Here is a 144,179-nt window from a genome sequence, read left to right as displayed (position 1 = left end):
TATGATATTGTCTGATGTGATAAAAGCATATATGATGATAGTGGGAGAATGGCTGTGCTGTCATATACTGTGTGATTATAATGGCTGTGCTACCATATACTGTGTGATTATAATGGCTGTGCTACCGTATACTGTGTGATTATAATGGCTGTGCTACCATATACTGTGTGATTATAATGGCTGTGCTAACGTATACTGTGTGATTATAATGGCTGTGCTACCGTATACTGTGTGATTATAATGGCTGTGCTACCGTATACTGTGTGATTATAATGGCTGTGCTACCGTATACTGTGTGATTATAATGGCTGTGCTACCGTATACTGTGTGATTATAATGGCTGTGCTACCGTATACTGTGCGATTATAATGGCTGTGCTACCGTATACTGTGTGATTATAATGGCTGTGCTACCGTATACTGTGTGATTATAATGGAAGCTGCCGTATACTGTGTGATTATAATGGCTGTGCTACCATACACTGTGTGAAGAAAATGGAGTAATTGCTGTGCTGCCATAAACTATGTGAAGATAAATAAGTAATGGCTGTGCTGCCGTATACTGTGTGTTTATAATAGTTGTACTACCATATACTGTGTGAGGAAAGGAAAGGATTATCACCAAGACAAACTGCATCTCATTTCTCACACTAATACGGGACGAGTTACTGTACTGTTTATCCCTAGTTCCCTCATCATAGACTTCATTATGAAAGAAAATGTTTTGTAGTTAATGCTCAGTCAAAAGGACAAATGTATTTCATATATTCAGTTATATTCCAAATCTGCCTTCATTATGGTACAATTGTACATTAGTATATATTTTTACAAAAAGAAAACACACACATTTTTTGTAAACAAATAAGTTTTTATAAAATAATTTTTGGATTTATGGTATTTCTTTGTTGCCTAGAAAAAAAGAAAAAAAATATTTTACAGTCACAATCTTATGACATTTTTAAAACCTATTTTTGCACTATGGGTGCACTTTATTCACACATTTTCTCAGCAGCGTTCAGAGATGATTCATAAAGTGAAACTCTCTGCAAAGGTTCATGTTTATGCTGTATACAGTATTAGCCAGATGACTTAATTTTGGAGGCACATGCAGATATATTGGGGGAAAGGGATTTCTTGGTAACAAACACTTATTAAGCCCATGATGTCAGACACCTGTGGAATGGCAACTTTTGCCTAGGCCTAGGGAATGTCACATTTAGAAAAGAAAGGCTTTCTGAGGACTGTACTTTTATGCTGCAAAATAAAATTAATTAATATTAGACTAGATTATAACACCAAGATACTTCCTTCCCCCTGCAGGGACCTGGGCTTGGCTCCCTGCCTCCTCCACTTGGACCTCCTGGGCCTCCTCCAATTGCGGTTCATCAGGACCTGGGAAAGGTATTCATGGTGGGTTGGGAAAAGGGAATTTTCAAGGCTTGAGGAAGTGGAGAGTGGCAAATATGAAATTTCTTGGCCCTCCTCCTGGGCCTTCTACAAGGCCTCATCCAAAGGCTCCTTCCTAGCACCTTGATGATGGTGGCGCAGGCAGCGATGATGGAGGTGTTCTGTTGGAATAATTATGACACATTATTTATAAAGGGTACCTTGGTCTCCCACATACATAGAGTGGTGGTAGTCACTGCAGTGACTGCCACAAACCCGACACCACTTACCCCAACATGGATTACCCGAATTTCTCAATGTCATTTAGGTATCCCGTCATCTTCATTCATCACATTGGATAAAGTTCAGCTTTTTCAACATTCAGATTGAACGCTCTGTCGGGGTTCAGAAGTTTGGATAACCCATGACGGGGTAAGAGGTTTCGGGGTATGGTAGCCGTGCTACCATACCCAAGCCGCATAGAGACATACAGATAATATTAGGTTACAATGTGAAATATCCATTATCACACATGGACCATCATTGGTCAAATAAACACACCTCTACACCACCTTCATATGAACTTGACCTTGGAGGTTTATATTAATCACATAATGAATCAGAAACATCACTGTTACAAAGCAGGCCTTGTAATTTGTCTAGTGAAGGTTATTACAAGCCATTATAGCTTTGTAATGACCCAGATATAACAGTAATCTTATCTTGGGGAAAAAAATTGTGAACTTACGCCTACGCCGAGATAAGCTGCTAATATTTCCCCATCCAGGAAGAGGGGTACTGTCAGGCGCTGTCCTCACACTTTCATTTTGCGCGGTGGACAACTGCCTGTCTCCATTGTGCATCATCTCCCATTCCCTAGTAACAGGATGCTTCCTCTTCTTCCCAATGCTTTCTGGGCGCATGCGCACTAGGAGCCATGTCCCATTTTTAGACAACAGGACGTTCCCCGGCTTGCTTGTCGGTGGTCAGCTACATTCTGACCACCGAGTTACCTGCTGCCCAATCAGGGCTGATATATTAATATATATAGAAGGCTCTGGTGCCACTAGGGTGCCAGAGTATCGGATCAATTCCTGCTCCAGCGTTCACCCTTGTTGTTCCTGCCTCCTGTTAGTGGTGCTGGCTTCTGACCCAGCTAGCTCATTGACTTACCCCATTTTTAATCAGGATTTGGCTCTCTTCTGCTCATTCTGGTTTGAATTCTCTGGATCACTCCTGTCTATTTCTTTGACTGGCTGGTTTTGACCTGGATTGTTTGACCACTCCTGTTCACACCCGTCACTGCGCTGGTGACTGTCAGAGAAAACCATGACCTGTACACCCTTTTCAGCTAAGTCCATACTCCCTTGTGGGGATTCATGTTGAATACTGGGGGTACGTTAGACTCGGCGCCATTCGGCGCCTCCAGGATCAGTTCTGCTAATACCAGCCAGTGGCAACTTCCAGATAGCTATCCGTGACACAATTGCAGGAGAATGCACCTGCAAACCCTATATAACAGCTGGAGAGACCATCATTCAACCCTACCATTTTGTGATCACATCCTTTGTGTGATATAGGCTTTGTGTGAACAATCAATCAGGTCCTTCTGTCTGCCTTCCATGCTAATCTATTGGTGAGTACAAGGACATATGTGGTACAATGTATAGGCCATGAAATGCTTTTTATGAATTACTGTTTTTTTTCCCTGTTTAGAATTATGGCTGTGTCCAGTCTCTCATTAACTGAGGAATGCTGTGTTTGGTGATCACTACCGTCCGTGAGTTAGACTTGACGCTCAGCAAGTGCAAACCTTACATGTGAAAAACAGCGTACTTCTATGAGCTTGAATCGTAAGTATCTACAGTGAAACTCCTTTACTGTACATTGACTATGTGCATCCGCCCTGTACCCTCCCTGTTCCGCCCCTAAAATCATAAGCTGTCGTAAGAGTCCTTTTCGCTCGAAGATAAATTGGATGCTGCTGTGTTTTCCGGCGTAATGTCCGGTTCTGGGCACGCAAAGAGCGATTTTACGTAAAATATGCAACATATCGGCAGTTACACTCCTTAATGAATCAGGCGCTGGGTCTTTTAAGTAAAATGGACAATTAAAAAATAATTTAAAAAGCTGCACAGATGTAGTTGTGTGTATTGTGTATCATCTATGTGCAGAAAAGTTTCTGTAGTTTGTGTCTTTTTCATTTAAATACAAAAGCATTTGAAAAAGAAAAACATAAATTGCAGTTGGAAACATCCTCAATGAGAGCTAAAGGTTGTGCATAATGATTAAAGGCAACACAATTATTTTTCTGTAACAAGAACATGTGCACATTTGACACAGTAAATTTTGAAAAAATTGTGTTTTCTACTATGCTAATAGATATGACAATGATTAAAGTATCAAAATATGTCTTTCATAAAATACACTCCATCTATTCAAGTATTTATCAATGTTGTTGTAAAGGACAAAATAACGGTGCCATTTCAGTTGCCGCCTTTGTAGCAGAATGACTAGGCACACTCATCAAGTGTGGACAATAGTTTTATACTGTTCAGATGCACTTTATTCAACAAAGTGCATTTATAAGCACACAATTATCAGTGTAATAAAAAAAAACTAAGGTCCTGAGTCATTAAAGAGAGTTTAGCATATAAAAGGAGTAAATTTGTACCTGAGCAAAACCATATAACATTGGAGGGGGAGGTAAATTTAAAATGTGGGGACAGATTTATAGTTGAGATAGGGCATGTCCTAAAAGTCAGTGTATAAATAAAGCTATCAAGTATTTGTGTGCTACATGAAAAAACAGCCAGTATTTAACTTAAGAGCAAAATAATAAACTAATTTGCACCCCTTGCATTGTAACATAGTTTGTCCCAGAGAACATTTACTTCTTTTTTGCCTTACTTTCCTTAATGACTCAGGCCTTATAATGTACTAATTGGGCCTGATTCATTAAGACATGCATACTGAGCATAACGTGCGTTTGATTTAAACTATGGTCTGCATATGTCCTAATTCAACAAGGAGCAGATCTGAAGATACGTTGCTTGATGAATACGGTCGTAAAGACACTTCCGTGATGTGAAAACTGGCGTACTCATCACTGCGTCTTCCTTTGCCTCGATAGCTTGTTCACTGGCACACGTACGTTTGAGTACTCTATGCATATGTATTGCAAGCCATGGGAAATCCCCATGTTAGAAATAAGACCAGTGACGCTTAAGAGCTCACTTAGCTGCAGAGCTCTTAGGAGCTAGTTTAGCGCGTCACACAAGTGGGAAACCAGCAATAAATATGGTAAATGAGGGTTTTGCAGTGGTATTTTAATTTCAATTAAAATGTTTCTACTTGTGTATGTGTTTTTTATTCTTTTTCTTTGGTGCACTACAGGTTACATCAGGCCCTGGGTGTCAGGGCACGCAGGCACTTGTGGTTACCCAAGTACCAGCATGACCTGGCAGCCATGGGTATGTTGGTGCTTGTAGTACTGCAAGCACCAGCATGCACAGACACTTATTGACAGCCTGGCATGTTGGGACCTATAGTAAACCATGGGACAAAATGCTTTTTTACCATTACATCTTTTTTTATTACTCCACACCCACTGCCCAGGGATGTGTGAGGAGCCCTAATGATTTCCGCAAGGGTCTGGGTACCCCTAGGGGGAGGGGTATTTTTTTGTGGACATCATCTCCTTAGGGAACCCATGCCCATGTGGCCAGCTTGGGGCTGGTTTGGCATTATTTCAGGGGGACCCTAGGCTGCAGGTTTCCCTGCTATAGTGTCACCATTCCCGGCTGGCAAAGCTTAGTGCTTGTAATAGTAAAATCAGGGGAACCCCATGCTTTGTACCCTCCACCCATGTTGCTAGTACCATGGGGCGGGGGCATGTCTTTTTTTAAAAACAGAAAGTTTTTATTTTAACATTAATACACCATACTTATCTACTTTTAAATCCACCAGGGGATCCCGAAGGGGGGGGTCCTGTGGCAACTGCAGCAGGGGTCGTGGTGACCCTGTCCCTGCTATGAAATGCCGAAATTCACGACACTGCACAGCAGGTGTTGGGGCTTCATGACGTCATTAAACCCCATCTCCACCAAGACCTGGGAGGATGCCTACTCTTTCAGGAGTTCGGGAAGCTTCTCTGAAATTCGGGAACCTCTCGGAAATTTCGGGAGAGTAGGCAAGTATGTAATACACATTTTCTTTACATTAATCAAACACACACACAATTTTAAACAAACAAATAACTTTTTTGAAAACGTTTTTTTTTTTAACAAACTTTCTGGTAGTATAACCAGGGGAGGGCTGCCAAAATTTAGCCTCTGGGACAAGATTCGATTCAGCAGCCTATTAGAAACATTTTAAAGGGAAAAAAAATGCAGATGCCCCCCTGCCCCCCAGCCCAGCCTGCCCCTGAGTATAACATGGGGTGGGGGAAGTGGACTTGGGGGGGGGATCTAGATCTGGATCTGGAACCTGGAACTGGTGAGTTGTGAACTTGGACTGGGGGGCTTGAACTGTGGGGGATCTCTTCATCATCTGAAAAATAAAGAAAAGAAAACAATTAAAATAATGCATTCTTACTAAATTGATAAAAACAGATCCTAGCTCTATGGTTGTTCTTTGTTCACACTTTTTCCAAGCTCAGCAGAGTTCACAAGTGTTACATTACGTCAAATTCTCGGCAAAAGTTCATGTTATGCTGAACAAAGTAGTACCCAGAGAAATAGTAGTGTTTTGAGGCACATGCAGATATATATTATGTGTGGGGGAGATGGTTGTACAAAAAAAAATATTAGGCCCATGATTTTAGACACCTGTGGATGACAAACTTTGCCTAGGTCTAGGGTAAATCACATTTTCTGAGGACAACACTTTTATGCTGCCAAAAGGAAATAAGAAAAATATCCTTCCTCAGATGTACAGAACCTTATTCACTTTCACCAATTGTTTTAGATTGGCTTTGATGTTTATAGTTCTGAGAACTTGTATCCAGTGATTTAGGATTCACATGTAAATGCCAAGTATAATATGTGATGTACTGTGGTGATATTTGCTTTGCACACGGAACATTTATCTTTAAATTATAATTGCCTTATTCATCAAGGAACGCAAAGCAAATGAAATGTGCAGGTTTTTTTAAAAGCACTTAAGCAGGGTCTTGATTGCAGACTTTATCCTGGGGGGCAAGCAGACAGCACTGGCACATAAGTAGCGGCCCATCCATAAAGGGTAGTTTATTTCGTATCAGTCCAACCAGATCACTTTGCACTCTGCTGCCAAATATTTTGAAATAGACACAGGCTGCTGACTAGGATTTTTGTTTCAGCAACCAATATGCAAGTCATTTGTTGCTACAGGGGTCCTGTAGTCTAGGGGAGGAGCCCTGTAGCACTGTCGTTAGAGATCTGCGGTGCAGGCAGCCTATGCAATCTGCACAGATGGCCACATCACATACTACTAGATGCGTGCACTTCATCCATTGATATAATATTGTACTATTGTAGTACAATATTCTATCAATGGGTGAAGCGTCCGCATCTTGTAGTACCTGATGCGGAAGGGAAATCTTGATCAGGGTCTGGAACCTGGGACTGGGGAAATGTGAACTTGGACTGGGGGGCTTGTACTGTAGGGGATCTCTTTGTTAACTGAAAAAAAAGAAACAATTAAAATATTGCAATCTAACTAAATTGATAAAACCTATCCTAGCTCTATGGTTGTACATTGTTCACACATTAACCAAGCTCAGCAGAGTTCAGAAGTGGTACATTAAGTGAAAGTCTAGGCAAAGGTTCATGTAATGCTGAACACAGTAGTAGCCAGAGTAATGGCACTTTTTTGTAAAATAAATTATTAGGCCCATGGTGTCACACCTGTGGAACAACAAACTTTACCTAGGCCTAGGGTTCATCTTTATTTGGGAAAGAAAGGCTTTCTCTGGACAATACAGGTGCGAGTAATATAGAACTTATGCCTATCAATCTCAGCCTTCAAATCGGCCAGTAGCTTTGGCTGCCTTCTCTGCAGATCGCTCCAGCGCCACTGTAATTGGACTATAATCCGCCTACAGTTGAACTGCATCTGTATGCTTCTGTCTAATGCCACATAGGCTTTTAATTTGTCATCATTCGTGATGAACTGAGCCGCGGGTTCAAAGCAACATTCCAGTGTCGCTGTCAGTACCCGCAGCTTCAAATGGGAGAATGTGGAAACTGGCATGTTTGCAAGTGAATGAGACATTTCAACATTTTGTGCACTGATTGATTCTCAGTGCCCGTATGGGTGTAGGCATGTCAATCACAGATATCTTCAATACCATATGTAAGATGGCTGACTCACCTGCCAATTAATCACAATAATTATCCATTTCCAGGCAATTAAGGGAGAACACACCTGTGATTTCTCATCTCCTAGATGTTAGAAAATTGGGATCATGATTTTTCATACATAACTTTGATTTCAGCTGGTGTAATATATGTGAGTACAAGGCCCTATGTGAGCCACTTTATCGGGCATTTAAGTAATTTTACTAATGACTGTCTTTTTAATCCTCTTTAGATTCATGTCTGACCAAGAACAGCCAGGCCCATGTTAAGCCTCTGGCTCCTACACTACAGGCTCAAAGTGGATGCAGCCAAATTTTACACAACGGGAGGTTGAAGTGCTAGTCCAGCTGGTGGCGGAGAGGCTGCAGTCTACCACCCGGCAGCTCTCTGTCCCAACCAAAGGCTGAATATGGAAGGAAATGACCACAAAGGTCAATACTGTGGCTCTAATTCGCAAAAAAAACCCTGTAAATTTTAATGTGTGGACCACTACTTCATATATTGTGCTCTGTTTTCATTACCTGAAAATCATTGTCTAAGGCCTAGGTTCCCAAACTGTGCGCTGCGGCTCCCAGGGGTGTCACGACGCTGTCACAGGGGTGCCGTGGACTGGAAGAGGAAAAAAATAACAAACAAAGAAAAACTTACCAATCCGGTGGCGCCCGGGATCCAGCATCCTCCTCCCTCCTGACTTCTCACTGGAATGTCGGGTGTGATGATGTCACACCCGACATTACATTTTTTTTGGTTTGTTTTCTTTTTTCCTCTTCCTGGCCATGGCGGGATGCAGAGGGGGCAGAGCAAGGGGGCAGAGGGGGCAGAGCGAGGATGCAGAGGGGGCAGAGAGGGCAGAGTGTGGTTGCAGAGAGGGGGCAGAGTGAGTGGAGGCAGGGGGCACAGAGTGAGTGGATGCAGGGGGCACAGAGTGAGTGGATGCAGGGAGCACAGAGTGTGTGGATGCAGAGGGGGCACAGAGAGTTTGGATTCAGAGGGGCACAGAGTTTGGAGATGATGCAGGGGGGCACAGTGTGTGTGGGGATGATGCAGGGGCACAGAGTGAATTAGCTGTAAATTATTTTTTCACAGAAATATAATTGAAAAAATATATAAAAATATTATTGTCCCTTGGATTTATGTGTATTTTTGCATACAACTAAATAAGTATTTCTGTCCTGACCTAAATACTTATTATGTTTTTTGACCCAGCTACTTATAAAATGCTCGGTAATTATTTTGGAGGGGTGCCTTGAAAAAATTATGAAGACTCTAAGGGTGCCACGAACTGCAAAAGTTTGGGAACCACTGGTCTAAGTTATGAGTGACCAACGTTGTTACTTCTTTTAAAATCTTTGCTTTTATCATTTCTACTTTGTCACATATTTGGAAATCTTTTAATTAAATATTAGCACTGGCTGGCTTGATGTTATTAATCTTTTACCTCTAGGGCTAGGACAGTTCTATCTATATGTATGTCTGCACAAGTCTTTTTTAAATATATTTTAGTTTAGACACTGCAGCTGTCTTATCTTTGAACAATTCACGCAGGTGGCAAAACTTTCAGTGTATCTTGAAGGACAAAATAAGAGACCACATCAGCCATGCTAGTGCAACAGGCGGTGGTCCCCCAGTCGAATTAGACCTCAATTCCCTGGAAACCACGGCATTGGCCTGAATTGATGAGCAGTTGGTGCAAGGCGTGGGCAGGATTGACACTGGAGCTAGCCCACCCCTAACAAGACCACTCACAGGTACATTTCAAATAACAATACATGACTAAAATAAATGATTCATTTTTGATTTACAGAAAACAAAACACTCCCGAAATCAATAGCTGGCTTTTTTTTAAAAAAAACTTTTCAAAATTAGCACTTGCCAATTCTAATACTACAAAAAATGCAAAATCCTTGGCACTTATACTGCAAAATAGTCATTCTATTGTAGAATAAGAAAATGTTTTCAATATTATTGATTATTTTCTGCCAAGATCCCTTTAAGATTTCTAAAGGATGCCTAGGTTGATAAATTGATATTACCTTCAATAAAAACTTTAGAAAAGATGATTCCACAGATACACACTGACTTGCCTGCTAACAAAGACTAGACGCTTCCCTCCCCCAGATGAACGATCCTTTCACCGACATTAACACTACCCTTACCCATCTTACTGACCTATTAGCCCAATACCTGAGCATCAACCCTCCTGAACCAATGTCACATGTTTCCTCTCATTCCAAATTTCACAAATCTTCAGTCCCTTCACTCTGGGAAACTTAGATACACATAACCCTAGGACCCAATTTCAAACCCTTAATCCACGACAACTTCCCCATAATTCTCATCCACACATTTCTCATCTGTTTCCAAATCAATTTGGCCATGCTGCCCCACTGGACTCTTAAGCACAAATGCACTATGTTTCCCAAACACCCTTTTTGGACCCAGACTCCTCTTTGGCCACAACAACATAATTGCCCCAACACACCTCTTTTGCCCAATTCACGTCTTTGAACCAATTGACCTCTTTGCTCCAGTCCACATGTTTTGCCAATTCCACCTCTTTGCCCCAACACTCCTCATTAGCCCAATCCACATTTTTGCCCCAATACTTCTCTTTTGCCCAATCCACCTCTTTGCCTTGATTCTCCTCTTTTGCCCAAATCTCCTCTACTGACCGCCCGCTCTCTGTTGCACCTTCACTCTCTGTTGCACCTTCACACTCGAATGCACCTTCACACTCGGATGCACCACCGGCCTCTGCTTCTTCCCCACTGTTGTCTTCCACATTATTATTATTATTATTATTATCTTTGACTTATAAGGTGCCACAAAGGGTCAGCAGCGCCGTACATTACATATACAGAAAACAGAACCAAGACACAACATGATACAAAAATATATACAAACACAGGTGACAGGGTAAAGCAAATCAGATTATTTCTGGGACAGACAGTGAAAGGGAAGAAGAAATCAGCGAGAAGAAGGCCAAAGCTTAAGAAAACAGGGAAAATAGGGCTAGCAAAGCAGGCCAAGAGGTACAGAGGGTGATTGAAAAGTAGAAGGAGCACACAAGGAAGGAGGGCCCTGCTCATGAGAGCTAACATCCTAAAGGGAAGGGGGAGACACAAATAGGGTGGTACTAACTGGAGGAGAGAGCCAGGACAAGGAAGTTATGAAGAGGACTGATAGACTTGAATAAAGAAATGAGTCTTAGCATCTACTCTCTTTGAGAGTAGATGCTAACCTGATGAAACATGGAATATCGTTCCACAGCAGGGGAGCAGCCCAGGCAAAGTCCTGAAGACGTGAGAGGAGGTGATCAGTGAAGTAGTGAGGCGGCGGTCACAGGTAGAGCGGAGGGGGCGGGTAGGAGTGTAGGTTGAGATGAGATTGGAGATGTAGGGAGGGGAAGATTGACTAAAATTTTTAAAGGTGAGGGTGAGGAGTTTAAATGTAATTATGTAGGGTATGGGGAGCCAATGTAGTGACTGTTGAAGGGAGACTGCAGAGACAGAGCGGCGGGAGAGAAAAATGAGGCGGGCAGCAGCATTGAGGATAGACTTAAGAGGGTCAAGGTGAGAATCAGGTAGGCCAGGGAGAAGGAGGTTACAGTAATCAAGGCGAGTGATAACAAGCGAGTGAACAAGGGTTCCACATAACGGGTAACCAGTAGGGATGTGCACCGGCGACTTTTGAGGTCTCGTGTTTTGTGTTTTGGATCCGGATTTTCGTTTTTTTTGAGGTTCGGATTTGTCTCGCAAAACACTTGACGAAAGGTCTCGGTTCGGATTTAAGGTATTGGATTCGGATTTTTTTTGAAAAAAACATAAAAAGTTTAAAAATCAAGTTTTTGGGCTTATTTTCACTCCTAGGCTATTATTAACCTCAATAACATTCAATAACAAGCATTTCCACAAATTTACAGTGTATTCTGAACACCTCACAATATAGTTATTAGTCCAAAACGTTGCAAAAAGGTATCTTTCTGGACTGCGTAGAGGAGTGGGTCACCACAATATCTTAAAAACCCTGAACTTTTATGATTCGCACCAATAATTGTACCTGGACTGCGTAGAGGAGTGGGTCACCACAATATATTAAAAACCCTGAACTTTTATGAATCGCACCAATAAATGTACCTGGACTGCGTAGAGGAGTGGGTCACCACAAGATATATTAAAAACCCTGAACTTTTATGATTCGCACCAATAAATGTACCTGGACTGCGTAGAGGAGTGGGTCACCACAATATATTAAAAACCCTGAACTTTTATGATTCGCACCAATAATTGTACCTGGACTGCGTAGAGGAGTGGGTCACCACAATATCTTAAAAACCCTGAACTTTTATGATTCGCACCAATAATTGTACCTGGACTGCGTAGAGGAGTGGGTCACCACAATATCTTAAAAACCCTGAACTTTTATGATTCGCACCAATAATTGTACCTGGACTGTGTAGAGGAGTGGGTCACCACAATATATTAAAAACCCTGAACTTTTATGAATCGCACCAATAAATGTACCTGGACTGCGTAGAGGAGTGGGTCACCACAATATATATAATAAGAAAACCATCAACTTGTTTGATTCGCACCAATAAATGTACCTGGACTGCGTAGAGGAGTGGGTCACCACAATATATTAAAAACCCTGAACTTTTATGAATCGCACCAATAAATGTACCTGGACTGCGTAGAGGAGTGGGTCACCACAATATATTAAAAACCCTGAACTTTTATGAATCGCACCAATAAATGTACCTGGACTGCGTAGAGGAGTGGGTCACCACAAGATATATTAAAAACCCTGAACTTTTATGAATCGCACCAATAAATGTACCTGGACTGCCTAGAGGAGTGGGCACTGGGCACCACAATAAAATATATAAAAAACCTTCAACAGGTCTGCATTACACTACACATACGGCTGCTCCTCCATCCTCTCCATCATATACATGTTGGAGTTTTAGCGTGTGACAACCTCTTGTTTTTGATAATGTCAGTGCATTTTGAATATTTTTCAATTTGCCCCACACCACTGAATGTACTTTATCTATGATACGCATCTATCTATCTTGACTGCGTAGTGTGGTGGCCCCGGTACACAATTTGGTACCGAGGCCACAATATAATTAAAAAACCCTCCACGTGTCAGAATTCCACCAAACAAGTATCTGGACTGCGTAGTGGGGTGGCCCCGGTACCCAATTTGATACCGGGGCCACAATAAAATAAATACACCCTCCACGTGTCAGAATTCCACCAAACAAGTATCTGGACTGCGTAGTGGGGTGGCCCCGGTACCCAATTTGATATCGGGGCCACAATAAAATAAATACACCCTCCACGTGTCAGAATTCCACCAAACAAGTATCTGGACTGCGTAGTGGGGTGGCCCCGGTACCCAACTTGATACCGGGGCCACAATACCTCCTCCAAACATGCTACAGACAATTCGTCATTGAGATCCCATCAAGTATGTTAAAGACAGACAGGGTCCAAGTGTTATTAGTTGACTTTGTAAAGAAAAAAACTGTCCCTGTTGCACATAGTCGTGCAATGAAGACTTACTTTTTCATTTAAAGGCACGATCTTTAAAGTGTCAGAAAGAGAGAGAAGACACAGGAGAGGAGAGTTGTAGCTGGGGACCTGGGGTGGAAGCTCCCAGGCTCCCCCAGCATTGCCTGGAAGTCTGAGCGTGGTGACTGAGCCAGGGCAAGGAATGTGTGCCCTGGATGAGGGGGAGAACTCCATGCCACTATAGTGAACCCAAGAGAGAGGGGGACACTGCACATGGAAGAGGCCCTGGAGTGAGGGCTGCTACAAGAGGCATGGTAGCTGTAGTGTCAGATCCTGAGGCTGAGAGTACACAGAGTGACGTGTCAGAGCACAGGAGACATTATCCCCGCAGAGGAGGGATGAGCTGCAGTTGAGAGGTCTGTTGTTGAAATAGGACATGCACACTTTAACAAACCAATCATTTCAGCGACAGGGCCTACCAAACAACTTTGACTGAAATGATTGGTTTGTTTGGGCCCCCACACCAAAATAACAATTCATCTCTCCCTGTACAAACTAAACAGGCTCTACTGAGGAAAGATGTCGTCCTCATCCTCTGATTCCTCTCCCCCTACAGTGTGTACTTCCTCCTCCTCACACATTATCAATTCGTCCCCGCTGGACTCCACAACCACAGGTCCCTCTGTACTATCTGGAGGGCAGTGCTGTACTTCATTGAGGAATTGATTATTCATTTTTATAAACATCATTTTTTCAACGTTGTGAGGAAGCAACCTCCTTCGCCGCTCACTGACTAGGTTCCCTGCTGCACTAAAAACTCTTTCCGAGTACACACTGGAGGGGGGACAACTCAGGTAAAATAGAGCCAGTTTGTACAGGGGCTTCCAAACTGCCTTTTGGAGTTCTACCACGTCACTACCTCTAGTTAATTTAGATTGCAAGGCTTGTAAATACTTTGAAGATAAAAAAAGCAGGCTGCACAGACTGTGGAGCTAGAAAGTGAAATTAAATGGACCACGTTACTTTGGTGGCTATCTATGCCCCCCCCCCCCCTCCCCGCCCTACACTTGTAGTTGAATATAAAAAAAGCAGCCTGCATAGACTGTAGAACTAGAAATTCAAATATACAAAAAAATGGACAAAGGCAGTTTGCTATCTATCTGCATCAGATCCCCTCTCCACTAGGAGTAAAATAGAAAACTATTCAGCCGTTATATAATCTAGAATATAAATAGAAATTGAGAAAGGCAATTTGGTATCTGTCTGCATCATAATCATCAACATCCTCCTCAGCGCCAGCTACATCAATATCCTCCTCCCGGTGTACAACATTCACACCTTCATTAGCCAAATCTGTAACTGGACTGTGGGTGATCCTTCCAGCATATGCAGAGGGCGTGCTGCAAATGCTGGATGGAGCCACCTCTTCCCGTACAGTGATGGGAAGGTCAGGCTTGACAACCACCAACATCCTTGGACTCACCTTGTGGATTTGTGATAATTTCTCTTTAGAAGGCAGAGTTGTTTGCTGTTTTGTTGCTGACAGCATAACTCTCTTAAATTTTTTGTAGGGGGGGGGAGGAGGAGGAGGGCTAAGATCCGTGGGTGAAGCTGAACCACTAGTCATGAACACGGGCCAGGGCCTAAGCCGTTCCTTGCCACTCCGTGTCGTAAATGGCATATTGTCAACTTTACGTTTCTCCTCAGATGATTTTAAGTTTCTCTTTTTGCTACTTTTTCTTAACTTGGGCTTTTTGGATTTTACATGCCCGGTACTACGAGATTGGGCATCGGGCTTGGAAGACGACGTTGATGGCATTTCATCGTCTATGTCATGACTAGTGGCAGCAGCTTCAGCATTAGGAGGAAGTGGGTCTTGATCTTTCCCTACTTTATCCTCCAAATTTTTGGTCTCCATTATATGTAGCACAAGATACTGCAGAATGTGTGAACTTGGTAATATTGCAGTACCAATGGACTTATACTGCTGGATTGGTTTTGCAAATTTGGTTATAATTATTATATATTTTTTTGTTTTTTAAATTTTTTATTTTTTTTTACTTTTTTTTTATTTTTAAAAAACTTGGGAATAGTGGGGAAATAACTATGCCCTTAGAAGCACAGAGCACAGGACACAGCACCACTGGACTGAACAGGACACGGCACAGGACCCAGCAGCACTACGGAACTCAGCAGGACAGAGCACAGGACACAGCACCACTGGACTGATACTGCAGAATGTGTGAACTTGGTAATATTGCAGTACCAATGGACTTATAATGCTGGATTGGTTTTGCAAATTTGGTTATAATTATTATATATTTTTTTTTTTTTAAATTTTTTATTATTTTTTACTTTTTTTTTATTTTTTAAAAACTTGGGAATAATGGGGAAATAACTATGCCCTTAGAAGCACAGAGCACAGGACACAGCACCACTGGACTGAACAGGACACGGCACAGGACCCAGAAGCACTACGGAACTCAGCAGGACAGAGCACAGGACACAGCACCACTGGACTGATACTGCAGAATGTGTAAACTTTGTAATATTGCAGTACCACTGGACTTTTACTGCTGAATGTGTGAACTTGGTAATATTGCAGTACCAATGGGCTTATACTGCAGGATTGGTTGTGAAAATTTTGTGGTAATTAAAAAATATTAAAGTAGTTTTTGGTATTTTTTAAAAAAACTTTTTTTTATTTTTTTAAACACAGGGGAATATTGGGGAAATAACTATGCCCTTAGAAGCACAGAGCACAGGACACAGCACCACTGGACTGAACAGGACACAGCACAGGACCCAGCAGCACCACTGACCTCAGAAGGACAGAGCACAGCACACAGCACCACTGGACTGATACTGCAGAACACAGCACAGCACAGCACAGCACAGCACAGCACAGCACAGCACTAAACAGCACAGCACAGCACTAAACAGCACAGAACTAAACAGCACAGAACTAAACAGCACAGAACTAAACAGCACAGAGGACCACCTAACACACCCTCCCTCTACCCTGATCAATGCCCGAGTGAAGATGGCGGCGACTAGCGGGGAATTTATAGGATCCGAGTATCGCGAGATCCGACAATGGGATTATGAGTCAGAGCCTCAGTTTCACTTTTGAATTTGGCGCCAATACCCGGATCTGTCTCGGATCCGACTCGGATCCGCAACGTTCGGGTGGGCTCGGATTTCAGAAATCCGAGCGCGCTCATCCCTAGTAACCAGAAGCCAGGTCAGTGCCATATATGACTTCCAGTTCCGTGTGGATTTTAAAGAGGAGTGAGGACCCAAGGGTGGAAAGGGTAGATGTTGTCTCCTATACAGGGTGACAATAAAGACAAAATAAAAATTATTAGTAATGAGTAACTGAAAAAATCCAGTCGCACAGAAGTGCCATACCGCCGATGGTTTGGTCAACGGTGGTATTGCTGTCAGGATATTGCACATTGGCTCTAGGTCACTCTGTCTGCACAATGTGCAGGGTATCCATGATCACATGAGGTGGGAGTCAATAGTGATGGACCAACCACCTCTGCATCAGACATCCCAAAGAGGCTGACACCTGGCCTGAAGACACTCTCCCTATGCCGGTGATGGTGGTCAAGTTGCTGGTTTTGGAGAGGACGATGCCTGTTGCCAATCTAATCCTTATCCTGGGCATGCACTATGCCCATGCCTGGATATATGAGAGAGAGATGGAAGAAAAATTACCTCATGCCTTGCATCCTTTGGAGTCTGCTTGTACATTAAACATTCTAAACATACTTACAGTTATGCATGACCTTGGAAGGCTCATTATGTTTCTGCAAAACAAAAAACAACAAAATAATGATGACATGAAAATGAATAAACATGTAATTTTAATGACATCCAATAAAAAAGAAATATTGTACTACATAAGCGATGGAGGAGTTTGGAGGGAAAATGAGGAGAGAACGGGGAAATCTAGCACTTCAAAAGCGCTATGCATGTCACTGGGGTGTGGCCACACTCCCATTGTTTCATGGTTACACCCCCATCATGCTGTCTCCACGACCCCATCCTTATGCTGCCTATCCAAATGTTGGGAGCTATGTTAAAGTATCGTGCATTCATACAATAATTTTTTTTACAATCTATTCTTGTAGTTGTTTGATCGTAATTATGGAACATTCACATAGTTTGCATGAAAAAAAGATATTCCAGAATAACTTGTATGTTAAGCTACATTTCACAATTTCAAATGGAAGGATGTTTTAAGTAAAGTTAATTAACAAATAATAATACACTGCCATTGTCAATACATATATATGACAAAATGAAGGGAAGTGAATGCACTTGGTGAATCATCGTCTATGCACACAGGAGGAAAATCATGTCTTTTTGCAGGATGCACACCATGCACTTTATATATATGGTCCAGAAAATATCACTCAGACAACTCTTTCCTGCGATTCACCACAAATCGCGTCATGGGGTCAACAATCTTGCCCACTTCACTATTAAGTTATCTGGATGCAGGAGAATTGCCTGCTCTTCGGGAGTCCGGGAGACCTAACCGGATTTCGTGAGTCTCCCAGACATTACGGGAGAGTGAGCAAGTATGATATATATATGTGACATATCAATGAGCTGTTTCACAATTATTACAAGAAATTTGCAGTTTAGTTGCTATAGGTGAAGCTCTCGTCAAGATCGGTTCTGATAATTTAGCAAGTATGTGTTTTGTGACAGTCATTCTTTTTAATGTAGTGCTGACTAGGAGCTGTATAGTCACTGTAGGGACTTATCACAGCCTAGTAGCAGTTTGTATTGTGAGGTCTCATTGACTGCACTCCATTTTTTTGTAGTAACAAATGTATTATTTAACATAGCCACACCCCTATTAAGTTTTGCATGGCGTTTCCTTTTACTTCAACAAGTTCAACAACACCAAAACTTGTAACATCTTAGAAGTACAGAATCTGACATATGGCTCTATGATAACAACACTTTATCTATGAACATTAAGGGCTAAATTTACTAAGCTGCGGGTTTGAAAAAAATGGGGATGTTGCCTATAGCAACCAATCAGATTCTAGCTCTCATTTATTTAGTGCTTTCTATAAAATGACAGCTAGAATCTGATTCGTTGCTATAGGCAACATCCCCACTTTTTCAAACCCGCAGCTTAGTAAATCTAGCCCTAAGTCTTAGACTGTATAATTCAGCTATATTTAATACTAGAGATATGCGCTGACCCTCCTGTTATGGTTTTTGGTGTGGTTTTGGTTCTGAAACGTGTTCGTGTTACGGTTTTGCTACCAAAAAATTGACAAAAGTTTTGATTTTGGATTTGGTTTTGGATCTAGATTTAATTAAAAAATGTGAAAAAATAGGTAAAATAATGTCATTTTGAGCTGTTTTTGCTTCTTATATTACTATTTATAGAACTAAAATTAATTCCCAGTCTATTTTCTAATGATCCCTTTACAACTGTCAAAATTTTCACCTATTTGGCCAAAGTCTGCAGCTGTCTGGCTGGCTAAAATTAGTGACAGAACAGTGGCACAATACATGGCACAGACATCAATTTTCACCAAATATCTCAGCTGAAGTGTGGTTGAATGGTGCAAAATGAGTCCTATAAACATATGAAACAAGACTCAATCTATGTCATGTCTGAGCTACTGCAATATCCATTTATCTAATTTCATAATTTTTCTGTGCAAATTGAAATCTCTATGGCTAGAATCTGTAATGGCTATATCACAAGTTTTGCCATATATTTCTCCCTGGAAATGGCATTTTTCCTTGTTTTCACATACGAATTTGGAGCGAAGAATCGAGCCGTGTTCCAAGTCTACTCGGATCTCCAAAATTCGGATTTCTCTAATCTCTACCTCTCAATCATCCCAATCTAGATGGCACAATCATCTCCATTCCAAAGCAAAATTAACACACACATGTTGAAGTAAAAGGTTGTGCAATGAGTGTACCATGCAAATCTTAATGGGGCTTCGCGATGCTAAATAATATGTTTGCTAACACAAAAAATGTCATGTAGCAAAGGAGATGTCACATTACAAATTGCCATCAGGGTGAACTGTTCTGCAAATAGTCACAACAGTGACTGTATCTCCCGGCCAGCACTATTATAAAAATAATGACCAGCATATACTATATTTTTCTATATAAAAAAATGAGCATGTACTCAGGATGCACTTATAAGGGGAAGCTGGCTGATTTAACCCATTCAGTGTAGAATGTTGAAAAAGTTGCAAGCTCTGTAGTGCCATTCAAATGTCGCTATGAATTTCAGTAATTCCACTTCTATTAATTTTAACAGTAGGTTAATTGCTCTTACTTGCCTTCAGTGCTCCACGAGTTACAACCATTAGGGATGTGAGTTGATAGACATTGACTGCTGCAGCCTATGTGTATTTTAAGTGTACAGTGGGATTTGGCCAGTCATAAGTAGACAAAGCATTTACACTGTCCTGGGAAGGGGACTGCTGGCAAATTTTAGCCTTGGGTGGCAAAAGTCGGCTCAGTAGCCTATAAGGAACATTTTAAAGGGAAAAATAATGCAGGAGCCCAGTGACCCAGCTCAAGGTAGTCCACAATGTGACCAGCTTGGGGGGACAGATGCCTCCCTGCTCCTCAGCCCAGCGAGGCCCTGATGACAGGTAAACACACCTTATAAAGCTAAGCCTCTGCTAATCTGCAGAAAAATAAACACGGAGGTTCTTTCCTATAGACTTAAACTACAGCTAATAAAGTGGATTACAAACTATTAAGACAGCTCTGTATTTAGCTAAGTACCTAAAGGCAATAGTGTAGAAAGTTTATTCACTGGCCCAGTTCAGCTGACGATTCAGTTAATCTTTATCTAAACTGAGTCAGTTGGTTAGTCCAAAAGCATACTGGTAAGTTAATTGGCTTCTGACATAGTGGACCATAGTGTGTGTGTGTGTTTGTGCGTGTGCGTGCGTGCGTGTGGATGCGTGTGTGTGTGTGTGTTTGTGCGCGTGTGCGTGTGTGTGCTTTTTTAGCAGGGAACTTAGAACATAAGATCCAGTGGGGTTGGAGCTTACAGTGTAAATACCCTACCATACACATTCTAGGGTCATTTTTTGTCAGAAGCCAATAAATGCTCTTTTTGGACTTTGAGGGAGGAAACCAGATTACCTGGAGTAAATCCATGCACACACATGAAAGTCCACACATATAGGGCCAATTTTAGGAATCAAACTCACCCATTATACCAGTGCTGTGAGGCAGCAGTGTTAACCACTGTGCCACCATGCTGCTACTAATAATAATATAACTTGGTTCAGAAATGCCTTTGTGCACTGTACATCTCCATAGAAATCAATGAAAATCAATGTATACATAGGCAGTGTTAGACACAATACATAAATTATTAAAACAACCATAACACTTAGGGGGGTATTCAATTGACAGCGGGATCGCCGCAAGGCCCGCGCTCGAAAAATATTACCGTTAATACGGTAATATCTCGCTGGATTTCAGCTTGGGAGCCGCGAGCTGAAATCCAGCAAGTAAATTACCGTATTAACGGTATTTACGCGCAATATTACTGTATTAACGGTCAATTGAATACCCCCCAAAATCTTCTTAGCAAGTTGGATGACAGAGCAGGGATAGGGCAAGGTTCAGTATGTTCTACTTTATTTTTTTTATTATTATTAGCCTTTCTTTATAAGGCGCCACAAGGTGTCTGCAGCACCGTACAGATTACAAATAATAAGATTGCACTAGATATAACAGAACAGTACAATAAACGAGTAACACCATAACTCTCCCTCCATCAGATCTTGCCCTAATCTGTCTAGTTTCAAACAGGCTTTAAAAACCCACCTTTTTCTTAAAGCCTTTCAGTCTCCTACTTAACTTCCTACTCTTTCTTCTGCCTCTTCCCCTTCATTCCCCTTCCCTTATCGTTATCCTCCGTTCCTCCTTCTCTCCCTCTCTCCCCCGCGTCTCTCTCTGTATGTCTACCCCACCCCTTAGATTGTATGCTCCTTTGAGCAGGGTAATCTCTCCTTCTGTCTTCACCACTTTTAACTCTGCTCTCCAGCTACCTAGCCCTCCTCCTCGAGGACCCTCTTCCCCCCATCCCCTCTCGCTCTCCCCTCGGGGTCTCCCTGTCATCCGTGCCCTCCCTCTTTGGCTCCGTCGTATGCGGATCCTCCCCTCTCCCCTCCCCCCTGCTCTAGCTCTGCTTTGAGCTCACTGAGTTACTGTGCTTATTGTTTACTGTACTGTGCTGTAAATATTCAGTATTGTACATTGTACTTTGGCAGCCAGACTCCTTTGGTAATGTACTGCACTTGTGAAAAGGCTGCAGTCCTATAAAAAGGTGATTCATGGAATGTCCAGTTCTCATAAACTTGTGTCAGCCCCCTTCCTCTACCATAGAAACCAAGAATAAGTAAAGTGAGCAATATTACTTGCTATATTTTGCATAGTCTTAAAATGGGCTATCCACTTTAGGACGAACGTCCCTCGTTAGTTAGTTAATGGCTACTAGATAATTACTGCTAGATTGTGCCATTTGTAAACCTGAGCAGAAGTTAATTTTTATCTATAGAGGGCTCGGAGCTTCCAAGAGAGGAGAGAGCAACACCCGAATAGTTAGCTGCAGGACATGTCTTCATAATCTGGTTTCTACATTAGCTTAACAAATGGCGCCATCTGGTGGCAACTAGCAGAAAAGGGTGGGGGGGGACATGGAACAGGCATAACACCAAAGCAACTAAAGAGCAATATTGTTGTCCTAAAAGAGAAATTAGGTTTTATCCAAAGAGCAACATATTGTGGCTGCCAGATCAGTGTGTCTATGTACTCTACAGTAAAGCTACACAACAGCTATTTGACTATAGAGTGATTAATCACAGCAAGAGCTATAAACAGACTTGAAGGCCAATGACCTTAATTTAAAACAAATGATTGATGACCTAGGTAGACTAGAGGAATGGTCAAGAGTGTGTCAACTACAGTTTAACGCCAAAAAATGCAAAATCATACACTTGGATCTCCTGGCTAAATACAGTATTAATGGCACTATAATGGAAACTACCGAGGAGAAAAGGGATCTTGGAGTCACTATTTCAGGTCACTTAAAGGCAGGTAAGCAATGTAACAAAGCAATGATGTAAGTCAGATACATGGTTGCATAGGGAGAGGAATCAGAAGCAGAAATAAAGAAGTAATAATGCCACTGTATAGGTCATTGGTACGGCCTCATCTAGAATACTGTTCTGGAGGCCATATTTCCAGATGGATATAAGTACATTACAGACAAAGAAGGTCAACTACAATGGTGCACAGTCCACAGCACAAAACTTACCTGGAAAATCTAAAAGATCTTAATATGTATAGTTTGGAGCAGAGAAGGGAAAGGGGAGACATGATAGAAAGTTTCAAATATATCAATGGGTTTAACAAGGTACACGAGGGAAACATTCTTCAAAGGAAGATGAGTATTAGAACATAAGGACATGCACTGAACCTGGAGGGAAGTAAAGTGTAGTGGATAAGTGGAATAGCCTCCCATCAGAGGTGGTAGAGGCTAATACAGTAGAGCAGTCATTGTTGTGATATACTATATTTTCACAAAGTGTTTTAAGATAATTTCCCATAAGGGAAGATTGCCCTGCTTTAATAACATTTCGTAAAAGATCCCACTCCCAGCAGAGACCATCCAAGAGACAACAGATATAGTGCACTGTATACACATATATACACTGTATACACATATATACATATAGAGTTGGAAGTTGTTAGAACAAAAGAAAAAAAGTTCATTAGGGACAAACAGGACTATGAGAAAAACAACATCAAACAGTGGAAAAGGCAGACAACACAACTATCACATAAAAACTACTCTTCTTCACATCCTGAGAATAAAAACAGGTCGGATTATCTCTGGAAAACTGTGAAACAGAATTATAATAGAACACGTTACAGCCCCCCCACTAAGAAACATCCCCCTACAGAACAACTACCTCTTAGGAACAGATTCCTTACATTAGGTACCATCGATGCTAGTGATAGCAACGATTTTTTATCCCCAGGACGCTTGTTACACGAGAGAGGGGGCAACAAGCAGAACGTCAGAGAAAATATCAAAATAGCCTCACCCATGAAGCGCAGGCACACGGAAGAAGGGGAAAATGAGGGGGCTTACAAAAAACAAAGGAGAAGGTTCAATTCATCGACAATGGAACGTTAAAAGAGAATGGGATCTTTAATCTATCTAAACATCAACTTAATAGTTCAGAATTTTCATTGTTGAGCAAAGGACTCTCATTCGCCCCCACACATAAACCCAATAGATTCCAGATGTTTATAGATATCAATAAATTCACTAGGAAATTGATGCTTAAACGTCATTTTGCCAGAAAGGATAAAGCTATCATCTCTAACTACGAAAACAGGTCCAAGTCAGGGCTAAAACCCACCTCTAAATTTTATCCTCTTGAATCTAGGAGTAGTCACATCGATCTTTTCCAGGAATTGGTTATTAAAGACTTATGTAGAGATAAATCCAATAACCCGAAAACCCATAACCTTACTAAACAGGAACTCTCAGCTTTAGATACCCTTGCTGACAACAAGGAAGTAGTTATCAAACAAGCTGATAAAGGGGGAGGAGTAGTTTTACTTGACAGATCAGCATACATAGAAGAGACAGAGAGGTTATTGAACGATGCAGCCTCATATACTAGATTACAAATTGACCCTACTACAGAGTACGTATCACAACTGAGAGATACACTTCTCAAAGGCCTACATAACAATGTACTGACTAAAGATGAATATCAATACCTACTAGTCCTGAACCCCATTATCCCTGTTTTCTATTTTTTGCCAAAAATCCATAAAACATTGAACAAACCCCCTGGTAGACCTATAGTGGCCGGTATAGATTCCCTTACATCTCATATCTCCGAATATGCTAACATTTTCCTAAATAAATACGTGGTCAAGCTCGAATTCTATCTTAAAGACACGAGCAGTGTCCTGAGCCTCTTTGAGGATTTCTGTTGGAATCCAAATTACATTTGGCTCACCATCGACGTCCAATCGCTATATACAGCGATTGAACACGGGAAGGGCATCCAAGCCTGTAGGGAGTTTTTAGATCCGGACCCTGACCTCTCCTTAGAACATAAAGACTTTCTGTGCGAACTGATGCGGTTCATTCTTACCCATATTTACTTTAAATTTTTAGAAACCTTCTACCTCCAGATCTGCGGTACAGCTATGGGCACGATTTTTGCGCCCAGCTTCGCCAATTTACTCATAGGAAGCTGGGAACATGAATACATACACAAGCCCAACCCCTTTTCTCATTGCATTAAGGTCTACAAGAGATATATAGATGATATCCTTATGGTTTGGGATGGCGACGAGTAATCCATCAATTCATTCCTCACATACATTGGTACTAATAACTATAATTTAAAATTCACAGCCAAACAAAATATTACTAGCATTGAATTTCTAGATTTAGTTCTCTCAGGAACTAATAATAAGGTTGAAACAAGAAATTTTGTTAAAACGGTAGATACTAATAGCTATCTCCATTTCAAGAGCGGTCATGTAAGAAAATGGAAATCAAACATCCCATACTCCCAATTCCATAGGATAAAAAGAAACTGCAGTAATGACTCACAGTGTAGGGAACAACTACACATGTACGCACAACGTTTCCAGGAAAGAGGCTACCAAGACAAACTTATCTCAGAAGCCCTGACGAAAATTGAAGGGGTTAACAGAGCAGATCTATTACAATACAAAATTAGAGATAACCAAAAGGAACATATACCCTTTATCACTAACTACAACTCATGTGAAAATAGAATAAGGTCCACTATCTCCAAACAATGGGAGATTTTACGTATGGACCCCATTTTAACTACCATTCTCCCCACAAGACCGGATATTATCTTCCGCAAAAATAGGAACTTGAAAGATGCCATTGCACCTAGCATGCTATCTGATACTCATACCAACACTTCAAACACATGCCTAGCGGTAAAGGGTTTCAACAAGTGTAGTCACTGCAATATCTGCAAGTTTGCGAGTCCAGATAAGAAAGTTTTTTATAATCATGATAATAGCTTAAAGTTCAACATAAAAGAATTCATGAACTGTCAAACATCCTCTGTTATATATCTATTAGAATGCTCCTGTGGTCTTAAATACATTGGCAAAACGAAAAGACCATTAAAACTAAGAATTCAAGAGCATGTCAGGAATACTAAAAATAAGATTGAATCGCACTCTGTTTCCAGACATTTCAATAAAAAGCACAACTCAGATCCAAATCACCTTACTTTTAAGGGGATAGAGAATGTATGCCTATGATGTCGAGGAGGGGATCTCCAGTCTAAGCTCTCCAGAAGGGAGATGTTCTGGATCTTCCAGCTGAATACTCTTACCCCCTCTGGTCTTAATGAAGGATATGAAATTGCTCCTTTTTTATAGTATTATGTCTTACTGCATATTTCATTGAATATTTTGTGGCTATCTATAGCTGTTGGCTAACCTTGTGAAAAGGACCACATATTTGTGTGATCCCAGGTTGCATAAGATGGCATCACATTACTCTGCATGTATCCACTATTCATGTTTTAGCATATGTCCATTTTTTACCACAGTTTTTAGAATCTGTTTTACTTAACACCACCTATATGATGATGTGTGTGTTTTATCTGCCATGGTATTATTTATTTATTAATATTTTATATATATATATATATATATATATATATATATATATATATATATATATATATATATTTTACTATGCATTATTTGTATTTTACTATGCATTATCTGAATCAACATGTATTGCATATTAGCATTCCCCTGTCAAAGATGGCCACTGCAGACTTCACCCACTATTAATCTATATTGAGAGCCCTAATCCAAGATGGCCGCTGCACTCGTTTTTTTGCGATCTATTGAAGTCTCTCTGAACTTTGAATTTGGCACTTGACATGTCCCATTAGTGTCCTGGGACCTTGCTCCATACATCTAGAGAAACTATCATCATAGCCCTCATGCTGCTGCATCCGCGCGGTCGCGGGTGTTCCGCACATGTGCGGTAGCGTCCGTGCACTGCACATGCATGGGAGCTTCTGCGCATGCGCAAAATGGCCACCGCACACAGTATAAAAACAAGCCCTGTACATGGGCATTCAATATATCCTCCTGAAGAAGTCTATTTACGACGAAACGCATTGAGGCCCCATTATCTTCTGTATACATTGACTTAGGCCACTCTACCATCCTGGACACTTAGTGTATATACCTTGATACTCCTGTGCGGAGATCACTGGTAATACCTGCAGAACCCTCCAGGGATCCATACTGGTATAAGCTGACCTACTGCCTAATACAGATAAGCTTATTATTACTTTGCACAATGTGAGTTTGCATTTTTATACTATTGCTGAATAAATTCTTTGTACATAAATTACTACACTATATGGCTCCTCTATCTTCATTATCTCAGTTGATTGGAGTTTGATTGCGGTGTTTGTATGGGGACGGCTGCCCGAGACCAAGAAGTACTGCATACTGCACTTGCTGGTTTACCTGTTCCTGACACATGAGACGGAGCTGTGATTCCCTCTTGGAGACCCCGATACAGATAAGCTGGTTTTATATTACCTTTTGGTACGCTTCCACCTATTATATTGTTATTTTCTGAACTGTACTACTCTGCACACCTTCTACTTATCTCTGTCCCTTTGCTGATATACAATTGGAGAACTTGTGGGCTGTGTTGTACTGGTCCAGCCAGCTCCGTTTGAGCAGTAACTGCATATGCATACTTTTATTTTGACATTGGAGTTTATTCTCTGTACACCAGAGTCTGATACGGTTGTCCATTCTGTCTAGCATTTGGATATAAGAACTGGATTTATTACACAGACTGTTGGACACCAACCCAGTGACCTGTATTTGATCCTCATGCCTATTCAATTGTTCCCACCTTGTTTAGCATAAATCTGCTAACATCACCAGTGCGCCATCCGTCAGTTGCACCTATTACATATATATATATATATATATATATATACCGAGCGCGGGCTTATTTTTCTCTGGTTTTATTTTTCTCTGGTTTTGTTTCAAAATATTGCCTTTTTGTCATAGCAGCTGTCCATCAAGCCTATTTAAGGCACATTTGGGTGTGGCTCACAAGCCAGCCTTTGCTAGATGTAAACCCCTATACCTGGGAGGTGAGTCCATTTTAATAGTGTTTAAAGCATATAGGTCAGTGTAGGACCTGCATATAATGAGGTACCCTTGACGTTGGGATGCAGGCTTAAGTCTTTTGATCAAAATATGAACTAATACCTCATGTTTTCATTTTGCTAGACACACACAAATATGCAGTTTAAAGGATAAGCGCTGACAACTGTCTTTTTTGTTTTGTATACATATATGGGCATTTATATTGCCACGCAGCTGGTACCACATACAATATGGGATATACCGAGCGCGGGCTTATTACCAAGCAGCTGGTACCATATATAATGTGGGATATACCGAACGTGGGCTTATTTTTCTCTGGTTTTGTTATATATATATATATATATATATATATATATATATATATATATATACAGCTGTACATTATAACTAAATAAACGCACACAAAGTGGATTCCCACACTGGGTCCCAGACAAATAGTAGTAATCCCTAACTCTGCTTAACTCTTTTGGCTGAGATGCAACCTGCATATGTAATATAAAGTTTAAATATCAAATGGATTTCTTAATATTTTGACTTTTTTATTTTAAACTTCACACTTTATTGAAAAAAATTATTTCAAGACAAAGCCAATGTTCAGATTAAACTCTTCATTCCTTATCCCGGCACAGAATTATAATTCAGTGAAATAGTTGCTCTCCTCTACTTTTCCATACTGGATATTTGCTCCGAAGAGAAGGTAATTCTGAAAGAAAACAGAGTATGGTTGACATGGAACAGCAGTAGACAATGTCCAGTATGTAAGATTTTCTGCTATTTTAGAGGTTGTAGAGTGTGTGATAAGAAGGAGAACAGAGATTTCCCAGACCACTCCTCAACACCGTCCGTAATAATTCTTGGACAATTTGCCAGGGAAAAAAAATATATATATAAATTTAAAGAAGATATGCACTTCTAGGGCCTGATTTATTAAGGATTTTAACTGAAGAAACTTCTTATTTCAGTCTCCTGGACAAAACCATGTTACAATGCAAGGGGTGCAAATTAGTATTCTGTTTTGCACATAAGTTAAATACTGACTGTTTTTTCATGTAGCACACAAATACTTGATAGGTTATTTGTACACTGGAATTTAAAGTTGATATTTGTGTGCTACATGAAAAAAACAGTCAGTATTTAACTTATGTGCAAAACAGAATACTAATTTGCACCCCTTGCATGGTTTTGTCCAGGAGACTGAAATAAGAAGTTTCTGAAGTTAAGATCCTTAATGAATCAGGCCCTAGATCTAGATCTTTAACCCTAAAACTATAGAAAGCAGCTTTCCATTACTAAAATCAGTATGGCAAAAACTCTGATCCTGATTCTACAGTACAGAGTTGGCTATCATAAGTATATTGTATGACAATTAGTAAAATGCAGTGAAAAGTCATCCATCAAGAAGAATATGTGTAACCTCTTCTTTACACTACTACAAAAGCAACTAACCTATTGTTTGGAGACACGAGAAGCTTAAAATACCCTTTCTTAAATTTCTGATCTTTTCCAGTGGACACTGTTTCACTTATGAATAAATAGTGAAATTACATAAAAATGTTTCAGTAAAAAATGTTGTTCATCAGTAAATTTGTTTAAATTAGAACATTAATACTTAGGAGGAAAATTAATAAAGTGAAGAAGCAAATAGATCGGGTTAAGCAAACCGATCAGTGGCATTGTACCAGTGTAATACCCTATGGCCAAATAGTTTCCGTCTCAGAATTCTTATAGACAAACCTCTTGTGGCTGTAGGACAACATCTGTGAGCTGCATGTGATCCAACAGTGGCAGTGGGTACCCTTTGTTCAGGATCTCTGTATAAACAAGATATTCATTATTCTGTGTGTAATACAGCTTTTTCTCTATATAATCCAGGTAATACACATAACATGCAGTGACAGGGAAGAAGTATGTAGTTTATCTGAAACATATCAGATATCATCATCATCAGCTATTTATATAGCACAACTAATTCCGCAGCGCTGTACAGAGAACTCACTCACATCAGTCCCTGCCCCATTGGGGCTTACAGTCTAAATTCCCTAACATAAACACACATAGACCGAGAAAGACTAAGGTCAATTTGATAGCAGCCAGATAACCTTCTATTAAGTTTTTGGGAGTGTGGGAGGAAACCCACACAAACACGAGGAGAACATACAAACTCCACACAGAAAAGGCCATAGTTAGGAATCAAACTCACGACCCCAGTGCTGTGAGGCAGAAGTGCTAACCACTAAGCCACCGCGCTGCCCAAGATATTTTATTTAATTCCTGTGAAGCCTTATTGACGCCAACTTAAAAGAACTATCACATTTCAAGATAGCTAGGGAAACCCAGACATGCTGAATCCATCTCAACAGATCTTCTGTAGGGCTTCAGAGCCCAGAGGAGCGAATTCAGTTCAAACATAGCAAATAATAGAACTAATCACTACATTAATCATCAGTTTTCTAACAAACTACTAAAGAGTTTCCTGGAATTGATTATCAACCTGTGTGACTGTTCACGGCAGTTTATCTAAGAGTATCAAGCCTGTTATATTCAAAAGTATCTAAAAAAGAACTCTACCAATTTTTTCTTTTATAAATTTTCTTAATAAATTAGCAACAAAATGATTTTCTATCGCTGCGATGAGCAGTGGTCCAAAAACTTATAAAATAGGGGTCTTAATACATAGATGTCTAGTGCTTTGGGCATAAAAGTCACTGCAAAAGAATTATATCAATATTATTATGCTGTAGCTTGTTATTTTAAACAGAAATGTTTTTTAAACATGAAATTACTTTTTAGTCCTATACTCATTCCTCTCCTCTCTTTATGAATATAAGGTAGCAGATAACCTCAGCAATTTAGATCTAAGAATAGATTAGCACACAGGTCCTTCAACCAATATAGATCAAAGGTCTTATTTACCTGAGATGGGGTAGATATAACTAATGCTGACTATGCAATGTGCGATATTGCAGCTGATATTGGGCAATTAGACGGATAACTCAATAGGAGTCTGAAAACGATAACAATGCACAATAAGAGTCTAATCAAAATTGATTGAATGGGTCCATTGGTAAATGTAGTCAGAAGGTGACAGCTATCGGACTTAGTATGGTGTCATCTTTTGCATTAACACATGTATAAGCAGCGATCGTGGCTTATGCATGTGTGTTGCATGTTGCTCATACACCAACCGGCAGGATCAACCCGAGTATGGCTAGCTACAGCAATGTTGTTATTAAGGACCTTCTTTTATAATTATATTTTCTGATAATTAAGGCATGCAGCATATACTTTTATTTTAACACACATTTCTTTCATAAATGCTTTGCTTAAAAAATACAAAGTAAAGAACAAATCTCCATTGCGTCTTCTACGCACCATTTACTTGGGGAAGCAGCACATGAGAGATATAATAGTTCACAGCTGCACTTAATATAAACACCTGAAATGTAATAAGAACAGAACATGTTACCACAGGAGGAGACACATGGCTCTTATTAATAAAAGTCTCATATTATTTACAACACATGTAATTGTGACATACTGTACACACATGACATTACTATAAATTACTGTAAATAATATCTGTATACATAATCTTTGGTGACAGTATCACTCCTAGATGGTCATAACCAGAGGTGAATTTCGCATGTGAACAGGGTCTTTAACAATAATAAGCTAAAGGCACCATCAGTGGTCTTCTGAGCATTCTATAAACTGGTGATGGGTATTTAACCCAGCAGGACCACCCAAAACATCACTCCTGCTGCTTATTGGTGTTATCACTTCAGCATTCAGTAGAAACAAGCGTGTATTATAAAACATAACATTTCCCCTACAGTAGATTATAAGAATATATGTGTTGCATTACTGACTTATAAAGCCTTTGTAATTTGCCACAGAGGAAATATTATTATAGATAATATATCCAAACATTACTGATTTTACTGTATTTTAAAAAAACATACTGAAAAACTTATTAAGAGAACTAAGATACTTGAAAGGCTAATGTGTAATGTGTACCACTTCAAGACTCCAGAAGCTGTTAAAGAAAAAAGTACATAAAAAAAACACCTAAGGGGCCTGAGTCCTTAAGGAAACGTAAGGCAAAAAAAAGGAGTAGATGTTCTCCGGGACAAACCATGTTACAATGCAAGGGGTGCAAATGAGTTTATTATTTTGCACATACATTAAATACTGTCTGATTTTTCATCTAGCACACAAAGATTTGATAGCTTTATTTTTACACTGAAATTGAAAGTTGATCTAGGACATGCCCTTCCCCAACTATAAATCTGTCCCCACATTTTAACTTTACCCCCCCCCCCCCCCCCTTCAATGCAACATGTTTTTGGCCAAGTGCAAAGTTACTCATTTTATATGCTTTGCTCTCCTTAGTGACTCAGGCCCCTAGTTGTCACCCTAACTCTTCAATACTGCACCATGGCACTTGGGCACATATGGAGGCTAGAGTGGTACATTTCCACTATCTCCTCAATATTTGCTTTATTCGATCGTTAGGAGTTAGCAGTCGGCTTGCAGTCATGGTAATGACATTAGGTGTTGCACTGCTCCCTTCCCTCCTAACTGAGCTGAAATTCTCCATCATCTCTGAGGAGGCGGAGGTAAGCTTTGCCAATCCCTGTACTCATTTGTTTTTTCTACATCTTTCTATCTCTCTCTCATTGTTTGCTCTAATTCTATTAAGAATTAGATACCCTGCATGTCATGAATTGGCTGAGGTTAACTAGTCACTCCATTATGTCAGTTATCCTCTCTTTAGCTAATATACTTACAGAGAAAGGCCCCACATCAGAGTGTTTGAGATCCATCTGTACCCTAACAACAACAAAAAACAAGGACAAATTGAAAATACAGACTATGTGGCTAGCAATAGGCTTGAACACCTTATGGCTAAAAGCCAGCTACAAAGAGAGTATTACAGGAGCCCCTCTCCTAACCCTATCTCCCCTTGTAACACTTTCTATAGCCTCTAACCTCTTTCTGCTAATATGTATGTATTAAGATCAGTAGTGGGCATTGCTGTCCACCAAGTTGGTCGCCTAGTAATAGCAATCGCCATTCTCAGCCTATCAGGCAGCAGCGGGCACTGCCTCACTCTGAGCTGGTTGCCAAGTGTCGGCATCCAGCGTCTTTCTATTATTTTACTGCCTGGGTTTAGCCGGTGCCTATGCAGCACTGGCTATCTCTTCAGTTATGCCTGCTGCACAGGTGCAGCTAATAAGGCTGAGCTCTTCCCACTGGCTCCTTTGTGAATAAAAAACCCTTCCTGTGGGTCACCTGTGCTGGTGATTGTTTTCCACATCAGCTAGTGTGGTTTTTGAAATAGTGAAATCATTTGACTTCTTATTGTGACCCGGACTGTACTTTGGACATTGCGGTTTTCTCATGTTCCTGACCAATGCTTGTTTTTAGATTTGCTATTTAACCTCTTCTTGTCTTGACCTTGCCCTTTTAACCAGTTTTGCCATGAACTTTGCCAGCCCTGACCTCAGCCTGTGCTACTGTAGAGAGCTGCTCCCCCCCCCACCCCCTGTCTCCGGATCCGGTGCCCGTGAAGAGGGCGAAGACGGATCCGGATGCTGCTGCTGTGCCCCTGGAGGGGCTGAAGACTTCCCTGGTTCCTGTGCCCATGAAGAGGGCGAAGAAAGAAAGGAAGAAATTCTACTCACCGATCCAGAGTTCCAGCAGTGAGTATGGCTTCTTTCTTCCAGGTCTGGTCAGCGGAGAAATGATGAGACAATCAGGGCTCACCTTTCTCAGCTGGCCAATCAGCAGCCAGATACGCGAGCCAATCATGGCTCGTCTCTGGCCGCTTGAAAGATTGGCGCCGCGGCAAGCCAATCAGTGCTCGCGGCGGAGCCTAGTGATGACGAGTATATAAACCGCCGGCCGGCGCCATCTTCTCAGAAGTGCGGCGGCGGAGAGAGAGAAGGACGTCGTGGGACGTCTGGAGAGGTGGAAGAAGAGACCTTCAATGAAGAGGACGCCAGAAGTGGCAGGGAGCCCTTGTAAGGGCTAGGACCGACCCTGCCACTTATAATCACCACCGCAGACGTCGGCGGGGAGCCCTTGTCAGGGCTAAGAGCGCCCCCGTCCAGAAGTAGAGAAGAGGGCCACGCCGGGAACGCCGGCGGGAGCCCTTGTAAGGGCTGAGAGCGCCCCCGCCCTTGGAGCAGCTGAAGAATCCGCGTCGAACTGGAGAAGAGGCGCCGCTGGCTGGAGGGTCTGGAAGACCCGGAAAAGAAGAAAGAAGCCTGCGAGTCAAGCTGAGTATCCTGCACAGAGCAGGTAAGTATACTCAGTGTTAGGTCGGGCACTAGGCCTGTGGCTACTGTCGGGCACTAGGCCTGTGGGCACGTTGTAGGGGCACAAGGCCCAGGAAACTGGGCACTAGGCCCCTATAAGGTAGTGGGCTACTAGCCCAGGAGTATTAAAAGGGCACAAGGCCCAAGTTAGTTAGCCAATTAGGGTCAATAAGCCCAAGGTGTATAAGGGCACAAGGCCCTTAGAGTTAGTTAGTGGCCTAGAGGCCATAGTTAGGAGAGGCCACAGGGCCTAGGCAGAGGGCTCAAAGCCCATAGTTAGGCAGGGGCTAGAGCCCCTGGGAGGCAGGGCACAAGGCCCTAGTTAGTGGGCTCATAGACCTAAGGAAGAGAGGGGTCTAAGGCCCATAGCCAGAGCACAAGGCTCTGTAGGCAGCTGGGCAGAGCAAGGCCCATGGTGTAGGGTGCAAGGCCCTGGTGTATCAGAGGCGTGAGAGCCCTGTGAGTGTAGGGCGCGGCCCCGTGAGAGTAAGGTGAGTTCACTGAGAGTAGAAGGTAACAGTAAAGCAGAAGGCTCCTGTGGTGCTGTAGCGACCGGCTGCTTGGTTAGCAGCTGTGTACTCTGGTGTAGTAGCTTGCCATATATATTGTATATTGTTTTATTCTGTCTGTGCGGCGAGTATTGCTTTGTATACTGTATTTTTGGTGTGCTACATATTTGTTTCCAGGTGCAAGACGTCAGGCCCCCATTAAAGGTAGGCTCTTGTTTCCTGTTGTTTTCCTGTACTAACCTGTACTGTGGGGACAAGTGTAGTTACCAGCTTACACCTAGCCAGGGAAGAACATACGTAGTTTTCCCATCCCGTAGGTCCCTGGGGTTACGCTGGTTTTCAGAGGGGGTGATTGAGTGAGTCAGTGGCAGTGCAGCACCGCTCAATTCAGTTCCAGGGACGGCCCGTGGTTCTGGTTGAGTGTCCCAGTCCTAAGTTCCGTGCAGGTTCTCTGGCAGTTCCGGAGTGGGACACCTGTTCCGATACCTGAGTGGAGGCAGTCGGGCGGTTCAGCTACAATCGGCTGTTCCGTGCGGCAGTCTGTGTCCAGATTGGTGTGCTGTTCCAGTGAGCCTCAGTCGGGCCTTGTGCAGCCGGTCCTTAGGATCCGTGGGTGACCCCATAGCAAGAAGACAGTCTTCTTGGTACGACCTGGGTGAGAGGGTTAGGAACCGCCCTCCGGTATAGACCGTGAACACCGGCTGGTGTTCCCCGTAGAGTACAGTGAGTAGTTCCCGTTAGTACACCACACCCAGTTAGTGTAATAGTTGTGTATTCTAGTTGCGTTGCCGGCCATTAGAGAGTTGTTAGGATCGGGTCGCTCGTTGTAGTAAGTTTAGTGTTGTGGGTGTACACCTTAGTCTCACTGAGAGCGCAGAGGGAGGCTGTGTGTTCCTTGTCATCCGCAGGTGGAGCAGGAGAACAGGACTGGGAGCGGTAGTGTCCCGGTGAGTATCATGCTCGATTCCCCCTTTCGGTTAGGCCCTCACCGGGAGGTGTGCGAAGTACTTGAGGCGGGACCATTCCTGGTCTCAAGTGAGCTTGACTAGGAGTGTCTTTGCTCATTGCCGTGGTCTCGGACAGCCCTTTCCTGGTAGGCACGGCCGAAATATCTGTCTCTTTCTTAGACGGACGTGGTTGGAGGTGACAAGGGTTACGGTTGCTGATCTGCTGGGATCGGACAGCGGCTGGGGCATCGGAAGCGGACAGTAGGTGACCATCGTTTATAAAGTAAGTTCTTCTGTGTGCATCTGTCCTGTTCCCCGCAGGCGCTACACTACTGATTTACTCTATTGACCACAACCAGTCCTGACTTCAGCTTGTCTTTTTATCGTGCTTTAATACTCAGTCTGCCCTGACCTAAGACCTGTATTTTGGACTTCTTTTGCTATTCTTCTTGTTATCTGCTACCTCCTTCCATTTCCTGTCCAGCCCACCAGCAATATCATGTGTTATAAACTGATACGACCACAAGTAAAGACCGGGGGCAACGGAGTACTTTGGAACATATCACATTCCTTGGAAAAGGGGCTGCTATAGGCGAAAACCTTGTAAACAAGGTTCTAGCGGTTTTATGATCCCTTCCAATATTACCTTAACAGTATGCACATAAATCTGTGGATGCAAGATTAGTGCAAATTCGCAATGTACAGACATTTACAATTAGAAATACCAACCTGGATGCAATATATATATATATATATATATATATATATTTTTTTTTTAAAAACTATTAATCTTAAATGTTTTTGAAATATATTTTATCCTAGCAAATTTCACAGTTTTTAGAAACCAAGTTTCCATTTACTTACCTGCTAAGTTCCAGGTTGCCTGCAATCTGTCCTGACTTCACACCCACTTTTACCAGAGCGGTAGTTGTCTAGAAAGAATGTACCAGGCATATGAAAATCCATTGTTAAAAGTCATTATACATTCAGAAAAAATATATATAGTACTGTGTACACTAGAATGACAAGCACTGAGGAATGTGTTAGTGAGCCTTGTGACATAACTGCCATTAGTCTACATATAATTAACTTGTTCTTGCGTTCCCGCTGCATTGAGTCCCTTCTCATCCTCTAGCACAAGAGATCACAGGCATTTTATATAACCACAGGCTCTATTCAAAGTCACTTAGACTATTGTCTGCTGCCTGAGCAGTAGGATGTGTCAGCGTGGTTGTACATTACTTCTGATACGGACTCAGTTTGTTTTTGGTTCTTACTGATTTTTGTGACCCTGACCCCAGCCCATAACCCCACCGTCCCTAAACATCTGGAGCCTGACCTCACCTTAGCCTGTATCTTGACTATGATATCTGTCTTGTCCTTTTGCATTGTCAGCTGCTGCTACTGGGTCTAGTTTTCGGGACCGTGACCTATGATATCCCGCGGGAAGTCCATCACTCCCTTATAGAGGTCCCTGGTCATAATTAAACTTAAGAATATGTATAGATGATCTTCCAGCACATACAACTCATTTACTTCCCCAATTATATAGACTAAGGTTAATATAATCTTTGTTATTGTATTTACTAGATCATTTTCTATGGGTGCTCCTTTGGATTGTTATTTCAACATTGGAAGAGATAAAAAGGAAAAAGACTATTATTAATAGGGGAACTCTTCTGGGGAAAAATAAGAAAGTTCACATAATACTAGGGAGTACAATGACTGACAAATTATTGTGCATTACTGCAATCTGTATGTCGGTATGAGCAAAAATAAAATGGGAGTACAAATAAACTGAGTGCATAAAATACTAGAAATCATAATGATTGCATAATTTGTATAGCTAACATTTACTTAACTTATCAATATAAATGCTCAACTTGAAGCCTGTAATAAGTTAAATGAATGTATAAACCTACATAATCATCATCATCATTTATTTATATAGCGCCACTAATTCCGCAGCCCTGTACAGAGAACTCATTCACATCAGTCCCTGCCCCATTGGAGCTTACAGTCTAAACTCCCTAATATAGACACACACTCACACACAGACAGAGAGGGCGACAGACAGAGAGGGAGAGACAAGGGTCAATTTTGATAGCAGCCAATTAACCTACCAGTATGTTTTTGGAGTGTGGGAGGAAACCGGAGCACCCGGAGTAAACCCACGCAAACACAGGGAGAACATACAATCTCCACACAGATAAGGCCATGGCTGGGAATTGAACTCATGACTCCAGCGCTGTGAGGCAGAAGTGCTAACCACTAGGCCGCTACATAATGGTTCATAATGCAAGGGAAAGTTTTAAAGGGGTTGTTTTGTCCCACTGTTTGTATAACGGTGTTAGGGAGAGGGAGTGTAAGTTATAAAATAGGATTCCAGAAATGGCTTTACCATTATTCTAAAGTGTAAGAGTTTATAACAAAGTTGGATTTGTATATTTTTTTTCTATTTGTGAAAATAAATAATGCCCACTTTTAAATGAATTGTCCAAATCTGTTAAAATATACATATATATTCCGTAATTTTACCCTACCAGGTTTAGAAGGAAAACAGGAGCCAGGGAGGCGTTGGGTAAGATGACATATGCTTGAATGTCCATTTTTGGTGAGATAGACAAATTTCCAGGTTTTATGTCCAGTGAGGGAGCGGAGGTAGATGAAATCTGCAGTTTCATGAGCATATTTGGGTACATCTTTGATAACTGTAACAAAAACATATCAAAGACTGAAAAATCTTCTTTTTTGCAGACTGCACCAAACATGATAGGCACAGACCTTACCTGAGGTATCAGTGTCCCGAATGAGGAAGTGTTCAGTCGAATGCTAAAATCCTTAGGAATCTATGGTGGAATAATTGCACCAGTATTAGTTATTAATAAAAACATACATAATAAAAGAGACTAATATAACTTTATGATTGAATAAATATAAACACCTTCATCATACAGCTCCTACTCAGCTACGGGTATCCGAAAACTTAAATAGTGTTGTCACCTATAGGTAACTTTTATCTACATGCACTCATTCAATTTTACCAAATAAGTATCGTTTCCTATACATTCCATCCCTGTTTTTATATTAGGAATAGTTGATTATTTTTGGTTGCCATTGGGTAAGTAGCAGAATTGCATCATTGTGTCATACCCAAGGTTAATGGAAATAATCAAGTCTGCTTGAGTCTATAAGTACATGGCTAAAAAGCACTGAAAAAAGCTAGAAACAAAAAGATAGGTAGTTAATAAAAGGTTAATGGGGCTCATGCTCTAAAAAGCCACACTTAAAAATAGCATATTTACATCCATATGCTGATGTAAGGGGCATCCAGCTCTGCACCAGTAGCCTACGCACTAAGTTTATTAAAAGCGCACTTACACCCAGATAAATCCAAGTACAAGAAAAGGTTAACATTTGTATTTATAGCAAAAAAAATGCATTTGCTATTAGTTTTGATATAAATAATTAAATAACACTATAATAAAGCAGACAAAATATTCCTTGTTGTGTATGAATGAGAGTGGCAAAAAGATCAATTTTAAGATACGCCCACAAAATTATATAATATATGCCCGATGCAGAAAGCACCTATCAGCTTCAGAGGTGATATTGCAATCAGCCAATCAGAAGTGATTAGCTAGTGCTGGAGGCTGTCATCAGTACATACTTGCACTAGCCCTCAGGCACCCGAAATGAATATGGCAACTTACAGGCATATATACGTCTCCGGGCAGGTCTGCCTCAGCTCACAAGTACGCGGACATACTCCTGCAGTATTTGGTCTATTTTTAACCAACCTTTCCAAGCATAAAGAGGCGCAAGTACAAAATGTGCATATGGACGCAGCCATATGCTTTTATTGTGAGCATTTGCAGTAAAAGTTTTCATATTTTACACACGTACGCCCAACTCAGCATAAGTTCCCATATGTGCAGGCCAATAAACTAAGCTTATCTGAATTTGGAAAACGCATTTAAATATACTGAACAATGGAAGTCTGTAATGGAGGCAAATAGTGCAGATTTTATATATATATATTGCTATGGTATCTGTGTTCTGTGATTTATAAAGTGTCCCCAGGTCAGCTATTGTGAATCAAGTGTCTCTCTGATGATGGATCAGGTACCAGTGAGAGTATAAACGTAGATAACACTACAGGGCACACCAGAATCTTTATTGACTGTGCTTAAATGACATTTGCTTTGTCATTTTCATTAAAGTTATCAAAATGGAATATTTAGTTTTTAATCACAAGTTCCGTTGAGAGGACTTCAGAAATGTTCACTTAAATGTATCACTGAGAAACAATACTATACTGTGCTACACGTAATAAGGAACCAATATTAGTACTAGAGCATTAGAAGTTTGGTTAGATTGAACAGACATGACTGGTATCTCCCTGACAAAGCACCAATGTACAATACAGCCACAAGTCACCCTCCACCTGCCCCCATTTATTATAAAGCACATTTACTTTGCACATAGACATACCATATCATCAGTGACATTGAAGACCAGTTTCCCAGCTGTATGATAAACAAAACCCGCCGTGTTAAACAAGTAATCAGAGACTCCGAAGTAAACCATGAGGCTGTGGTCCACAGGTAAGGACAGGGTCGGCGGTGAGAATGGAGGAGGAGTGTGATGAGCAAGTTCGAAAAATTCTCCCTGTAGGAACACAGTGGTTAAACAATATTACAAACCTAGGTCATAGGACTGTATCACATCACTGTAAGTTAATTGCATTGGAGACTGATACATACATCTAGTATATTTTTCTAGGTAATAACTACATTTATATATTCATGTACATACATATATATATATGTATATATATATATATATATATATATATATATATATATATCTGTTAATATCCTCAACTGTGCAAGTCCGTAAGTTCAGTTTCACCGAAACACTTATATCAGCGTCTCCCGCCGTCTGTTGGAATTATGGATGGGGAGATTACAACAGCTTGCAGCAGATAGTGGGTTCTTATCCCAATCTTGGGCCTGATTCATTAAGGATCTTAACTTGAGAAACTTCTTATTTCAGTCTCCTGGACAAAACCATGTTGCAATGCAAGGGGTTCAAATTAGCATTCTGTTTTGCACATAAGTTAAATACTGTCTGTTTTTTCATGTAGCACACAAATATCAACTTTAAATTTCAGTGTACAAATAAGCCATGGAGCCATTGCACTACAATCCTCAATCCAATACAGCCGTTATGATGATAGATGAGTTTTTCCAAAGTGCAAAGCGTGTATTACCGATCAAAAAGAGAGATAGTTGTAGATAATAATGTCCACAGCAGCACCGAAAGATTGAATGCGAAAATAATATCCTCTGACGCGTTTTGTTATAGTACATATAACTTCTTTAAAGGATAATACATAAAACCATATTTACGACCTATCTGCATTTTGTAGATCAGGCCAGCACACCTGTGCAATCACATACATTGGTAGGTGGACTTAGAATGAGAACTGACAGAACCAAGGAGAAGAAGAAACTTAAATTAACCCTATAGATCCCATGATTTATATCTACTAACATGGGGAAAATATAAAATACAAAAAATGTATCTATGAAAAACACACAACTGTCCTTGTTATGTATATTGATCCACTCATGATACACTATGGACCTCATTTAGAGTCGGACGCAAAGTCTGTTTTAGGCACATCCAACAAAAAAACACTATCATTCATGTGCAGAAAGCACCAAATCCGCCTGCATCTTGGACACTTGCACCTAAAACAGACTTTGCGTCCGACTCTAAATGAGGTTCCATATCTTCTGTGTGGTCAAGCAGAAATAGATAAACGTTTAACGCATGTTATTAAATGGGTATCTGTTAGTTACAGACCCTATCCAGATCAATCAAAAATTCATATCTATTTGCAAGTATAAGTACAGACATAAATAAATTTAACAAAATAAAAAACTAAAAATAAAAACATAAAAACATTATATATATATATATATATATATATATATATATATATATATATATATATATATATATGTATATATATATATATATATATATATGTTATAAAGAATAATGTATATCTAAAAAATAACTCTATATTTGCAGGGATAATAGAAAAGCCTAACCACTATTGACCTAAAGAAGTGTATTTTAATTTTAATTACTACTTTCTGCAAACGGACCTTGTAGGGTGTAGTATATATTATGCATATTCTTTTAAGGGATATCAGTGTCTTCTTGAAGTAATATTCCCTGTATTCCCTGCACTTGTCCTCAGTCTTAGGTCACACAATTGCATAGAGATTTCTAATATCCATGTAATGTATTCATATAATGTATGTTTTATTTAATATCTCATGCACTGTCCTGGGAGAGTGACAGGGAGACCTCACCTTTAGCGGCACATCCACATATTCCGCTCCCTCTGGCGGGGGACATACCAGTGAATAATCGATAGCAGCCACACTGTCAATCTTTTTGGTCACTATAAGATACAATTTTAGCGTTAATTGTAATGATTATTCAATACTGTAAGTCTGCACATTTCTAAGCGCCTATACTCTACATACAGAATAGAGTCAGTCTTACACTGAGAGGCCATTCAGTCTTGAGACACAGTTGGAGAAACTACAATATAAGTGATCCCATATGAAGGACAACCCATTTTCTGATACAAAACTGATATCCCACCTGGTAAGGTTTGTAGAAGCGGTTCCAATTTGCTGGTAATTGAATTACTGACCAATGGACAGATCTAAAGGGACACACAGACAAAACTAATGACAACGATGACAATTCTTATGCAAACTATATATAATTATATTAAAATATAAGCATGAATGTAGTCATCATCATCATCACCCTTTATTTATATAGCGCCACTGATTCCGTAGCGCTGTACAGAGAACTCATTCACATCAGTCCCTGCCCCATTGGAGCTTACAGTCTAAATTCCCTAATGTACACTCACTCTGCCCACAGAAATGCATTGTGGCCCTGTGCAGAGATTCACTTCGAATTGGGGATCCCTCCCTTCAAGACTGCCCATCATTCCAAAAGCACTAAAGATGCGATGTACCTCTCAACACTGTCCCTGTGTGATACTAACAGACAAAACGAGGGTGTGCTCACACTGTGTGTGTGTGTGTGTGTGTGTGGCCACATTACACACAGGGCTGGCAAGTTGGTTGTGGCTCGTGCATCTGAAACACCATAACCTCCCTCCTCTCCCCCTAAAGACACCCCTGCACAGGGGCTGGCTGGGCTGGGATACAGGGGGGCATCTTCCCTCCATCCAGTTCATAGTGGGCTGAGACACTGGGCTACCTGCATTTGTTTTCCTTTAAAATGTTCTTAATATGCTGCTGAGCCGATTCCCCCTCCCCCTGAGCTAAAATTTGCCAGCCATCCCCTGCCCCTGCACTGCCAAGATTACCACACAGTGAGCAGGACACACCTCCCAACAGTTCCGACAATCCGTGCAAAAGTGCAGACTGTATATACAGTAGACAGGACAGTAACCCCAAATTGTACCACCTAAATCGAAACAGGAGGTATGCCAAAGACTTATCATACTGGGATAGAGATGCTTTTAAAATTTTGGAATAAATCAGATCTACACAGACCTTTGTCATTCAGAATCTGGAAATCTACATCTCTGTTCTAAAGACATAGCATAGAATAAACGTAGAAAAAGGTGGAGATGTTGCCTATAGCAACCAATCAGATTCTAGCTATCATTTATTTAGTACAATCGACAAAATGACAACTGGAATTTGATTGGTTGCTATAGGCAATCTCTCCACTTTTTCAAACCCGCAGTTTAGTAAATATACCCCTGTTTATTTTTAAATCTACTCCAATTAGAGATGGTAGAATATGCATGAAAATAGAAAAGCCATAATTAAATCCCATAATGAAATTCCCCATACAAATCCAAGTGCTTGTCCCATATACAAATATATATATATAAATATATATATATAATACAAACCTGACTCTCTATAGCTTTTCTTAAAGCATTGTCGATGTTGTGTCGGAACAGATCAGCCAACCAGCTGCAACAAAGTAAGAAAAAAAGGCTTTATGTCTGTGCTCCAAATCCTCTCTCTATTCCCGTGATAAGTGTCTCCATATCATTAAACCCCTGCACTGGTGTATGCAGCTATTGGGTGATTACCAATAATGGGACCATAAATAGACCACTAGGGGGCAAATGTCCTGGGAAATAAATACAGTTATAGCAATGGAAACACGTAACCTTGAAACTTCCATTGTTTTATTTATAATATCCAATATAAGTAACACTTTGCAGGGATTCAGTGCAATACTATATAATGGGCGCTACACCACTTAGAATACGTTAGACTGAAGTGCGTAAGTGCAGCACAAGATATACTGTTTTCAACAGCACCCCAAAGGTAGGAGCCTGAGCAATCAGTGATGAAAAATACTGTAGTTGTTGTGAAAAAAATGATTAAATTTACCCAAACTTCCCGGACACATGAACGTCGACATCTGAGATGTGGCAGCTGCAGTCTGAGAGAGCAATGGTTGGTTTTCCTGAGCCATCACTTCCCAGTTTCAGCCCTACAGATATGCTGAGTCCTTTTACCTTCAGGTCAAATCCACCTTTGGTTGATCTAGCAAAAAGAAGAAACCAATTAAAACAGATTCAACTTGGAACTGCAAGCTACACTTTGTCTCAGTCAACACTACCTTGAACCCCAAGCAGTGTTACCAGGCAATCTCTGTATTTGACTGTGATTGGCCCTGGAAATATTTAAGTGGGCAGAGAAGGAAGTCGGTGATTGGCTGAGGTCATTGGTAACCAATCATATGTTGTCTTCTGTGTTCACGTTCAATCACTCAGTGCTATCGTATCCCCAAGAATATTCTCTCTCATATTAAAATATTTTCTGAATTGACAGCTGTCAAATACCCCTATTGGCTGACAACATTGACTAGAGTTTAAACAATTGTTTGCATGAGGTCAAAACCTCAGACTCAACATAAAGAAACCAGTCACACTATGAAAATTATGAGGGGAGCACATCTCATTAGCAGATGTGTTATTTAAATACTGTATGTTCCTACTGCACTGTCCAAATACTGCCAATACTAGTTAATCATCTAGGGCCTGATTCATTAAGGATCTTAAATGAAGAGGATCCTTATTTCAGTCTCCTGGACAAAACCATGTTACAACGCAAGGGGTGCAAATGAGTGTACTGTTTTGCACATAAGTTGAATACTGACTGTTTTTTCATGTAACACAAAAATACTTGATAGCTTATTTGTACACTGAAATTGAAAGTTGATATGTGTGTGTTACATGAAAAAACAGTCAGTATTTAACTTATTTGCAAAACAGAACACTCATTTGCACCCCTTGCATTGTAACATGGTTTTGTCCAGGAGACTGAAATAAGGATCCTCTTCATTTAAGATCCTTAATGAATCAAGCCCCTAGTCATTAATACATTACACATACGTTTCCAAATCAGTCAGAATTTGGGGTGTAAGGCAGGAGTGCAGGGCAGCTCCACACAGAATGCATCCTAAGAATAACACTACAATATAAATGTCATTATACAGTTAAATCTGAGTATCAATGATATAGTGTTGTCAGGCCGTAGGCCTACTGAGGACTACAATGAAGTAGAACACTAACCGGTATTAGCACTACTGAACTAGCAGGTGCAGAGTCTAACGTACCTCTGGTATTTGCCAGGGACCCCCGCAAGGAGGTTTGGACTTCGCTGCACAGGGCACGCAGGTCGCGGTCCTACTAGCCAGTTGCCGGTGTAGTGTAGGAAGGTCAGATGGTCCGGGTCAAGCCAAATCGGGAATGCAAGGTACCAGGGAGAATCCAGAGGAATAGTCAACAAGCCGAGGTCGCGGGAACAATATGGGTCACACAGATGAAGGAATGGTCGCCAAGCCGGTGTCACAATGAGAGAGCAGGAACACTGGGAGCATAAACAGGGAAAAAGGAGCAGGGAGAACCAGGAACACTAGGAGTAAACCTGTTACTCTGGCACTCTAATGGCGCCAGAGGCAGGTTTAAATAGAGACAGGCTGCCTCTGATTGGGGGAGGCCAGGAGGCGGCACGAGAGGAGGAAGTAGCATCCCGTGGCAGGGCGCATGCGCCCGACGGAGGATAACTGCCGGAAGCAGCAGCCCTTCTGTTGCTAGGCAACAGATTGCTCCGGCCAGAAGACAGGCGTCCGTCCCCGACTGACAGGAGATCAGCGGGGACGGCGCCTGACAGTACCCCCTCCCCTCCTCCCTCCCAAAGAAGGATTGGTTCTCTCCAGGAATTTAGCAAGGCGACGAGGAGCATGAAGATCGGCCTCCGGTACCCAGGATCTCTCCTCAGGGCCATAACCCTTCCAATGTACTAGATACTGAGAGTTGCCTCGAACAAAGCGGATCTTCAGAATTCTCTCTACTTCGAATTCGTCCCCCAGAGAGGTCTTGATGGTTGGAGGAGAGATAGGTTCTTTGAAGAATTCGTTGAGAACTAGAGGTTTCAGCAGGGAGATGTGGAAGGTGTCGTGGATTCTGAGGAAAGGAGGTAATGAGAGCTTGTAGGAAACAGGGTTAATGACTTGAGATATAGCGAAAGGACCGATAAACCGGGGAGCCAATTTCATAGACGTAACTCGGAGTCGGAGGTTACGAGTCGCCAGCCACACACGGTCTCCACCTTCAATACTGGAAGATTTCTTCGACGGCAGTCAGCCACTATCTTATGTTGTTGTACTGAAGTGTTAAGGGTCACTTTAGTTTTGGTCCAGATTTGTAAAAAGTCGTGTATGAGGGAGTCGGCAGCAGGCACAGGAGAAGCTGGAGTCTCTGATAAGAGGGGAGCAGTAGGATGTCTTCCATAGACAATGAAGAAAGAAGAATAGCTTGAGGATGAGTGTAAGAGGTTATTATGAGCAAATTCGGCCCAGTAAAGGAGGTCACTCCAGGAAGCTTGATATTCAGAAGAGAAGCATCGCAAGAAACACCCCAGGTACTGATTCACTCGTTCCGTCTGTCCATTAGTCTGAGGGTGGTAGCCGGAAGAGAATTTGAGTTTGACCCCGATCTTGGTGCAGAAGGCTCTCCAGGACTTAGCCACAAACTGTACTCCCCAATCGGAGATGATTTCTTGGGGACACCTGTGGAGACGGAATATATTCTTTAAAAACAGATTTGCGAGCTCAGGAGCTGAAGAAAGACCTTTACATGGGATGAAGTGGGACATCTTGGAGAAGCGATCTATCATGACCCAGATGGTATTGGAGTCGTGACTCAGAGGAAGATCGGTGATGAAATCCATCATGATACTGATCCAGGGTGAGTCGGGAATGGGAAGAGGAAGTAGAAGACCAGAAGGACTTTGTCTAGGAGTCTTGTGGCGTGCACATATACAGCATGCTGACACGAACTTGCGAATATCAGAACCCAGTGAAGGCCACCAGTAGTATCTGGAAAGGAATTCCTTAGTCCTCTAGCAGCCGGCATGACCTGCAAATTTAGATTTGTGTGCCCAGCACAGTAATTTGGGACGGAGATGTGGATCTACGAAGGAGCATCCAGGAGGAGGAGAGACGGAGGAGGAGTTAGTAATTGCCACTACTTGAATAGGGTTAAGAATGGTCTTGTTGTCCGAGGAAACCAGAGAATCAGCATTATCAAAAAATCTGGATAATGCATCGGCTTTGCAATTCTTAGAGCCAGGACGAAAGGTGAGGATGAGTTGGAACCGACAAAAAAAAAAGAGACCAGTGAGCCTGGCACGGATTAAGACATTGTGCCTCCTGAAGGTCGGTCGGTCATTACTGTCACGTGGTGTAACGCTCCCTCAAGGAGGTAACGCCATTCTTCTAATGCCATCTTCACCGCTAGGAGCTCCTTATCTCTAATCCCATAGTTCAACTCACAGCCGGAATTTTTTTTGGAAACAAATCCACATGTCTCCCAGGAACCAGACGAAGACTTTTTTAGATAAGACGGCCCCTATTCCTACAGAGGAGGCATCAACCTCAAGAAAGAAAGGTCTCCCTTGGTCCGGTTGTTTAAGAATGGGAGCGAAGATGAACGCCTGTTTAAGAGTCTTGAAAGCCGTTACTGCGTCCAGGGGCCATGGTTTACAGCAGGCTTCCTTGCGAGTCAAGGCCGTAATGGGACTGATGATAGATGAGAAGTCTCTAATGAACTGGCGATAGTAGTTGGAAAACCCGATGAAGCGCTGAGTGGCTTTACGACCAGTGGGAAGTGGCCAGTTGAGAATTGCCTCGACTTTCACCGGATCCATCTGGGGGCCAGTACCAGAAACCAGGTAGCCAAGGAAGGGAACCTGGGGACATTTAAAGAGGCATTTGTCCAGTTTGCAATACAAGGAATTTTCTCGGAGACGAGAGAGAATCGTCTTGACATGAAGACAATGGGAGCGTAGATCAGGTGAAAATACCAGGATATCGTCCAAGTAGACAATCTCGGATTGGTACAGAAAATCCCTGAAGATCTCATTGACGAAATCCTAAAAAAAAACAGACAGAGCATTACAGAGCCCGAAGGGCATCACTATGTACTCGTAGTGCCCGTCGCGGGTGTTAAATGCCGTCTTCCACTCATCGCCCTTCCGAATGCGTATTAGATTGTAAGATCCTCTGAGGTCCAATTTGGAGAAGATCTTGGCACCCCGGATCCTATTGAATAGTTCGGTAATAAGGGGAAGAGGATAGCTGTTTCTGATAGTGATTGCATTCAGGCGACGGTAGTCTATACAGGGTCTTAAGGAGCCATCTTTCTTCTTCACAAAAAATAATTCATCCCCCACGGGAGAGGAGGACTTCCTGATGAATCCTCGCTGAAGATTGTCAGAGACATACAGAGACATTGCCTTTGTCTCAGGTAAAGATAGCGGGTAAACTCTACTCTTGGGGATAGTTTTACTGGTCGTGAGTTTGATGGGACAATCCCAAGCACGATGTGGAGGTAGACTCTCAGCGGCAGTCTTGCTGAATACATCAAGGAACTCTAAGTACGGTTCTGGAAGCTTGATTTGGGAGGCAAGAGAAAGACAAGGTAGGTGGGTGGGTGTTTGCACCTTAGAGAGACATCTGTTGAAACAAGAAGCACCCCAGGAGGATACCTGAGCATGAAGCCAATCGAACTGTGGCGAATGCGTCCTGAGCCAGGGTAAACCCAGGATAATGGAGTTGACGGACTGCGGAATGACCAAGAACTTAATCCGCTCGTGGTGGAGAACCCCTACCTGCAACCGAACTGGACAGGTGATACAGGTGATGGAACCGTTGCTGACTCGGTTACCTTCCACTGCGGTGAGAACCAATGGCTGCGGCAATAGATGAAAGGGTATGTGAAGCTTGGACACCAGAGTGGTGGAGGTGAAGTTCCCTGCGGATCCAGAATCCACAAAGACGGAACATTCCAGGGAGATATCCGTAGACTTGACGGTGACTGGCATCAGGAAGTTGGTATCCTTAAGGTAGTAGGGAGTATGGAGACTGGATCCTATGACAACCTCCCTTTTATTGCCTAGGAGGTGGAGTTTCACGGCCTCTTTGGACAAGTTGATAGTAGGTGACAGACAAAGGTGGTTCCTAATTCGGCGCTCCCTTTCATCCTGAGACAGACGAGAACGCCCAATCTGCATAGGCTCTTCGGCCGGAAGGGCCGGAGACTGAAAGCGAGGAGCTCGACGAACAAGGCGGCGATCCTGATTTCTCTCCAGAGAGTGCTCCTGATGACGGATGTCCACTTTGATGCTAAGTGATACCAGCTCGTCAAGTTTGGTGGGGAGATCCCGGGAAGCGAGGGCGTCCTTAATAGGGTCAGACAACCCTTGCCAGTAGGTAGCTGTCAGGGCCTCATCGTTCCACCCCAATTCAGAGGCGAAGGTACGGAATTGTACTGCGTACTGGCCCGCCGAGAGGGATCCTTGTCGAAGGGCAAGAAGACTAGAGGCGGCAGAAGACACCCGGCAAACACTTTCCGAAAATTTTCGATGAATGTAGCAGAATTATAAAGAGATACATTATTACGTTCCCAAAGCCGTGAGGCCCAGGCCAGAGCTTGTCCAGTGAGGAGAGAAATAATGTAGGCTACCTTGGCTCTCTCAGAAGATAAATTCTCCGGTGCAAGTTCGAATTGGATGGAGCATTGATTGAGAAATCCTCAACATCCCTTGGGATTACCATCATATTTTTCAGGAGTGGGAATCCATAGAGTCCTGGAGGTAGCGACGTTCCTGCTAGGAGGAGAAGGAGGAGCTAGAGAAGCTACCTGGGGAAGGCTCAGGGAATCCAGGCAGGACATCACACCTTGTATACACTGCAGAAGTTAAGCCTGGTTAGACTCTTGCTGTTCCACTCGCTTCCCTAAATGGAGGAGGAGGTCTCCAGCAGAAGGTTCCCCAGAGCCGTCTGTCATGGCCAGAGTAAACTGTCAGGCCGTAGGCCTACTGAGGACTACAATGAAGTAGGACACTAAGGAGGTTTGGACTTCGCTGCACAGGGCACGCAAGTCACGGTCCTACTAGCCAGTTGCCGGTGTAGTGTAGAAGGCTCAGACGGTCCGGGTCAAGTCTAATCGGGAATGCAAGATACCAGGGAGAATCCATAGGAATAGTCAACAAGCCGAGGTCGCGGGAACAATATGGGTCACACAGATGAAGGAATGGTCGCCAAGCCGGGTCACAAGGAGAGAGCAGGAACACTGGGAGCATAAACAGGGAAAAAGGAGAAGGGAGAACCAGGAACACTAGGAGTAAACCTGTTACTCTGGCACCCTAATGGTGCCAGAGGCATGTTTACATAGAGACAGGCTGCCTCTGATTGGGAGAGGCCAGGAGGCGGCACGAGAGGAGGAAGACGGAGGCAGGGCGCATGCGCCCGATGGAGGAGAACTGCCGAAAGCAGCAGCGCTTCTGTTGCCAGGCAACAGAGCGCTCCGACCAGAACACAAGCGTCCGTCCCCGTCTGACAGGAGATCAGCGGGGACGGCGCCTGACAAGTGTTATGTAATAGATACAACAGTGAAGGATACATATGTGATAGACAGACCAGACTGAAAATATGCATTATCAGTTAATGAATTGGGTGAAAAATGGAGACGTTCATGCAGTCACTGAGCCACCTACATCTACATGTGCAATAAATTATCTCTAGTGCATGCGATGTGCTGTGAACTTTCTTACATATGCAGCTTTGTCTTGATTTGCCATTCTCCTGTGATCTCGATGAAGGCTCCAGAGATTGACAGCTTTAGGCCAACATTGGGGATAGGGCTGATTTGTGAGCTGGGTAACTGGAAACTGCGGATAACCATGCTGTAATAGAATAATACAACTATTACCACAAGCAAAAAATCTTTACGAATTGTGTTATTTGTACGGGGACACTACAGCTGTACAAGGAAACAAGGTTAATTCATATATAGTATATTTAAGTTCCTATACTTTGGCAAAAGGTAAATTCCTATTTACCATATACAATAGGCTTCTAGATACATTTTTCTTCCTTTACAAAATCTGTGTAATAAGTGGTATTGCTAACACTAGCTAACTGCCATTCACTTTTCCTTAATCTCTTTTTTCTTTTTTCTACCTTCATCATCATCATCATCCTCATTTATTTATATAGCGCCAACATATTCCGTAGCTCATCCAAACTTATACATTTGGTTTGCCCGCCTCCTTTTAATGTGTTACCAACCATTAGCCACTTTTTATATCCTGACAGATGGCACTTTACCTAGCAGGATCAACAGTGTCGAACTGGGGCATGAAGGGTCCACCGGGGAAACCAATGACTGGGGCCCGCCTAATATCATGTAGCGCTGCAAAGGGGGTGTAGGGGAGCCTGGTGCACTCAAGATATTTATTATCATTTTAGACAAATTTTAGACTGATACACAGGCAAAACTGTGTGCACTACTGTTAGATGCACGCAGATCTGCCTTCACGAGCAGTACGTTGTGAAGCAGGACATATCTTATACTTGCCAACTCTCCCGGAATGTCCGGGAGACTCCCGCTTTTTGCGTGAGTCTCACGGACTCCCGGGAGAGTGTGGCAATCTCCCGGATCTGCCCACTTCCTAGTGAAGTGGGCGTAATTCGGTCCCAAATGCCGCGATTCACCTGGGTGGTGGGTGTAGGGTAATACTGGCAATATAAGTGTTAAAAAAACAAACAGACGCCATTTTGTTTTGTGGAATTACAAGTCCCAGCCAGCCATGTTGGCCTAAACAGTGTGGGCATGTTGCTACTTGTATAACTACAAGCACCAGCATACCCATGGCAGCCAGGGCATGTTGGCACTTGGAGAACCACAAGTGCCAACAAGCCCTGACACCCACGGCTGGCTGGGACCTGTAGTTCCACAAACCAAAATGTTTACAAATCCATAACACCCTCGTTAAAACCAATAACATTTAATAAAAATAATAAACCCACAATAATGACAGTAAACATCCTCATTTACACCACATATTTTTATTAAAAATAATAAATCCCCAATATACTCACCAATGAAGTTTTCTTCTGTTCTCAGCAGCTTTCAATCCAAAAATGACTGTCACCAAAGTCCAAAATAAATTTGTAATTCCCAAAGTCCATGCTTGACCATGTCCAAAATAAATTTGTAATTCCAAAAGTCCTGCTTGTAATGTCTTATGTTCTTCTGGCCAGTGGGGCCCCATTGTTGGTTGCAGTCTTCTGTTCTTCTGGCCAGGGGGGCCCCATTGTTGCTTGCAGTCTTCTGTTCTTCAGCCCATATTTGTAACATCCTCGATTCTTCTTGCTTGATTGAAGGAAAATAAAAAAAAGTGCAGGACCGCCGCAAACAGCTGCTTCTACTGTGTAGCAGCTGTTTGCTGCGGTCCTGCACTTTTTTTATTTTCCTTCAAATGTAGAGATGTGCCCCGCGGATGCTGTGCCCGTGAAGAGGGCGAAGATGGACCTCGCTGCTGTGCCCGTGAAGAGGGTGAAGAAAGAACCAAAGAAAATCTAGTCACCGATCCAGCGTTCCAGCGGTGAGTATTTCTTCCTTCCTGCAGGGGTTGACAGCAGAGGAAGGATGAACCAATCAGGGCTCGTCTTCCCCTGCTGGCCAATCGGTGGCCGGATGAATGAGTCAATCCTGGCTCACCTCTGGCCGTTCAAAGGATTGGCGCTGCGGCGAGCAAATGAGCGCTCACAGCGGTGCCCAGTGGTGACGTCGCACCGGCGGTTATATAAGCCGCCGGGCGGTGCCATTACTTCAGTAGTTCATCGGCGGAGAGAGAAGAGGACGTCATGGGTCGTCCGGAGCGCCGATCAAGAAAGAAAAGCCGTCGAAAGTGGCAGGGTGCCCTTGTCAGGGCAAGGAGCTACCCTGCCACTGAAAGAAATTACCACCGGAGACGTCGGCCCTCCTAAGAGCGCTCCTGCCTAGAGAGCTGCGGGAAACGCCGCACCGAAGTGGAGAAGAGGCGCCGCCGGCTGGAGGGTCTGGAAGACCGGGAAAAGAAGAGGGCGCGGTCAGGCTGAGTATCCTGCACAAAGCAGGTAAGTATATTCAGGTCGGGCACAAGGCCCGTGGGCACAATCGGGCGCTGGGCCCGTGGCCACAGTTAGGGGCACAAGGCCCAGGGCAATTGGGCACAAGGCCCTATTAGGTAGTTAGTTCCCTTAAAGTCCATAGTGCCCATAGTGTATAAGGGCATTAGGCCCTAGGTAGGGACTCAAAGCCCATAGTAAGAAGGGCGCAAGGCCCTAGTTAGTGGGCTCAGAGACCAAGGCAGAGAAGGGGCTATGGCCCATAGTCAGGGCACAAGGCCCTGTATTCAGCGGCGTGAGAGCCCTGAGAGAGTAGGGTGCGGTCCCATGTGTGGTAAGTACGCTATGTGAGAGGCCTCGGCAACAGTAGAGCAGAAGGCTCCTGTTAGTGCTATACCAAACCGTCTGGTTGTATAGCAGGTGTGCGTACTACGTGACAGCCTTTCAGGTACAGAAGCATTATTCCGCCTGTGTGGCGAATATTGTATTGTGCTTTGTATTTTGGTGTGCAGTGTGTACTCCTTTACAGGTGCAAGACGTCAGGTCCCCATTAAAGGTAGACTTTTGTTCCTGACTGTTTTCCTGCAATAATCTGTACTGTGGGGACAAGGGGGTAAATGTAAGAACATCCGATTTCTGCAAGTCGCCGGAAATCGGCGACTTTGCAGTGAAAATTTAAAGGGGCGATGGCTTGTAAAGGCAAACTTGCCTTTACAAGCAGTCGCCGCTTTAAATTTTACCTGCAAAGTCGCCGATATCCACCGACTTGCAGAAATCGGACGTTCATACATATACCCCAAGGTGTAGTTAAGACCATACACATAGCTAGGGAAGAACACACAGTAGTTTTCCCTTCCCGTAGGTCCCTGGCATTACGTTGGTTTCCACAGGTGGTGACTGAGTATCTCACTGGCAGTGCAGCACAGCCCATTTGAGTTGCATGGGCGGACCGTGGTTGTATTTGGGTGTTTCAGTCTTCAGTTCCGGCAGGTTCTCTGGCGGTTCCGGACTGGGACAGGTGTTCCGCTTGAGTGGAGGCAGTCATTTCACTTTCCGGTAGTGACGACTGGCGGTTCCGTGCGACAGTTGACACTCCGGTGGTGCACTGCTCCAGTGAGCCTCTTTCGTGCCCTGTGCGACTGGTCCTTAGGATTCCGAGGGTGACCACATAGCGAGAAGACAGTGTTCTCGGTGCGACTTGGGTGAGGGTTTAGGAACAGCCCTCCGGAATAGACAGTGAACACCGGCTGGTGTTCCCCGTAAAGTAGAGGGAGGAGGTTTAGGTAGTACACTACACCCAGTTTATAGTCAAGTTGCGTTCTTGGCCATTAGTTAGTTGTTAGAGTCGGGTCACCTGTTGTCAGTTAGTGCAGTTGTGTGGGTGTACATACTAGCCTCACTGGTAGAGTAGAGGGAGGCTGTGTTGTGTCTGTCGTCCACAGGTGTCGGAAGGAGCAGGAGAGCAGGGACCGGTAGTTGGAGTGCCCGGTGAGTATAACGCTCTATTCTTTCATTCGGTTAGGCCCTCACCGAGTGGTGAGTGGTTTACTTGAGGCGGGACTGTTCCTGGTCTCAAGTACTCGTAGTCCCGCGCCTTGGCAAGAGTAAAACGAGGTGGCGGAAAGCGAGGTTGACGTGAGTGTCTCCGCTCATTGCCGTGGTTTCGGACAGCCCTTTCCTGCTAGGCACGGCCGTAATTTCTATTTCTTCCTCAGAGGGAAGTGGTTGGAGGGGACAGAGGTTTGGTTGCTGGTCTGCTGGGATAGGACAGCGGTTAGGGTGCATCGGAAGTGGACCGGAGGTGACCATCATTTATAAGGTAAGTTCATCTGTGTGCGTCTGTCCTGTTCCCCGTAGGCACTACACAATCAAGCAAGAAGAATCGGGGATATTACAAATATGGCCAGAAGAACAGAAGACTGCAATCAACAATGGGAAGACATTACAAGCAGGACTTTTGGAATTACAAATTTATTTTGGACATGGTCAAGCATGGACTTTGGGAATTACAAATTTATTTTGGACATGGTCAAGCATGGACTTTGGGAATTACAAATTTATTTTGGACATGGTCAAGCATGGACTTCATTGGTGAGTATATTCGGAATTTATTATTTTTAATAAAAATATGTGGTGTAAATGAGGGTGTTTACTGTCATTATTGTGGGTTTATTATTTTTATTAAATATTAGTGGTTTTAACGAGGGTGTTGTGGATTTGTAAACATTTTGGTTTGTGGAACTACAGGTCCCAGCCAGCCGTGGGTGTCAGGGCTTGTTTGCACTTGTGGTTCTCCAAGTGCCAACATACCCTGGCTGCCATGGGTATGCTGGTGCTTGTAGTTATACAAGTAGCAGCATGCCCACACTATTTATGGCACCCGGGCTTGCTGGGACTTGTAGTTCCACAAAACAAAATGGTGTCTGTTTGTTTTATAAACTTTATTTGCCATTATTACCCTACACCCACCGCCCAGGGGTGTAGGAAGAGCCATAGTGCTATCAGCACAGGACTGGATGTCCCTAGGGATGGGGGGCCCAATCGTTTTTTCCGTCAGAGCCCACTCCCCAGGGAATCTAGCCCAGCGCTGAACAGCCTGGGGTTGGTTAGTCATTATGGCAGCGGGGCCCCTGTCGCGTGTCCACCTGCTAAAGTGCCACCAACCCCGGCTGGTTTGCCTAGTGTTGGTTCCGTGAAAATAGCGGGGACCCCCCACGCAAAATTTTTCACCGATTTTCACGGAACCAGCATTAGTCTGGCAGCACTAGGGTTAAGACTGAATATCTATTCTGAATATCTATTCTTTACTGTTTTCACAGCTGCCGGAGCTCCGGCAGTATGGCAGGGCAATGTAACAATGATGTGTTTATACAACACGCTGCTAGCAAGCAGTGTGGTGTATCTGGCGTGTTTTAAAGCAAACTCTCCTGAGTTTGCTTAATTGCAGCTTCATACATTTAAGACTTGTATAGCTACAGTGGCAAACAGTCGGGAGTTTGATCTCTAGCGATTTTGCAAATAGCGATTTTGACAGAAGCACAACTCTGGCGATTTTGCATGAAATCTCAGCTTCATTCATCTGCGAGTTTCAACTCTCCCGAGAAAATGGCTGGATTTGCAAAATCGCACCTTGATACATTTACCCCCTGGTGTCTTGTAAACCAGAAGAAAGAGCTGAATGCAGCATATATCTCCAGTAGCTGTAGTTATAATTTCTTCATCTTTAAAAACAATTTAAAAAAAGTCCCAATATTCTTTTTGCATTTTCTCTTTAAAATACTTTAAAAACCCTGAACCCATTCATGATATTCCTAGACTACTTTGGTTGTAGTAAGCCTATTCTCATATAATACAGTACACTGGTACTGGCTATTGTGCATAGGGAAGGGATAGCCTATAAAACAGCATATAAAGATTATTTTTATTTTGATAAAGGGGCATGTTGGCTTAAACCCAGAACATATATAGATATGAACCCAAGAATATAGCATAAAAACAAACAAAGAGAAGCAGCCTGTGATTTAAAGGTAATCAGGATTCTTTTAGACAATCCCATCTATGGTGAACTAAGCAATAGACTCTGTGTAATATTTATGGGTTGAAATGTTATACTCATATAGACCAGTAGAGGGCAGGCTAGTCCTTAATATGACATTTTGCAGTCCTACAGGTCATGTTCAGAGGCTCTCATCTGCTTACCTGTGGAAACTGTATTTAATTTTTCCCAAAGGACTGTGTGCAGAGCCTGAGAAGTCTGGAATATGAACTTTAGCAAGCTCCTGTTGCAGAACACTCATTCCCTGCTGCCGTGCTGTGGGGAGAAAGCAATAGACACATCTGAACAAGCAGCTCCTGCTGATGATCAAGTACAGCAGAAATACCTTTCCATCTACTACAACATATCTTCCACTTTATGAAAACACTTTTTTAGAAACATTTTGCTGTTTGGTAGGTAAATCTGGACCTGTTGCACAGCAAGCAAACTGTAATGATTGCTCTGTCCCCCTATATAGATAGGCACAATGCCTCAAGTCAACTCCACTTACTCACCCCCTCCCTACCTGCTGTTAGCTTTAACTCAAAGCTGGTGAAGAGGCTTACACACAGACTGAAACTGGATGTTTGATATTAAAGGTGCAATCCCATACAAATATATGGGGTATTTTTTTAACAAGAGTCACTGTGGAAAGCTATGAGATTAATTTTAGCATTTTCCTTTGGTTTTGTTTTTTCTTCTGGCTGCTGTGACAAAACGAGTGTGACATGCTAACTATTCTGTGTCTCGTTTCTCACATAATGTGGATTATAGTACTTTTTATAGCCCTTGCTTTTGTTTCCCAGCTCACCAGACTACAACTGCATTGTCCAATTACATGTGGTTAAGGGGACATTGTAGTTCAATGTAAATATGTATATTGTGTATTATATATTGATGACTTGCAGTAATGTTATTCATTGTCCTTAAACTGAAGCCAGGGGGGTTATGGGTAAAGATCAGGTGGTGTCCACAATACAGGTGAGAGGACTGGAGCTGCATTCATTCTACCCCCTCCTTCCTCTACAGGAAGCATGGAACAGCTGGGGACCCTGTGACATCACACAGTAGTGTAAGGGGTTAATTTTAGCAGGGGCTCACTGCTACCTTATCCTTGGAAGTAGGGGAAGCCAATTAGCATCAATTGTTCTCCTTAGGACTAGTCCAGACTAGTTCTGTCTGCATCCCAGCAGGGGGCTTCTGTAAAAGGACAGCTCGTCTTCACTGCCCTGTCCAAACCCCCTAGTCCTGCACTGACCAATGGTTAAGAAGAATAGACCCAGGGGTTTGCCCAGGGAGGGGAAAGACTATAGAAATTAGACCTGAGATATAAGGAACGACTCCAGGGGGGAAGGGTGTTCATTCTGGGATTTCATTGATGAAGTGCAAGACTAGTTTTGAGTTGTTGTTCTCTAACTAGAGTCTATATATGCAGCTGAGAGAGATCCATGGGTCGTGAAGTCTGGACAGCCAGGTGACTATAAACTAGTGGGGTAAGGGAGAGATGATGTGGTAAACCTGCCTGCCATTTATTTACTGTGTGTACCTAATATTCTAGTGTTGTTTGTATGACAATAAATATGCTGTTGCATTTTTATAACTGCATTTGCTCGAGTGACAATACGAATCCTAGAAGGTACTGAGTAGACTTTCCTGGCATAGGAAGGCACCCGTGGGTGGCCAGCCAGCGTGAAGTGGGTAGCATTGGGCCAGATAAACCCGGTATCTTCACAGCTGCTATCAATGATTTATGATTCTTGAATACCATGGCAACCACAGGCACATGATGTAGTGAGCAGAGAGGCTTTGGAATGCCTCTCTGAGCTCTGTCTACACTGTGACATTCTCCTTCTCCCCCCTACCATCACATAACATGCTGAGAGCAGACTGACTGTGTTTAAGGGGAATATTTATTATACATTACATATACATTATTCGCAAGAGATAGGGCTTCTTCCTATCTAGCAAAGGCTACCGAAATGCTATAAAAGATTTTGCCATCTGATAAGATATTTGCAATACATGCAGATGTACCAAGACTAGCTGGCAAAATGAAAAGACTTCTCTTACCACTGCCAGCCAATATCGCCAAGCAGCTTATAATCAATTGCGGCAATAATAGATCTTCTATTGCTGCAAAAAGCTAGAAAATCTGTCTGATCACTGCAGAATAATAAATAAGGACCTGCATCTGGTAGACATTTGTTTGCCAACCAGAGAGATTTTAAAAAAGAGAAGGATTTGTAGGAGCATAACTAATAAAAATGGGAGGCTTAAATGGTACTTAACTTATTATTTAAATAAAATAAATCTATGTAGGATTGCTGCTTTAAAGCATAGCAGTATACCTAGAGCAGCAGCAGTTGATATTATTGATATTGATATTCCTCCATATTGCTTAGTTCACTATTAAGTTGTTTTTTGTGTTTATCTGAGTTCTTTGCATACCCACAAACTGCCTGGGTGCTCCTGCCAGATTCTGGAGCTATTATTATTATTATTATTATTATTACTATTATTATTAGTGGAGTAAACAATGTAAGGGGTCTGCTTATCAATAAAAGCCCTCTTTATAGAGACTCAGGACTTTTTCCTATTTATCAAACTCCTGCGGTGAACTTTGGGGAAGTCTATTTAACATGGACAGTGGCAATGGCGATAGCCTGGGAGTACTGTTAAAAAAAAATGCTTTATTAGTAAAGTAAAGCTTTTTGTCCTTTTTATTTTTTTTTTAATATAATTTTTTCTAGTTTTTACCATGTTTTTTTAATATAACTTTATTTTTTTTTTTTAGTGAATCCAGAACTGGAAGCCCAAGTCTGGAGAGATCTGCTGAATGGGGAGAAGCACCACACCAGAGTAAGGTAATATTCAGTATTGTATCACTTCAGTAGTGTATGACACAGTTTTGCGTGGAATTATCTTTTAATTGACTCCTGTGTATGCTTAAAAATTCATAATTGTACCTTCCCTGTATGTTATTTGAGTGTTTCAGTGTTTTGTAGCATTGTGTAATAAGCTGCTTTATACACTATGAAAGTCAGGGCATGCATCAATTAAATGCAAGTGAATATTTTCTATTATATTCTTCTATCTAACAGTACCTGTGAGCCCTTATGGGTATGCAGGAGGTTTACTTGTGCCACACCTCCTAACCTTCATGTGACTATGCTATAGATCAAAAAAAACAAATAAACTTGTAAAAAAAACAACTTTTTGGTTTCACTGATAAAGTCCTACTTGCCAACTTTCCCAGAATGTCCTGGGAGACTCACGAATTCCAGGTAGGTCTTCCGGACTTCTGGAAGAGTAGGGCAGTCTCCTATATCTGCCCATTTCACTAGGAATTAGAGCCAAAATGACAGTGCCAAATTTTTTTGGCACTACCCCCCCCCCCCCCCACTGTAAAAGGATGCTTTTGCATCATTACATCGCAGGGGTGGGGCCAAAATGATGCGATACGCCGAGCTTCTCCCCACCTCCCTCCAGCATCTCCCAGAGACCAAGTTCCTGAAGTTGGCAAGTATGGGTACAATCAATATCCAATTTGAGGGCCTATTTATTTTCCTGATATATGAGAATAATGATTTTTAATTCACCATTTACTGCAGTGCTAACAAAATCTGTTATTGCTGTAATTTATCACTAAATCAGAGTAATACTCAGCTACCTCTGCAGAACTGAGCCGGAGGATCTGAGCCTGCTCGACAAATCACGCAGGTGCAGAAGCACTGAAAACCTAGACTGTCAGTACCATTAATTAAAAAGATAATTTTCAAAGAATAAAGCATTTTTTAATTAATTTACTTTTGTTAGAGCCATCCAGAGGTTGTGGTAGCACATGTAACCTTGGTAATACGCTTCCGTATGTTGGCAACATCCGGTGGATCCTACTGTTGGCAGGGGCTAGCCCTACCACCCTTTCGTAAATACACTCATTGGATTCCATAATTCTATAAATATCAGGAAACAAATCACTAATAAATAACTTGCAGACAGTAAGGGGGTGCCTGGCTGTTGTGTAATATACATGCTTATGTCAGGACATTCAGTGATGTGTTTAGAACAGAGGCTACTGATATCTCAGTACTGAACCTTATTAGTGTGTCATATCACACATTATTTGCACAAGTAGTTAAATGCCAGTCTGGGCTAGTGACCAAATATTCAGATATATAGTACGTATTTATTATATGAAGGTTGAATTCCCAGCATGTGTGCACACTGCTTGTGACTCATGTCCCAAGATCACAGTACACCAATTTAAGTCTTAGGTTTAACTTCCTTGTGTACTAGCTTGCACCAGACAAATGTGAAAGGGGAACCACTGCAAAGTTCTTACAGGGCTAAACACACAAAAAGAAATTGATTGCTCAAAACAAGGAAAACACAGGACTTCTGGGCCAGTTCATCAAAGGGTGAAAGCCTTGTTGCCAGTGAAAATGGCTGTCTTTGCTGGCATAGGGCTTGTCTTCTCATCATGTTATATATGAAGGTCTCTATAAAAAAAACCAGACAGCGGTATGGTCTATTCTCTTAACCATTGGTCGAAGTGGAAATTTAGAAGTGGCGGTATGAAACATGTAATGGGAATGGAAGTGAATGGAAATTAGTAGTTTTACAATGAGGGCAGTAGGAGAAGTGGCGGTTTGGCGTACCACCGTATACACCCCCACTTCAATCACTGCTCTTAACGACATACCAGGAGCCCACAGGAAAAAAGAATTCATTGATGTAATAAATTGTTTTTTTTTTGTCTGGATACCTTTGAAATGAATAGGGCTGAAAGTAAGATAAGTGAAGATAAAAAAAAAAAACGCTCTTATCGTCGTGTTCAGTGTCATTTTAATAAACAGGCCCCTTTCTTGCTTATAGAATAAAATGACTGAATATAACTGCAATGCTTCTACTGAGGGTTGTTTTATGGCTGTATAGCAATTACTGCAAGCATTCAAAATGCTCCCCTATTAGACTGATTGTAAATAATTGATGAAAAAGAGGTGAAAAGGAAATAGTGGTGGTGGTGGTGGTGATTATTAAAAAGAAAAATGTTTGATAACATAGGGCCTGATTCATTAAGGATCTTAAATGAAGAGGTATCTTATTTCAGTCTCCTGGACAAAACCATGTTACAATGAAAGGGGTGCAAACAAGTTTTCTGTTTTGCACATAAGTTAAATACTGACTGTTTTTCATGTAGCACACAAATACTTGATAGCTTATTTGTACACTGAAATTTAAAGTTGATATTTGTGTGCTACATGAAAAAACAGTCAGTATTTAACTTATGTGTAAAACAGAAAACTTGTTTGCACCCCTTTCATTGTAACATGGTTTTGTCCAGGAGACTGAAATAAGATACCTCTTCATTTAAGATCCTTAATGAATCAGGCCCATAGTCTTTAAAGTCCTCCGAAGCTGACTAACATTTTTTCCTAATCTGACAGTGACAGTATAACCTATTTTGCAGTTTCCAGCTGGCTATCCTGGACAACCGTTGCGTCTATGTGGTAATAGTATACAAGCGCCTCCTGCCACCAAAAATGTTAGGGTAGGGGACATGTTATACTGAAATTTCTGAAAATGTGGAGTTAGGCACTGACTTTCTGTCTTGTATGATTAATAACATTAAAGAACTGAATTTTGCAGCTTCAGGTATTAAATCTATTTATCATAACACATCAACTGCTGGATGCAGAATAGATTAGCTTCAGGGTACTGAAAGTTGAAGCTTATTTGCAGCAATAGAAACATGTCCTAGACCAGTGTTTCTTAAACCTGGTCCTCAGGACCCCTAACAGGGCATGTTTTCCATATGTCCTTGCTTTAGCACAGGTGTATTCATTACTGACTGACACATTGTAACAGATCCACTGGTGGCACTAATTATTTCCCTTGTCACCTAAAACACCTGCACTCTTAGGTGGACATGAGGACTAGGTTCGGAACACTGCCCTTGACTAATGTATCTCATTTTACAAGTAACAACATCTCTCTCCTTATTACAATAGACGGCCCACATAACATAAAGCTCAGTTATACACTCAGGACCAGTGTTTGTCATTTAGAGGCCAGAGCAAATTATCTCATGCTTGCCAACTCTCCTGGAATGTCCAGGAGACTCCCGGAATCCGGGAATCTGGGAGAGTAGACAGTTCTCCCGCATCCAGCCCACTTACTAGTGAAGTAGGATGGATGAGGCCAAAATTATGCGATTGACCGTGTCCCGCACTCCCCTGACCGGGATCTCCCAGACATTATTAATTAAAAGTTGCCAAGTATGAATTATCTTTGTAGTTGGATAATCAAATATATAATAATTATAAGCTGGAAATAAGTTGTCACATAACTATAATGGTTTTACAGTCACACGTAACCATTTATAATACTCTGGAATTCATTGTACAACTACGCACTTATATCACATTAGCAAATATACAAAAGGACATTATAAGAAATATACAAATTAACAGATTTTACAAATGTTTAAACAAATAAATAAATGATTTGTGTAATATAAAAACAATCTCTTTAAGATCAAATCTGGTTAATCATCTCATGTTTCGGAAATAAATCTGCATTTAAGTGATTTGATCACATACCATAATCCAGTCCTTTCTGTGTTAGTCTGGCCACAAAGCCAGGATTCACTGCACCCGTAGCACTCAGACACATAGCCGCTGAAAAGACCAGGATGTAGGTAATCGCCATCTCTGCTGTGTAAGGTGCTATCTGCCTGTCTGTCTCTGTACACTGAGGTATAGCTGCAATCAATGCATTTAAATCTCACTCAAAGTGAAACCTGAACAAGGAAGGAAGAAGGAATGAGGAAGTAGTCAGCCTTATAGAAGGGTATGTCCCTGGTTCTTGCAGAGTGCACAACTGTTAGTGAACGTTTACTTTCTAATGATTTATTTGCTATTCACACAATGAAAAGTGAAGCCATAAGTTGGACACCCTTAAACTCAGAAGATAGGGTTAACTGTCATGCCTACCATGAAGTTGTAAATTAACTGAAGATTCCAGCCAATGGGATGTTTAAGGGGTGTATTCTAGCAGTTAGTATAAATCCTCAAGCAATGCATTCTGGATACTCTTTCCCAGCTGGAAATCCTACGCACTCTCCCATTATGCTTGGTTTATGCATATATGTGTGTTTTAACGTTTCCCTACCTTTTAGAGAGCAGGCACAGTTGTCAGAGAGGCATTTGTAAGTCAGCGACCACATCACATGGTGCTATTGCTGATTGGCCACAGGTGTCTACCCTCTTCGAAGTACTTTGGCTCTTGGTCCCCTGTGTGAGGGGTCCCTTGACCAGCATTGGACGAGCTGGTCCTTGTGAGTCCAGAAGGGGCATAGTCACTCTGAAGCCAGATTTAGTATCAGCCAATCATAAAGGACTTTGGTCCTGGGACCAGCGGTTAGTGCCGGATGGCCATACACTGTTTGGTTTGGATATTGGTTGTTTAGAGAAAAAGATCCATTTTCAAAAGTATAAAGAGAGCATATTCCACTATAGTACTGTACTTATGTTTTCCTTGTGTGTGTTTATTGAATACATTTTTTTATTTATTTATTTTTAATATTTTATTATTTTTATATATATATGTGGTTGCTGTTTGTTGTGCAATAAATATATCCTATTTGTGAATCCACCTTTCTCATCCTATTTATTATATTAAGATTATATATTCCACTCTTCACAGCGCAGTTCATTTTTGTATCTTTTTTTTATTTTAGGGTTAGCAATAGACCCTGAACCAGCTGCAGTGGAAAGTGGATATATAACTATATATAGCTTTAAATACTATACATCATATAAATACTATAAAGTCATTATATTATTGGGTACATCTATATTTTCTGTATGGTATACTCTTTAGATCCTTTCTTCTTTTATTATTATTAATAGAGAATCTCCCCAGGGGTCTTTATTCCTTTTGGGAATTAGGGTGTTGGATCTTGGTTGTGCTGCCTCGCAAGTTGCCTTCTCCACCACCATTCAATTCAATTTAATTTCAATAAACCGTGACCTTTATTTCGCCAAAATACTTGTGTTGTGTCTTTATTTATTTAAGTTATGCAATTAGGACTTAAAGCTTAAATCTTCTTTCTGAAGTTTATGTTTTTATTGTCAATACCCTTATATTCATGAAGTCATAACATGCACTAAAATATATTATTACACTAACTGCATCGTTGGCAGCTGCATCTGCTTTTAGGAAATAATCTCACTTTATATAGTAGATAAAGAGTTCCCCCTGGAAGTAACCAAATTACACAGGAATACTTCTCTTGTTCTGCATGAATGTGAGATTTTTTTCTCACTGTTCTATACAATTAAGTGTATTATAGTTATGTTAGTGGTTGCATATTTTACATCTGCCTGTGATATGCAATCCCCAAGAGAAAGCTGCTAGGGATATATAATTAGTGATGCGAGTGTTGGTGGGGGATTGCATAGTTTAACACGGCATGATGTTAAAAAGTGAGTGTATCTAATGTACTTTATCTTGATATACATGAGAATATTATTCCAGAGCCGATTTAGAACCTTAGTGGACTCAGGGTGAAGATTACATTAACAGGCTCGAAATGACTAAGCAGAAGGATTGACTTCTTTCTTCAACCCAAAAGTATCTAGAGAGCGACCCTATATAAAGACAATAATAAAAAAAGATTAAAAAAAAAACCAAAAAGCAAGAAAAAAACCTTTTCCTTTCTACAGGTTCAAATTACTAAAAAAAATATGCACACAGATTTTTTTTTTTTTACATTTCCACAACTAGGGTAGGCAATATTAGATATGTGATCTTCGCCTCTCATTAACATCTGCTGAAAAGATCGTGACTCTGTACATTCTAGAGATATCTGCCTACACTGCTGGTCGTGAGTGCGTACACACGTCCATATTTGCCTGTCATCGTTCCATCGTTGATGGTGAATTTTAGGACGTTTAGAAACCAAATCAACAGATGTGATGTGTTTTGGTATGATAAAACATGTACGTAGGAGGGTACACACTTTTGCAATATCTGAACAAACGTTCATGAATCATGTGATCTGCACGATAATTGCATCATTGTGTATCCAGCTTTACTTTAATGCTACCACATATTTGGAGGAGTATATTGCAAAGCCACCAGAGATTTGAAGGTCTGTATAGCCACCATAGACTTGATGGTTTGCACGGTTACCAGAGTTTTGGGGGTCTGCATAGCTGACCAGATTTGGAAGTTTTCATTACATAGCCACCAGAGCTTTGGTGGTCTGCATTTCATAGTCACCACCAGAGTAAGTACACCAGTGCAACTGGTTTTGTGGAGCAGTGCAGAAATGAGATTTAATGAGAGTGAGATTGTTGAAATGAGCTAACAGGGTGAAGAGGAAGTGTTTTTGTGAACGTTCCTTGCTTTATAGAAATCACACAGCCAATTTCACACTGCAAAATCACTTGAGTTTTGCATTAGCTCAAAGCTGGCAGGGATTGCTTCTTGTCTGTACCTTCCAATTACACTTCATCAGGTACATGCATTTCTAGGAGCACTTTAAGCAATGTAAAAAAAAAAAAAGCGTCAAACACACAAGTGTCACATGAAATGAAGACTTTATATCTGCTCAACTGTGACTTTTTTTTTTAACTTTAGGCATCTTCAAAGACCAGAAATTAGCTGTGCACCTTGAAGTACGCTGATCAAATCATCTAGCTACACCAGTGCACATCCACAGCAACATGGAGTGCACAACCAGTGTGGTACTCTTTATTGTACAGAAGTGACTAGAATGCTCTCTTTATTTTATACTGGTCACTAGAATGCTCTCTGCACCTTAGACGGGTCAATAGAATGCCCTCTGTATTGTATATTGGTCAGTAATATTGAGATAGAATTGGTTGAATAGTAAATCCGGGTTACAAAGGAGTCATTAATGTACTAATATAGGCCTGAGTCATTAAGGCACGTATACTGAGCGTATACTGAGCGCACTGTGCGTTTGGTTTAAACTGCATGTAAATCGGCTCTGTATACTCTCAAATTCAACAAGGAACGGATACATGTGACGATGACTACTGGTGTAGGTTTACTCTGCTCTGCTAGACCAGACACCGCAGGATACGTACAATACCTATGTGAAATATAACATCTCAAAAGAATGCACAAAAAAAAATATATCAATTCAATTAATGTTACCTGTCAATATTATAGTCATTTATACATGCAAATTACATTTATTACATGCAAATTTTTGAGAAATTATTATTTTTTTCATTTTTCTTGAAAAACATTTATTAGGGTGTTTCTTTATGTCTACTGTGTGTAACAGACATTTTTACAGTTGCTCCTGATTACAAACACAAGTTTGTGCATGAATCCTCAGCTGTCAGCACTACTAAATGGCACTTCCACTAAACCTCTAGCTGGAGCAAGAGATACAGCAGACAACCAGCATACTACTGTGTGCCCCTGAGTTTCACTTAGATGTGGCTGCATGGGAACGCCCTTACTGTACATTTCCAACTTGCATCCACCCTTTCCCCACCCCGTTCCCTCCCCGACATCGTAGGTTTTAGTAAGTGTTGTTTATGCTCGAACATGACTTGGACGTGGCTGTGTTCTGTTATGTAACATACAGTTCTGAGCATATGGGTGGCTTTGTGGATGATACGCACAAAATCGACAGATACATTCCTTGATGACTCAGGGCCATATGATTGTGTTTTATATGAAGTAGGTTTTGCAATAGATAAATATGTTTATGTTTTTCATGTTTCTTGGAATATGCAGGGCTATACTGTCTTGTACTAGTAATAATTTAGAAACATTGATAATAGAATTAGTATCATCATCATCTTTTATTTATATAGTGCCACCAATTTTGCAGTGTTGTACAGAGAATATTTGTCATTCATATCAGCCCCTGCCCCATCGGGAATTTACAGTGTAAATTCCCTAACACATACAGACAGACAGACAGACACAGACTAGGATTAATTTCGTCAGCAGCCAAATAACCTACTAGTATGTCTTTGGATGTGGGAGGAAACGCAAACACAAGTAGAACATATAAACTGATCGGGGAAATGAACTCATGACCCCAGCGATGTGAGTGATAACCACTGAGTCACCGTGTATCCAAACCTCATTTTAACATGTTGTGGTGAAGGAAGCACATTCTTTGAGTACAGGCACACGTAATGAGAAGTTATCCAGTCAGTGTAAATGCCAAGCTAAATGCCCCTCTGCATAAGTATGCCAAGATTATGTGCTTATAAAACATATGTGCAAATGTGTTATCGTTACATTCTGATCTGACTCGTTGGTCCGTATTATTCATCAAATTATCTGAGAGTCCCTTCTTTTAAAAAATAATATTTCAGTTGATATTTCCGCCTGGTTTATCAAGCACATCTAAGGCTGGGTACACACTATGGGCCTGATTTATTAAGGAAAGTTAAGCAAAAAATTGAGTAAGTTTTCTTACTTACTTTTATTACTTAAGTGTTCTGGACAAAACCATGTTGCAATGCAAGGAGTGCAAATTAGTTTTTTATTTTGCACATGAGGAAAATACTGGCTGTTTTTTCATGTAACGAACAAATACTTGATTTGTACACTGAAATTTAAAGTTGATCTAGGAAAAAAAGCCAGTATTTTCCTTATGTGCAAAATAATAAACTAATATGCACCCCTTGTATTGTAACATGGTTTTGTCCAGGAGAAAACTTAAATAAAAAAAAAGAGTACTTTCCTTAATGAATCAGGCCTATAGGTTTTCCTCCCGATTTTCGTTTTGATCATATGATAAACGTCCATTAGGTCCGATTTTGCATTAGTATGCTCCAACGATCATGTTTTATCATTCCAAAGCACATCATATAGTTTGATTTGGTTTTATAATCGGACTAAAAATCTCTATAAAAGATGGAACGATGTCGGGCAAATTCTGTAGTGTGTATGCACTTAGGACCAGCAGTGTAGGCAGATCTCCATAGAGTTTACAGTCACAATCTTTTCAGCCGATGGTTATGACACAGGAAGAACACAGATCTGAAGGTAAATCATTTACAATTGTGTAAGTGTGTAGACATGAATCGGTATGCTGATCGGGACTTTCAGTCGTTGGTAAAGTCGATAACAATATCACACAAGGTTAAATTTTCTGTACTGTGTACCCAGCCTAAGGGTCTAAATGCAAAATGGCACAGGGGGACCTGATTCTGATGACAGCACTAATAGCTGGGGGGTAAGAACTTGTTTTTAGTTTGTGTGCTCTTATTGGGAGCACTCTACATGGTTTAATTTTGAACCTCTCTGATTGTACTCTGATAAATGTTCCATGCGGTTTGGTGAGTCTCATTTTATTTTATGTTTATGCTTTCATTTGTGCATTGATTTGATAACAAGCTGAAGGTTTCTTGGTCATTGTCATTATATTGCTTTTTGGTTTTGTAACAGCACAAGCATATGTAGTATTATTTGTTCTCTCTGGTTTTGTGTTGGAACCGTTTCACCGTACGCGGTGAAAGCATGCTTGTCTACTTTTAATTTTTTACCTCCGTGAGATCCCTGGAGGAGGGGGGCATGACTGGAGGACAGAAGGGGCGGGGCGATCGCATCATTTTGCCCCGCCCCATGATGAAATTGTCATTTTGTTTGCTGGGGACGGGGCCAAAATGACACAATTCCTCGTGAATCGAGTGAGCTTTACAATTGCATGAGCTTAACTAGTAGGTTAGGAGAAATGCATGCTCTCCTAGGAGTCCTACCCGGAATTTTGGAGTCTCCCAGACATTCCGTGAGAGTAGACACGTATGGTTGAAAGTCAAGGGTAATTTGTTTTGTCTGAATTACTGCAGTTTATAGGACCCAGACAGAAGTGTTAAATATTGTGACCTGCATTGTGTTGTGTTGCTAATCTGTCATCAAATGAACAAAAGCAAAATTTGCTGGAATTTACCAGAAGGGTCAGTTGCTAGACACACAGGGCCGGTGTTAGCATGTTTTCTGCCCCCTGCAAAAAATTAATTTGCACCCTCCCCTTTTATAAATTACTTGTTCATTCAATAATGCTTTTTCTTAATGCAAATCATATCATAAACTTTAACAAAGAGATTAATACAAATAAATACATTAAACAGGAATTGCTATATGAATAATATAAATGTATTCTTTGTAATAAGATATTACATTTTTGGCAAATTAGTTTGGTTGTGCCACCTCCTTTACCACACTGTACCCCTCTCCATCATCACACTGTGCCCCCTTATGGTCACACTGTGCCTATTCAATATCACACTGTGCCCCTTCAACATCACATTGTGCCCTCCATCATCACAGTGTGCCATGGTGCCTTCTTTATCACACTGCCCATTCATCATCACACTGTGCCCCTTCATCATCACTGTGCCCCCTCCTCATTGCTGTGTGCCCTCCTCATCACATTATGCCCTCTTCTCATCACATTGTGCCCCCTCCTCATCACACTGTGCCCTCTTCTCATCACACTGTGCCCCCTCCTCCATTACATTGTACGCCCTCCATTGCTGTCCCCTGCTTCACATTGCTGCCCCTCCATTCTTTACTTACCTATTATCAGGGCCGGTGCTAGGGTCCTTGGCGCCCTAGGCACACTTTAAAAATCGGCACCCCCACCCCAGCACATTTTCAAAATCGGCACCCCCCCGATCTCCCCCCCTGCACACTTACAAAATAGACGCGGCCCCCCGTCTTTTCTTACCTTAACTTGCCTCCTCTCTGCTCCGTCTCCTCCTCTCCACTCACTGACACTGTCGGGCCATGATGATGATGTCACGCCCGACAGTCAGTGAGTGGAGGGGAGGAGACGGAGCAGAGAGGTGGCGGTGGTGATCAATAGCCCCTCCCCCCTTCCCTGTGGATTTATCTGAAGCTGTGCGGCGGCCGTGAAAAGTATGGTCAGCGGTCACCGCACAGTTTTAAAGTCATTTTCATTCTGGGGCGCCCTCCAGAGCCCGGCGCCCTAGGCAGCTGCCTAACCTTGCCTAATGGGAGCGCCGGACCTGCCTATTATGACCTAATTTTCTTCTCTTCTTCTGACTTCTTCTTGGAATTTTCATTTTGTCGCTACCACTAAACATGGTCTCATGCGATTATTGTGATTCCAACGCACAAAGAGATTTAATAGCAAAAGATTGCAGGATTTACAGCAAGCTATGATACCGCATGAAAGGTATAACAATAAACAGGAAAGTATAAAACCGAATACATTATATTACCCAAGCGCGTCCTGGGCCCAGGTCTATGTAGTCTGCTGTCAAGAGGAGAGAGATTTAGCACAGGAAGTGCTTATATGCAGTTTGAATGAACATATTCAGTGCTGATGTCAGGATTATACACAGATAACACTAAGAGAGGCCTTCATTGGTCCAAAGTTAACGATGTTCCAGTATACTGTTGGTCATAGGTGAGTTAATTTGTTTTCTCCTCTAAGGGTGGGGGCAACTCACTACAACTGTTGCCTTCTCTGAATAACCAGTTTAATTTGACCGATAAACGAAGTATTTTTGAATATTAATCTCATATTGCTCATAACTTGTGATCGCTAGATGCGATCGCTACTCTGTCGAAACCGGGTTAATGCTGGTGAAATAAGCTTTAAAATGAGAATAAACTCTTTACTTTTTAGGGGACCTGAACCATTAACACTTTTACTATAGTTTTATCTATGTATAAATAATCTCTAATATATTTTACTAATAAATAAACATGGATTGGAACCTTAATAAATGTGTACTATTTTCAAGTGTCAGTGTAAATGTGTATGTTATTAATCCGTGCGATTGTGCCATTACATGTGGCGTACTAATCGCAATTGCATGATAAAACAATATTAATCAATTTAGCTTACTTCATCCAATTATTTGGCTTCCACATTCTCTTCAGTCTTTTCTTCTTCTGTTCCCCTTCTGTTAGTGTGCGGCTTCTCAAAAAAAGAGAAAAGGACACCACTCGAAATCTACTGAAAATAATGGGAAGCACAGAGGGCAGGGAAAGGATACAGATATGCAAATCAGTAATTAATAATTTATTCCATAATTGTAAAATATACAAATATAAATACTAATTAAAGCCCCTATAACATAATATAATATAACTCTCAATTCAACTGATCACACCAGGAGCTTCCTGTATATATAATCCACATCAATAAAAGGGATATATTAATTCATCATAGAACATTAAAATGCTTAGAATACATAGACATTCATAAATCTCACTATGAATATAGATTATCTAACTAGATGACTTGACAGAAAGGAAAAACACAATTTAATTCCTATAAGATCTAATGTTTTCTCCGTCTAATAGTGCTGTCATTCAGGACATACAAAGTTCATGAGTAATGACTGATTATTTCTCCAGATCCCCGAACACAAGCATCTCATTTACTCACAAATCTCAAGATAAAGCTAACTTTGTTTGTGCACTTGGGTCTAAAGACCAGAATTAGCAGTCTCATATTTCACAATCAAATGGTGTATATAGTATATTGTCTGCAGCAAATACACCGTTTGTTTGTAAACACAGAAGCTGGAATGACTCACTCTGATAATATGAAGGAAAAAACTCAGTAGGAGCTGAATATGTAGTTATAGTGCCTCAGTACTAACCATGTTACAATGCAAGGGGTGTAAATTAGTTTATTATTTTGAACATAAGATAAATACTGGCTGTTTTTTCATGTAGCACACAAATAATTGATAGCTTTATTTGTACACTGAAACTTAAAGTTGATCTAGGACATGCCCTACCCCAGCTGTAAATCTGCCATCACATTTTAAATTTGCCTCCCCCTCCAATGCAACATGGTTTTGCCAAGGTGCAAAGTTACTAATTTTGTTTTGCTTTACTTTTCTTAATGAATTAGGCCCACTGTGTGGATATGTTGCTTTACAAGATAAAGATTACTTCTGTTTACCAATCACTGTATACTTTAGTTCCAAGCAGCTATTCTTTTGCAAATACCACCTAATATTGCATATTGGTCTGTTGTTAATTTATGGATTTTCCCTATTGCCATAGATACAGAGAGTCAAGACTTATTTGCCTTGTTTACATGGGCGTGCAGTATGCTTGAACCAGATTTTTTCAAGGATTCATTGATAGTTCAGCATTTTTTGTTTCAATCAAAAAGTAACCGAAAAACCTTGTTTTCCTGTCTCCCAAAGGTGGTTAAATCCTCATTATGTATGTACATAACCTATTTATTTGAGAACCTAATTTTGAAACTTCTTTTACAGATATTCAACAACTGCTCACATACCTTGCTCACAATAATCACACAGTCTCTAAAGACAAAATGCAAGTGTACCAGAAAAAAGTTGAATAAATTAGCCATTGCCTTTCACCTGGTTATAGACACCTCACTGAATGACCTCACAAAGAGCACGGTGCCAGATTCAGTGATACGCACTACAGAAACAAAGGAATGTTTTGCCACTCTTAAACAAACACTATCCAGTTCACTTGCAATAGGCATGCCAAAATATGACAAAACATTTTATATTTTCATATATGAGCAGTTAGGATATGCATCAAGGGTTCCACAGAGGCATGATGACAAACAAAGACCTGTAGCATACTATAGAGACCCTCTAGGTCCCGTTGCTCAGACTCTGTCAGTATGTCTTAGAGCTGCAGCAGCAGCTGCACTGCTAACTGAAAAGTCTGCAGATATTATCCTTAGACAACAATTGTTTTTGTATGTTCCACATACAGTAGAAACATTATGAACTTGTAAACAGACACAACAGATTTGTACTGCTAGGGTTACAAATTGGGAACTCAATTTGCTGGTTTCATCTAAAATATTTTGAACAGGTGTGCAGTCCTTAATTCTGCCCCCCCCCTGAGGATGATGAGGATGATGAGAGTTTCCACTCATGATTGTTTACAATTGTTGAACACATTTTTCTCCAAGATCAGATCTTGTTGACACCCCATTGGATAACCTTGACTCTATTCTGTATGTTGATGGGAGTTGCAACAGGTCTGAGCAAGGTGTTTTACAGTCAAAATATGCAGTGATCACTGAAGTAGTGGAAGCTATGGCATTACCACCACCACATTCGGCATAGGTGGCAGAACTTATAGCACTCACTAGAGCCTGCCAGCTTGCTAAAGACAACAAGGTAAATCTATTGTGACAAGCACCAGACAGATGATGCTCACACAGGATTGCTGAAACACTTTGCTGCATTTTATCCAAGAATGGCAGGATGGTATAGTCAGCACAAGTTGTAGTTCCAGCAGTCAAATAAACAAAAATATTTTACAATTCCCTGCAACCCTGCTTCTGGCTAGACATCAAGTTCTCTCACTAGACACCGGCAACTGTCTGGCATCAGTCACCCCACCCACAACACAAAGCTAGCTTTTTTATGCTTCCTCCCCAGCACTAACTAAACCAGAAATTAATCGCACCCATGTGCTCCATCTGTGAACCTGTATTCTGTGTGTAGAGAAACGTGAAAAATTAACCATGTCTGCAGCCTGAACCTGCAACTCTGACAGAATCTATTAGTCTCTCCCTTAACAGTCTGTGGCAAACTGCCTTTTTTGCCACAATATATACAGACTCCAGGTACGCTATTGTAGTAGTCCATGATTTCAGGGGCTTATAAACTTAGAAACTTTCTCACATCAAGTGTTACACCTATTGCACATGTTAAGGTGGTACAAGAACTGTTGGATGCACTAATGCTACCATAATGTAAGCATTATGAAATGCCAAGAACACACCATAAACATGGATGTGGTGTCCAAAGGTGATGACAGAGCTGACAAAGCAGCAAAGTCAACAGCAGAAAATGGGTTAAAAGAACAAAAATGTAAAATAATGACTGTTACTGTAATTCCTGATGAGCAAATGTTAATTAATTTCCAAAAAGATTGTTCTCCACAGGAGGTCTCCATCTGGCAGCAGGGAGGATGTGAACTGGACCAAACAGGTTTGTGGCCCAGTAAGGATGGTAAGTCTGTTGCACCAAACAATTTGAACCTTGCTTTGGCACAACCTAGTCATGTTTTAACACACTTTTCAAAGACTGCTATTGCTCAGTTGATTAGGGGCGATTGGTATGCTCCAGGAATCTCTATATTAGCCACTACATTGTGTGCTAGCTGTTTATCCTGGACGCACTGTTTCTACAGGACCAGCTCACCTCCCAAATACAGATAAATTCCAGATAATCCAGATTGGCTTTATTCAAATCCCAGTGATAAGAAGGTTACAATATGTTTTGGTGTGTTTAGATTTATTCTCTGGCTGGGTAGAGGCGTGGCCAGTGGCCACTGTCACAGCAAACATAACTGCAAAGAAGATAGTTCAGGAGTTTGTATGCAGGTATGGGTTACCACAAGTAACATCCTCAAACCAATGCATGCATTTCACAGGTATTTAAACTTATGTGTGACCGAATGGGCATAAAACAGTCACACGCCCCATACCATCCCCAAGCCAGTGGAAAGATATAACCAGAGTGTAAAGACTAAGCGGTATATTTACTAAACTGCGGGTTTGAAAAAGTGGAGATGTTGCCTATAGCAACCAATCAGATTCTAGCTGTCATTCTGTAGTATGTACTAAATAAATGATAACTAGAATCTGATTGTTTGCTATAGGCAACATCTCCCCTTTTTCAAACCTGCAGTTAAGTAAATATAACCCTAAATTGACCAAAATTATGAAGCAAACTGGACTTGCCTGGCCAGAAGCATTGCCTCTTGTGTTACATACCATGAGGGTCACACCCAGAGGACCCTTGCATATTTCTACTTATGAAACTATTTTTGGGAAACTCCCTAAGTGTTACAATGGGCCCTTTGCCAGACTTACCTGCAGAAAATGACTTGACTGGTAAGTAGTTGCCTCAAATGAGCAGACAAATAAGGCAGATCCATGATGCACTGCCTTCTACTCATCCACCTGATATTGACAAATGGCATGATCTAAATACAGGTGACCGTGTGATGATAAAGGTGTTCATAAGCGTAACACACCTTACCCCAGATTGTCTTTGGGGAGAAGTGTGTTTACTTTCTTTTACCAAATAGAAATATTCACAATAATATCTTTCTGCACAGTGCCTCTACCTTAGTCAAGATTCAGTAGTATCTTTGTTGGGTAATGTTGATTAAATCTGCAACACCAGAGAGAGAATAAGGGAACCCTCCTACTACCTACTTATGACCTCAAACATACAAATGAAATAATAATACTCCAGACTGGTCTGTAGAAGCCTCAGCGGAACGTTTATTTGCAGAGGAGTGGGCCACTAATGTTTTAATTTCGTTCTGATATCAAAAATATACTTTACTATAGAAAAAGGTTAATTTTCAGGTAGTTACATAACAATGGAAATTATTTAGACACTGAACAAGAATTATCAGGGCAATAGTGTAAGATAGCAACAAAAGGTATATGAATATTTTAATACATTATGAATTTTCCCACCTTCTATTCAATATCTCACTAAGAGGTACCTTATCTCTAAGTTTGCAATGAGTATACACAAAACCCTAATCACAAAAACTTTCTATGATAATGTACTATTATCACAGTCAGCCTTGCTTCAAACAGAATAACATAAATCATGTAATACGATTTGAAGAGTAGATATGAATGTTCACGTCTTTGGTAACAGCGAGTAACAAAGATGGTGATCCTTACTACTTGTTCCTGGACTTGATATGTACAATACAATATGGATGAATAAACCTATATCATAGTCTCTCTGATTCACTTATCGTGACAAAGCACAAAGGATTTCAAGTATTAATTCTTCTTGGTATCGCTTCCTGACAGACTAACAGATGTCTTCTGAAGACTTTATGAACAATATGGGATTCTGTTCAACATAAGATCAATCTAATTTGGATGCAGAAACACGTGTAGTAAATTCGGGATGTTTCCTCCTTTTTACCATGGTGCAGCAACTCACTCCTTTACTTTAAACTGTGTCAAAATTCTCACTTGTAATTTTTCCACTGGAAAGGATTAGCTTTAGTAGTTTATATACTCTCTTTCTCTTTAGTGTCACAGTCTCAAATCTCCTAACTCTCCCTGCACTATACCCTTGATACTAAAGCATAGTCATGCAAAAGGGTTTTTTACAAATAAATCTTTAGGTCTCCCCACCAGATTCTCCACTCTGACAGGCAGTTTCTCCCTCTCTGTCCATCTCCTATCTCTCCACCCGGCTCACACATGCTTCTCTCTCTGCTCTCAAGCTCTGCCCTCCTTCTTCTTCCCAACATTCCTCTCTTTGTTTCCCACTCTATACCACCTCTGGGCGACAGCACTCACCACCAACCATGCATGTTGTTATCTGATATCACTACTGTACTCAACTGCATATGCGCGGCTCATCATGGACAGCAGCGCTGCATCTTCAGCTTCAGTCAAGGTGGGAGAAAAGTCAATGTGATACATGCCTTAAATTGTAAGAAGGCAACTACTTCCCCTTACACTACTAGAAAAGGAAGACATCGTTTCCCCAGTCTTTTGCGACACCAATTACAGGTATACCAACTTAGATGGGCATAATAACCCCCAGCCTAGTGTTGCATCTAACAGCACCAGATAGATCTGGGGCTGTTAAAAGGTCCCAGCTATGAAAAGCAAAGCAATAAACTTAACAATGAATTTGTTGAACTCCAATCCAAATAAAGGACTTTGGAAATTCTTAGCAGTCACAGCCATCTTTGTTTTGGATGCATACTGCCGTGTTCCCTGACTCTTGTAAACCGAGTAATCTGACAAAAATCCAGAGAAGAGATAATTTAATTCCAATTTAAATAATAAGGATGTAAGAATTTCTGATTGTAGCTATATTAATGTATCAGTAATTTTATCAAAACGAAGTAATACAAAGAATGACAAAATACTTAATGTTAACATGACATGCCCTGAACCTAAGTGTAACTCATCTTACAAAATGTAATATTTTAAATGATCACAAAGCAGCCAAAGCCATAAGTTTTGGGGTCTCATTTATGTTTCCTTGGGTGCTGTATTTTGACTGTGGATAAAGAGCTTACTCATGGTTACCCACTGTTAATGGTTAATAGGATCCTTTTTCATGGCTGGGTGCAGGTTTATCCCAATGGATGTCACGTATAGTACAATCTAGTAATAGGTCCTATTGATTATTTATATAATTGTGAGATGCCTTCCTATATTGCTAAGTGCCTTATGTAAGCAAATAAAGGAAAATTTAAAAATCCAGACAATAGACCTGAATATCCAGCATTTTATGAGAATTTTGGAAGAGGCGACATAGTAGAGCAGACAAACTAAGTGATACCAGAGGTAGTCAGTCTGGGTTACAAAATGGAGTCCAGCAGCCATTAATGTACTTATGATTCTGTTTTTTATGAAGTAGGTTTTGCAAGAGATGAATATGTTTGTTTTTCATGCTTCTTGTAATGTGTTTGTGCAAGGCCGTACTGTCTTGTAATAGTGCTTATTTAGAATCATTGATAAAAGCGGTGGTAGTCACATCCCCAACTACCTTAACTCTGACACAAATTAGCCCTACATGAGAAGAGCGATTTAATAAAATTCTAAAATTACATAAGTATACAGCGCGACACTGTCATTGCTGGTATTACGGTGTTAATTTAAGGAGGTGGCGGTTGCAGCAGCAGTACAATGAAGATTGCTTTGTAAAAAAAAACAACATTGTACTGGTGCTACACCCGGCGCCTCCTTAATGAACACCGTAATACCAGCAATGACAGTGTCGCACTGTATACTTACGTCATTCTGTCCAGACGGCCTGTTGATTTGCCGCATTTATGTCAAGTCTGTTTTGCAAGCTGTTGGGACAAACCACTATCGGTAAACCCTCCATCGCTGCTCTCATGTAGGGCTAATATGTGTCGGGGTTTAGGAGATAGTTATTTAGTACCCAACCCGATAAAAGAATTAGGGGCACATTTATCATTAATCGGCAAAAGTGAGAAATAGTTATCAATCCTTATCGCAAGGATAAGGATTGAACTATTTCTCAAATTTATTAAAAAGGGAACACAGAAACAGCAGTTCCGAAAAACTGCTGTTTCTGTGATAGAAAAAATCACACTTATCCCCCTCTTCGTATGCGCTGTCTCGGGATCTCCTCTTCGTTCCTATTCTTCCTTCAATTGCGCATGTGCAGTGCACATGCGCACAAAGTCCCCACTCTGTCTCTGCAACTATCGTTGCAGAGAGATCGCGCTGAGTGACAGGGAGGGATCATGTGATCCCTCCACACATGCGCTGTCCAGCTCTGCTCTTCGGAGCAGAGCTGACAGCAGTGGATTTCTTCAATTCGGATGATGTATGCCAGCTTCAGCTGGCGTACATTATCAAGACAAGTTCCCGAAAAAAAATGTTTTTCGGGACTTGTTAGATTGCGGCCAGGAGCAGTCACCATTCTGTTGAATGGTGACTGCTCGCAAAAACGATCAGGAGTGCAAAGCAGCAGATATCCATAATATCTGCTGCGATGCACCTTTAATAAATTTGCAGAGGGCACATCGGGACTTTAATTCCACGGTAAGTGCACAATAGTGCACTACCGTGATTTGTTAAATATGCCCCTTAGTGTCTCCATACCTCAGAGATAGGGCCTTGTTTTAACATGCCGTGGTCAAAGAGGCACATTCTTTGAGTAGAGATTCAGGTAATTATAATTATCTAATCAGTGTAAATGCCAAGCTAAACGCCCCTCTGCATAAGGTTTGTAAGATTATTGCTTAGAAAACATGTGCAATTGTATTATCGTGACATTCTGATCTGATTAGACACATTGGTCCATGTACAGAACAGTTAATAAACTTGACTCTATTGTTCATCAAATTAGTTGAGATTTCCTTCTTTTAAAAGCTGCTACGTCAGTATGCTCTTTGTATTACATAAGGGGTCAAAAGAGTGTTCAAGTAGATTAATATGAGTTAATTGGTAATAATGAATAGTGCCTATCTTCTAATGAGACTATATGCGTATTTGCGTTCTGGTTTGTATTAAGGCCAAATTGCCTGCATAAACCTGAAACATATGCTTTGGAAAGCTCTGCATATGGGTTTAAATACACTATTTCTACACTTGGAGTAAATATTGCACATGTGATTCTGATGTGGAGCCAAAAGCATCTCGTGATGTTTTTGGTTCTGCATATGGGCAAAAATACGTTTTTAACTTTAATTGTGCTAATTTTGTGTCCAACTCTGCATCCACTGCTTTCTTTACATTATCAAAAATATATGAACATGGTTCGTCTAATGTGGGCATAGTTTGGCATAGCCAATGATATATATTTTAAAAAATATAGCATTATAACTGTAAAATGCAGCCCAGTTTGATCAGTATTTAATGAAGAGACTATTCTAGTGACCGATATACAACACAGAGAGCATTCTAATCAATAAATGGTGAGCAGGCCACCCCCCCAAAAGCCAAATGAGCTCTAACGCTGCCATCCTTTTATAATAGGGGTCAATCAGAGGTTGTTTTTTTTTATTATTTCAATTAAATGTATTTTAAAATCGGTGTGTGTTGTATTTACATTTTGCTCTGGTGCTCTACAGGCTCCAGTAGGCCAAACTGCACCAGGGGTGTTGGAAGATCTCTCGAGCCATCAGCACATAACATCACAAAATTATCACAGAATTCACTAACAACAAACCCAACAGTCAAACTAACTAACACATCAGGCACAGAGGTCAGAATTAATTAAAACATTAAATAAATAAATTAATATTCTAAATTATAGTAATCAGTATGAAATCCAAAATAGGGTAAGACTGCTGTCAAAAAAAGGGGTTGTCTCAACCCGTTCAAATGTAAAAGCCACAGAAACAAGATTTAAACGAAGGGCTCTAAAACCCTTGTAAAAATCAGTGAATCATACACATATAGCAGAGTTAGTAACTGGACACAAGCTGCAATGTGTAATAAAATGTCCACATTTAATTATACATCAGAATACAGAATATAAAACTGATTCAAAACATCCCTGGATTTGGGTAAAGTATCATCATCATCATCACCATTTATTTATATAGCACCACTAATTCCGCAGCGCTGTACAGAGAACTCACTCACATCAGTCCCTGCCCCATTGGGTCTTACAAATTAAGTTCCCTAATACACACACAGACTAGGGTCAATTTGTTAGCGGACAATTAACCTACCAGTATGTTTTTGGAGTGTGGGAGGAAACCGGAGCACCCAGAGGAATCCCAAGCAAACATGGGGAGAACATACAAGCTCCTCACAGATAAGGCAATGGTCAGGAATTGAACTCATGACCCTAGTGCTGTAAAGCAGAAGTGCTAACCACAACGCCACCGTGATTTCTCCTTAATACTGTTTGCTAACATTGTGAAAGACTCCCCTAAGTCTTGCGGTTACATGACTATAAGTCAATATGCATTTGGAAATATTTATTCTCCTACAGGAAAGGGCTCTGTGTGGAGTTTAATTTGTTATGGAGAGCTCATTTTGAAGTGATATAACAGGTTTCATCGACTAAAAGCTCCAGTCCTATACTGACTATATATTGGATTATTTCTTTCTTTTATTGTGAATCAGATTTATAATTGGTATTCTGATGTATAATTAAATGTGGATATTTTATTACACATTGCATTTTGTGTCTAATTACTAACCCTGCCATCTGTGAACAAACCCAACAGACCTACAGAATATGAGAAAAATCGTCTGTCATCTACTTACAATAATGCCGCTCTGGCCCCCAACAGAACAATAAGGGAATTCAGGAACACATCCGGAACAGAAAGAAAGAAGTCATGAACCACGTTCTCATCTCATGGCATTCTTAGCCGCCACCAACACCCTCAATGCACCACACACCCACTTGCGCGCAATCATCTCTCAAACTACAACCAACAAACACCACAAAGGTAAGACCGTCTCCTTTCCCTCTAGAATGCTAAACACACAACACACAAAGGTAAGACTGCCTACCCCTAACAACCCCTCTTCTTGTTTCCTTCTAGAATGCTAAACACACAACACATTTTTGTGCCACGGTACTCCCATACCACAACTGTAAATAACAACACACACTGATTATAAAATACATTTCATTCAATTAAAAACATCCCCACACAACTCATTGACTTTGTTTATTTTCTCACCTAATCAGAAGGTTGGCGCAAATACCATCTTCTTTTGTAAACAATCCGGTATTGGCAAAATAAAAAACCCTTATAAGCTGCCGCACTACTAGATCTGTCAAGAGTTCCACCGCAAATGAGCACAGCAAGAGATATTGCTATTGCTGTGCCATTTACAGAGCCTATTACTGGGTATGTCTTCTGTATATGACTGGGCTGATTATTATTACTGCTCAACATATTATTGTACATGGGACTAATTCTGGTTATAATATTCTATATTGTACTGAATACTTGCTGCTGTAATGAACTCTCTTGCATATTTACTTTCAGAATGGGCTCTGTATTGTATACTTCCAGCCATATTGTGATTTTTATTGTGTACAAGTAATTTTAAAAGGTGGTGATGATGAAAGGTGGTTGGAGGGGAGCACAATTTCTAATTTTTCCATAGGCAGCTGAACGGCTAGATTTTATCCTGTTTAAACCCCTCTGCTCTCAACCAGTACAGTAGTTGGGGAGGGATATCAAGTACCCCAAGATTTCAGGATATTTTCACACCCTCAAATACCTGTACCAGATAAATCTTCTGCTATAGGAGAGGATTTTTTATTTCAATACTCTGGCACATACCATATCACTGCTGCAGCTGACTCAGTCTCAGTACAGAGGGTCTACTGTCAAATTACAATATTCAGATATAACCAATAATTTGATAATCTGAGATATAAGCCTTTTTATTGGTGCTTGTAAGAATATAAGAACTTCTAGGTAACATAATGTTGCTGCTTGTCAAAACTAAAGCTCATTCACACTGAGATTTTTTCATGAAGTGTTTTCTTTAGAGTACTTTCCCACCTAGGGTTTTTCAAGCATTTCACACTCAAGCGTTTAAGCCAAGTAATTTTTAAATAATATTTTCACTGATGTTTTTTTACATGGTCTTTTTTTATTGAAGATTAAAAACCGAGTTTCCTGCATAGATAATTCCACAAATGATCTCTATCATGTATATGAAATGCCCTCAATGGGAATAACAAACGATTAGTGTGCATCTACGCCATTTATTCTTTATTTTGGTAGATAATCATAGTTCTGTAAGCCAGTTGCTCTCCTCTGTTTTTCCATAGTGGACGTTTGCCCCAAAGAGAAGGTAATTCTGAAATGAGATGAAGCTCGCTATTAATTTTATTATTATTATTATTAATTTTTATTTATAAGGCGCCATAAGGTGTCCGTAGCGCCGTACAGGGACAAACAAATTACAATACAATGGGAGACAGCACAGTACAGTAAACAGTAAGCACAGTAACTCGGTAAGCTCAATGCACAGCTAGAGAGGGCGGGGAAGGGGGAGGGAGGATCCGCAAACGACGGGGCCCAAGAAGGAGGGTGCGGAAGACAGGGAGACCCCCAGGGGGGAGGAGGGAGCGAGAGTGGACATGGGGTGGAGGACCCTCGAGGAGGAAGGCTAAGTAGCTGGAGAGCAGAGTTAGAAGTGGTGGAAACAGGAGGAGAGATGGCCCTGCTCAGAGGAGCGTACAATCTAAGGGGAGGGGTGGACAGACAGAGAGACGCATTAATAATTAAATTAATAGACATCATGTGAGATTTTGGAAACAAAGATAAGTGTAAATAAGCCTGTGTGATAATATATGACTGACTAGTTTTATTCTGAGAATTCTTGTAGACATATAACAAGAGACAAACCTCATGTGGCTGTAGGACAACATCTGTGAGCTGCACGTGATCCAACAGTGGCAGTGGGTAACCCTTGTTCAGGATCTCTGTATGGACAATAGATTCATTATTCTGTGTTACTGGTTGTAATAATCCTCTGTCTACATATAATCCAGGTAATACACATCACTTGCAGTCACAGGGAAGAAATGGTTTATCTAAAACAAAGCCTTTCTGAAACCGACTTCAGCACAAGAGGCTCCAGCAGAGTGGTCAAGACTGGACCTAGGAAAGCCCAGAAATACTAACACCATCTCCAAAAAATGTTATAGACACTTCATAGGCCAAAAAAGACAAATCAAATTCAACATAGCCAACCTGAAACCAAGCCAGTCAAGTAATCAATCTGTTATAAAAAAAAATATCAAACAGTTTTATGGAACAGGTTGTCAAGGCTTGTGATTGTCTTATAAAGACCAAGGGGTATATTTACTAAACTGTGGGTTTGAAAAATTGGAGATGTTGTCTATAGAAACCAATCAGATTCTAGCAGTCATTTTGTAGAAATGACAACTAGAATCTGATTGGTTGCTATAGGCAACATCTCCATTTTTTCAAACCCACAGTTTAGTAAATATACCCCCAAGCCGGCTCTACTCTAAGTAACCCAAGCATGATCCTGGGCTGTCATTATTCTGACAGGTGATTGAAGAATTCACCTAATGAGTTAGTACATGGTTGCCTTCAGCACATTATTGCCCCTTCATCATTGTGCTTTAGAACATGTGATCAAGAGGGATTAATGTCATAAATATGCATATCCTGAATATGCAGATTCCAAAACCAAATATATTGTGTAATAGACTTGATTATCACAAGAATATCCCACACCTTCCTATATTGTATTGTGAAAATATTTGACAAGATACAGCAGACTTGGTTTAGAATGATACATTTTCCCTTGCCTGCATTCCTCTTAGCAATAGTTCTCCCTTTGTGGATGGACCTTCCCACCCTCTTTAGCCTTTTGCCTCTTCTCTCTGGACTTCTTTTTTGCCAGGTAAACATCGTTTAACTGAGTTTGTGAACAGTGGCTGCTGTTATTGGTTATTTGTCCTTATATTTTATTTGGACATACTATTGTTTATATTACAAAATAGCGGTAAACCAGGGGCCTCATTTGGAGGTGGATGTACGTCTGTTTTTTCTTCATTAAAAAACGCATTTTCGTACTGAACTAAGAGTACTAAAAAGTTTATTGGGACTGCTCCACTGCACATGCTCTGTAGAATGCCTGGGAACACGAACTTAAGGACAGTGTGCCCAGGACTTGCCTTTCATACCATTCAGTTTTTTATGGATTATTTCCTGGAATCCACACTATTGGGGAACTCCAGGAGGCCTGGCGCCTTATGAACTGCTTTAAGGACGCTATATGGCTGGCCAGGAATCGCTTCTTTTTCAAAAGGGAGAAAATGACCCTCCAGGACTGTTGTAGGCTGATCCACAGCCTGCTAAGAGACTATAGCACCATAAACAGTTCTGAGAAGGAAGATGATTGATTGTTGTCTCGCTCTTCTCCTCCATGTGTCTGTTTTTTCAATAAAGCTTTGGGCTTGTGTCTTCCTCCCACCTTACCCTCCTTCAACCTATTTCCCATCACTGTGGTTTTGTTGAAATGTCTTTAATTTATGCACCCTCCCCTATATTTGTGTATGTCTCCAAATAAAGCTTCGGGCCTGTGATTCCCCTCCTACCCCTCTCACACACCGAGCCCTTACAACCATTGTTTATTTGAAACTGTTGTGTTGTTTAAGTTTTGCATGATTAGCGCAGAACTTGATGTATAGTGTAGGATGTCATATATTGTATATTATGTTTTGTATTGCACTAAAAACTATGAATGGTTATGTTTCACGGTGTATTATGCTTAAAGCTGTGCTGTGGCGCAGGACACTTTAATATATCGTATATATTTTTTGCAACTTTATACAAAATAAATATACTTTTTCAATAAAAAAAAAAATACTAAAAAAGTGTACCCATGTTTCCATATGTAAACCTACATATTTTTTATTTGTGTCCCCTGGTGAAGTGGTGCGGGCAAACGTAAACCAAGTATAATAAGACCTGGAGGTCTATATGTTGCGGGAGTTGGAGAACTGGTGTAATAATCTAATATATAAAAGCCTAGCGGCGTGTGTTAGTGTGTGTGTGTGGAAAAAATACCGGGTGACAGAGTGCTCAAGCTGCAGCGCCACCTGCTGGGTGGAGTTATATACTACATTGACCTACTAAATTCTTAGCATTATCTTCTAATCTAATATATAAAAGCCTAGCGGCGTGTGTTAGTGTGTGTGTGGAAAAAACTATTTTCTCAGAAAGGGCTCATCCAATTGACCTGAAACTTGGTATACTGACATTATTTGACAAAAAAATTATAATAGTGAAGTCAGTTAATTCCATCATCCCCCCTCCCCCCCGTGGGAGGAGTAGTAAAGGCTAAATTTACGAGTTGAGGGCTCAAACTCATTTTCGTGAGGTAATTTTACCTCATGAACACACATGCTGTGTTAGTGTGTGTGTATGGAAAAAACTACCGGGTGACAGAGTGCTCAAGCAGCAGCGCCACCTTTTTAACACCTTAAGTAGCTTGATTTGACTAGAATGCATGAGTATCATGCACGGGTTAACTTGTACATAATATGTATTGAAGCTCTAGACTCTTCTTATTGGAGCTTGTGTATTGACACCTAAAACTAATAGTACTTAAATTATTAGCTTGCGCCTACATTATATAAAATTACTTAATTGACATGGACTCCTGCAGGAACAAAGATTTCCATTTGATTCATAAAAGGTAAAGCAACAGATTTTGTATTTAATCTATCTTGTATTTGTGTTAGTATTTAATTACATTTTATGTGACTTTCGCTTTTATTAATACAATACAAATTAAATTAAATTAAATACAGTTTTCCCCATTAACAATAAAATAGTAATTTTCTTTCCTGCTGCACTCCAAATGGAAACATCAATCAGACAATGCTAATAATCAGCCAATCGAAAGCAGTCTTGTTGCACCAGTCTTCCAGCAATTACGTAAACACGCCATTACTTTACTTTGCTTAGGCTTGCCTGCCCCTCCCCCCCCACGTCACCTGTTCCGCCCCCCTTTCCCCCACAAGTCATAAGAAGACAGAAATTAAAGATGCATCAAATGTAGCATATAAACATTGTTTGGTAGACATGTGCAGCAAGAAAATGTGTATTTTACGCAAATAAATGTACATTCAATTGTAAATGAGCGTAATTGTTGTCATCATCATTTATTTATATAGCGCCAACATATTACATAGCGCTTTACAATTGGGGACAAACATAGTAAACTAATAAACAAACTGGGTAAAACAGACAGAGGTGAGAGGGTTGTCATCAAAGCATTGCTTACAAAATAGGATAAATTTCCTTTGCATCTTCTACTCACCATTAACTTGGGGAAGCAGCAAATGAGAGATATAATAGTTCACAGCCGCATTTAATATTAATACCTGCAATAGAATAAGAACAAGCAAACGTTACCAATCTCTCAAATAAGGGAGAGAATAACGACTTGTTTACTATCATATATCACCTTGTATCAATTAATGTGATTACAAAAATGTATTTACCCCATATAATATGCCGTACTTGTGACAATAATATTAAGTCTTGTAAATAATATTTGTAAAAATAGGGCTTAGTAAGATCACTACTTAAGCGTTCACTAGAAATATGTTTATTATAAGGACTAACATTTTCCCTGTACTGTACATAAGGATATTTGCATTTCATTATAGAATTACTGTACGGTTTTGTGCATTTACCCGCAGAAATCCTCCTCAGAGCTTTTTAAAGTCTTTACTATGTCCCCTAGGAGACATATAATTCAAACAATGCTTATTGTTGAATTTTTTATCCTTTGCCTTCTGTGTTTGAAATGTTGCAATGGGACTTGCAAATCCAGTTTCACCTCTGCTTGAGAGTGTAAATTTATTTAAAGCAGCAATCCCACATAGAAGGTTTTATTTTTTATTAAAATAGCAAGTTAAGTACCTTTTAGGATTGCAACTGATAGTTATTTTCCTTAGTTGTCCTTCTACAAATCATTATCTCATTTTCAAAATCTCTCTGGAGGTTACGAAATATGGCTGCCGTTTGCACAGACACAGGTGAGCGGGGGAGGATTTTACAGGACACCATGTAGACAAAGCTCAGAGGGTGTCCCAAAGCCACTCTAATTACTACATCATGGGGTAAATGTATTAACCTCCGGTTTCTTCAACTCCCGCGAGTTTGGCGTCTTCGGCGCTTAAATTTAAAGCGGCGCTGCCTTGTAAAGGGAAACTTCCCTTTACAAGGCAGCGCCGCTTTAAATTTAAGCGCTGAAGATGCCAAACTCGCGGGAGTTGAAGAAACCGGAGGTTAATACATTTACCCCCATGTGTCATGTGACTGTGTTTGCCATGTCAATCCATGACACTGTGCAGAATTATAAATCATTAATAGCAGTCTGAAGAAACAAACTAAGGCAAAATGCTAAATGCCAACATTCTTCTTATAGCCTGTCACAATGATTTATGTTGAAATAATAGACCTGATTTTTCATGGGATTGCTGCTTTAAAGATCTAGGGAATTCAAGCTATTTCTTGTGTTTATAGACAAGTACATGCACTACAGCAGACTTTAAAATAAACATTATGATGAATAATACAAAAGTAAAAGCATCACATGCTACTAAAACACATAATAACATGCAAATAGACTGCTACTTTAAATTTAGAAAACAGATATATTTGATAGCAAATAAAGGAATTGCGAAACCACATAATATAATTTATAATTTAGTGATCTATGACTGCAAGGGAAAGGGTTAAGTTATTGAATGTTTACATTAGTGCTTGAAGTGGGTTGGAGCAGGAATCCTAGTACTTGAGGCACTAGTGGTGGAAGTTTTGAGATGGGTGTTTCCTGGGGACATATGTATTGTAATACTCGAGTTCCTCTCCATTTTCCCTCCTTACCATTTTACATTAACTGTGACTGTGCACCATAATTTTCATATATTTTGTTGTAAAGAGTGTGGTAGATTATGATTTTTATGCTGCTTGTTATTGCTGTGTTTTCTTGTTATTATTTTTCATACAATTGTCAGATCCTTTTGTCAGCTGCTTGTTACGTGGAGTGATATAGGATGCAACATGGTGTGTGGATTCTTTACCACTTGCAGGCTATCTGACAGTGGCAACCATTGTTTCCTTGCGCCGGTGGTAAGAAAGTTGTTTTGATGTTAAGTTTAGTTAATATGTTTACTTTGGGTTGCTGGAAAAAAGAGGTTGACTTTAATAAAGTTGTGGACTAATGGCCTTCAACACAAAGTCCTGTGTCTGTGACTTATTTGACTGTGACTTATTTGATGGGATTTCTTAAAGGGTTAGAATGATGGAGCACACTTTGCTTGCAGTCTTATTCATGCAGATCTAAAAACCAAAACCAAGACAGGGACAATTTGGAAGGAAGAAGGAATAGAAGAATATGTGAACACAAGTGGAACTGTCCAACAGAGTGACAGGTAGGAAGTATATTGGCACCCAAATGTCCTTCCAACACATCAGAGTTCCCCTGCTTGCTCCCCAGGATATTGGCACTCTATGGTGTAATATAAAAGGAGAATCTAATAATCGCTGCAGTTCACAGCTTATTCCCAGTTAAAGGATGTGTGTAAAATCCATTCAGTCTCTTGAAAAAAAGTGTTCTGAGACATTATTGTTAATATACTACCTCGGACTGTCGGTTCCATGCAGTGAGACAAGGACCATACCTGATACAATAGGTACAAATGACTTTGCCTACTGTAAATATTAAGAGATGTATAATAATTTTCCAAAGTCTACTTGCAGAACTTGTCAAGCACTAGCAAGATGTTGTTTTACTATTGTACCATGATAATTTGACCTATTCCAAAATATCCACCCTTTTAATATTAGTCAATATAGCCTCTAACAATATATCTTCTTACACTGGGGATAAAGCATAGGCGGAGAAACCAAAAATGACAGAAAATGAGCAAATGTCTGAGAGACACAACTATCTCTATAGGGAGATAATATTAAACTGCACCTAGCAAATGCATTCCCTGCACTAGGCAAAGGAAATATTTGCACTTGGAATGCGTTATAGAAGTTAGCTTTAGTAGTGTCTATATTATTGTATATGGCTTTCCAGCTGTCATCAAGCTTCAGTTCCCAGTATGTACTGCCAGTCACTAGTTACCAGCCCCTATATTCACTTATTGATTTTTTTACCAGTTGTGTATGTTCAACATAACAATAATAATATATAGGCATTGTGTTGGGGGATTATGAATGAGATCATTAACTATTTACCTAGTTGGTGCATTGCACTAATCACCTCAATCATCTTTCTTTTCTGTTTTTGTATACTTACAGAGAAAGGTCCCACGTCAGAGTGCTTGAGATCCATCTGTACCCTAGAAGCAACAAAAATAATCCAAGTCTATACAAAGGCCATTAATAGCATTAGGATATTAACATGTTGTTAAAACAAAGCCAACGACAAGGTAGGCAATGGAAGCCTGCCAACCACTTAAAGCAATTTGCCCCCGTTGGAACATTTTGCATACCTCCACCGACACTTATGGGTTTAGTTATTAACTGGCAAAAAAACCCTATTGCCATCAAAAACACCAGTGATGGTACAAAAAAAGGGTTATAACACTGCTATTGCTGGCATTTGTCAGCAATGGATAACTAGGCCATTGTATGGGGACGAATATTTATCAAGTATTGCAGCAATACTGGGTCACGCGTGTCCATAGCTGCAAGAACTGGCCCAGCGAAGTGGAAAATTAACCCTTATCGCTCCAAGCCAGTATTGCCGGAGCAGCTGATTATAGCTCATCTTCCCTGGAAGCAAGGGAAAAGCAGTGATAAACAAAAATAATCCTAATCATCAGAGAAAAGGAACTATTAATAAATAAGACAATTTCTATGTACTGTACAAAATTTGCGCTACTGTGTGTGCACAGAAATTGAGACATTCGCAGTAGTACTAACGAGTGTGGCCCAGCATTAAACAGCAATTGGCTGCACATTTCAGAAGAAAGTTAATAAATCATTAACTATTTAAGTAGCTGGGGCAGTGCATTGTAGACCTTTTCATAAAGAAATGTTCATGGTATTTCCAATCATGAGCTCAGAAGGTTTCTCATATACTTAAGTTGGTGAACTTGCCCTGCAACTAGAACTACTCCACTAGCTCTGATGGCTTTGCAAAGCTTATTATGTGGTTTACTCTCCTTGGAGTGTTATATATGTGGTGTTGTTGGTCTTTTGACAATAACAGGGTGATGCAAAATATAGTCGAGCAATTTGTGGAAATCAAACTAAAAATAGAAATACAATTTGAGGAAATAAATGTGTTAGAAAATTGCATCTTGAATATATATATATATATATATATATATATATATATATATATATATACACTATATTGACAAAAGTATTCGGACGCTTGACCATTACACCAACAGGGACTGTAATGACATTGTATTCAATTACATATACTTTAATATGGAGCTGGTCCCCCATTTGCAGTGATAACAGCTTCCATTCTTCTTGGAAGGCTTTCCACAAGATGTTGGGAGTGTTTCTGTGTAAATTTGGGCCCATTCATTCTGTAGCTTATGAGGTCAGGCACTGATGTTGGACGAGAAGACCTGGCTCGCAATCTCCGTTTCAGTTCGTCGCAAAGGTGGTCAATGAGGTTGAGGTCAGGGCTTTGTGCAGGCCAGTCAAGCTCTTCCACACCAAACTCATCAAACCATGTTTTTGTAGTCCTTGATTTGTGCACTGGGGCACAGCTATGTTGGAATAGAGAATGGCCTTCCCCAAACTGGTGCCACTGTCGAATCTATATCAGATTGTTCACCTGTGTCAGTTTATCAGTTATGAGCTCATCAGCTGTAGAGAATTAAATACACTGCATGGTTTGAGTGTACAATAAACTCTGCTTTATTAGTTACAAGTCCCTATCTATATAGCAAAAATCACGTATTGCAGAAAACTACGCCCCCCAAAAGGTTTTAACCACTCATGCTCCCTTTACACAGATGTTAATACATTCTCTCATTATCACACATGAAAACTCTTCAGGGGGGTGGCTTATCTCCTGTCTGCGATGTCCAAGGTTATAAGCATAGCCTTGCAAATAATGAATTACTCCTACAAAACAGGTGCATCTAATTTGTATTTAAGCTATAAGAGAACAAGATGGCTATAAGGCAACAAGGTGGCGTCAGCTTAGCAAAATTACATTTCTCACCACAAAGATGGAAGCATAGCATTGTCCAAAATGACTTGGTATGCTGAAGCATTAAGATTGTCCTATACTGGAGATAAGGGACCTAGCCCAAACTCTGAAAAACAGCCCCATACCATTATCCCTCCTCCACCAAACTTCACAGTTGGCATAATGCAGTCAGGCAGGTAACGTTTTCCTGGCATCCGCCAAACCCAGACACGTCCATCTGACTACAAAACAGAGAAGCGTGATTCGTCACTTCACAGAACATGTTTCCACTGCTCCACAGTCCAGTATCGGCGTGCTTTACACCACTCCATCCGATGCTTGACATATGTGAGGGTTGCATGCAGCTGCTCGGCCATGGAGACCCATTCCATTAGGCTCTCGTCGCACAGTTTTTGTGCTCACATTAATGCTGGTGGAAGTTCAAAACTCTTCAACTATGGAATCAGCAGAGCGTTGGCAACTTTTAAGCACCATGCGCCTTAGCAGTCGCTGACCCCGCTCTCTGATTTTACGTGGTCTTCCACTTCGTAGCTGAGTGGCTGTTGTTCCTAAATGCTTCCACTTTCTAATAATATCACTGACAGTTGACCATGGAATATCCAGCAGGGATGAAATTTCACAAACCGTCTTATTGCAAAGGTGGCATCCTATCACAGTACCATGCTTGAATACACTGAGCTCTTCAGAACAACCCACTTTGTATCACAAATGTTTGCAAATGGAGACTGCATGGCTAGCTGCTTGATTTTATACACCTCTGGCAACGGGTCTGATTGATACACCTCAATTCAATAATTAACAGGTGTGGCCAAATACCTTTGGCCATATAGTGTATATATATCCTGTGCTGGCTGACCCTTCACTCCTTCCCTTGTCCAACTACAAATAAAGGAGTTGTGATTCCAGCTTAGTGCTCCTTAGATCCTATTGTAGTTCTCCAGGGGTGAGTAGGCCCAGTGTGCTTGGTATCCTTTAGGGTATTCTGCATAATTTATTCCCTTATCTAATGTTGGCTGACTTTTAATTGTAAGTGAAATAATGAAGCAATATATTTTTCTGTGCATGCTCACTATAATGAGCTTGTCAGATATAGATTGTTTTGTGTGGCTACAAATTGTTCAATTGAAAGATCGTTTGTGAAAAGATGTTTTGATTTCAGATTAATAGAATTGATGCATCTGTGGGCGAATTTTGGTCTAAGTTTGTAAGTAAACATTGTAACACACATTGTGTTACAAACATTGTAGCATCTGTACCTGGTGAGCTCCAAGTTGCCTACAATCCGACCTGAGCGGACAGACACTTTTGCCAGAGCACTGGTTGTCTAGAGAGAATATGAAAAATGAAACGTCACTACAAAGTTATTACACAAATATATACACATGGTATTGTGTATATTTAAAATGTTAAATAACATATGTATGGATTATTGGTGCCTCTTGTACAATGGCATAACAATGGTAGCCCATGTAGCTGCTAAGGAGCCTGGCAGTGAAGGGGGGATGCAGAGATACGTCTGCTCTCTGGAGGTTTATGCGAAAAGGGTCGAACCACTTTTCCACTGTGATGGAACTTAAAGCCCAAACAGGGGTCCACTGCCTATAGTGTCCTTCCCTATATGAAATTAAGTTCATACATCCAGCTTGTTTGTACATCTAATATTAATTAATGACCATGTTCAAATTTGCATTATTTTGCAAAAAATAAATATGTTTTACTGATCAATAGAACATATATTATTAAACAAATGTAACCTACCAGGTTTAGAAGGAAAACAGGAGCCAGGGAGGCGTTGGGTAAGATGACATATGCTTGAATGTCCATTTTTGGTGAGATAGACAAATTTCCAGGTTTTATGTCTAGAAATGGAGCTGATGTAGTTGAAATTCTCAGTTTCATGAGCATATTTGGGTACATCTTTGATAACTGTAAAAGCAGAGCAAAGACTGAAAACATTACTTTGTTGAAGACATATCTGAACCAAACCTGGTAGGCACAGACCTTACCTGAGGTATCAGTGTCCCGAATGAGGAAGTGTTCAGTCGAATGTTGTAATCCTTAGGAATCTATTGTGAGATGAATGCAGAGATATGAATGTTTATATTGACAAATCTATGTAAACAACACACACTTAAAACAAGACTTCTATGTAATAATGTGTTTATATATAATAACACCTTTAAACATTTTCCAGTGCTAGTGCAAGTGCTTGTGCAATGCAAGAAATGGCAGAGGAACTGTGTTTTCATATTTATATTTTCATTATTTTTTTTATATCATTATTTTTTTATGCTATTAGGTTTGGATACAAGGGGGATTTCTGGTACCCGTAATACCACCCTTTGCTGTTGCCTATAGCAGTGACCACAAACAGAGACAATATTTGGTATTCGGCTAAGCAGTGATCTACAGTGCGCACAAGAACGTCACCAGGTTGTTCATGGCAAGGTTTTTGTTGGAAGATGGTTTTGGTTCAGGCACCTGCCAGGATTCCAGCATAGGCCGCACTTGAATTTTTTTTTGAGCTTGTTTGAATGATGGAATTTGTTCTGTCACTTTCATTAAGAAATCTGAACGGAATACATGCTTTGCATTCTTATCACAGTTTCTGATTAGTCTATTTGGTACTATGAGTATGAGTATGCTAAAATAGCTCCCTACAGACAACCTGTTTAGTCCTTGTTGGTAATGCTAAAAAAAAAACATAAAGCTACCTTAACCGGACCTGCAGTATTGCAAAAAAAGACAAAAACGTTTTTCTTTGTAATACAGCAGTTCCAGTTAATGTAACGTTATGTATTGTTAGCATTGCCAACAAGGACTAAACAGGCTGTCTGTAGGGATATATTTCCTGGCAGAACAGTACATAGATAAATCAACCTTTTAATAGTGCCTTTTGAAGCAGGTAAAAAAAATCTGTGATTTTCTTTGTTTTCTATTGCTCTGGAGAGAGTATAGAAAGACAGTGTGCACTGTAAACAAACTCCCAGACTCAGTGCTCAAGCACGGGCACTTCCTTCTTTCATGCACACTCACAAGGCATGTGAGCTGCAACATACGAGAAAGCATAAAGCTGCATTCTGCCCAACTATATAAATAAAAATATAAATATGTATATTGTCATATACATATTGTCTATTGATTAAAGTAGAATGTTTAGTTGTTAAAATATGGTGGTTGATGATATTATTTTGAGCTGACTTTATTTTAGGTGAAGAAGTTATGCAAATAGAAATTTGAAGTGACTTAAATTAGTATGCCAATAATTGAAAACACAAAGTTTAGCTATCTCCACAAAGCAGTTGATTTTGTATTTTATTTAAAAATAAAGTTTCAGATATGTTTATGGGGTAATGTGGCCTTCAATTTTCACCCTCTTTACTTATGACTTGAATAAATAGCCTTCAGTTTCAGATGTTGTCCAATATTGTCTATTACTGAAAAGCGTTCACTAGAAGTTTGGTCAATGTTTACAGACAAGACAGTTAGGTACCTAGCACCACCCTCACCTTAAAGTACACGAAAGCCATGACTCCCCCCAGCCCCATACCTCTACCTGCTCCCACTTATTATAAAGCACATTTACTTTGCACTTAGGCATACCATGTTGTCAGTGACATTGAAGACCAGTTTCCCAGTTGTATGATAAACAAACCCCGCCGTGTTAAACAAGTAATCAGAGACTCCGAAGTAAACCATGAGGCTGTGGTCCACAGGTAAGGACAGGGTCGGCGGTGAGAATGGAGGAGGAGTGTGATGAGCAAGTTCGAAAAATTCCCCCTGTAGGAACACAGTAGTTAAATATTATTTCTGACCCATGTCACTGGTATATATTACATCATTGTAAACTTAAATAAGATAGACTCCTGGTATATATTTTACTATATATAAACTTTAAATACATATTAATGTTCAGACATATATACACAACAAATGTGTAAAGATTTACTGCACTGAAAATCACCAACCACTTGTGCACAATTTAAAAAGCATTTAAAGTGTGTTCAGTGAAAACAAATAACGTAGTAAAAATCCTCAGCAGGTTCATGTGTAAACAGACTTGTTGACTTTCCCCATGGTATAAAGTTCATGTATAACTGTGTAAACCAAGGTAACGCCAGAGGACTAAAGAAAATGAGAAGGTTCTAGCACCCATTTTCAGCACAAAAATGAAAAAAGAGGCATTAGACACAGGCAAAATGTTTTATATTTACAAAAAAACACATAAGAAACAATACTAAGAAATCAACATAAAGTAAACATCCTTTTTCCGTTCTACCAATGACTTCAATTGTATTTTTCAATGAAATATAATATTTTTTTTACTAAAAACACATTAGAGCTTTATAATTTGACCATGATGGATGAAAAATGTTTGAGCAATGGACCTTTTTATAATAAAGGTAATGAGTGTTAATTAGAGGCGAGTGGAATAGTGAGGTGGCAACGAGGACAAAGTTGTGTGTTGCAGGAAGGGTGAAGGATGACATAGTTCTAAAGCTAATGCCATGATAGGAAAACTATTCGTTAAACTTTGGAATTTAAGAATAAGGGGCAAGAAACTGGGGCAAATAAAAAAAATACCTAGTTGCAATATTCAGTGCAGTTAGTAGAAGTCAGGTTGTAGAAGATGTAGCTTATTGATTATTATTATTATTAATATTTATTTATAAGGCGCCACAAGGCATCCGCAGCGCCGTACAGAGACAAACAAAATTACAATACAATGGGAAACAGCACAGTACAGTAAACACAGCAACTCAGTAAGCTCAATGCACAGCTAGAGAGGGCGGGGAAGGGGGAGGGAGGATCCGCAAATGACGGGGCCCAAGAAGGAGGGCGCCTTCATTTTATTGATATTGATATTGATATTTTATTCATATTGATGGGTGTCTTCAGATGTTGTTCAGTGTTTGTTCCACTTTGTTGTTTAACTGTGCATTTCCTAACACTTCATGACAAAACCTAATCAACAAGAAATGCCCCAATCCACCCACATTTATCCCATAAAAGGATACAAGCTTTTGCACCCCTGCAAACTTGGCCATCTCAAGCCACGTGGTTAGTCATAAAAACAAGTGCATTTGCACAAAGATAGTCACATTATGTCATAAAACAGCATTTGTATTGTACTTTGCTCTGTAACATGGCGATATATGAACCTTATTGCGTATTTGCAATATTTCTTAGTTGGAACAAAGGATTTAGTTAAAAAGTCATGTGAAACACCGCAAAACCAGAAATGCCTTCAAATATTTAATCTAAAGCCTTACCCTTAAACTAAACTCCCTTCCACCCAGGTTCTTTTAAGTCTGGTGTGTGAAGATTTACTCCATGATGAGAGATTATTTAACAATACCTATAAAAAAGTGATGTTTTGGCACTTGTGAAGTTTGTTAGCAGCTGAGGAAACAGGCACCAGGTGGGAAAACCTCCCCTCTTGGTTTCTGGCCCCCAGATTCCCTCACACTCTTCCCCATTTAAGTCTGGGAAGTGGGATCTTGTCCAGTAGATGGGAATGATTCACGGACCTGGGAAGGTGGGATGCGAAGACAGGAATCTGGTTCTTCTTGACATGTAAAACGATCTGCATTTCCATGGTTCACCACTTTTTTCGATAGATAGTAAAGTTATAGGTTTGCAGTGCTAGACTCCAAAGCAGTACTTGTCCATTGACTCCTGATGTCCACTGTAGCCAACTGAGGGGGTTATGGTAGGTCACCACAGATAATTTGTGACCATGCTAGTATGGCTGCAACTTCTTTAGTGCCCAGTCAATGACTAGGCACTCTTTCTCTATCGTGGCATATGCCATCACTCAGGCCAACAATTTGCGAGAGAGAGCGCTCTCAACCATCTTCCCTGACCTGACTCCTAATCCACAACCCCGGGCATCAGTTTGCACAGTGAACCGCTGTCGGAAGTCAGAGGCGTCTAACACAGGGTGACTGGATAAAATCTCTTGTTATGTTCGTATTGTCGCTACCAATAAATATTTTCCAATTAATGCAATTAATGTGGTTCCAACGCACAAAGAGATTTAATAGCAAAAGATAGCAGAATTACAGCAAACCATTATAAAATAGAGGAAAGTATAACTGAATATATTACGCATGCGACAGTTGGCACCAACTCAAGCTTCAATCAGAACACTCTGAGGACCAAAGCCAGAGCTCAGCAATTTATACAATGTACAGTCGTAAAAGTAGTGTCATCACAGAGATATACAGTTACAGTTGTAAGGTCTTCATTCATAGGTCAAAGGTTCTTGCATTCTTAGCTACTCGATGTGACATGAATTCCTCTAGTCATTGTTCTTCAAACTGCCAGGTGTCCTATCCTCCGCCTCTAGACTTGTATAAGCTGGACTTTATGACCCCTGTGTACTGGTTATTTGGTTTATGAAATAGTGACATTATTTAAAAACTAGCGTTCGCTGTGTGCAGTCACCTAGCCGCTGATACCGGTTTTCTTCTATTGAAATGAAACGAGGAGTAATACAAGATCAAACACCATACATTTATCAGGACCTGAACCATAAATACCTGTAATGTAAGTTTATCTTTGTATAAATAACTTTTAAGTTTTACTAATAAACTGATGTAAGTTGGAACTTTATTAAATGTGTAAATGTAAGTGTAAATGTAAGTGAGTATGTTGATTTCCCGTGCAATTGCGTCATTAGATGTGGAGTACTAATCACAATCGCGTAGTAAACCAATATTAATTAATTTAGCCGACTTCATCCCATTATTCGACTTCCATACTCTTTTAGCTGATAAAAGGCCCTGTCACATTCTGATGTCTAATTATTTTGTTGTATGTACTTTTTATTTTTTAGGTTGGTCAGAGGCTTTGCAATGGTACCATACTGTGTTACAAACTTATAATAGTATTGAGCCGTATCGAGGAAAGCTCGTACTTGCTGCTGATTGGTTGGGGAAGGAAACTTGGCTATGGCTTCAATTTTGTACGGCTCCTGTTGCATGGTACCAGCACCAAAACAATTTCCCAAGTACAGTATCTCTGCCATCTGACACTTGTCCGGTCTGATAGTCAGTCCAGCCCGACTGATTCTCGCAAGAATTTCCACTATGTGTACCAGATGTTCATCCCATGTTTCAGTAAAGATGGCTATATCATCCAGGTAGGCCTGTGCAAACTCCTGACACCCAGTCAGCAGGTGAAATTATGCCCCAGCAACCTTCATTCTAAAGGGCATGGATATGAACTCAAACAGCCAGAATGGGGTGGTGAATGCGGCGCGCTTTTGTGCCTCCTTGGTAAAGGGTATCTGCCAATATCCTTTACATAAGTCCAAAGTGCACACAAAGTGGGCCGCTCCCAGTTTGTCCAATATCTACTCAGGGCATAAGCATCTGTTACCAGTACTTTGCTCAGTCATCTATAGTCTATGCAGAAGTATGTATTTCCACCCTTACTAGGCACTACAATAACTCCCAGTTCTAGCATTTCATCACCCTCCTTTCTTATCATGCCCAGCACCTTGGGCTCACCCTGTAGGAAGGTTGATTAATGGGCCAGGCATTGCCGGTGCTAACATGATTGCGCCTGTATGCCTGTGCATAATATGGAGCAGATTGAAGGGGGTGTACCCCAAACTTGTCTCTGATCGCTCACAACTTCCTGGGGTAAACCTACATGACTAAAAATATTCGTAAGGGCTTGGGCAACATGTTCAGCAACAATGGATTCCAACGCCACTCTGGGTACCGGGTCACGTAGTCCACCACATTCTGAATGAAATGCTTCCCGCTTCTACTCTGTTTGTTCATGGGACCTAAAATGTCTATGGTGACTCACTGGAAAGTGTCATCAATTATAAGCATTGAATGTAAAGGTACTCGGCATGATGGACCCCCAAAAGTTTGGCATACCTTGCACGACACGCAGTCATGCTTAACATCTTGGTTGATCGCAGGCCAAAATAAACTACACAAGAGCCAGATGTGAGTTTTACAAACTGTAAAAGTGTCTGGCTAAAAGGATATCGTGGTCTAAGGCTAAAAGCTGTGCGCATTAATGCTGAGGGATGACCAGCTGTTTCCTGTGCAACCCTGGCTCGGCGGATACCCAGTACAGTATATCTTCCTCCCACATGAACAGGTCCCCAGTGGCGTGTTCCCCTGTACCCTCTGTTGTACTACGTATCCCAACTAATGATTGGTCTATGCATTGCACTTCCCTAACTCTGTTCTATCTACCTCTACCAAGTCCACGTCAATATTGGTCACATTTTCAGAGTTACTCACCATTGGCGGTTCACAGACTTTGGGAACTGATCCCTGGGAGCCCTTGGTTACTAGTGTTGAAGAGCTAGTCAACTCTTGATGCATGGTGAGAGCACGGGCCATGGGAATATCACTCTCTTGTTCTACCACCAGGGCAATGCGTACCCTGCGATTTTTTAGCAACTGTAACCTGGCGACCAAGTCACGATGAACTAAAGAAATAGACCATCAGGACCTGATGATTATGCCAATTCAACTTAACAGGTTGCAGGTGACCTTGCATATTCTTAGGTGTAGCCTTACTCACAGTTGCTACCGCCTCCACCTGATAAAACTACCTCCTTCGGAGAAGGATAGTACTCTCCCTCACCTCGATCATGTTCCTTTTGACACACAGTGACTTCCGGTTTTGACTGTCTGTTGTCTGAAATCTTCCCTCAACCCCGTGGGCATTTCCAATTGAGGTGCCCTAGCTGTTGGCAGTTGTGGGACTCGAAAAAGGCATGTCCTCACTGTCTGGTTGGGATGGCCTGTGGAGATGGCTGAATTACTTTTAGTGGTGTCTTTGGCTCTCACTGATACATCCAGGTAGCTTTGCTGTATCCTTCGTTGGACACTCTGCACCTGGGACAGTTGGCCAAAAATTCGTCGGTCAACTGCACTGCTTGGTCTGTCTCCTCGGCTTCATATCCACAACCCATTCCTTTATTTCTGGAGCCATTCTATTAAGCAGCTGCTCCAGAATAACAATGTTGTTTATTGGGCTCCTGTGATGGCATGTTTCCCATCTAACACTGGTTGCAACTTCTCCGCAGCCCTTTCACGAATTCTCCATGGTAGGAATAACCTCGCACCATGCCTCAAAATGTGACTCCGTAAGTCGCCAGGTTGACAATTGACAGTATTGATTTCCACATAATTGGCACTTTTCTCTGGGCTCAAGACCTGATTTGCCTTCAGAGCTTTCCCCATGAGATGGGCACTAGATATCAAGCCCAGTTCTCCTCCGAGATACTGTGCAATATCATCAGCGGTTAGAACACATTTAAATGAGTATAGATATTGCTGGTAGTTTCCACATAGTTTGGCACATCTATATATCACTTTCAGAACCGCTTCCAGTACTGCTGCCCTCTTGTGTGGAGCTGCCCCTTGACCCAGAATGTCCATCTATTCTTGTAGCTGTGCTGGACTTCTAATGCCTGCGATAAGAACCAAGCCGTCTGATCAGCCATTTCTCAACTTGGACCCATATTCTCCTCTTTAATTTCGGAGTCCTCTTTCTCGGTGTGAGGATTCTCCAGGTTTCATTGGACCAGTTTCTTTATCATCACCACTTTTGTGTCTGCTGCAGTTATCTCAATTCATTGCAGCTGACATAAATTTTTTGTCTTGTCGTTTTGGGAAAGACTGACCTAAGAGGTAATGCTCTGGTCAGTGTAATCTTGCCTTAAGACAGATTTGTGTGCTGTCGGGACATTCATCTACTTTGAGAATTGTAACCTGCCATTTGCCAGACTCTGTTACCCACTTGGTTAATGTATTTTATGCTGGTGTGTTCTGTTGACATTCCTGACTGTTAAGTAAAATCTCATTGGATTCATACCTGGTGTTGGCTCCAGTGACATCCTCACAGCAGCTAATTCAAGTATAGCAACTTCAGCATATATAATATGATAACGTGGTACTTGCAACAGCAATCATGAATTGGTTGTACAATTAGATCTCTTTTTTATTTAGAGTCCTATGAGTAATAGGAAGCCCTCACCTTTAGCTGCACATCCACACAATCCCCTGCCACTGGTGGGGGGCCAGTCAGTGAATAATCAATAGCGGCCACACTGTCAATCTTTGCAGTAACTATAAAATAGTATGAATAATGAATATCTGATATCAGAAACTTCAACACAGTTAAAAAAAAATTGTAACCCACAAACAATGCAGTTGCACAATGTATATTTTTGCACACATGTATCCATTTGTCATACACACAAGTGTACTACGTAGTTCTGCTTTTTGGTTCTCCATGCAAATGATTGGCACATTCTTCTGTGGGATTGTGGTCTGCCATAAGATTGCACATACTGGCAAACAAATACAACACTTCTGCCTACTATTACTTTTTATTCTCACTATTTTTGGGGCACCCGCTTAACTAATTACACTTTCATTTTTCTTATAAAATACTTTCTGTCTTAGCCATATTTATTTCTTAAATAACTCAGACATTGGGTTTGTCTTTTTCTATGCCACATTTGTTCATTTTAATGTTTTAATTAATTACTTCAGTTTATGTATGCTTTCAAATGTAAATGGCACATGGAAAGTGCGAGAGGCTTTCCATTGAAAGTCATGACTAACACGTGGGGGTAAATGTATCAATATGCGGGTTCTTCAACACCCGCGTGTTCAGCCTCTTCCGCGATTAAATTTCAAGCGGCGCTGCATTGTAAAGGGAACCCTTTACAATGCAGCGCCGCTTAAAATTTAATCGCGGAAGAGGCTGAACACGCGGGTGTTGAAGAACCCGCATATTGATACATTTACCCCGTGATCTCTGGCATGTCAGTGGATATGTAAAAGTTAAATCATTTTTCAGGGAGGTGAAAAGGACTTTGTGAATATCAACTGTACCAGGAAACCCCTAAAAGGGGTAGATTTATCAAACGTTCTGTAAAGTAGGGGCAGCGCATTCTAGAACGCTCGTAATTAACCCTTGAGATGCAGGAGGAGAAAGCACAAAATCTGTTGTTCTCTCTAGAAAGTATTATCTCCCAGAATTAACTTCTCACCTGGTAATGTTTGCAGAAGTGGTTCCAAGTTTTTGGTAATGGCATTTTTGACAACAGGACAGATCTAAAGAGAGAAAAAGAACATTTTAAACAAAGGCAAATGATAGATAAAATGCAGCTTATATACACATAAATGGACATGTTCAAATTGATACATATTGTAACTGTTTTCCAATAGAAACTGCAAAATCTGAACTTTAAATACACTAATTAATATGAAACACTATTTAAATAGAATTTTAAAAAATGAGAAATATTAATTTTAACACAAACAAGACTACTAGACTCCTCCCTACCCTGGGCCCCAGGGAGAGAGTGTTTGATGGTTAATTTCGTACTCCAATTTTAGGATTTAATCTGTATGGGGCTGTCCTATAGGGGTGGATGCTGCCTGTCACCCCTAAACACCTGCTGGGATTTGCTCCTATAATTCTGGAAGGGATCTTTCCAAGGCAATGACAGTACACACAGAAAACAATGTTCTGCTAACCTGGTTAGATAGGGATTTGGCTTTCCGAGTTTAACTGTTAAAATTATTTTTTGGACCTCCAGTCATCGGAAGCCCCCTGAATCCATATACAATTGGGAACCACAACAACAGAGTGGGAAAGTTGTATGATATCATAGCTAACATTAACAGTGATTAACAGACCTTTTGTGGGACATATGTTTCTATCTAACAATAAAATATTAAAATCACAATTTACATATCATGGGGATCACCTTTCTTGTTACCGAGGTGAGCAGTCCCAGACCAGCTTAACTTTTTGGAAGAGCCCAGTACCCTCCTTTTGACACAACATGGGAATACCTGGGCTGGCCACACATGCTTCAATTCTACCTGAGAGCTGACGGGATTACTGTCCACTTTATCCTCTAACTAGGGTGGCCAAATTGGACAAAATCCAGCTGTTGGATGCTGGAACTGAGTTGCTGTGTGATCTCCAATGTCATTGGGTCCTGTTAGTGATGTCAGGACATGACCTCATGCACAGGACAATAGGGGTCATCTTCCATGTAAGTGCAAAATAGAATTACTTCACCATGATATAAATTACAATTGGATAGAGGAAAAATGGTATTTCCAGTGAGATCGATGTAACCGATGATAAAAAAAAAAAGTAAAAATTATTCTGATTACAAAGTACCAAAATCACAGTCATTAAGGTGATAAGAAATGTGAAAGTGAAAATTGAAATTTCCTAGTTCCTGCTATGTATCCTAAATATCAGTGCATTATTATATTCACTTTCTCATACTACATGTGCTAAGTATTCCCTCTTGCTGCTCAATGTGTTTTCACGATCCTATGCTTGCAAAGTAATTTATCTTTCACCGTACCGTGACCATTGCCTAGCAATGGACTCTAAACATACCTCTTTTGCTATAGTGCAACAAGCTTTCTTGTCATGACAGCAGCTCTAAGTTGTATACAATGAAGAAAAAATAAACATAGCAGGTGTGTAATCTGCAGGTTTTTATATTAGTATATTAAATTAAATACAAAGGTACTAAATGAAATTCCAATGGGCTTTTCATTTTGGGCTCCATTTGGTCTAGAATCTGCCCTGGTAAAACAGGAAACAAATAAGAACAAGCAGTATTTTAGGAGAAAATACTAGATGGTCCTAAAGTGTAGTAGGATGGACTTTGACATTTCACTCTTTTCTCGGCATGCTGGATCCAGAACTGCACAAAACTAGATGCAGATTGATTCTTTTCAAGGGTATCTGCAAGGACTGAGAAGTGGGCGTGCACCTTGGAATGGGCTTGGTGGATAAGGAAGTATCCTTAAGAAGTATTGTAGGGCCGCATACTTACTAAATAGTTCACTGTGTATGTCCTTCATCGCCTTACCATACCCTGAATAAGATAACCAACTTATATAAAATAAAGACACGGAGACCTGAGTAAAGTGGCACTTAAGTATTTTATTATAACCTAATTAAACCGGGTGGCGGAGAAAGAGCAGTGTGGGTCAGCTCCAGCGATACCCAACCAAGCGTGGACATGGCAATATAGCCTTAATCCCACCCACTTCTCTCATAACCCCACTGCTTGGCCGGCCCTAACCTGGCATCAGAGTAAACTGCACTCACCTCACTACTCACTCCCCCTCCCTCACTGAGCCGGGCGAGGCCCCTCCCCACGGAAGGGACAAGAGTTACCGATTGCCTTGTAAGGGGACAGATACCTGCGGCCAATCACGATAGAGCTGTATATATCAGCCGCTGATCGCAGTGCCTTCCTCCCCCACCAACTACCTATAAGCCCTAAATGACCAAGTTAAACAAACCACCATTCCTTAAAATTAAACCAAAATTGGCGTGGGTGGGCGGGATTTTGCCAGCCGAGTAACTCAGCCCAGGAAGTACATCATACTATACAAAGCCACAAGACCCTCCCCTCAACCTCATTGGTCGGGTCTACATCGCTGTTAACCCCTTCAGGTAAGTGCACGCTCGAATGCAACACTGTCAATATTTAATAGAGTTCGTCTATAGGGGACTCTCTTGTAATTATTCACAAATGAGCCTTTCAGGCTGTGCTTGCACTGTGCCCGTACAAAGATTTGTAAAGTATATATAGAAGGTATAAAGCACACGCTTCACATAGGAGGCAGCTTCAGAAGCTTCCCATTAATTCCAGTTTTACACACAGGCCAGAAAAAAATTCTTTTTCTCTACATTTACATTTGCAGCATATTAGAAATATTGTTAAAAAAAATATATATCTATGCAGCATTCCAAATGTAAAAATCACCTTAAACTCTATTCTGCAAAATATATTATGAGAGAAATTAATAAATCTCAGACATACCTTCTTTTCTATATCTTTTCTCAGTGCTTTGTCAACGTAATGGTGGAAAACATTAATTAACCAGCTGCAACAAAATACAAAAGGAAAGTTACACAGAAAGGATTAAGCTGCAATTGATGCTGTTTCATAATGCCCCTGTTTCTGAATGAATCGCTCATAACATCGAAATGTTGGTATATGAGAGGGTGCAAAAATTAGCAGGTCCTAATGATAGGAAGTAGGCGAATATGGGTGCTCATAACTAAATATGGGCTGGGCACATTTGTGCATCTCATTTTACATCCCAATTCAAAATAATATTTTTGTCCACAGGTAAGATATTTAAATGAAATTTAAAGAGTGGAGAGGGCCTATTTGCTTTTCCTGATTTGTCAACTGCCGGATAGACATTATTCTCCTGTAATAGACTCTGGGCCTGAGGCATTAAGGAGAGCAAAGCATAAAAAAGGAGCAACTTTGCACCTGGGCAAAACCATGTTGCATTGGAGGGGGAGGTAAATTTACAATGTAGGGACAGATTTTTCGTTGGGGTAGGACATGTCATAGATCAACTTTAAATTTCAGTGTAATAATAAAGCTATCAAGTATTTGTGTGCTAGATGAAAAACAGCCAGTATTTAACTTATGTGCAAAATAATAAACTAATTTGCACCCCTTTTATTGTAACATGGTTTGTCCCGGAGAACATTTACAACCAATTAATTTATGATCCACTGCTCAAGACAAAACTGCAGGGAGGTGGAGTGGCAATCTGCTTTTAAAAAACAGTTAAACTCTAGGCCCACCCAGTCGGAATAACTTGCTCATTTAAGTGTATGGACATCTGTAGTTCTACAAACAGGGCCATCTTAACAACATTATGGGCCCCCGGGCAAAGCAGTGCACCGGGGCCCCTAAATATAGATATAGATATAGATATAGATATATAGATGTATACAGATACAGATATAGATATAGATATAGATATATAGAGATAGAGATAGATAGATGTACTTGCTCAGTGACGCTTGTAGGTTTTTTTTTGCAGGTTTTTTTCTTTTGCAGGATTATTTATTCTCATTATTCTATGGGGCCCCCTTGCCCATGGGGCCCCCGGGCAGCTGCCCATTGTGCCCAATGGAAAAGATGGCCCTGTCTACAGAGATGGCTACAGTGAAGTGAAGGGACAAGGAATTGTTGCTGGTGTAGTCCTGGAGCATTAAAGATGACTCATCCCGGGGAATTTTAATGCATGGGTCAATGATAAACTCTCACACCTTGGCCAAGACCTCCTCTGCACAATACATACTCTGGGCATCACACAGAGGGCATAACTGTGCTATGCCCTCTGTTATGCATGACAGTGGTCACACACTTGATCTTGTTTTCCAGAGTGAATTAGAAGCCTCTGACCTAACAGTAAACCCAGTTACTTGATCAGACCACCACTCCATTTGGTTCTCAACTGTAACCCCTCAAAATAGAACTTCACCAATGGAGATGACCAGGTTACTTATCTGGCTGTTACAGCAAATCTGGATGTCTATGGTATAATGGGTGGCTGTGACAACAATATAGAGTAGTTACAGGCTTGAAAGATGATGGTGGAAGACCAATATGGTCCAGGATGAGCTAAAACTAACTAAGTATACAGAAGAACACCAACTCACAATCACCCATAAGAAGTCCAAGTTCAAGTGAGATTATGGCAAACAACAGACCAGCACAGCTGTTCTGTAGATACTTTGCAGACCAACATATCTGCAGCCTGATGCAACCCTCTCCCAGTCAAGGTGCAATAAGTATGCAATCTTCTTTGCTGATAAGGTATCCTCCATCCGGGCTGGAATCCCAGCAGTGCCGTCAAATGAGCGCCAAGGATTCCTGAGATGGTGTAATGTACAGCTTGCACTCAAAACAGATAACTTCTCGTCCCAATATACATCAGTGCCCCATATATATCTTGCTCAATACAATATTACTGCTGCTAGTATACAGCTCCATTACACACCACACTACAACTCCATTACACACAGCACTACAACTCTATTAAAATTCCACTGTGCATCATACAAAACGACAGTGTCCCTAGTATAAAACCACTGTTCCTAGTTATAAAACACCACTATTCCTGTATAAAACTCCACTATTCCTGTATAGAACTCCACTGTGCCTGTATTAAACACAGCCTTCCAATATAACAATTCTGGTTCCATATACACATCTATATTTATTTTCCTATATGCTCCATATACATATCAGTATTATCTCATATTCTCAACATATATATATATATATATATATATATATATATATATATATATATATGTACACATTATCCCTATAATCTCATATACATCTATATTATCCAAATACACATAATATTATCCTAAATTCTCCATATGCACGTTCATATTATACTGCTATTCCATTGTCACTGCTCCCAGTAATCTATATACTTCCCCCATAATAAACATACATAACATCAATCTCAGCATAATCTATCAAGATCAATTTCCCAAACCCAAAATATGCATACATCACTGTCCACATAATTAATGTTTTTTTACACTTCATTAACCATGTTGCTGGGTGGAGGGAAGGTTAGTGAGGGGGTTTAGAAGCAGAAGCAGAAAGGACTAAGAGAGACAAAGTTTTTTGCTTTTGTCAAGGTGTCTGTGTGGACTGAGAAATAGTGACCTTCGTTGATATATAAATCTGTCTTTATCCCGCAAATATGCACATGGCCATTTTCTACTTCACAAGTATTTTTTTTTTCCGTTTTGTGGGGATGACAAATGGATCCAAAAAATAATGTGTTTTCAATATGCTTGTGTGTACACTACCTAAAGCTAATTTAAAAAAGTGAAGAACTTACCCGTACTTCCCGGACACATGAACCTTGACATCTGAGATGTGGCAGCTGCAGTCTGAGAGAGCAATAGTTGGTCTTCCTGATCCATCACTTCCCAGCTTCAACCCTACAGATATGCTGAGTCCTTTTACCTTCAGGTTAAAATTGCCTTTTGGTGTTCTAATCAAAACATAAATACAAACATAAATACAAACACGAGTTCAGTAAACAGAACAAAAGTACCCATCAAAAATGGAGCAATCCACAAAATTAAAATGTACTACCTTGAAGGTAAATATTATGGATCCTAAAAGCCAACCATGGTTTAAATCTGCACTACCACCTTGTAGAAGGTGGTGCCAGAGGCGGAACTAGCGAGCTGTGGGCCTCGGTGAAGGTAGGCGGGGAGGAGGGAACCAGGGCCTCTGCATCTGCCATATAGCAGACCCCATTATCTCTATGGGCCCCGGTGTACAGCACCTGCTGCACCAATGGTAGTGCCGCCACTGGGTGGTGCTTTATCCTAGGCGCTGCATTACGTATCTGTTTTTCCCAGTGTCCCTCCCATTGTCTCACATCCCATTTGAAAACCAGGGTGGTGGAGTGATTTATCCTCTTGCTCAAACACACCCTCTGCAGCCATTTAAATTTGGCTAACAATTAATATTAATTTTGTCTGTTCTGTATTACCGAGACATAGGGAAAAAAAACTGCCTCTGTTAGCTCTTCTGCCTCACAGCGCTTGAGTCATGAGTTCAATTCCCGACCATGGCCTTATCTGTGTGGAGTTTGTATGTACTGCCCGTGTTTGCGTGGGTTTCCTCCGGGTGCTCCGGTTTTCTCCCACATTTCAAAAACATACTAGTAGGTTAATTGGCTGCTCACAAAATTTACCCTAGTCTCTGTCTGTCTGTCTATGTGTGTATGATAGGGAATTTAGACTGTAAGCTCCAATGGGGCAGGGACTGATGTGAATGAGTTCTCTGTACAGCGCTGCAGAATCAGTGGCGCTATATAAATAAATGGTGATGATGCCATAGATAGCATTAGATAGATTAGACATACTATGCCGATTTCAGCAGGACAGTCCCAAATATAGGGCTCTATTCCACTGTCCCACCTGGGGACAAGTTTGTCCCGCGGGTGGAAATATTGGGGGGGGGGGGGAAGGGTGATATCTAATGGGTAGCCTAATGCTACCCATTGCTACCCATTTTACAGCACTAGACAGCCCCCTGGGATCATGGCTACGCTCCCATTGTGATATTGCCATGCCCACTGCATGGGACTTGCATATTGGGAGGTATGGATTAGAAAATTGTAGATATAGTGGTTGTAAGTAGAGTGAAGTCAGTTTCCAGGTCAGTAAGAATTAGGGCGATATTTAATAAAGCCTGTAACTATCAGCAGCTTGGATGATCTGCATTCACCTTCATCCTGTCCAGTTATGTGTGAGATAGATAGATAGATAGATAGATAGATAGATAGATAGATAGATAGATAGATAGATAGATAGATATGTGAAGCTTCTTACATAAAACGATATTTTGTCTTGATCCTAAATTTTCCAACAATGTTGATGAAGGCTCCAGAGATTGACAGCTTTAGGCCAACTTTGGGAACAGGGCTAATTTGTGAGCTGGGTAACTGGAAGCTGCGGATAGCCATGCTGTAATAGCAAAATACACCATGTTAATTGTAACACCAGGATCAAGGAAAGTTGCCTTATACAATTATTACATGACATTAGATCAGTGCCTTTACCTGTGGCCCTTGGAGGGTACCAGGTTGCACATCACTGCATTAGACAACAAACAGTGGGTAATGATGGTAAAGATATATTTGGTGAAATTAAATAATATTTGATGCATTCATTTTAGAATTTTTACATGAAAATTACAGCTCATGTCCCTATGTTCTTCACATGCGGACATGTACATTGAAGAATTCATTCTTTACATACATAGGAACGTTCTTGAACTCCAATAATAAGGCTACTTGTGCTCTTCATCTACAGCATACCCTTTTCCATTAGATCTGATTTGTTACCAGCACTCTGTTGCTCTCAAGCTTTCTGCACTGAGTTATAGTTTGTATACAGCTTCAGGTATGAGTGTTTACAAATGGAGGAGAAAAGCAATTCAGGGTCAGGTCAAACATCAAAGAACAACATCGGCAGGCAACGGCAAGGTCAGAAGAAGCAAGAGGTCATTAATCAATGCAGGTAAGGTTGGTGCATGGATAAACAATAGACTTTCAAATACCCAGGTAACATCAACCTAAACTTATAGCATGCATTAAATAACTGTGAAAATGCTTATGAAATAAGCAAATGCACCTATCAGAAAATAGAAACAGGTCATGCTACTGAGCACAGACGCAGGTGCACCCACTCAGTAAATCCTGTGCGCTCCTACAGATGAATCGCCTGATGAGGTACCTATATAGTGGCCAAACGAGCGCACGCACTGAATAGGTCGTACAGACAGAAATCTCATAGTACCTCTATCCCTGATGGGGAGCTTAGGACCCATTAAATACGGTTTCCTATTCAAATTGTTATGACATTATTCTTTAGTCGTTCCACATGTACATCCTTGGCTGGGACTTAAGATATCTCCTCCTTTCCAATATACTACATATCTAATATTATAATATAGACTATAATATTATAGTCTAATATTTTTTTACATTTCATACTCAAGTTCATCTTTCATAAGGATTGGGGGAGGATGATAAAAAGAAACTAATGGTAATGAAACAAGGAAAACATTAGGAATCCTGAGTGATGATGGTAGTGGTAGCCATAGCTGAATTGATACTGGGTTAATAACTTTAGTAATCTCATAAAATCCAATGTTTTTGGGACGCAGTTTATCTGAATGTAGATGGAGTTTGATGTCCCTGGTTAATAACAGACAGAGGTTTATCCACAAACTAATTTTTTTTTAAATTGCATGTTGCAATTAAGTTCATACTCCTTCCTAAATTTGTCAATATCAGAAACTGTAGATTCATCATCTAAGGAATGAAGTAATATAAAGGAAAAAGATGACTGCCATAAACACAGAAGAAAGGGGATGATTGGCTACAAGCAAATTCTACCTGAGTTTAAATAATCAAACCAATCACATTGATGATCAAACATAAGATCTTAAATATTGTTCCAATGACTGTTTGATGCATTCTATCTGATCACTGCAGAAGTAAAGAAGAGTAAAACAAAGATTCAAAAGTCTTCCAGAATGTTCATATAAATTGAGCTCCTCTGTCAGAAATCCTAATGACAGCTATTCCATGATATTTGATTGTGTGTCCAATGGTAATCCATTGCAAAAGCAGTTGTGGCACTGGTACAAAGTGAATCATCTTGCTATCACCATCCAAATCACAGTGTGTCCCTTTGAAGGGGATAATTCAAAAATCAAATCTATAGATGAATGGATCCAATGTTCCCTGGATATAGATCATAACTTTATAATGGGGAGTAATTTTACTTTGTAAACATTTTTCACAGGAATAATATACTATTTGGCATCTGTTTTAAGAAAGAGCCACTAGACAGACCTGAGACTTCAGGATGATCTGATCGTTTGAAATCAGAATTTGGCAGTATGGTTGGCTAAGTGGTTAGCACTTCTACCTCACAGCACTGAGGTCATGAGTTAAATTCCCGACCATGGCCTTATCTGTCTGGAGTTTGTATGTTCTCCCCGTGTTTGAGTGGTTTTCCTCTGGGTGCTTCGGTTTCCTCCCACACTCCAAAAACATACTGGTAGGTTAATTGGCTGCTATCAAATTGACCCTAGTCTCTCTGTCTCTGTCTGTCTGAGTGTGTGTGTTAGGAAATTTAGACTGTAAGCTCCTCTGGGGCAGGGACTGATGTGAATGAGTTCTATGTACAGCGCTGCGGAATTAATGGCGCTATATAAATAAATGGTGATGATGATGATGATATACCTCTAATAAGATGGGAGACTAGTCGTAGTTCATTGGATTTGAAGTCTTGGTTGAAAGCAGCTATGATCTGTGACTTGGGTATGACAAGAACAACCTTGCAAGGATCACTATGTTTATGAAGAGAACTGGAGAATCAGCTTTCAGGATCAAGGCCTCCAAGTGTAATAATGTAGAATCATGAAAAGAATCTAGACCACCTTGCCTGACATGGATTCAGTCTTTTGGTTGTTTCGACATATGAAAGCTGCTTATATTCATTGTGAATCTTGATGAATTCTTTATAACCATCCATTCACTTCTTCAAAGACCTATTTAACGGTTAACAATTCACAATTTCCAATGTTATAAAAGGCCTCAGAGGTAGAAAATATCCCAGAAAAATAAGCAGAGGGATGCAATCTTTTATTATTACTTGAGTTTTGGTACAGAATAAATCCAGTTCAAACCTCAGAATCATCAACTTCAATAATAAACGTAAGGTATGCATTAGTGTTTTGAGAAACTGAGGCTGTAATGAAGGCTGATTTTAACTTGTCAAAGGCGAAGAGAGCTATTGGAGACATTAATGAAGGATTAGCTTCCTTTTCAGACATAGCTGTAATTTGGTGCATCAATGGTAAAGTGAATTGCCTACAGTGGTTGAAAAATCCTAAGAACCTCTAGTTTATAAGCTGCGACCATTCTATAATTAATTGGACCTTAACGGAAGCCATATGAAGGCCGTCTTTAGAAATAATAGAACCCAATAATGATAATGCACATTCTACAAAGACACATTTTTCTAATTTGGCAGTTTACATGTCTACGTACAGTGTTCAAACAAAAAATGTGAACAAATCAGAATATTATCGTCCAGTGATATAATGTTTGCAAAATCCTGGAAGTCAGCCATAGTATTACATAATCCAAAAGGCTAATGAAATATTTATAGTGCCCATCTCTGGCATTGAAAGCCACCTTCCATTTATTACCGTCTAATGCAATCAAAATTGTAGGATCTTTAGAAGATAACAATTTATTTGGTCAAATAGTTATATTACAGGAAGATGGTATTTCTTCCTATGATCAACAAGGTTTCCACAGAACATTGGATTTTCAATGTGATGGGATGGTTGCTGCAGCAATGGAAGCCTACTGTCCACAAGCAGTAATGGAATGAACAAAGGTGTCTCAAGGCGTAAATAAGATCACAGGAGAAACACAATTAGTGTATGGTAATGTTTAAGAGATGACATTGTAATATTACACTTACAATATAGTTAAAAGCAATAGATTTCAATGACAAGCAGATGGAGATACCGCAAATCTGGTTAACTGGAAAGCTAGATCTATTACAAGATTATTGATACTAGAATGGTACTTCATCAGGAGTGGATTGTGGAATGCCGGTTATATTCTTTTAGGTTACTGTTGGCCAATTGGTTCTGTACAGGGAGAGATCATCAGAGTAAATGTTCCCAGAGGACATCCACCTGCACAGAGCACATGGAAGTAAACTATAGCAATGCTACAAACCATAATCAACAGAAATAACAATGGAAGCATGACCAGTATATAGACAAGAGCTGGAAATCAACACAAAAATAATCCTAAAATTGATTGTAGATAACATGGTGAAGTTGTAATTAACAATAAAAAGTATAATAAATGTATGTTGTAAAGTAACACTGAAAAGGGGAAGGAGAATGAGGAAAAAGGGAAGAAGGAGAAGCCAAACAGGAACATAGTAACAGTTTGGGGAGGCACAGAGTTGAATAAATATACATCAATGACATGAAGGTACAAAGTACACAATCTTGATTCTGTTCCAGCTTCTCTCCACTCGCCCAGGGACTGCCGCCTGTTTCCTGCTCTAACGAGCTTCTTCCGGCCAGGGTACCGGCTGCACTGCATAAGCAGTCCCTCTGAGTCCCGGCGGCAGCCAGTGACACCACCGCTGTCGGTAATTAGTGTCCAGCTCCTCCCTATATAAGGAAGTATCTGGCTCCAGAGTATTAGGTCAAACCTCTACTCCAGCGTCCTCATGCTAATCTAAGTGTCCTGGTATATGACTGTGTTTACTGGCTTCTGACCCTTGCTTTGCCAGACTTCTCTTTTGTATTTCGTTTGGTTCTAAATATATTTCCGGTACCCGACCTCTGGCTATTCTGTGACCAACCATCTGGCTCTCCCTTCTGCACTGTGAATCTGATCGTCTTGAACTCAGACTGTTTGACTACTCTCACACATTTGCTGCTTTGTAAAAATCCAGACCACCTTGCGAGGGTCACTGGCAAAGTACAGGGGCATGTTAGACTACACGCCTCCCAGTTCAGTAGTGTTGATCCCAGCAAGTAGGCACCTACTATTGATTACCTTGTGACATTTGTAAAGGAGAAAAAAATACATAAAGGAATGTTAATGACATGAGGATTTGTAACTACGTACATCTGGCATAGAAAAGATACAGTAAGCATAAAGCATGATAGAGTACTATACATCTGTACATTTGTGTGTGTGAATCAATCCTTATCTAATGAAGCTGTAGTAATGAATAAATACTTGTGAAAATGAATATAAAACAAAGTAAATAGCACAAAAGGGAGATATATATATATATATATATATATATATATATCATACACACAGTATACATACTGTGTGTATATATCTATATATGTATATAGATAGATAGATAGATAGATAGATAGATAGATAGATAGATAGATAGATAGATATAACCGCAGGGGTTGAATGGCATTGCTTGGACAGAATTCAGTGGTGAAGGGAGCCCTGTTTGACCTTGGGGTGGAATATTCTGGAGTAAAACAAGAAGTCACAATACCTTGTTGGAAGATAAAACGCCTCTTCATGTTATGCTGTTTTACCAAGGACATCTGTTAGGGGCTATTGACTAATCCTGGAAGGAAACCTATGTTTTTATACTAGAACGGTATTTACACCAGTGAACGCAACTGCATGCAATTCATGCAAATTACACGTACGAATGCCTACCAGCTACAGGGTAGGTGTAAGAGCCGCCTTGTAGTGATGACTACAGGTAAGCATGCCAGAACAGGTGTTTGCATGTAAGAGAAACTATAGGAATGCATTTTATGTTCAGAACATCCTGATTTATGTATGTCATGTAAAAAAGTTAAAAAAAATTTTCAAAACAACATGTTTTTTTAATGATGATAGCTTTAAGAGTAAATTTATTTTATAAAAAAATTTTTTTGCATGCGTTCTGATAGGACACATATGCATGTGCTTATCCTGCAGTCTGTTCTGTCTGTCTACATACGGAAAGTCGGTGGTAATCGGATTACCGATTACCACCATGCCAACAACTGTGATTCCTACATAAAAAAGCAGAAGGGAGAAGAAGACGAATGAAATACAAGCAGACTTACCTGAAAAACGACGAGGGAGATGTCCGAGGCCAGCGCAGGGTGACAGGCAGTGATTCCGACTGGAGACCTGTCCGGCACTGCAGTGTGACGTAGGCATGACTTACTTCACTGGTAATTAAAAGTGCCAATGTGCGGACCCCGCAGGCTGTTAAGCCAGTTGAGACAGTTATAGGACATTGTGAGCTTTCATAGTGGTTTGAGAATGTATGGCAGGGGACGAAGGCAAATACATAAATTGAGAGAAATAAAATCAACAAGTCACGTTGTCCAGGGCAGTGAGATGAGATGTGCAGATTCTGGATGTAGCAGGTGAAGATTGTGGCTTGTAGTCTTTGGATGTTGTTCACTGTTTGTTAAACTGTGTTGTTTTGAAGTCATCACAAATGCGTTTCACCTAGTCTTCCTCATAAGTTATAATGAGGCTCATATACCTCTCTTTAGGCCACATTTTGGCAAATTAATCAAAAGGATAATGGAGCTGCCATTTAGGGCTAGTAACGTCATGCTAGTGCAGTAATAATTGGTCAATACCTTAAACCAGATAATAATGGTTGCTGACAAATTGTGGATACATACATGGACATGACTGATTGCAGTCAGATTTCTTGCAAAGATCATAGAAGTTTAAACTAGTTGCAATTGTGGGTACTGTCAGGGAAATTATAGATTGCAGTCAGATGTGTTTCAGGCAGACATCAATCTGACTAATGTATCCTGAAGGCCTTACCTTACCTTAGTTTACTTGATGTAACCTCTTCTCCATGTGTTTTGGGCAACTAGATATTCACACTTGGACAGAGTCCTCCATTGTCTGTGGTTATCCAGGAAGGTGTGATCATTATACGACCATGGATGCAATCTTTTCCCACGTGAACTTTCCGCTCATGTCAAACAGAAGCAACCAGAACTTTGGACATCTGCACATGGGCAAGGTCTTCTCATATGAAGCGTTTCACACTTTTGCACATGAGCCAGGTTTTCCCTCACAAATTGTTTTCACTTCTGCACGGGAGTGATGATTCCCACATAAATTTCTCACGCATGTCATCAACAAACAACAGGCCCTATCTATAAAAGGTGCTGGCAGACCTCCAGTTAGCTGCCAGTTTATTGAGCTTTGTTTCTCTAATCCAGAGTTTCTTTACTGGATGGATTATATGAACCCTGGTATTGGCTGACGATTCTTTTGGTTTTTGTGCTCTGGCATTCCCTAACAATTCTTCTGGTTCTCAATTCCTGGCTATGTTCTGGATTGTTCTTCTGTCTGATATTACAATGCATCAGTCTTCCAAACCTTTCTTTTCTATACAGGTACTGTAACTGTTGATTTAAGTATTATTCAAGACTTTTAACATATTCCTACTATTGGAATCCACTGGTCTATATTATTGTCTGAATACCAAAAGTTCATCAAGACCTACAAGCGTCAGTATACAATATAACTGTCACGGTTGGCATACAGGAAATTGATCCCTAGGCTCTGCTGAACATGGCTAAGCCCACCCACGGGTGCGGAGTCTAACAGACAGGTGGTTTTCACCAGGAACCCCTGCAAGGAGGTATGGTCTTAGCTGCACCAAGTCTGCAGGTCGCAGTCCCGTGAGTGAGTGTACAGCAGAACGATGTGGGGGAGCCAGGTGAAGTGGATGGAGACGATGGAGTCCACAGATGAGTGGTATAAATACAGGCACAACAATAATATAGGCTGATGGTCAGCAGCCAATGAGTCACTAGGAAAATAGGTGCTCTGTGGTATACAACGAGAGGACAGAGGCTGTCACTATGAAGTACTCTGGAGATGGTAAAGAAAGAACTGGAGCAGCAATAGTTCAACACAGCCAGCGGCTGAAGGCTAACTGGAGTGGTGGAGGTAACTCGTAGTAACAGCTGATGAGTCACAGATGTATTAGCGGCTCTGAGTGGTAGTGATGAGAGAACTGGAGCTGTCACAATAGAGTACACTGGAGATGGTAATAGAGGTACTAGAAGAGCGATCGTTCAACACGGCCAGAGACTGAGAGCAGACTGGAGTAACGGAGGTAACCCGTGGTAACAGCTGATGAGTCACAGATGTAGTAGCGGCTCTGACTGGTAGTGATGTGAGAACTGAAACTGTCACGATGATGTACACTGGAGATGGTAATAGAGGTACTGGAGCAGCGAAAAGTTCAACACGGCCAGAGACTGAGAGCAGGCTGGAGTAGCGGAGGTAACCTGTGGTAACAGCTGATGAGTCACAGATGTAGTAGCGGCTCTGAGTGGTAGCGATGAGAGAACTGAAGCTGTCACGATGAAGTACACTGGAGATGGTAATAGAGGTACTGGAGCAGCGAAACGTTCAACACGGCCAGAGACTGAGAGCAGGCTGGAGTAGCGGAGGTAACCCATGGTAACAGCTGATGAGTCACAGATGTAGTAGCGGCTCTGAGTGGTAGCGATGAGAGAACCGGAGCTGTCACAATGAAGTACACTGGAGATGGTAAGAGAGGAACTGGAACAGCGATGGTTTAGCACAGAACAGGAACTAAGAGCAGACTGGAACACAGGCAAAGCACAAGGAGAACAGGAACCAGAACCACAGGCTGCAGGAAGTGAGCTTGAAGAACAGGCATAAGACAGGTGAATCCAGGAGGTTTAAATAGTGCTCCAGAAGTGCTTAGCCAATGAAAAAGAGGGAGGAGGTCCTGAAGTGCAATAGGCTTGCACCTGCACATATTTGAATATAGCTGAATGAATGAACTGGAGAATGTCTTATGCTGGGACACGGCAGTTTCCAGATGAATGGACTGCAGGTAACGAGACAGGTACTATCTGTGGGACTGGAGCGTTACAATAACTCATGGACTGTACATGCATGCTGGCACTTGTAGTGCCACAATAGGTTGCAATATATTTGGATATTTTAAACCTGGTACCCAACAGCAAGGGGTATCAAGAGAGGCCCAGTGCTTGTCAACACTGGGCCAGTACTCTATAGGTTTGGGGTCTGATAATTTTTCCGGCTCTCCCTAGATGACTGAGCCTGATGTTGATTTAAAGTGGCAATGTTTGGACCCCTCAGGAAACAGTAAGCCTGAGGTGTCCAAACATTGCCACTTTAAATTAACATGAATGAACAGCACACTGACGTCCAAGTGAAGGGTCGGACAGCTGCCTCATCGGAATGACTGGCTGTCTGTGGGCGCTGCCGTCGGAGAGCTGGATCTTCTAATTATCGACCTATCTCTCTTCTCCCGCCTAACCAGGCACCTCTCGGACAATTCCCTCCTTGACGCTCTCCAATCCGGCTACCGCCTCCTCCACTCTACTGAAACTGCCATGGCCAAGGTTACTAATAATCTCCTATCAGCCAAATCCAAGTGTCACTTCTCCCTACTCATCCTCCTTGACCTCTCCACAGCCTTTGACACCGTGGACCACCCCCTCCTGCTGCAAACTCTTCTCTCTCGGTCTCCCTGGTTCTGTCCACACCTGGTTCACCTCATACCTCGCTAACCGCTCCTTCTCTGTATCCACGTCTGGTTCTTCCTCCTCCCCCTACCCTCTCGCTGTAGGAGTCCCACAGGACTCCGTTCTCAGCCCTCTACTCTTTTCGCTCTATACTTCCTCCCTTGGTGCTCTCATCTCCTCCTTTGGTCTTCAGTATCACCTTCATGCTGACGACATTCAACTCTTCAAATCTTTCATTCACCTTCCTCGCTCAGGTATCTGACTGCTTCTCCGCCATCTCCTCCTGGATACTCATTGTCTTTCCTCCGCCCAGCCTCCCATTCCACCATGACCTCTCAATTGTCGTCAACAACACCACCATCTCCTCTGTCACCCAACTCCGCTGCCTGGGTTTCACCCTCGACTCCTCTCTCTCTTTTGCCCCCCACATACATTCCCTTGCTCAAGCCTGTCGCTTCCAACTATGCAACATCGATCGCATCCATCCCTTTCTCTCTCAGGAGGCCACCAAAACCATCATCCACGCACTCATCATCTCCCGCCTCGATTATTGTAACCTCATCCTCACCGGCCTCCCCCACTCCCGTCTCTCCCCCCTCCGCTCTAAACTCAATGTGGCCGCAAGACTCATCTACCTCTCACGCTGCTCCTCCTCTGCCTCCCCTCTCTGCCTTGCCCTACACTGGCTCCCCTTCCCCTACAGAATTATTTTCAAACTCCTCACCACCACTTACAAGGCTCTCTCCCACTCTACTGCCCCTTATATCTCTAACCTCCTCTCCATTCACACTCCCGCCCGCTCCCTGCGCTCGGCCAATGACCGCCGCCTCTCCTCCACTCAGATTACCTCTTCCCATTCCAGAATCCAGGACTTTTCCCGTGCAGCCCCCCTTCACTGGAATGACCTCCCTCGCTCCATCCGCCTCTCTCCTACTCTGTGCTCCTTCAAACGTGTACTCAAAACACACCACTTTCTCAAAGCCTACCAACCATCTACTTAACCCCCATCTCCTCCGCTCATTTTCCCCTCTCTCCCATTGCCTCAACTGGCTCCTCTTGTGCCTGGTCTGTTTACCCTCCCTTAGGATGTAAGCTCGCATGAGCAGGGCCTTCTTCCCTCATGTCTCCTTACCCATTCTTCTGCTCTGTGTTTATTGCATCAGCCTGGCTGGAGTATCTGAAGTATTGGTACTTTTTGTTTATTGTTCTGTACTGTTATACCCTATATAGTCTACTGTTTGTACTATGTGCGGCGCTGCAAAAATCTTGTGGCGCCTAACAAATAAATGATAATAATAATAATCTTCTGGTTTAAGGTAAGACTGCTTAAATTGCCTTCTTCTTTTTCAGCAATCGTCATTTTAGTGGAGGTGTAAACCGTGTCAGGGTTCTCGTCCCCTTTAACACGATTACCACCGGTACCGTGTTGACCAGGGCCTCCTGTTAATTTTTGATCCTGGGCTCACCCCTACTTGATAGATGAGTTTGAGAAATGCAATAAAACATAACATTTTAAATTGAATAACTATTTTAATAATATAGACTAACAGTTTTATAGCAAACTACTACTCCTGTGTTACTGTGGTGGTTTAGTAAGCTTTGAACTGGGTATTCCCAGTTAATGCAGGTCAGAAGATCAGCTGTAGAATGTAGACAGTACTGTAACTTTTACTGTACTGTAAAACCAAATTTATATGGAACTATATTATATACTACAGAGGGCGAAGATGAATCTGGATTCCACTGCTCTGCCCATGAAGAGGACGAGGAAAGAACAAAAGAAAATCAACTTACCATTCCTGCGATCCAGCGCTGGTGAGTATTTCATCATCATCATCATCATCATTTATTTATATAGCGCCACTAATTCCGCAGCGCTGTACAGAGAACTCACTCACATCAGTCCCTGCCCCATTGGAGCTTACAGTCTAAATTCCCTAATGTAGACACACACTCACACACAGACACAGAGGGAGACAGACAGACAGAGAAGGGAGACATTAGGGTCAATTTTGATAGCAGCCAATTAACCTACCAGTATGTTTTTGGAGTGTGGGAGGAAACCGGAGCACCCGGAGGAAACCCACGCAAACACGGAGAGAACATACAAACTCCACACAGATAAGGCCATGGTCGGGAATCGAACTCATGACCCCAGTGCTGTGAGGCCGAAGTGCTAACCACAAGGCCACCGTGCTGCCCCAAGAGTATTTCTCTTCTTCCAGAGGTCCCGTCAGCAGAGGGAGGATGAGCCAATCTTGGCTCCCTCCAGCCGTTTAAAATATTGTTGCCAAGACGAAACAATCAGCGTTCGCCGAGTGATGACGTTGCGCCGGTGGTTATTTAAGCCATCTTGCCAGAGGTTCGCCGGCGGAGAGAAGAGAGGATGTCGTGGGACGTCCGGAGTAAAGAAGACAGAAGACGCCGGCGGAAGTGGCAGGGTGCCCTTGTCAGTGCAAGGAGTTACCCTGCCACTGAAAGAAAGCACCAGAGACGTCGGCGGGGAGCCCTTGTAAGGGCTGAGAGCGCCCCTGCCCAGAGAATCGCCGGAAGCCTCGCACCGAACGGGAGAAGAGGCGCGGCCGGCTGGATGGTCTGGAAAACCCTCCAGCCGGCGGTCAAGCAGAGTCAAGCAGAGTATCCTGCGCGGAGTAAGTATACTCCGTGTACATAGGTCAGACGCAAGGCCCAGGGTTAATTGGGCATTAGGTCCATATAGTTAGGGACTGATACGGGCACAAGGCCCTGTAGTCAGTGGGCAGAAGTCCATAGTCAGGGCACAAGGCCCTGAGGTAGAACGGGCGTGAGAGCCCATAGTTAGAATGGGTGCAGTCCCTGTGTTGTGTGAGTAAAGCTAAGTGGTAGTCCTTGTCAACAGTAGAGAAGAAGGCTCCTGTTAGTGCTATACTAAATCATCTGGTTAGATAGCAGAGGTGTGTATTACATGGTCAGCCTTCCAGATATATTAGCAGAGTCGTATTGCGCCTGTGTGGTGAATACTGTATTGTGCATTGTATTTGGTTCTGCTGTCTGTGTTCATTTACAGATGCAAGACGTCAGGCCCCCATTAAAGATAGGCTCTTGTTTCCTTACTGTTTTCCTGTTATAACCTGTGCAGCACAGCCCATTTGAGTTCCAGCTATGCGTCCCGTGGTTCCATTTGGGTGTTTCGGTCTAAGTTCCGGCAGGGTCCCTGACGGTTCCGGATTGGGGCGGTGTTCCGCTTGGGTGAAGGCGGCCATTTCGAGATCCGGTAATGACGACTGTTGGTTCCGTGCGAAGCTGCCTCTCCGGTGGTGCGCTGCTCCAGTGAGCCTCAATCGTGCAGGTAGCGACTGGTCCTTGGTATTCCATGAGTGACCCCATAGTGAGAAGATAGTCTTCTCAGTACGACCTGGGTGAGGGTTTTAAGAACAGCCCTCCGGAGTAGAACGTGAACACAACGGCTGGTGTTCCCCATAAGTAGAGGGAGGAGGCTTAGGAAGTACACTACACCCAGTTTATAGTAGCGTTGCATTCCTGACCATTATTTAGTTAGTTGGAGGGTCGGGCCGCCTGTTGTTAGTTAGTGTCAGTTGTGTGGGTTGTACATACTAGCCTCACTGGTAGAGAGAGGGAGGCTGTGTTGTTTCCATAGGTGACGGAGAGGAGCAGGGGATCAGGGACCGGAAGTTGGAGTGCCCAGTGAGTATAACGCTCTATTCCTACTTCTGGTTAGGCCCTCACTGAGAGGTTAGTGGAGTATTTGGGGCGGGACTGTTCCTGGTGCCAAGTACTCATAGTCCTGTGCCCTTGGCAAGAACAAATCGAGGTGGCGGAAAGCGAGATTGACTTGAATGTCTCTGCTCATTGCAGTGGTCTCGGACAGTACTTCCCTGGTAGGCACGGCCTTCATTTCTGTTTCTTCCGTAGAGGGAAGTGGAGTGAGGTGACAGAGGTTCGGCTGCTGGTCTGCTGGGATAGGACAGCGGCTGGGGTGACTCAGAAGTGGACAGGAGGTGGTCATTGTTTGTGAGGTAAGTTATCTGTGTGCGTCTGTTCTGTTCCATGCAGGCGTTACAGAATGCCTGCAGCGTTTGAATTCTTCTGGACTCCAAAAAATTAAAGTCAAAATGATAGCTTCAGCGTCCTGTCACATGACATGACAGGCCCTGCAATAAATGTCCCCCTTGTTACCGCACTCTGGTCAGCCCTGGTGGTGATGTCACCCTATTGGTCAGCTGCATTACACTGTTCTCTTTTTCATACTGCTAATCAGACAGCACTGTGCCTATTCCCGAGTCCCTCCATTTGATAATAATAATAATAATCCAGTAACTCCCATTTCCTTGTAATTGAAATATATTGCTTTTCTAACTCTAACTATAGTATGTAAGTGTGATATTGCAATAGTAGCTATAAAGCATTATTTTAAGCTAATTATGTTGCTCCTCTGCTCTTATTTATGGCACTTGTTGTTAACAGTGATACTATTAAGACCCAGGCAATGGAAGTAGGGACACAGAGCCCTATCTTTCTTGAGCACAAAAAAGAGTCTTGCTCTGGCAGTTGATGTGGATGGCGTAAGAAACCCCTTTTTAGATTATCTTGCACACTTTCATAGTTCTGGTCTCAAGACCTAAAAGGACATAAACTTTTGCTTTGGGGGTATGATTCCAGGAGATTAATTAATAGGACAATCATACAACCTCTCAGGTGGTAATATCTCTGCAGATCTGTAGCTATAAACATCTTGGAATGTCTGTTATTATATAGGTCACACTTCTATAGGCATGAATACAATAGGTACTGGATAGAGAATACAATGTCTATGGCCTTTATGTGTCTTTGAGTTCAACTTCAATGATGACATATATTATCTGTGCAGATGGACCAGTAGCTTGCACTATGGGCATGTGTAACATTTAATTACATTTTACCATGTAAGTCATCAGCTATGTAAATAGATTCCTGTGGATGGCGGATCACAACAAAGGTTAATTTGTGCATAGTATGCACACTCATTTCTAAACAGTACAGTGCCATAAAGCATCATATTTCTGGGTAAAAATGTTATGCTGACACTGGCCAGTAGAGGGCAGGCAAGTCCTTGATATGACATTTTGCAATCCTGCATGTTTAGGAGGCTCTCATCTACTCACCTGTTGAAACTGTATTTCATTTTTCCTAAAGGACTGTGTCCAGAGCCTGAGAAGTCTGGAATATGAACTTTAGCAAGCTCCTGTTGCAGAACACTCATCCCCTGTTGCCGTGCTGTAGGCAGAAACAATAGATGAGACAATACCGAACAAGCAGCTTCTGCAGATGGTCATGTACAGTAGACATACTTAGCTATCCATTGCGACATAGCTGCCAACATTTGAAGACATTTTCCAGGGACAGGTGAATCTGTACACATTGTATTGTAAGTACGCTATATGTAGGACCCTACACTTACCCAACATGACCAGACCACTACAATTCCAGTACACTTTCTAGAGACATGGGGCAATACAACTGCCCAACATAACATTAACCAGTACATATGATTATATCATTTTACACTATGTACAGACTCTGTACATACATAGAACATACTTACCAACTTTCTTCAGCTCTCTTCCGGGAGCCTGCCAGTGGAGGTGGGCGTGAGGGGGGCGGGGCGGCAAAAATCGCGTAATTTTGGCCCAAACACCACGATTCACCGGGAATCGCGGTGTTTGGGACCTAATTCTGCCCACTTCACTAGGAAGTGGGGCACTTCCTAGTGAAGTGGGCAGAATTCGGGAGATTGCCACACTCAGTCGGGAGTCCGGGAGACTCTCGCAAAATGTGGGAGTCTCCCGGACATTCCGGGAGAGTTGGCAAGTATGACATACAAACACTACAGCCTCCAACCCAACCTGAACACTGGACAGGATGATAATACAAATTTACACATACAAAGGGTACTACACCCACCAACATGACATGACCACTGGTAATGTTATAATATAATTGTATTACACTCTATACAGTCATAGGCAGTGTCGGACTGGGGCATGAAGGGCCCACCGGGGAATGCAACACTAGGGGCCCACCAAAGGGGGTGTGGTCAGCCATCATAGAGGCGGAACCAGACACTAGAGGGGGAGTGGTCAGTCCACGAAAGACAGCTAGCACCTTAGTGTAGTGAAACTACAAGCCCCAGCATGCTTTGCCAATATATAGCAGCTTATTGGTGTAAGGATATGCTGGGACTTGTAGTTTCACAGCACCTGGAGTACCACAAGTTAGCTAAGCCTGCACTAGACTCAGAACATTTGACAGACTGTCCTACCTGTTGTTGTCACTTTTACCACCCGTGGCTGCTGGTTTCTTTAGTTGCGGCTTGTCTGGATCCAGGAATGTTGAGGGCCGGCCCTATTTGGAAAAAATAATGGGTACATTTAGAAATGCCAGCCATCCCTGCCATTAAATAAACAGCACCCACATTCAATTATAGACCCAAACCACCTCAGCATTAAAGGTCCCATTACCCCCTACCTATAGTGTTCTCTATGCAGCCCCCCTCACTAGAGTTTAGTATAGTCAGCCCCCCTATAGTTTAGTATAGATAGGCAGCCCCCCTATGCCACATAGTAGTGCCCCCAAAACAATGCTATGCCACACGGTAGTGCCCACAATGTTACGCCACTCAAGTGTCCCCGATTCATATTATGCCTGCAATAGTCCTCTCAATTCACACACATTTTATATATATTTATATATATATATATATATATATATTTTTTTTTATATATATATATATATATATATATATATATATATATTGAGAACAGATGTAATGGGAGACCCCATATACTTTTTACGATGAGCGCTACCTTAGTACTTTCTGGTAAAAATAAATAGAAGGTGAAGAGGGTGATGCTGCCACTATTCCCAGGGGGTAGAGTATCCTGACAGTCCTCCAAAAAATGAAAATTTACAGGGTTTTATGGGATGGGCGCAAATCAGGGGGGAAGTGGGACACACAAGGATACAAACATACGCACCTATTTGGACTGTAATGTGTATCTAATACTGGGTGTGTGTAATGATCAACAAAGCTAAATTAATATCAAAACCAATACTAATAACCATGTAATCCAGTGTTATCAAGATAAAAAACTGTAATACATAAATGATTTTTTAGCACAAACAATATAAACAACTGGTTAAAGTATACTTGCCCAAAAGTTGATTGATGCAGCCTCTCTGATCTTTTCCCTTCAGCGGCACGGGAACATCAGTTGACAGGGTGAGTGGGCGGGTCACATGATCGCAGCTGCGATCGCATGTGAAAGGTGAAAGATGACTGGCTGTCAGTGACAGCCAGTCATCCGCAGCAGCGGGGACGCCGGAGAGGAATGCGAGCACCCTGGTGTGAACAACGGGCCTCCAGGTAAGCTCCGCCCACATCTAAAAGAGGGTGTGGCCGTAAGGTAGCCGGGCCTACCGGTAATTTTACCGGTAGTCCTGTGGGCCAGTCCGACGCTGGTCATAGGACACTACAGCATCCAACATGACCTGACCACTGTAGATCATAAATTCTATTACACTCATTGGGGGGGAATTCAATGAACCGGGAAGTGCCATCGAAGTCTCACGTGACAAGACTATGGCGGCGATGTCTGGCCTGAAATTTCCTCTCATCTTTGCTCGTACTTCATAGTTATCATTCATATCAGTAACTGCTCCATTGGAATTTACATTCTAAATTCCCTACCACACACACACACAACATTCTTTCTGTTTGTTAGAAGCCAATTAACCTACCAGAATATTTTTGGACTGTGGGAGGAAACCAAACCATCCAGGTAACCTTGCTCAGCCACTACCCCTGACTGATCTATCCATCCAAATACAAGACTGCTCTACTGACAAACCCAAGATTTTGTCAATATAGATTTGATTCATATTAAGAAGTCTCTCAAGGTCAATGCATGCATATATGAATGCAATCCCCCTGTGCACATTGGAAATTATGAGATTGATGTGTTGTGAACCCGCTGTCACTAGGCTCTGTGAACATGTTTGGGTGCATATGTGTGAATGTTTGCAGACAATAACAAATCAGCACCTATTCATACGAGCACCTCGTCTACTATATAAGGAAGCCTGCTGGGAAGAACTTTTCTGAGTGACATTCAGCTGTGCCCTTGTCTGTGTACATCCTAAACCAATGCCTGACTAAGTTCCTGACCTTGACCTGTTTCTGATACTATTAAAATGAACCTGAGCAGCCTGCTCCTGACCCTTGGACTTTGCTACCTGCTTCTGACTCATATTTGTCATGAATTCCTACCCATATCCTGCACCGTGTGCACCCTATCCCCAACTTCAGGGGCACTGCCAGTAGAGCCATTCCCATATGCCAGTTTTTCACCAGCTGCATGACAACATACTTTTGTCCAATCCCACTTCCTCATCCCATTGGTGAATGGGATATAGACCAAAAAAGGAAATAAGCATCTGGGGGTGGAGGGAGGATATTTCCCTTACTGGTAAATTCCATATCACATTCTCTCTTCTTCAATCTATAAATATTATGAAAAATCTCCAATAAACATCTTGCAGACAGGAAGCAGGGCTTGGCTGGTGTGAAATACACACACTTGTGTTAGGCCATTCAGTGATGTGCCTACAAGGGAATAAGAATGTCTCAGTTTACTAGCTATGACCCATCACTGAGCCTTGTTAATGTGTCATGCTTACAGGCTGCACACACCAAACACCCAAGCAGCACCTAAGTGCCAGTCTGGGCTGGTGGCCAAACAAACAAACATACATATAGTATGTATTAGCAAAAAGGTGGATTCCCAGCATGTGTGAACACTGCTTATTACTCCTATCCCAGGATCACAGGGCACGGATTCAATTCTAAGGGGTATATTTACTAAACTGCGGGTTTGAAAAAGTGGAGATGTTGCCTATAGCAACCAATCAGATTCTAGCTGTCATTTTGTAGAATGCACTAACTGAATGACAGCTAGAATATGATTGGTTGTTAAAGGCAACATCTCCACTTTTCCAAACCCGCAGTTTAGTAAATCTAGCTCTAAGTGTTACTCTTCATGCAATCTTATATGTCCCTGGGACTGAAATGTTCTACATGGCTTCTTAAAGGTCATGGGACACCAGAGAAAAAAATACATTAAAAAAGGGGTCTGTGTATGCACTACAAAACCAATCTGGTTTTCAGAAAAATTATAGTTTTACTAATGATAAAAAAAAAAAAGTTCTGAGATGTAAAAAAAATTTTTATATTGATTATTCATAACTAACTTGATTGGATGTTGGCATCTCTAATATTGGTGTATTGGGGGTAAATCAGGTAGCCACAATGTATCTTGGAACCTCTGGGGTGCAAGGAGAAATTTTTGATGCCTTCATGACCATTCCGGAGGCACTCCGTGGCTAATTAAATTCCCTCCTTGGACTTAATATTGCCCATTAAGTAATATCTTCACATCATGTCACTCATTTGTTAAGTGACAGATTTGATTAGGGTACTATCCCCAGGGCTACCATACAACAGGGCCGCCCCACAAACTAATTGGTCCCCCTCCTAAAGGCACCCACTTGCCCCCTCATAGTCCAGCAGTGTAGAGTGCACTGTAGACAGAGAGTGGTACACACTCGCTGCCTGCCATTCTGTAATGCTATTTAAGTAATGCTATTTTACACGTGTGGGCTTTATGGTGGTATGGATGCCACTTAAGTTGCGATTAGCGCTACTCTTGTCCTGTTCAATGATTGTTAAGCTTCAGCGTTCACTTTACTGCCATGATATTATATATTACATCATCATCAGCTCAGCATTAATGAAGGCAGGCTAGGTTTTAGAATGCTATACATGTAGTAGCAGTATTAGAAGACCTTCTGTAAATTGTGCTGATGCTGCCTACTCAGCCTACTAGCTACCACTACTATCTGCCTGTGATATCATGCCAGGGCCAGGTGGTTAGTTGCTGGGCACAATTAGCAAGCCCTGAGCAGCCGTAGCTCATCCTGCAGGCACCATGTGTCTGTAGCAGAGTCTAGATTTCTATACTGTCAGTAGCAATAGAATAGTAGAAGAGGAAATTAGAGAAATTCAGGCTTCACCCTGTGGTCACAATAGACTCCCATGTGCGTATTCTCCAGCTTTCAGGGATCTCCGGCATCGCCCTGCCTGGCTTCCTCGCTCTTGCACGAATGAGATCACAGCACATGCACCACTACCCCATACCTTGAGCCTGCTCTGATGCTCCCTCTCACGGAGAGCAGAGCGGGGGACACAGATGGTGGAATAGCACCCCTGACCTATACGTGCATTCCTGCCACGCTTACTTCAGGACCTGCAAGCATTCTTTATTGTGGACAATGGGCCTCACTGAAACCTGAGCTAAATTTTATGGCCTGAACTTACGCAAAATGCATAAAATACATAAAATGTGAGCCACAAAATTGCACTATTATTTGACTATATTGAGTTGCATGCATCTAAGGTACATTTAACTCAAAAAAGTGTATCAGAACGCTGCCACATCAAGATACGCTTAAAGGGTCATAAGTTCGATTCTTGACCATGGCCTTATCTGTGTGTAGTTTGTATGTTCTCCCTGTGTTTGCGTGGGTTTCCTCCGGGTGCTCCGGTTTCCTCTCACACGCCAAAAACATACTGGTAGGTTAATTGGCTGCTATCAAATTAACATTAGTCTCTCTCTCTCTCTCTCTCTCTCTCTATGTTAGGGAATTTAGACTGTAAGCACCAATGGGGCAGGGACCGAATGAGTACTTTGTACAGCGCTGCGGAATTAGTGGCGCCATATAAATAACTGGTGATGATGATGAAAATCTGCAGCCAACACCAGGTTTCGACAGACTGGGCTGGTCACACTATAAAAGGGAAACCTTTAACTGTGTTACCATGTGTCTGAAAACATCTGAAGAGCACATGAAAAAGAGCCCATGATCATGTACCCTAAATAAATTGATAAAGATATATTTTTATAATATGCAAGTTCATTAAACACCAGTGAAATGCAAGGCAAGGGAAGAAGTTTGGTGGAATCACAGACATAAGAAAGTCTTATTTGCATTTAATGCCTTAACTGTCTTTCCAAGCCTCAAACAAAACATTAAGGGCCTGAGTCATTATGTTTACACCTGGGCAAAACCATGTTGCATTGGAGGGGGAGGTAAATTTAAAATGTGGGGACAGATTTATAGTTGGGATAGGGCATGTGCTAGATCAGTTTGCTCCTGGACAAACCGTGTTGCAATGCAAGGGGTATAAATTAGTTTATTATTTTGCACATAAGTTAAATATTGGCTATTTTTGTATGTAGCACACAAATACTTGATAGCTTTATTTTTCCACTGAAATTTAAAGCTGATCTAGGACATGCCCTTCCCCAACTATAAATCTGTCCCCACATTTTAAATTTACCTCCCCCTCCAATGCAACATGGTTTTGCCCAGGTGCACAGTTACTCCTTTTTTATGCTTTATTCTCCTTAATGACTCAGGCCTTATGGGCGCATTTCAATGTTTCTAAAAGAGACATCTGTCTGGTTGTTTCCCTGACGTACAGTGAGTAATATCTTAGTTTGTAATTGTATTTTATCCTATTCATCTACATTCAGCAAAACACATGTACTAGAATACTGTATCTAATTTTACAAGCAGCAACACACATCACATTATCTATAATATTTGACTAGTGATGGGCAACATGCAGCTTAATGCCATTATTCATATTCCCTTCTGAAGACTCTGCTGCACTTCACACGTGGCCCCAGCTTTTATTGATTAAGAGTTGGATTGAATAAGACTGAGCTTGATCTTATTCTTTGTCAACTATCGCATCATGTGACCATGTTGTGACCCAACACAGAGAGGTCATGCAGCACCAGCAGCACTAGAGATCAGAAGTAGGGACAGGCAGTCTTTACTACATGGTGTCCCTCCTTCTTCTGCGGGAAAGGCCTACGCGATTTATGCTTAGCTCATTGAACCAAAGTAAGGAATTTTTAGGCAAGCCCACTTATGCATCATTGTGCTGCTGCAATTTCTTCTATTTTTATTTCCACTTACAGGCGTGAACAAAAAATGTATTTTGCGTGGCACATTAAAAACAACAAGTGCAAAAGGGTGATGGATGGAAACGTCTGTGAAGAGTCATGTTGTGCTTATTGCAGCCTTACACCTTCCCTTCAAAAACTGGTGGAAAAAGCCACACAGATGATGCTTTGAAATGTATGCTATTAGAGATTTCCTTTGATTAAATGAAGTTTTAGCGTATTACTGAGCTATAGGGTAGGGTACGGCCCTTTTGAAGATAATAGCCGTTGAAGTATATTAGGTTGCCCATTACTGCATTAGGCCACAGAATATGTAACTAAAAACTCATGACTACTAGTTGCAGCAGCTCTGAAGCCTTCTGTGCAGAAACAGGTAGAATCTCTCCACTCATGCCCCCAAAAACCATGCGTCTTAGGCTGCAGCCTAGTCAGCCTATTGTTTAATCAGTCACTGAGTGCACATAAGAATGTAAATCTGTACAAAGGGATATTTATTTTCAATTTAACTTAATCTGGTTAATAAATTCAGTTTTCTCAAACAATGTGTTACATTTAGGTTATTTCATCACATACCATAATCCAGTCCTGTCTGTGTGAGTCTGACCACAAAGCCAGGATTCACTGCACCGGCAGCACTCAGACACATGGCCGCTGAAAAGACCAGGATGTAGGTAATCGCCATCTCTGCAGTGTGAGGCGCTATCTGCCTCTCTGTCTTCATATACCATGGTAAGATGCAATTAGTGCCTTTATATCTATTTACAAGTGAAACCTGAACAGGGAAGTAAAATGAAATAAGGAAATATTAAGCATGTTCCTGGTTCTAGTGGTATATAATTGCTCTTGAACTCTTTCTAATGACACGCAATCGCCATAGAGGACATGTACAAACCGGAGACACAGAATCACATAGCGCTGTTGAGAAATAACAAAAATTTATTTATGGACTATGCAACTACTTTTACGGAACTGAGTATATATACAATTTGCAGGCCACCATAATACTGGGAATGACTCTCTTAATGTGCATTTTCCACCGCTAACTGTTCCTTAGAATATCTTTGCATAACAAATCTAATTTTTGCACCTGGGTGCAGCATAAAATTCACTATAGCGGTGAGCTGCAATTTGCTGCAGTTCACACGTCTGGCCAGCTCCCCCCATAAGAAGGAGAAACATTTTGCTCCTTCTGCAATCAATGTCATATTGACACACCAAATTATGTACATGCCTGTAAAGAGAGGTGTGAATACCTAAATCATACTCGCCTGTTCCCAAATTTCTGGGGAATCCTCCCAGAAGAGATGGAACTCTGGTGGAAGCAGGGCTTAATGACACAATTTGCATTGCTAAGTCCCTCCTGTGCAATGCAGCAAAATGAGAAAGGGGAGGGGCTAGGATGACTCCAGTGACAGAACTACAGCAGGTGCGGAACACCAGGGGCTTATGGAGATAATGGGGAACTCTGCACGGGGAACTAGCGAGCTGTGGGCCCCGGATCCCTCCTCCCCGCTTCCGTGGATCAGGGTCCACAGCTCTATAGTTCCGCCTCTGGGTGAAAAAGTTGGTATGTATGACATAAATATACGAGCATAATGTCACAAAAGAACAAGAAATGGCTTGCATGAAGCATCTGTAAATTTCCACGTTTGTAAGTGACCTTTAGAGAATGTCGGCCAAATCTGCAATTTTTCCTATATTTTGCATATTAATACAAAATGAATGATGTGTATGTAGATTTTTTTCTGTGATAGCCTTACTTTCAACATAGAGTATTTTATAGATTGTGCCATAAAAAGCTACTTCAAGAGAGTGCGACTTGTAATTAGACCTCCTGCTCACACACCCCCTTCTCTGTAATTTAAAGGCTGTTAACTTGATTTGCCGGTTCTGAGGCACTAGCCAGGGAGGAATGGGAGCACTAAATTGAAATTGAAATTTGCCCTAAAAAGAAATATAGACACTTTAACATGGCAATCACTGTGGCTTCAGAAAATCCATTGGCAGTCTATAAAATGCTTAAGCGATCTATGATAGGAATATTTTTTTTCATGTATTTGCTAAGGCTGGTTACATACTACAATTTTTTCAGCCGGCTATTGGGTCAATCAAGCAATAAACGACCATTCAGGTCAATTTCACATTAGTGTGTACACTTAAACGATGAACGATAGTCGTTCCAAAGTACCGATCGTCATTTGATTGGATTGTTCAGCAGAACTATAAATCTCGTTACAACGTCGTTCTAATCCTGCAGTGTGTGCAAAATCACGACCAATCATACTTTGATGGTGACAACAGAACAATAGCTGTGATCCTTGTAAAATTGGTTTATTTCTGGTGAAAACCGGAGAATCTTATCTCTGGCATGGGTTACGGACGGTGATACCACCTCCTTTTAGTGCTACTTACATGTATTACCTCATCTCTTTGTCACTAGATAAGCTGTGAAACCCTGCTCTACATTATGCAACTTACATTTGTTGGTGCCCGTGACTATCGACAGCACGTTTAAAATATTGAGATAGTAAAAGAGGTAAATGATAATATTGTATTCAGCAGGGAATTTAAACTTGTGAACTCACATAAGCCTCATGTAAATTCCTTTCCAGGTAGTATTGCTGTCAGATAATGCAAGAGGACACCATGAGCCATAAAAGTAAGATTGAGACCTCTCTGTGATCCAGAACACCTGTTGTCTTCTACCAAAATATTTCATTCATGATATCCCTTCTCACTGACCCCAACAGGTTGTCTCAGCTGTTCCATGCTGGACAGAGGCGCAATAAAAGTCTAATAATGACACTTGAATCCCACTGACAACCTTCATACAGAGATTTGTCACGTCATGCAGAGTAGTGTCTCTACATATGTGGCCATTTTTTTAATGTGTCCCAGATAAACAGGAGCAATGCAAGTCCAGTCCCTTATAATGTTGTATTTTCATTATGGCGATCTATACAGAGCTATAGTGCTAGATACAGTGTTCATTATCTGCTTTATTTTATCCATAAATACTTTTTACATTTATACGCCTAGTTGATAATAAGAGACGTTTAAGTCATCACTGTTTTACTCTGTAGCTTTATGATGAAAAACCAGTACTTTAATGTACCAGTTTCTTCATGTTTCTAGAGTGTGTCATTGGCCGGAGAGGTCTGTTATAGCCGTTGACCACACCTTTCAGCAGTCACGTCTTCTAGGGGACTGTGCAGGACATTGAGTGTGTGGGATAGAAGTGTGGCCTAGTTTGTCCACTGCAACCACTCTTACATGTATTTGGTTCTACCGATCCTAGCCACTAAGCACAGGTTTTGAACAGACAGGAAATCTGCTAGTTCCACATGAACTGCAGAACTGTCCCATCAGGACAGGGAGGAAGTGTGTATAGTTTGGAGCAGAGAAGAGAAAGGGGGGACATGATAGAAACTTTCAAATATAACAAGGGTCTGAACAAGGTACATGAGGGAAACATTCTTCAAAGGAAGAGAAGTACTAGAACACCAGGACATGCACTGACACTGGGGGGAAGTAGGTTCAGAGAAAATTTGAGGAAAAACTACTCCACAGAAAGGGTAATGGATAAGTGAATTAACCTCCCATCAGAGGTGGTAGAGGCTAATACAGTAGAACAGTTTAAACATGCTTGGTATAGACATACGTATATTCTTATTCAGAATAAGGGATCAAATAACACTTAAGGTTACCATAGGTTTATTAAACAATGGGCAGACTAGATGGGCCAAGCGGTTCTTATCTGCCGTCAAATTCTATGTTTCTAAGTGGAGGAAACCCCCACCCACAAGGATTCAATCAGAAAGTCATGACCACATGGTCCCGCAGTTGTTAAGGGGGTTATAGGTAAGCCGGAGGGTCAAGGAGCACCTGTCTGTCATACTTGTCACACTTGTCATACAAGCCTCTCTGCATTTCCTGCTCAAATAGGAAGGGGACATGAGAGCCCTTCCCCTCAGAGAATGATTTAATTTTGAAGTCCTACAATGCTGGCTTATGCAGGCAGCATCCTGGGGCTTCAAATGCCTTGTGGTATCACCAATCATTAAGCTCCCTGCTGGTCAAAGACACCACAACATTTTCCTCTGTGTGGAATGCTCAAAGGGAGATGGAGGAGGGTAGCAAGGCCAGCATGGCTGACAGCTAACCTGGTCAGCTATCCTGGTATCCCGGTAGTTACACTCATGCTCCCTTTAGTAGAGCCCTGGGAAATACATGCTGAAAATTTTCCCAAGGGCTCCTCCGTTCCTGTAGTATAGAACCACACATATCTTATTAACCACTTTAACATTGCCATGGAGCCCCAGAAAAGACGGCTGCATGGAATAGCCCCCTGGTCTCCATTGAGGCAAGCTCTGTGGAGGCACAGCTTTAAACAATAACTTTAAATGACAAAAATAATAAAGACCTAAGCATACTTGTATCCAGATAGAAAGGTACTGAGCAATAGATAATGACTTCAAATCTGCTGATGTACATTCAAGGGACAATTTGAGAACTACAAAGGAGTTCATTTGTCCTGCCTCCTCCTTATTTGTTGAATAATTTAAGAAACAAGACAATTTTATAGCAGTGATGTGGTTTGGCAGTAATTACTGCAAACTTAACAGTGATCATCATAAATTATCGGAGTTAATTACTCTATACTTGTTTTCAATATTTTGCTAATAATCTGCATTGCTTACTAAAATAATTTTCTTTTAATAATACGTTTGATTTTAAATGTATATCAATAAAAGTTCAATATTACATTTTGATGTAATCATTGAATGCCTCGCTTAGATGCATCTAAAAATACATCAAGAATGTGTCCAAAAGTTATTTTTTTCTGTAAGAATGCATGCTTGTAAATACCATGTGAAATGGGTGTAGAGAAGGATACAAATTGATGGCATTGTCCATCTGTTTCCTACACAGTTTTATAGAATTAAGCCAATAAATCAGTTAATGCACACATACACAGATGCAGGAATGGTATTATAGCCATTGTAGAGGGTGATATGGCGAATTAGTTCACAGATAGGGCAGAACAGTGGCTGAGTGATCAGTACTTCTGCCTCACAGCACAGGGGTCATGAGTTCAATTCCTGACCATGGCCTTATCTCTGTGGAGTTTGTATGCTCTCCCTATGCTTGCGTGGGCTTCCTCCGGTTGATCCGGTTTCCTCCCACATTCCAAAAACATACTGGTAGGTTAATTGGCTGCTATCAAATTGACCCTAGTCTCTCTCTGTCTGTCTGTATGTGTATGTTAGGGAATTTAGACTGTAAGCTCCAATGGGGCAGGGACTGATGTGAATGAGTTCTCTGTACAGCACTGCGGAATTAGTAGCGCTATATAAATAAATGATGATGATGATGATACATACACAGACATACAGGGATAGAATTATAGCCATTGTAGGAGATGAGACAGCGAATTAATGCACAGATACATACACACACATATTAGAGTGGAACAATAACCATTACAGGGGGGTGAGGTGGCGATATGGGGACTGGAGGTGCTGGTCCATCCACTACAGAGACGTCTTCTGAGCATGCACTAGGGGGCGACACATACACAGTGAAGCTCTATTTCAGATCCGGAGAAGACGGACACCCATCTCTGGTCCACCCCAAAAAATTTGGTGCGGTGCCCGGCGATTGTGTAATACACCCCCTCCACACATGTATATGTGTATCTTTGTACATGTCCATTGTGATGGCCAGCAGAACTCCATATATTGTGGGGTTAAACATTCAAAATGTCACATAAATATTCACACATCTACACATAGTAGTTGAAGTGAAAATGTAGAAGTGGTTTTATGAAAAATTTGAAGCGGCAGTATGGAAATGTAATGGTAATGTAGGTAATGTTTGTGAATGTAATTTGATAGTTTTAGAATAAAAGCATTAGGAAAAGTTGCAGTGTGGCATAGCACTGTTTACTAGTTCACTATGACCACTGCACACACAATAACGCTGTCACAAGGTTTTCCAACTTGGATGTGGTTGTGTGGTTGGAGAGATGGAAAAAAAGATAGAACTCACACCCAGAAATATTATGGCAGTCATATTTCAATGAAAAAGTGAAAAAAAACGTCCTTGAAAAAGACCCTTTTACGGTCGAAACGCGTTGAGTATGGCAGTCAAGTTGAAATTTAGGTGCTTGAAAAATTCTACCCTTGAATTACCATTTTTGCCTTGACATCTGGTTTGACAGCACCCTGGGGTATTCATACCAGTGTATTCTGCTGCCATTTCTTCATCTGTTCTGGTAGGAGTACCTGTGCTCTACAATTTTCTATATTGTGATACATCATATTTGTGTGGATAAATTTTATCTAGTGAATTTTATCTATGTTATTTTCACAACATATTGCACTAGATTTCTCTTTTGTTTGTTTTTTTCAATATCCATCATGACGTTCAACTGAGGAAAACATAATCCCCTATTGAAGTTTCATCCCAAAGGGGAAATCTCTGCGACACCACAAATATACTACATTAAGGGGTATATTTACCAAACTGCAGGTTTGAAAAAGTGGAGATGTTGCCTATAGTAACCAATCAGATTCTAGCTGTCATTTTGTATTATGCACTATATAAATAAAAGCTAGAATCTGATTGGTTGCTATAGGCAACATCTCCACTTTTTCAAACCCACAGTTTAGTAAATAAACCCTTAAGAAACAACTACAAAGAATCTATCTAGTAAGTGGGATGCCAACAGGGTTCATTACACCAGAGGGAAATCTATACAATTTGAATACCAGGCAGTAAACTCATATTCATTTTGTAAGTTTATTCACACAAGGGGAAGGATTATCGTATGGACATCTTTACTTACAAGACAACTTTTGAAAATTGAGAGACATTGTCAGTTTTATTACAGTCTGATTTGTAAACAGTGTTAAAGATTATTTGTGCATCATTAATTTAAGTATACTTTATTTCACAACTTTTTCACAATGCTTTATGTGGGAGATAGATAGCGTTTGATTATAACTTTCACTTCATTTTTTCACAATCATATTTCAATGAAAGAATGTTTTAAAGCAACACATTAGGTTCACCTGACAGTCTGTTGGGTGCCAAAGAAAATCAGTTTAAGAAATACGATTGTGAGGGCTGTGGCATTTTGCAATACTTGCACAGACTGAACACAAAAAAAAATATGTTTTGTTTTTTTTTTTTGCTTTTTTTAAATTATGATATAAGATTTAATAAAGACCTCCATCCAAAATCGTATTTCTCCATCATATGTCTGACAAAACTGTAGACAGTGGTCTAACCCTGGCTGTCCCTCTGCAAACATTCCTCCCTGGGCTCAGAGTAGCTCTGTCTCTTCCCTCTCTTTGTTACTGCAGACACTCTCTAAATAGGGAGCGTTGGGTTATCACATCAGCACTAGAGTGTTCCTGCGAGAATTCTGAACTATAAAATCATCAGTATTTACTAAGCATGCTTACTGTAGTCATAATGATTCATACTGCAGTGTGTGTGTGACGCTGGTGTATGTGTCTAGATCTCATTAACGGGGTGGTGTCAAGGGGTCTCAGGTCAGATTTTGCACCGGGGTCATGAGTCACTGACTGCTGGTGTCTACTGTGCAGGAGGCAGAATGTAATGAACACTCCCTCTTCCCTGCTTTAGCAACATGATGTAATGGGAAAAACATCCAAAAACGCTTGAATATCAATGTAGTTGGGGAAGGGAGGGATGATGGTGGAATATCATTGTGGGATAGACCAGAAGTGAACTACAGTTCAAGTGAAATATGAATAATGAAAATCAGAACTTATCCTGAAAATATATTACCAGCAGCAGCAGCTATTTATAAAGCGCCACTAATTCCGCAGCGCTGTACAGAGAACTTACTCACATCAGTCCCTGGCCCATTGGAGTTTACAGTCTAAATTCCCTAACACACACATACAGACCGAGAGAGACCAAGGTCAATCTTATAGCAGCCAATTAGCCTACTAGTATGTTTTTGGAGCGTGGGAGGAAACCGGAGCATTGTGGTGTACAATTTGCCATGTAAAAGAGGGTGGTTAGGATAAATAGCGGGTGTGTTTTTAATGGGGGTGAGTATAGTATGATAAGAGGCATGTAGACTGTTTTTCAAAATTTAAATTCTAGTAAAAGGGAATTGTAACTATAGTGGTATTACATTTCCCAGCATGCAGAACAAGAGAAGTGGCACTAGGCATTTGTCAATGATCTCAATGTTGTGATCTCAACAAAATGTGTTCTTTTCTTCATGTTACTTTTGTTCTTTTCTTCATGTTACTTTAGTAATTCATCCTGGCTATGCTCTGGCAGCTAAAAAAAAGTACCAGAGCTTTACCCTTGCTAACCCTGGGAAAAACATAACTGCCCTGGAGAACCCAGGCTATATGGGAGACTTAGCTTTGTGATGCAGGCCTTGACCTGTGGGCGGGCTACATAACCTGGGCTTTCTTGCTGCAGGACTGAGATGTCAGCACCTGCCGGTAGGGTGCTCGCCCGTGGAAAGTAATGTAACTGGGCAGATGATTGGCAAACTAGGAGTAGTGTAAGATAGGATTCCATAGTCCCAGTGATATAATAGAAGGGAAAAGGTGCCCATAGTTGTGTTGGAATGAAACAAAGGACATAGGGCTAAAACTGCATAAACTTGTGGGTTTATTCTCTTTGCTTGTGGCGTAAGGCTTTACCACAGCTGCAGATAAGTAGCAGTAGTGTAGGGAAGCAAAACCACAAGACCTTTAATATGCAAAAATAAATAACTATTTAGGAATCTTGTTTCAACAAATCCAGCAACAACACTAAGTGGCTTCGTGTAGGTATATCCTCCCTTATCACTGGCAGCATTGATACAGCACTCTCACAGCCAGGGCTGCCAAGAGGAATTCAGGGCCTCGGTACAACAACTTCATGGGGCCCACTTTATAGTTGAGCATGGGAAAAAAATTTGCGCTGCCGCAGAAGTTGATGTAGGTGTGGTCATACACTTGGGGGCATGGCTATGCATCATTGGGGCGTGCCTAGCAGTTGAAAAGTGCTAAGCCACCCTCCTACAGAAAACAACCAGCATTGTTGTGTACACCATTGACACAAGGGTGCAGTGCTCGTTTGCCAGACCGTGACATATGTCCCAGCACTCCTGACTTTCAAGACATCTAGCACCATGGTGTAGTATATAAAGAATGCAGTGTGTACATAAAGAGTTCCCAGTCTTGGCCTGCCCCTTACATTGGGCAGAACACTCACCAAATATTGGGATTGTCCAACTAGAATAAATAATAGTATTCCCATTTAATAAATAAACCTATTTCCCTCCCTGCAAACAGCCCCAGAAATAAATAAATCGTATTTACATTTCATAAATATACCTATTTCGCGCAACCATGACTGCCATTAAATAATTCATGGTCACAATTAATAAAGACACCTCATTCTCCCCAAACTCACCCCCACATTAAATAGCCCCCAAATCACCCCGTCTTAAATTAATAGTCCCAGCTATTAAATTGCCCCACCATCACCCCACAAACAAAATAGCACCCATTAATTAGTCACCACCTAACTCACACACACACTACATTGCCACAAGCCCCCTGTGCCATCACACACACATTACTGTGCCCCCTCATCATCAACATGCTGTGCCTCCTTATGATCACACTGTGCCCCTTCATCATCACCACGCTGTGCCTCCTTATGATCACACTGCGCCTTCCATGCTGCTTTTCCCCCCCTTCATCACACTGTGCCTCCTCCCCTTTCTGCATCACACTGTGCCTCTCTCCCCCCCTTTTCTTCATCACCCTGTGCCTCACTCTCACCCCCCTTTCTTCATCACACTGTGCCTCCCTCTCCCCCCCTTTCTTCATCACACTGTGCCTCTAACTCCCCCCCTTCTTCATCACCCTGTGCCTCTCCCCCCCTTTCTTCATCACACTGTGCCTCTAACTCCCCCCCTTCTTCATCACACTGTGCCTCTCTCCCCCCATTTTTTTTATCACACTGTGCCTCTCCCTTCCTTTTTTGATCACACTGTGCCTCTACCCCCCTTTCTTCATCACACGGTGCCTCCCCCCCCCTTTCTTCATCACACTGTGCCTTTCTACTCTCCTTCCCTTGCCTCCGTTCCTTTACTTACCTTTGTATTGGCTTCTTTCATCTCTTCTCCTTTTTTCTCTCTTCTGTCTCCTTGCTGGGTCCTCTCTGCGCCGCTCCTCACTGAATGTTGGTGACTTGATGACGTCACGCCCGATATTCAGTGTGAATGGAGCAGAGAGGAGGGAAGAGGGACACTGGCGCCGCGATCACGTGATTATGTTTTTGTTGTTTTTTAAATAGCCTGCTTCCCCCACCAACCAACAGGAAATAAAAATTTGAGGTTAAAAGAAAAATAAATAGTGAGGGCCCTGTAAATAGTACCCGCATCACCCCCCCTTCCCCCCTCGGTGGCCCTGCTCACAGCAACCAACAACTAGCCTCTAGCTTTCAGCAGTCCATTTTTGGCTCCTCTTCTTTTTCCCCAAGAATCTCCAGGAGCCTTAGAGTATATTCTGGTGAATATAGTAGAGAATTGTAGGGAATTGGAACTCCAAGACAAGTGATTTGAGATCTATGACTGTCTAATATATCACTCCTCCCCTGAGAAGCTCACAGGCGACGATACCTGGCTGCATCACAGGCTCACATGGTCCACTTCCAAGGAGTCCTGTAGTGTCTAAGTCCCTACCTAATGGGACAAGGCAGTGTCTGAAGAGAGGAAGACAGCAGGAACAGGTCTAATGCCTACAGTCCACCCAATTGGAGAAAACACAGACATTGTGACAAGTAGACAAAGTAGTCACTTAACTCAATGTTGCCAAACCCCTCCTATTTACGGAGAGTTCTATGTACCCCAATTGTGGATCTGGGAATAGCTGCACATTGTCAATTCCGAGCTGCAAGTCTGCTTGGTGCAGGTCACTGGGAGACTGAGAACGTGATGGGGGGGTGGAGCTGCACAGAACAAAGGAACTCAGGATCAAAGATTGTTATATTCCGGGCATGATATGGCCTATGTTTCTGCAGCAAATAATCCAGTCTTTATAATTAAATCCAATAGTAAATTCTGTGATAGACAGTTGCTATATCTCAGTGACAAGTCAGACACCTCCTGGTTTAAAGGCAAGGTGTGTTTCCATGCAAAATAAGCAAGGTGTCACCAAAATAGCTCTACAGTGGCTGCAATTTTTAAAGACTTTTGCAGGGATTTATCAAGCCTCCTAAAAATGAAAAGTGGAGGTGTTGCCCATGGCAACCAATCTGATTCTAGCTATCATTTATCTAGCACACTATATAAAATGATAGCTAGAATAAGATTGGTTGCTATGAGCAACACCTCCACTTTTCTATTTTAGAAGGTTTGATAAATCTATCCCTTTAAGTATTACAAAGCTTGTCTGGTGTGTGAGTCACACAGAATTATATCTTTAACAGCAAATGGAGAAACTATCAGCCTGGGTGGGAAGCTGCCGTTGACCTCTTTGCTGTTCCATGGGTTAATGACTGTTTTATTGAGTGACCTCAATGGGCGCAGATCTGACAAGACACTTAACGTGGAAAATAACTTGTCACTTGTCTGCGATGTGTTGTCACAGCTGAAATTCCTGGATCAATGGAGAGTTGCTGTGTGCACCACCCTAAGGCTGAACCTGCTCTACCAGTAGAGCTTGTTGATGTGGATATAAATGGATTCAAGACTGTGCAATGCAACAGAAAAGAAGATGCAGGAAGCTAGCACTGTATACTATGTAAAAAATGTTGTACTAAGCCAGCTGAGAACCATCTTATTGCACAGCTACATGTGAAGCAAATTCATTACATCAGGCAGACGGGAATACATCAAAAATGTCACTATAAGCTCTATGGGGCAAGAACTCTCTGTAATTGAAATAATTGTCTACTGTGCTGAATTCTTTATTAGTCCTGAGTGAGGAAATGTATCATAATTAACTGATCAGCCTACTCTATCAAATGACATCCATTTTTTTTAAACACAACCAGGGCAAATTTTTAACATAAAGTTTGCTAAGGACTTCACTTTAACATAACGTTGATAACATGCTTTTCTTTGTCAAAAACAATTAAAAAGTTATAAGGGGTAAATTTATCAAGCTGCGGGTTAGAAAAAGTGGAGATGTTGCCTATAGCAACCAATCAGATTCTAGCAGTCAATTTGTAGAATGTACTAAATAAATGATAACTAGAATCTGATCGGTTACTATAGGCAACATTTCCACTCTTCAAACCTGCAGCTTGATAAATTTACCCCATAGGTGTCTATTGCCATTAACTGCACGTTGCTGTATGTCTCAAAAGAGGCAACTTGGTGTCAGATGGGAGCTATAAAGTGCTGCATTCTTCCAGCCAGATGAAAGATGTGTTCTGAAGCTATGAACCACTCACTTGGTCAAGGGGGTAAATTCTCAAAAGTGACCAGAACTACCATCAAATTCAATACATTTGTGATTATACTCACCGTGGGCCTGATTTAGAGTTGTTTATAAGTGCTTTTGCGCAACATAATGACACGTGTAACACCCCCTTTCCTCTGTTACGGTGTGTGTCTAATCTTTGTGTGTCCTGTCTGCGAATAGACTCTTCACTGTGTATTCAGTATCAGGCAAGGCCTCCACCTTTATATATACAAAGGTAGGAGGAATAGTGGCGCCAAATAGAGCAGTGTTAGCTGGTTTAAATCACCCAGACAGTCAATAAAGCCTCCACCTTAGTCTAAGTACTGTAGGCTCTTCATGGGGTAGTGTCCTAGAGTTAGCAGCACAAGAGAGAGACCAAGGTACCCTCCACCCCCTACACTGGACCACATGCACACACAAAGGAAATATTACTACTAGAGATGAGCGGTTCGGATTACTTGAAATCCAACGAAATTCAACGTTGGGGATTCGAGTGAAACCGTTTCTCCCACCAAACTCAGATCTGCAAAACCTGTGTTTT

General features: G+C 41.3%; 2 protein-coding genes and 1 long non-coding RNA gene across 3 annotated transcripts; all 3 read right to left on the bottom strand.

The window, feature by feature from the left end:
- Window positions 1–4,300: 4,300 nt before the first annotated feature.
- Window positions 4,301–23,800, bottom strand: LOC142094971 (uncharacterized). The gene is made up of 4 exons (XR_012677726.1): window positions 23,706–23,800; window positions 17,027–17,060; window positions 16,657–16,933; window positions 4,301–5,936 (listed from the first exon to the last, which is right to left on the bottom strand). It is a non-coding gene; the product is annotated as an uncharacterized LOC142094971 (long non-coding RNA).
- A 4,234-nt stretch (window positions 23,801–28,034) lies between these two features.
- On the bottom strand, window positions 28,035–63,286 carry LOC142094970 (bactericidal permeability-increasing protein-like). The gene is made up of 15 exons (XM_075177656.1): window positions 62,992–63,286; window positions 56,554–56,665; window positions 50,514–50,645; window positions 43,782–43,937; window positions 43,289–43,352; window positions 41,986–42,049; window positions 41,688–41,779; window positions 39,790–39,966; window positions 38,085–38,144; window positions 37,839–38,006; window positions 36,160–36,227; window positions 32,307–32,349; window positions 30,889–30,952; window positions 29,251–29,327; window positions 28,035–28,219 (listed from the first exon to the last, which is right to left on the bottom strand). Exons 1-15 carry the CDS (start codon window positions 63,098–63,100, stop codon window positions 28,148–28,150), a joined length of 1,458 nt encoding a protein of 485 aa, XP_075033757.1. The 5' UTR covers window positions 63,101–63,286; the 3' UTR covers window positions 28,035–28,147.
- Window positions 63,287–82,277: 18,991 nt separating this feature from the next.
- LOC142094969 (bactericidal permeability-increasing protein-like) lies at window positions 82,278–131,926 on the bottom strand. Its single transcript, XM_075177655.1, has 15 exons — window positions 131,748–131,926; window positions 124,248–124,359; window positions 109,839–109,973; window positions 108,329–108,484; window positions 105,472–105,535; window positions 102,652–102,715; window positions 101,628–101,719; window positions 95,211–95,387; window positions 93,614–93,673; window positions 93,366–93,533; window positions 92,864–92,931; window positions 89,724–89,766; window positions 86,724–86,787; window positions 83,267–83,343; window positions 82,278–82,715 (listed from the first exon to the last, which is right to left on the bottom strand). Exons 1-15 carry the CDS (start codon window positions 131,893–131,895, stop codon window positions 82,644–82,646), a joined length of 1,500 nt encoding a protein of 499 aa, XP_075033756.1. The 5' UTR covers window positions 131,896–131,926; the 3' UTR covers window positions 82,278–82,643.
- Between the last annotated feature and the right edge of the window lie 12,253 nt (window positions 131,927–144,179).

This window comes from Mixophyes fleayi, chromosome 6, assembly GCF_038048845.1.
Source record: "Mixophyes fleayi isolate aMixFle1 chromosome 6, aMixFle1.hap1, whole genome shotgun sequence".
In the NCBI taxonomy this organism is placed as follows: domain Eukaryota; kingdom Metazoa; phylum Chordata; class Amphibia; order Anura; family Limnodynastidae; genus Mixophyes; species Mixophyes fleayi.
This window is presented reverse-complemented; position numbering and strand designations above follow the sequence as displayed.

Excerpts from the sequence above, each read along its gene's own strand:
- LOC142094970 (XM_075177656.1), bottom strand. The coding sequence starts at position 63,100 with ATGGCGATTACCTACATCCTGGTCTTTTCAGCGGCTATGTGTCTGAGT. Across the intron at positions 56,666-62,991 it reads ACAGAAAGGACTGGATTATG|CACGGCAGCAGGGAATGAGT; the intron begins GTATGTGATCAA and ends TTCTCCCCACAG. Across the intron at positions 38,145-39,789 it reads TCAATGTCACTGATGATATG|ATTCCTAAGGATTTTAGCAT; the intron begins GTATGTCTATGT and ends ATTCCACCATAG.
- LOC142094969 (XM_075177655.1), bottom strand. The coding sequence starts at position 131,895 with ATGAAGACAGAGAGGCAGATAGCGCCTCACACTGCAGAGATGGCGATT. Across the intron at positions 124,360-131,747 it reads ACAGACAGGACTGGATTATG|CACGGCAACAGGGGATGAGT; the intron begins GTATGTGATGAA and ends TTCTGCCTACAG. Across the intron at positions 109,974-124,247 it reads ATGAAATACAGTTTCAACAG|CATGGCTATCCGCAGCTTCC; the intron begins GTGAGTAGATGA and ends TTGCTATTACAG.